This window comes from Actinia tenebrosa, unplaced genomic scaffold, assembly GCF_029948245.1.
Source record: "Actinia tenebrosa isolate PJP-AT-01 unplaced genomic scaffold, QUT_ActTen_1.0 PGA_scaffold12__29_contigs__length_12842862, whole genome shotgun sequence".
NCBI lineage: Eukaryota > Metazoa > Cnidaria > Anthozoa > Actiniaria > Actiniidae > Actinia > Actinia tenebrosa.
This window is the reverse complement of record NW_028292572.1, coordinates 42,615-186,793: the sequence shown is the minus strand read 5'-3', so window position 1 is coordinate 186,793 and position 144,179 is coordinate 42,615. Positions and strand designations below refer to the sequence as shown.

General features: G+C 36.6%; 7 protein-coding genes, 1 long non-coding RNA gene and 1 pseudogene across 12 annotated transcripts; 4 read left to right on the top strand and 5 right to left on the bottom strand.

The window, feature by feature from the left end:
- Window positions 1-7,484: 7,484 nt before the first annotated feature.
- LOC116296582 (uncharacterized) lies at window positions 7,485-10,377 on the top strand (annotated as a pseudogene).
- Window positions 10,378-23,650: 13,273 nt separating this feature from the next.
- LOC116296584 (uncharacterized) lies at window positions 23,651-50,478 on the bottom strand. The gene is made up of 24 exons (XM_031704624.2): window positions 50,254-50,478; window positions 50,089-50,175; window positions 46,349-46,526; window positions 45,372-45,803; window positions 43,194-44,409; window positions 42,599-42,648; window positions 42,080-42,216; window positions 40,430-40,504; window positions 38,972-39,102; window positions 37,976-38,082; window positions 36,772-36,870; window positions 35,442-35,492; window positions 35,053-35,128; window positions 34,222-34,473; window positions 33,144-33,254; window positions 31,580-31,789; window positions 30,965-31,048; window positions 30,519-30,688; window positions 29,428-29,564; window positions 27,435-27,961; window positions 26,675-27,032; window positions 24,760-25,577; window positions 24,302-24,586; window positions 23,651-24,160 (listed from the first exon to the last, which is right to left on the bottom strand). The coding sequence occupies exons 1-24, from the start codon at window positions 50,390-50,392 to the stop codon at window positions 23,984-23,986; spliced, it is 5,907 nt and encodes a 1,968-aa protein (XP_031560484.2). The 5' UTR covers window positions 50,393-50,478; the 3' UTR covers window positions 23,651-23,983.
- Window positions 50,479-50,783: 305 nt separating this feature from the next.
- Window positions 50,784-62,759, top strand: LOC116296589 (bridging integrator 3). The gene is made up of 12 exons (XM_031704627.2): window positions 50,784-50,886; window positions 50,964-51,012; window positions 56,147-56,187; window positions 57,406-57,467; window positions 58,850-58,929; window positions 59,492-59,545; window positions 60,079-60,119; window positions 60,741-60,801; window positions 60,973-61,053; window positions 61,336-61,398; window positions 61,917-61,988; window positions 62,589-62,759. Exons 1-12 carry the CDS (start codon window positions 50,879-50,881, stop codon window positions 62,739-62,741), a joined length of 765 nt encoding a protein of 254 aa, XP_031560487.1. The 5' UTR covers window positions 50,784-50,878; the 3' UTR covers window positions 62,742-62,759.
- A 2,019-nt stretch (window positions 62,760-64,778) lies between these two features.
- On the bottom strand, window positions 64,779-73,927 carry LOC116296587 (heparanase). Its single transcript, XM_031704626.2, has 8 exons — window positions 73,231-73,927; window positions 72,567-72,732; window positions 71,832-71,879; window positions 70,979-71,179; window positions 69,292-69,403; window positions 67,061-67,182; window positions 65,810-65,953; window positions 64,779-65,243 (listed from the first exon to the last, which is right to left on the bottom strand). Exons 1-8 carry the CDS (start codon window positions 73,805-73,807, stop codon window positions 65,081-65,083), a joined length of 1,533 nt encoding a protein of 510 aa, XP_031560486.1. The 5' UTR covers window positions 73,808-73,927; the 3' UTR covers window positions 64,779-65,080.
- On the top strand, window positions 67,223-85,662 carry LOC116296577 (uncharacterized). 2 transcript variants are annotated; one of them, XM_089027880.1, is made up of 8 exons: window positions 67,223-67,686; window positions 79,843-79,908; window positions 80,755-80,862; window positions 82,098-82,445; window positions 82,655-82,768; window positions 83,017-83,130; window positions 83,934-84,056; window positions 84,992-85,662. In XM_089027880.1, the coding sequence occupies exons 2-8, from the start codon at window positions 79,851-79,853 to the stop codon at window positions 85,546-85,548; spliced, it is 1,422 nt and encodes a 473-aa protein (XP_088884006.1). In that variant the 5' UTR covers window positions 67,223-67,686; window positions 79,843-79,850; the 3' UTR covers window positions 85,549-85,662. The 2 variants fall into 2 exon arrangements, with proteins under 2 accessions (XP_088884006.1, XP_031560476.1); XM_031704616.2 differs by lacking the exon at window positions 67,223-67,686 and adding an exon at window positions 78,870-79,105.
- Window positions 76,816-78,669, bottom strand: LOC116296585 (uncharacterized). The gene is made up of 3 exons (XR_004197142.2): window positions 78,589-78,669; window positions 78,127-78,272; window positions 76,816-77,734 (listed from the first exon to the last, which is right to left on the bottom strand). It is a non-coding gene; the product is annotated as an uncharacterized LOC116296585 (long non-coding RNA).
- Window positions 85,656-97,013, top strand: LOC116296586 (proton-coupled folate transporter). Its single transcript, XM_031704625.2, has 7 exons — window positions 85,656-87,446; window positions 90,108-90,371; window positions 91,053-91,365; window positions 92,098-92,640; window positions 93,100-93,183; window positions 94,542-94,701; window positions 95,185-97,013. Exons 2-7 carry the CDS (start codon window positions 90,144-90,146, stop codon window positions 95,318-95,320), a joined length of 1,464 nt encoding a protein of 487 aa, XP_031560485.1. The 5' UTR covers window positions 85,656-87,446; window positions 90,108-90,143; the 3' UTR covers window positions 95,321-97,013.
- A 1,628-nt stretch (window positions 97,014-98,641) lies between these two features.
- Window positions 98,642-116,826, bottom strand: LOC116296579 (coagulation factor XI). Of its 4 annotated transcripts, none has more exons than XM_031704617.2 (11): window positions 116,682-116,826; window positions 113,567-113,677; window positions 112,517-112,648; window positions 109,559-109,702; window positions 108,968-109,144; window positions 108,239-108,415; window positions 107,346-107,522; window positions 101,510-101,683; window positions 100,833-101,129; window positions 99,924-100,109; window positions 98,642-99,136 (listed from the first exon to the last, which is right to left on the bottom strand). In XM_031704617.2, exons 1-11 carry the CDS (start codon window positions 116,824-116,826, stop codon window positions 98,817-98,819), a joined length of 2,040 nt encoding a protein of 679 aa, XP_031560477.1. In that variant the 3' UTR covers window positions 98,642-98,816. The 4 variants fall into 4 exon arrangements, with proteins under 4 accessions (XP_031560477.1, XP_031560478.1, XP_031560479.1 ...); XM_031704618.2 differs by lacking the exon at window positions 116,682-116,826 and adding an exon at window positions 115,943-116,129; XM_031704619.2 differs by lacking the exon at window positions 112,517-112,648.
- A 5,423-nt stretch (window positions 116,827-122,249) lies between these two features.
- Window positions 122,250-136,891, bottom strand: LOC116296580 (stress-70 protein, mitochondrial). Its single transcript, XM_089028206.1, has 15 exons — window positions 136,708-136,891; window positions 136,553-136,611; window positions 134,743-135,012; window positions 133,479-133,677; window positions 132,906-133,012; window positions 131,080-131,242; window positions 130,441-130,533; window positions 129,772-129,981; window positions 126,949-127,176; window positions 126,297-126,401; window positions 125,259-125,376; window positions 124,404-124,498; window positions 123,963-124,055; window positions 123,108-123,248; window positions 122,250-122,668 (listed from the first exon to the last, which is right to left on the bottom strand). The coding sequence occupies exons 1-15, from the start codon at window positions 136,795-136,797 to the stop codon at window positions 122,570-122,572; spliced, it is 2,070 nt and encodes a 689-aa protein (XP_088884332.1). The 5' UTR covers window positions 136,798-136,891; the 3' UTR covers window positions 122,250-122,569.
- Between the last annotated feature and the right edge of the window lie 7,288 nt (window positions 136,892-144,179).

Sequence of the window (144,179 nt, the reverse complement as noted above, 5' to 3'; positions counted from 1 at the left end):
TAGGTTGGTTGGATAAGTTAAAGCAAATGTATGAGTGAGTGAGTGAGTGAGTGAGTGAGTGAGGGAGTGAGTGAGAGAAAGAGAGACAGACAGACAGAGAGAGAGAGACAGACAGAGACAGACAGACAGAGAGAGAGAGATGGTTGTCAGCTATTGAACGTTACCCATCATATTTCACCCATATACATGTGAGCGTTAACATGGCTTTTATCTTAGTCTTCCTTTGTTTCTTTTTATGTAAACAAAAGCAAGAAAATAAAAAAAGCAACAACGCTGATAAGGAATTGTTTACTTTTTTGTTGTATTGTACTATGAACTATTTTTTTGGCTAACAGGAAAATTTCTGTTCTATACAGTTTTTATGTAATGCAGCATGCGTTGAGGGAATATAATTGATCTTATAAATGAATAAACTTATTTTCTAGGCATTTTCAATACATCTTTTTCCAAGCTCATTTTTTCGAGGGTTACCTCCCTACCATGTTATTTGTCTCCTACGTTTTTCATTTTCAAACATTTTAAAATTACGTTTACTTATCGAGTTACAATAGGAAACAAATATTAAATTTTTTCCATAAGTATGTCGCAATCTTTTTTTTAGTTATTCAATACGAGAAAGCAAACGCAACTATTTAGCTAGAATAGCTAGAGGTAAGTTTTTATCTATTAGCACCTAGGAGTCCCCCGAGTCCCCCCCCCCCCCTCCCTTATCCCCTTTCCTTGTGTAACGTTGCATTCCATGGGTTTTGCATAAGAAATAAGAATTGTTTAGAATTTAGCGTTGGTTATTAATGAATGACATTTTTCTTTCAATTTCCTTTTATTTTATTAAGTTTACTTTATTAGTAACAATAAGATACAAATATTTATTCGCTTTTTTTTTTTTTTACGTCAATTCAATTTTCTACCAAGTCTTTTTTTTTTGAGTGACAACTTTTTTTTTTCCATTTTTCAATTTATTTACATTTTTACGGTGTGAATAACTTTCTTTCCTCGCGTGAGTAGAGCTTAGTTGCGATTCCATTTGGTAACTGGCGAAAACCTTTTTCTTATTATTTTGCAGTAGCTATGAGAAGAATGATAAGTCGCTGTGTATACAGTAGGATAACTACTAGTAAGGTTTTCATGGCTGATGATTAATTGCCCACTTCTACATGTTCTTTTATACATGCTCACATGACGCTTTCTTGTTCATTCATTTAGGGTTGCTTTTTATTAGATGGCATTTTTTCTTTCATTTTTACTCATTGAAGTTTACTTTAAGAGTAACAATACGATACGAATATTTATTCTTTTTTTTCTTACGTCAATGCAATCTCCAACCAATTCTTTTTGAGTGACAATTTTTTTCATTTTTCAACTTATTTACGTTTTTACGATGTGAATAACATTCTTATGTTGTGCAAGCAGAGCTTAGTTGCGCTTCCATTCGCTAACTTGAAACTACCCCACCCCCTCTTCCCAACCCCCCCACACACACACACACACCACACCCACACCCCACACCCACACATGTAAAGATCACGTGGTCTTACTCTCATGCACAAGACTACCCTGCTTTATCTCACTCAATCCATCGCTTTACACTCATTCTATTAACACACGAACTTCGAAAAAGCTGATCTTATTTCACTCATCACGATGGTTTCTTTGGAGAACTATAAATGGTTTTGCCTTGTGAGCTCGGGGCTGGAGCTTTTTAAGAGTAAGACATTTAGCCACCCTAGGCCACAATGACAGATTCAGTTGAACCACTGCCGCAAAAGCTGAAAATAATCAAGTATGCAACTAAAGATGGCGCAAAAAAGAAAATAATTCATGAAGAACTGACTGAATAAGTCTTGGACTATTTAGTATTTATGTTACTCTTTGAAAGTCGTATGATTTTGATGTTTTTTTTTAATAAACAAAATCTGTAAGTTCAATCATGTCTCGTGTTCTCGTTATGAGTGTAAAAGGGCTGAAGTAAGTAGCGTTAGGAGTGGCAGGAGTTGGGAGATGGTGGGGGTGAGGAGTGGAGGGATGGGGGGGGGGGGGAGGTATGGATAATTCAAATGTACATAGTGTTTCATATTCACACACGTAACTTGAGTGGTTTAAAACCGAGTATAAGACAATAGGTTACACTCAAGTTCCACACACACGCACACACGACTAAGATGGTAAAGGTTAGGCGTGTTCGCAAAGAGCATGCCATTGATCTTGTTACGATAAGAAAAACCCAGAGAAGACTGAAAAACTGATAAAAAGAACCAATCGTGAGTTAGGAAGGACTACTCCGGATCTTGGGAAAGTTATTCGTCTACAGAAAAGAACAGCAAAGCTGTTAAGCTATTTCGCAGATGGAATTGATTTCTCAAGATGCTTTCCACCCCCTCATTTGTCTGACGAACATGAAGAGAGACAAGCTTTGCCTAATCAAGACTCACTCAATGCTTCTTCCATCGAAGAGGAAGATCAAACTACGAACGAATTAGCGTACGAACTTGAGTTAGTTTCTGAAAAACACATTAAGAAATATGGGGCGCATGCATGTGCTTATACTTCTAAGGTTAGTAATGTTTCTAGGTCGGATAACCTCTTAAAGGAATGTATGAATGCGTTAGACAACCTGATTGAGAAAGCTATTTCTGAAGTTAAAGAAAAAGTTAGCTCGATGATCCATCTAGAGATAAAATGCGTGTCATGGTCACTTCATCAGAGTTTAAGAAACCTTTAAGTACCCGTCTTGTTAGTGTCAAAGAACAATCACCTTCTTTGATACTATCAGAAATTGCAAAGGTGCTACAGTCGGACGAGGGGTTGAGATTGGATGAGAGTTTTACGATCGATATTGTTGCTCTTAAATCACCTACGGGTCGGGGTAAGTCTTACGAGATACTTAACTATCGGAAACACACGAAACTGAAAAAAAGCATAATAACGATTCGTAACAAAGATCATCTTGGTGCAACTCGTGCTATAGTGACTGGTAAAGCGATGGCTCTCAATGATCACAGAGTGCGTCGGATAAAACAGGGGCATCCAATTAAGAGGAGGTTAGCTGTAGAACTACAGGAGAAAGCAGGAGTGCCACTTGCGCAATGTGGAATCGAAGAAATTCAAAAATTTCAACAAGTCATGCCCAACTTTCAAATAAATACAGATCTTATAGCCGGGAACAGCTCTGATCAAGGAAGGTTGTTTCGTACAACTAAGTTATTGTTGTGCGAGACTCCTGATGTAGCATTCCCAGCGCATGTAACTCCTGTTGAACTTGCAAATAATTTTGGGAATTTCTTCATGCACAACATTGAAAACATCAGTGATGGTCCTTGATGCTGTTGTTCCGGAGAAACTTGAAGCGGCTGATGAGTGTGATACTGCGTGTGCTGAGGAGTGTGTGAGTGCTCCTTTGTTATCCTGCTTCAAACCTTTGACGCACGAGCAGGTTGCTGAGCTCATTAAAAAGATGGCTAAGAAGTCGTGCCCACTCGATCCTGTGCCCACAACTCTGGTTTTTCAGGTATTGGATGAATTGCTACCAGTAATTTCTACTATGATTAACATGTCCCTGGAGTCTGGTCGGTTTGCTACAGCTTGGAAAAAGTCACTGGTGTGACCACTTCTGAAGAAATGTGGACTTGATATTGAATACGAGAACTTTCGTTCTGTGATCTTCGATCTCCCGTTTGTTTCGAAACTGTCTGAGGGAGCGGTAGCGGCGCAGCTAACGGATCACATGTCCGCTAATAACTTACACCTGCAGCTCCAGTCTGCTTATAAGCGACATCATAGTACGGAATCGGCTTTGTTGAAAGTCAAGAACGATTTATTAATGAATATGGATGCGCAACAAGTTACCTTACTGATCCTGCTTGACCTAAGTGCTGCTTTTGATACAGTTAATCAAGAGATTTTGCTTGAGCGGTTGAGATCAAGGTTTGGAGCGGATGAAACAACACTGGAATGGTTTAAGTCATATTTGTCTGGTCGCTTACAGCGTATATAGCATTTATACTTTTCTCAATGTAATGGTTTTTTCGATTGGTAGTTTTGAAAAGGTTAGATCAGGTCATAATGAGCTTTAAAGTTGCTGTGTTGATTGTGACATAACTAGATCTTTTCTAATATGACCTTTTGTTCCCGGACTCGAGGGTGTGTCCAATATCGAGGATGATGTGGCACAATGAGTTTTGAGATTTTCATCAGAAAAAATTATAGCTCATTGCCATGTGTTACTGAGTACGATTCGTTTTCTCTTTCTTTTTAACTTTTTATTGAGGAAAGGATACGTGTGCAAGAGCTGTGGCAAATCAGGGAGGTGGGCAAACACGCTTCGACGATTCGTATGGAATGTCAATAGACTTTATCAAAGTTTTTACCAACTCGAATTGATTAACTTTGTTTAGAGCTAATTTTTATCTTTAGGCAAACATATCTTTTTATATCAAAGGTACAAAAAAACTCCGCTTGCATAGGTGTATAGTTGCCACAGAGGTATGATGAAAAATTAAAAAGTACTGTATTGACGGATTCATACTATATTATATACCTGATGTATCCTTTACCATATTAAAAAAAAGGTTTTTGAGCGAAAAGTTTGGCTAGATGCCATCAGATAAATAAATGCAGAGAAATAGCGCCCTTGTCAAGTAAAGGATAGACAAAGATAATCCCACTGGTTGTTTTTTATGCTAATGTACATCATCTGAACTTATGCATTATGCAACGACAATTATAAGAGAAAACATTCCCGTTCGCCCTGTCGCATTTTCACGTTTTCAGACAAGTAATAATTCTTCTTGAACGGTTTCCTGATCAAAAAAGAAGACAAGATGGTTTCTTTAGATAATTATAAGTGCTTCTGCAGTGACGTCGAAGGCCTTGAACTTTTCACAAGTCAAAATGATATTCAGTACATTAATTGCAAAGAGTCGAAGTGTGGGTTTTTCACACAGGCAAGTAACTTTGCCCAATATCTACAAATCATCGAAGAGAAGTTGGATAGCAGATATTGAGAATGTATCCCTATGTGCAGCCACCGTAAAGCAGCAACCCTTTACGTTTCCAAGTCAGAGAAAAATCCAGGGCGCCCTTTTTTCAAGTGTTCAGAAAGGTTGGATGAGAGCTGCGAATATTTCCAGTGGGGGAACGCCCCACCATCAAAAAAACCATTGAAAACTGGAAGCCTGCCACTGCTGACAAGTCGACCATGACGGACTCACCACCCAAGACTAAAAGAAGAAACGTCATAGTTAAAGATGATGACTAAGAGGAACAGTCATTTGAACATTCTTTTTTATCTCTAGCTTTCCTGACTGAACTCTATGAACACTGTTGTTATAAAGAAAAGATGTGACACGAATATACTTTTTTTGAAGTTACTTAAGCTATTGTATTTTTTCAAATAAAACTATTTAACCAAGATTCTTGTTTCTCAACTTTTTGATTAAGGGGAGCGTGATTTGATTTTAAGATTTGGCTTTTTGTCGAGGTAAGAACTGCTCGAAATTGGAATAAAAGAGTATGGTGGAGAGAACCATAAAATTTACCTCCGCACATTAGGCAATTGGATTATGCTTGTATAGTCGAGAGTCAACATATATTATAGTTGTTGATCCGCCCATGCGTTTCTCATATGTAAATGATTAGCATGCACCAATGAGACTATTTCGATAGCATTGTCGAGATCGATCGAGAGCGAAACGTCCTGTACGATCGCACATCATGAACTCTTCACAGTTAACACAAGTCATGGAAAAAGATCCCAAAAGTCGCAATACATTTTGTTGAGTGTATGCCTCTGACACACTACCTATCACCATTGAACACTTTCACTGTGGACTTATCGTCAATACTGACCCTCAAGAAGAAAAAGGATCACACTGGTTGGCAATTCATGACACAATTCTATCCACCAACAGGCTGGCTAGAGTGTAAAGTTATACAAGAGTGTCAGATTTGTTTACAGAAAGTAAACCCTTTAATCGAAAGATTTCAAAGACCAACCCTTGAACCCGTAAGGAACTTTTCCATAATGACAAGTGAATTTGTTCAAATCTTACACACAGGAAGATTACACTGGGCGCGCGTAAGTTCCATGAACTGTCCACCAGGAATAGCCAATTTGTATGACAGTCTGTTTAATGACATTATTGAAAATGAAGTGGAGGAGCAAGTGAAAAGTCTGTTTCGTGGTAACTTTCTAGGTTTAAACAATGTCCCAGTTCAGCAGCAACTGAATGGAAATGACTGTGGGGTTTTTGTAGTTGCATTTGCAACATGTCTTGTTTACGGTGCTAATCCCCAGGACTTTATGTTTCATATACCACAGATGAGACCACATTTACTTGAGTGCCTAAATGCTGGTGAAATGAGACTTTTCCCACATTTTTGAAATTTACTTAACAAAAATGACTACTACTGTAACACAAATTACAGCTAAAAACTTTATTTAATACAGTTTGGATAGAATAATGAATATTTAGTATTACATTTCTAATGTTTAGTTCAGAGTTAAGGAAGGAAAACAAAGTTTTCTCTTTAGTTGATAACAATACAAAAATATAAAATTTTTAGAAAGTATGGACCATTATGACATGGTCTGACTAAAATTTATCACTGCATGGTTTACATTTTCTGCAAACCCTGCCATTCCAGGTTTTTTGCTGCTGCCAATCAAAACTAATTAGCTGAAGCCTAATATTTTTTTACTGGCGGCAGTGAAAAACCCATTTCACTACTACGTAGTTAAGCCATTTTTAGTAGTTATATATATAATGTGACTCCTCAGTAGAAAGCTACCGCCCCCATGCAAATTTTTTCAGTTTTAGGAATATTTTTCTTTTCCAATTATTTCTTTATTTAACAGCATGCAGTCCTGTTATAACATGTTAAAGAATGAAATTGGTGTGTTACGATTGTAAAAACATTATGATGGATGTCATAAGTTACTGGTCCTTAACATTTCACATATTAATAAGTGAAATAATAAATACAGTAAAAGGACCAGCAAAAATAATGATCAGTATGAAACCTCATGGGACTCAGCAAAGCATGTTGGTTTGTCATGGTCACTAAAGCGTATTTTAGTAATATAAACATGTGGGTTTACTACAAATTATTTTTTCTTGTAAATAAACATAATTGTTTATTTCTATGAAATTAATTGAAATCTTATTTAATTATAAACATAGGAATGGGATTTGGCTTTGAGCAAAACATAGATTATGGGACTATAAAGTTTGTTATAAGTCATTATGCGAGGAGACAGAACTGCAAAGAGAACTACAGCCTGTACAGAAATGGCAACCAAATTATGTGTATTTCAATGCCATTACTCAATAATCACTGCTTACAGTGTATATAAAAAGCCAATTTCTTCTGGATTTCTGGTTTGCCATTTTGCCTCCTTTATCAACAAACTACAATTTGATATGGGCTAATCAAATGGTATAATGGGAGTGCACAAGTTAACAAGTACTGAACACACCCTTATAATTATGTCGATCACCAGCACTTTGGATTCTGGGGGACCTCTCTCGTTGCGTATGAGTAAGTCAGTAGGAAGTGTACTCTGTAAGATAGTGTACTTACGACATAGCAGAAAAAATGACCCTCTCCACATGGATTCTTACACTGGCGATGCCCCTCGTCTTTTCAACATCAACTGGGTCCAGTTGGGTTTTGCCTTTAGTGAATGCTGGAATAACCAGCTTTGCTTGCTTGAGGCTAACACTTTCTGCTATCATGAACCCCCTGTCTGCCATTATCATGTCACCAGGTACTAGTTTGTCCAGTAATCCACAATTTTCAGTCAAATATTTGTCTGAGGTTCTACCTCCCCAAGCTTGTGATATATAGGAAATGGTTCATTGTGGGTTAATCCCAATCAATACTTTTATTGTATTATGGTGTTTATAAGATGAAAAAGGTTTGTGCCCGGCTAGAAGATTAGTTGGTTGATCAATAAAAACTTCAAAGCAGTCTATGACCACAGTCACTTTTTTGCCAAACCCTTGCTGGAAACACATTGGCATAGTTTCCCATAGCTGATTTCTGTCTGGCCAGTAAATGAGTGGCGACAAACGAGAATCCATCACAATCAACCACGAAGAAAAAATCCTGGATACTGTTGGTAGAGATACTTGGAAACGGTATGCCAGTTCTTGAAACGGTATATTAAGTGTAAGCTTTATCAGAACCATGACAAATTCCTGAAATTTGCTAAGAGTTTGACTACGCCGAGAATTTATCGTCAGTCGTGCTAACATTTGTTTCAGTTGTCGTGAGCACTTGGAAGTAAAGGCTTCTTCAAAGCAATTCTTGAAACGAAATTTGTGAATTTACTAAATGAAAATGATCAGTGTCCGCCCCTTACAGTTCCGAGTTTGATAAGAGGTTTACCATTTCATATTTAGAAAGTCAAACCTTTGACAAAGTACTCAGTCACTTAACCTAAATGGAACAGTAGATAACATTTCGACTTAGAACTATTATACGGTAATTAATGGTATAGCCGGAGCAAGATGAAACACGTCCAGAAGTCTCTCTTATAAACACAATTACTTTTAGAGTGTTACCTGAAATTGCGTAAATTTGTTATCCGACACATTGGAGTTAAAAATCGCAACCGGATGACGGGGTTGTCACAGAATAAAATCAAGTTCAAAATTAACCTAGTTTTAACAGGGTACAGAACACAGAACATGCCTTTTTGAATAAAAGTGATAAATGATAGCCTATAAGTAATTGTAACTGAGAATACTGTAACTTTTACTTATTCATCGGAATCAGTATATATGATACCACACCAGATACGTGACATAGGTCAAATTGTATGAAGGTTGTCATATTTGACAACTGAGAGAGCTCTTAAGTTTAACCCGATTGGATAGTGCACTGATATGGCAAGAGCCAACATGGCAGGGATTTCCAAAGTATACGGTGACTCTTCCCGCATCAAGTCTAGTGAGTTCCATTTCAAAGACCATCGTAACCAAAAGACGAGATTGTTAGATTCAGAAACTGCCTCTGAATTTAATATCCTGTGCGATAATCTTTTAGAAAGCACAACTACGGAAGGCTATGACGCTGTTAAGAAGAAAATGGACGTGTTCATAAATGCTAAGGAGGATAGAGCGTTTTAGAAGAACTAGGTTTCATGGTGGCATGACCGGCGTGGTTTTATATTTCGCGCATTTGCACCTAAAGATGCTCCTCAGATGAACCAGGCGGAAGTTATCCACGCTGGATGGACCCACAGAGACCGGCAAAATTTGTCTCTACTCGATGCTTGTCAAGCAGACGTCCGTGACTCCTTGCTTCTTGATGTGGAGCTAAAACAATATCAGTCTGGGTCTGCACAAGGTGGAACAGGCCCTTCTTTCGCAGTGAGAGAAAGATATAAGCACGTGCGTGAGCTGCAGAAGGCGAAGTGCCTTGGCAAAGAGATGTTTCAGAATGAAGAAAATGGGGCGTTGATTGACCCTCAATCATCACACCGCCCTAGAGATACGACAAATAAGCAACAAAAGACGAAACAAAAACGCAAGCAGCCAACTTCTTCAAATACCGGTGGTAGTCTATGACATCCATTGGTTTCAGCGCCAAGCCAAATGCCATCATCCTCAGCCACCTCCACAGCTACTTACTCCCTTCCAATTTTGCAGCAATTCCCGTGGAATGCATCATACGTTTCTACACCGAGCTCCTCATTGCCATTACCGCCTCATAATTACTGATCTTATCAAAATCCATTGTTTTCAGTCTGCATTATCCCAACGAATGCATAGAGGAAAATCAGACATATTTAGTTCATTCATTATTGGCTTTGTTTCTATGATAAACAAGCTAAATTGGATTTTGATAAGAACAATAATTATCTATTAACCCGATAGCAAGGCCATCCATGCAATACCAGGTCCCAGTACAGAATCCACCGCCCTTCCTCCCATTGCACAGTGCTAATAATTCATCTGGCAATGCCTTTCATGCACATGTTATACCATGGCATTCTGGGATGTCTCCAAACAGGTATGAGGTTATCCTACTCTCACAAGCCGTTAAAAATTGTTATGGCTGTGCCAGTCCTTTTACAGATAAATTTAGAAAGTCACCACATAACATCGTTTTAAAGCATGTGGATCGAAGAGTTGTAGGGAAAAACGACTTAACCGGACAAATGATATACAGTAACGACTATACAAATACTTACTACCATTTATCTGTTAGTCACGTTAAAAAGAAAAAATCCTTTATTCACTGCACTTGTTTACATTTCATCGGCGCTTCATCAATCACTAGATAGCGGACAGCTTGCTACCCTTAACTCATGCGGATTGAACATCATTGTGCAATAATGATTACGGAGGCAGTTCCGTTCAGTGCCGCAGTCATTATCTAATCAGTCGATCAAGGGCAATAGGACAAATAATGTGGGTTGCAGTTCTTTAGGTTGTTTAGACGTAGATATCATACTTTAAGTACTAAAATTAAAAATGTTTAGTCGAATATATCCAGGGGGAAAGACCGTTGATGGCGAACAGAAATAAAGGACGTTCACACCCTCGACCCTCGACATTTAGGTAGACTCCAATTTTACCAGTTATTATTTGTTTTCATGTGTGAGAAATAGATTCCATCGCCAGAAATCTGCGACATGGAATTTTACGCGCACGCGCAGTTTAACGCCGAGCCCTTTAAAAATGGACGACCATCTTATAATAAAATGTATGGGGATTATTTTTTAAGCGATAATTTAGTATATATAAAAGTCTTTGAGCTGTCCCGGTGACCTAGCTTTGAGATATTCGCGTATAAAAGTCGCTTATGGTTGGAAGTTTTTAAGCATTTAAGTATGGTAACCTGGTTCCATTGACAAAAGTTCTAAATAATATTGTGTGTATATAAAGCCTTTGTGAAAGTGCAGATTTCCCGAAAATGCCCCTTCTTCTTTACCTCAACAAAAGAATTTTTGCAATTAAACTTACTCCGGTCACCCGATTATAGAAAGTTCGAATAACTGTCTGTCGAATTATGTCGTTTTATATCTAAAAACCTACCATTAACTTAGTTCCTTTTGCCTCCACATTCTCTGATAAATCCAAGATCTTCAAGAACAGCGATACGCCATTTTTAAAGGGAATAAAACCACATTTTGCTGAAAAATAGACCGAAATCTTCGCGAAAACGCTACTTCTATCCGCCATGTTGTAAACAGTTCTCTATTCGGTTCCAGGCTTCCCCAGTCAATTCATACACAGGGACCTCATTAGATATTCAGTTACATAAATCCATGTAAGGTCACATTTTATGACTAAAAATCGATTAAAATGGCTCATGTTTTTACAGAATACGAGCAAAAAATCTTACGAAAAAAAAAAACTGAAAAGAAGCGAAAATATCATAGAGAACGGATCGAGACCTAAAAAAATCAATCTCCATCTTGACAAGGTCATTCGTCTTCAAAAGAAAACAGTGAAGTTGTTAAGCCACATTGCCCTGGGAATTGATTCAGCTATCTACCAACGGATCAAGAAGACGAAGACAGCAAACTTTAAACAAGTTATAGAGTATAAAGAAATTAGTTTAACTGTCCAATTAAAAGCTAACTGAAGAAAACAAGCTGAAACATTCATAAGAACCAAGTAAGTTCTGCACTGCAGGGTAAGCGACGGATGAAGCAAAGTGGAACAATTTTGCATCACCTGTTTGGTGTCCATATCTAGTGAAGGCCATCACCACACTTGAAAAAGTAAAAAGGGCCTCAAGGCTGGCAATTCAATAAGCGAGAGGGGATTTCCCATACGAAGAATGATGTTAGACATTGAAATGGCCTACACTCTTGGCCCGCAGAGACTGATCATTGAATGTCGTGAAATAGTTTTTGGTTTGTGCATTCTGAGCTTTGATAATTTTCTCGAATTTGCAAAAGTTCAGTCTACTAGAGCTAATCATTCCTATAAACTATACGTCAAAACAGTAGCAGGGAAATAGCGGTTCTCCAACAATCCGTTGCAGGTGCTATCCGGTGCACAGTCTCAGTCCCCTCTGGTCATCCCACGCGGACACTCATTGGCTATGGAGTCCAGCTATTGTTTGAATGCTCCTTCCCAGCTCCCACTCAGCAACACTAGTGCTTGACCCCAGTCCCCACTCGGAACCGCAGTGTCAGTGCCAGCTAGATTTTGACTCCGAAATGACTAGTGCTTAGCTCAGCAGCTCTTTTGTTTTTTGATGCCTGTTAAACGTGCTTAGATCTCTATTTTTCGAGTTTTTACGTAAGAGGTATATGGCTATAAATTGGAGTGGGTCAGCTGCTAGCTCCATTACAAGCTGAAATAACCAACTCGCAACATGGAAAACTCTACGATCATCTCGAGGTGACTGACTTGCTTTCACGATGGATCGAAGAGGCAATGGATGATAAGGTTAGTAAAAAAAACTTGATTTCAGTTCTGTTAAAGTAGTAGTTATCATGATTTAATAAAAAATAGAAAAGTGTGAATCAGTAATATCTTATTGCACTACATTTTAAACCATGGTATAATACATTGAGATCTAAAATGTTTCACATTTTTTATTTTTTTAATATTCCTTCTAAAGATTAACGAATTTAAGTGTCCCCATTGTGGAAGATCATTTTCTCACAGACGAAGCCTAGTACGGCACGAGTGAGAAAAGCAAATGACATCAAAACATTTACCTGTTCCAATTGTAACACATCATTCACAAGAAAACACGACCTGAATACGCATGAGGGTAACTGTAATGGTAACTGTTCGAAGAGAAAGTTGGAAGAGAAAGAGAACTTTCAACCAAGGAAAAAGCACAAAACGAGTGATGAAGAGATTATTAAACACGAGGTAGTTTTTTACGACTACTATCTAGCATTTATTAGCCAGAAAGTGAATATTTATTTTGCAAGAAACCAACCTTATTTTACTTTTATTCTAGCTGGCAAATATTCCACCTCAGACATGCCCACTACAATTTCTTTTGGTTTGAACAAAAACGAACTTTGACATATTGAGAAAGACCAGCATGAAACAGATATAATCAAGGAACTAAAGATATTTTCTAGTTTTTTATTTTATGAATTCTGTCAGTACATTGCCAGCAAAGAAAGGATAAATAAAAGAGCCAAGGAAAGAGAGATCACTCATAACCCTTACTCTGACAAACACGGATTATTCCGCGGTTTTTACGTCATTCTGATAAATATTCATTATTCTTAATGAAAAACTCGTTTTGATGCTACTGCCTCACTTTCATGTTTATTGATATTTTTTCGATCTAAAAGCTGTTTTTAGGGCAAAAAATCCTCTATTTTTACGCAAATTTAGCGAATTTTTTTAGAAGTTTATAATTTAAAGGGACAGCAGGGTATTTAAACTTCGTGTTCAAGCACAAAGTAGGTTTCTGGAAGGTTTTTCTTGTAATTATTGGATCAAATCTACTTCGTAAAGGATAAAAGATGGCGGACAGAAGGAGAAAGTCATACACAGCCGAAGAAGTTGCAAGAATTTTGATGGAAATTCCCGATGACAGTGAAGATTCTGACTTCGAAGGGGAAGAGGGTATTTCAAACAGTGATGCTGGGCAAGAAGAGTCGCACTCTGGCGATTCCGAGGACAATAATATGGATACTGAAGGAGGAAACTATGATATAGACATTCAAGATGATAATAACAGTGCAAATTATAATGACAGGCCTCGTGGTCGACAGTTAGGTGGGAGAAGGCAAGGACCTTTGTCTGATCGTTCAAGATCTCCTGTCAACAAGAATGGTAAAAAGACAGAAAACAATATGTCATGGGGAAAAATCGATGATGCTGTGAATTTCCCTGAATTTAAGGGTGAACATAGACCATCCAAATTGCTGCCTCTTGATTCTGAGCCCTTGCAGTTTTTTGAAATGGTATTTCACGATCAAATTTGGGAAATTCTTGTGCAGCAAACAAATTTGTATGTCATGCAGAAGCGAAGGAAAAAATGGCAAGGCAATACAACAGTAAAAGAAATGAAAGCATTCATTGGGGCACTATATTTTATGGCTCTCCATAGACTCCCAAACTTTGACCGCTATTTCAGCTCAGACTGGTATTTGCTGTACCTGCATTACAGAAAGTTTTTACGAGGAATAGATGCTGGGAACTTTGGCAAACTTTTCATTAAGCTGATAATACAATTCAACCTGCTCACACTGATCCTACATATGACAAGCTATATAAACTGAAACCATTGATAGATGGTATGAGAGACAAATTTAGACAATCATATCATATTGGGCAATATGTGAGCGTTGATGAGCACATGGTAAAGGGAAAAGGGAAAAATCCCTTCAAGCAATACCTCCCAATGAAACCAATAAAAAGAGGAACAAAAATCTGGGAAGTTGCTTGCTCTTGTTGTGGATATTTGTTTGACTTTCAAGTGTACACTGGTAAAGCCAATGGAGTTAGTGAAAATGGCCTAGCACATCGGGTTGTTATTGATCTTGTATCTGAACTTCGTGATCAAGGTATTATTGTTTGTATTGACAATTTTTTCACTGGTTTTCCACTCATGAAAGAACTGCGTCAATGGTCTACATATGTTGTTGGGACTCTCAGAACAAATAGAAAGGGATATCCTGAAGCACTAAAGAATGCCAACCTCCTCAAAGGAATGAAGCGAGGAGATTATCACACTGTCGCTTGTGGTGAAATAGTTTGTGCAGTATGGAAGGACACAAAGCATGTGACCTTTGTTTCCAATGTCCACTCTTCATCAGGAAACACTACAATACAGAGGAAGCTGAAAAAAGGAGGTAAACTAAGTCTGCCTTGTCCACCATCTGCTGTTTCATACAATGTCAACATGGGTGCAGTAGATAGGCATGATCAGATGGTACAGTCATATGCGATTGACAGGAAATCCCGACGCTGGTGGGTTCGGCTATTTGTGAATTTCCTTGATGCTATAATGGTGAATGCATACATTATATACAAGCAAAACTTCAAGATTATGAATATGCCTCAACCTCAGAAACCTCCAGAGCCAATGGGGCATGATAAGTTCATGGCATGTATCATTCATAATCTGATGGGTGACTTTTCTTGTCGTCGCCACCCTGGTCCAGCTCCATCTTTGCCCATCACACCAGCATATAGCAATAAACATGACTCTGTAAATATGGTGGAGCTTGGGCTTTTAAAATTTGGAAGATGCAATCACTGTTGTATTGGTGTAAAGAATTCAAAAAGGAAGGAGACAGGGTTTGGATGCAAGACCTGCATGAAGCGGCTATGTCGCTCCAGTTGCCATATGGACTACCACAGGAAACTAAATATATTTTAGGTATCGTAAGGGCTGAAATGTCATATTATGGTCAAATAAGCTGTTGCACTGCTTCAGTTATTTACTAAGCTGGTTTTATCTCCAAATTCTTTTTCAATTATATTATTATTTCTCAATATTTCTTATCTGATTCATTTATTTGCACGACATTTCCTAATATGGCATATTCTAATTTGCATAATTTGTTACGATTACTTGTAACATAGTCAAAAGAAATTGCAGATGAAAGCTTATCCTATAAGCTTTGCATTGATATATTACTTGACAGGTGTTTTCTAATCAGTGGTTTTATATGAATTTTCTTAGCATAAAGGTCCAAAATATTATGTTTTGCTACTGACAGTTCTGTCAGAGTAAGGATTAATGAATAAACTCATTTGGAAGCAGATGAGTCCTTTTGGCTAAAAACTGCATTGGCTTCCAGTAACTGACTGTAGCAAATTCAAGATTCTACTCATAACTTTCAAATCACTCTACGACTTGGCTCCCTCCTACATTTCTGACATGATTTCTTGTTATGCACCATCGAGACCCTTGCGTTCTTCATCTGGTCTGTTTCTTGAACATAACAAATATCGTGTCAATTCCTATGGTTATCGCTCTTTTTCCGTCTCTGCTCCTGAACTCTGGAATTCCTCCATCTTCAGTAAGAAACACTGCAAGCCTTTCATTGTTCAAGTCATCTCTTAAAACTCATTTGTTTAAAGTAGAATTTAATTTGTAATTAACGATTCTCGTTATTTTTTCCTGAGCGCCTACAGAAGTTCTGGATAGGTGCTATACAAATAGCTATTAATACTATTATTAAAGCCTTGTTTCATATGCAAAGAAAACTTCCCCTACAAAGCCTCTGTCCATATCATGAAATATGAACGTGGTACAGAAAATTCCAAGTTCCTTAGGATAAAACACTTCCTGAGAAACTACCTCACCGAATTTCACGACAATAAAGACAGTAGAAAAATGATCAAACTGATGAAGGAAATAAACCGCCTCAGCAGCCACAATTATCAGTCTTGAAAAGAAGATGTAACTCCTCCAAGAGCTAGCTAGTAACTTGGCGTTTCAAGCCATCAATCTTTTGTTTCACAACCCCCCTAATATAATATTTTGGTATATATCTTTCCAGTACATGTGCGATATTAATAGTGAATGAACCATCTTCAAACTGCCTTTCTCAAAATTAAATTTTTCCATGTTTTCAAGTCCCAGCCACCAATACAATATGAAACATTCACTCATACTGAAAAGGATAATCGCAAAGCGTTTCTGCTATACAAGAGATATACAACAAAATGTCATAGGTCTTAACAATTACTGACTATTAAGATTCGTGCAGTTATTATTAAGAACATTGTATTCCATCTTTTTGCTTTTTTTCCCAATAAAACTCTTAAAAAAACTAAAACCTTTACTTCTAGGCATCTCTACCAAATTTATGTACATCACTGTTGTGGTTTTTTTGGACAGTAAATAGTAACAGTAAATGATTGATGTTGACGAGGATGAATAAATAAGTGAAAATTTCAACCTCGCCCTCAGTAATGCGATCTCTAAGAAGGCCAATGCGAAAGTGTCAACTCACTGCTCTTGACCTTATGCCCCTGCAGAGGGCTTGAAATAAGAACCCTAGAGATTTTGCCCCCAACTCTTGTCATGGACAGCCCAATCTAGTTCACTTGGGCAAGGAGTGCAAGGCCATCTTTAGATTTCAAGATTACCTGAGTAAAACAATATATGGCACTTATATAAATAACCAAGTCATACATTAGATCTACAAACTGATGATAAGGTGGGGCACCTCGAAACATGTCTGGCCATAAACCGAACAACTTTTTTTAATGTCTTCATAACAATCAAGATTATCAGTTTCTGGATTGGAAAGACGATTTCGTTGTTATGGCAAGACTGTTTCGTTGCTATGCCAATTCCTAATGCAATGAAATGTACATCATTACAAACTCCAATTTTCGTATAGGTGGGTAAAATTTCAAAAATGTAGGTGTTTGCATAAAACAGTGACAGCCGTCAACATTTGACTGGCTGAGCACTAAAAAAAACTGTATGAAGCTTCCTTACAAGCTTGCATTACAGAACTGTGTATCATTTCTATTGTATCTTTTCTATTGTATTAAGGTTAAACCTGCTGTAAGGGCACGACTCCATCATTATTGCAATCATTACAGAACAGATTTAAACGTAAGCACGTCCCGTAGTCAGCCAGGTAAAAGCACATGACTAACCAATAATACCATTTCAAAATAGTATATATAGTTAGTTGATTCATATGCATTTTTATGTCTGGATGGGAAAGACAAAGACAAGGAAGTTCAAAACAGTTTAAAACAGCTCTCAGCTTTTAAATTGACATAATAGATGGGGGAAAGCAAACTGCCTTCTTACTGTTTTTAAGAAAATACAAGTTATGGTAAAAATATGATCATTATAAGTAAAAAGTGTTGGCCGTGATATATTTGTTATAGTTTTTGCCACCTCCCTTTCTTTTTTTTTTTTTTTTTTTTTTTTTTTTTTTTACTTGATCCATGTGCTCTTCGCTTCCATAGTAGAGAAATCAAGCATCAACTGTTGAAGTGCCAAGTGTCAATAAAACCTTCCCAATGTTTCCATATACCAAAATACTTTGATATACAGAGTGGTGGGCAGTGCCTTGCCCATTTTATGCAAGTTGTATAATTTGAAAGCAAAATCTTTTGGAATAACCGAAAAATTCCCTACTTACTAGATATCTTTTTTCTTTTGAAGATTACAGATTTGTTGGTCAGCAATAGTAACATTGAAAGTAAGAGAGTATGCTGATGTCATCGGACGAATTAAAAATAATGCCAATCATGCAGCAAGAATATGTATATTTTTAGAGAACTAACAAAGTAATGTTGCTGGGAGTTTGTCAACATTCAAGTGAAGATCTCTGGATGACTACCATCCTAATACTAGTTTCACTAGGTCAATCGATGGGAATTTTGCTCCTAGTTCAAGGAAAGAGTTTTATGAATTTCAATACTGTGAGGAAACTCAAATTTTAGAGGGATATTGGCCTGTAAATTTGCTTTATCCAATATATAATGTAATGTATATAACAATATATTTTTCTAATTTTCCTAAATCACATTTTTATTTTTTATTTTTTATGCCACGTCGTAGGTCGCAACCTTTCTTTTGTTTAGCATTTGCCAATATGAAAGGAAGACAACGATTTTAACAACAAAAAAGAGGTTGGCACTATGGTTGAAGTAGGGATCTCCTTTAACAATACTGGTACATGCAATAATTGGTACGATTGGTACAATTGGAATTTATCAGGAAAATTGATCATTCTACCTGAATTCCTTCAAGTATGGGTAGATACCATCGAGCTCATCATGCTTTGTCTTCTGGTATTAACAAATCAACGCAAAATGATATTGTTTGCGTATTATCAGTGTTGCTTTCTGTTGTTGTTTTGCACTAACTGATCGGGAAAGCAATCGAGGTCAAACGCTCTTCTCGTCATGTGGGTCGACCTAGGCAAACCATTCACCTCTACTGCCATTCAGAAGATGTGGGAGAGTCATATGGAGCTCCAGTGTAAAATAAAACAGGAGAGGTCGGACCTGGCATTACTGGTGATGCATTCTCTGGCAAAACGGAATGCTGGTACGACATGACCAAGAGCAAGAGAGCTGAGAGCGCATTTGCCACTTCTTCTAAACCTACTACAGTTTCTGACCATTTTGCTAACAATCTCATGCACACTGCTATAATGACATGCAACTTATCACTTTCTAGCCTTGCTTTTGTTGTCTTAACAGCAACTGCAAAATTTAATACTGCCAATTGTCCGAGTTAGAGTTTGAACCTTTTATTTATATATCTCTTGTTCATCCTTCACATTAAATTCGTAGCTACCAAATTACTGCTAGTTTGACATTTAATACAGGCTGTTTTATTATTATTATTATTATTATTTGAGTGATGCATCTTGAAATATCAAGGTTTATACTTTCAATGTGCTTATTATGTGACATGCTTGAAGACATTTGAGTTTATTTGTCACCATGGAAATGTAATGCAATCACTAATTTCTATAAGAAAACAAATTTGCAATAACCTTTCTATAAACCCTGAACAAGAAAATGATGTTTAACACTAGATATTTTACTAAACGTTTTGTATGTTTAATGCCTCCTATGACATCATGCTCATTAGCATATCGCAAGTATAAACCTTGATAAGTCCTACCCTGCGAGAGCAGAGGCTTTTTACTGACCCTCCGTGGGCTGGCTGCTCGGGGAGAAAAAATACCTCTGCCCTCAAATGGTCGTTTTGTTTGAAGAAACTGCCTCCAAAGTTTTGGAGGTAAAAACCGGTTCTCAGACTCGTTTTTCTGGATATTGTGTCACTAGAGCATGACATCTTGTTATCAACGCTGGCTCATGTTGAGCCTCCATTGTTCAAAATGGCGACTAATACAAAGTATCATTATATAGAAAAATACAAGTTTCAAAACAGCCTTTCTTATGCTGTAGCAAAGTTAGAAGATAGTAATATTTCAGAATTGACCAAGTATCAATTGAATGCTTTGTATTCTTTCTTAATTGAAAGAGACACTTTCGTTGGTATGCCTACGGGACATGGCAAATCTTTGATCTGCCAACTGGCGGTCGGAGTTGCCCGGGAATTGCGCCCGGGAATTGCGCCATGGAATTTCAGAAATTAGTTATGTATTCCAGCTTAAAATTGATAAAAATTGATAAAGAAAATGGCTTGGTACCAAGTAATATTGGCATTCCTGAACTATTTCCGTGTTTTAATCTCAATCTCAATCTTTTAGGCACTGCCTAAAAGCGGAGCTCTCGAATGAGTATGACACTGAAAGGTAAAAATAAGACCGGGAAAAAAATCTTCAATTATTTATTATTCGAGATGAAGATAATTTCTCCCATAATAAAAACCTTGCAGTGAAATTGAATTGAAATGCAGTACATTGTTTTCTTTGAGCAAGTATACTCTCCCATTAACGAGTTTTGTGCACAACTCACCACCACCCCCAGGGGCTTGTTTTGTTCTTGTTTTCCAAGGCCGACAGTTTTAGGCTTTGAATCTCTTTTACTTAAAAAAAACGAAAGATAACTACAGATAATCCAATACGATATCAAGTTTAGTGAAATTTACCTTAGATGTCTTTCATGGAAATCGAAAATCTGGAGATTTAGGGCAAATCAAGACAAAAAAAAACAAACTTCAAAAAACAAAGCTCACATTCATTTAAACTTGACAAGAACAACTGAGACAAAATAAAAAATAATGCAAAAGGCAATGCGAAATACAAAATGACGAATTTCTTTGTAAGTAAATTGGCGTTTGTAAATGTTTTTGAATATTTTTTAGCTTTTTAAAGTGAAAGTCTAGGTTTTTATACAATAACATCTCTCAACAACACAAATTTAAGCTCATTTTAAAATCATACTTGCTTGAACAGCTTAATAAACAGTTGTATAGCTGGTAAAAACTTATATTTCATTCAAAAATAAATACATTATCGGTAGAAAGATATACAATTATTGAATGAAAGTCTTCTTTGTTTTGCCGATGAGACCCCGCGATAGGAGGCCAGCAAAGCTGCATTTTTTTGAACGAAAAACATGTTAGAAAGAACCGAATTGTCAAAGATTTACAAAGCTAAATAAAAGACTTCTGAATTCTTAAAGAACGCTTTTTGATCAATCTTTGACTACATGAAAGTATTTTTTTAATTGTTTTTGGTCAATAACTTGTCTAGAGCGATTTTTTCTGTGTCTTTGAGAGCCACATTTGTGAGTAGTTTTACTTTGACATCAATCGGGATTCCTGTGTTGTGTACACGGACGGACGGACGGACGGACTAAAAATTCTTTTTCTTCTTCAAATTCTGGCGTATGATTTTTTTAAATAAACTTATCAGAAGGTGTCCACTATGGATGGGACATGTTGCACGGATGGACAAGGCCAAGAAGGTGCTCACTATATGGAATTCTATCATAAAGAAACGTAGCGAGTGGAGGCTTCTTATCTACAAAACATGTCAGCCAATCAACAACAAAAAGAGGAGAGAAAAAGCAAGGCATCATGCCAACCAGCAAAATAGACAATCCCAACTGGGAGAATTGTTTCTCGACATCCCTTCTTACATTTTGCATTATGTTAGTGTAAGTTTCACGCATATATCTCGATAACACTTCATATATCAAAATGTAAAATCAAGAATTGTTAAATAGTCTTCCACTGATGGACAATAAACGACTTTTTTCCTTATTCGATTGCTTCTTTAAGGACCTTCAACATGTCAAGAGCAAACAATATCGCTGTCCAATAGAAGCCAGTTAAGAACAGAATCAGAAGCAATGGTAAAGAAATCTGTATTTCTAGTCGGCCCCAAGTGGGATTATGTTGGTGATAGCCACATACTAAATCAAAGCACTGAAACATAATCGACCAGGATTCCAAAACAGTTCTTAATGTTCTTGTGAAGATCCACATTAGTCTCAGTGAATTCAATAAATCCATGCACAAAAATTAATCCTTAAATCCTGAAAGCATACATTCGCTTAATAGAGGTTATAAAGGTTTCTGAGTTTGAGCATACTTTCGAAGAATCTCTTAAACAACAAAAAGAACAAACAAACCAACAGATAAAATACAAGAACTTCCTTCCTGAAACATTATTAGGAAAGAATAAAGCGTGTTTAGGAAACAACAATAAAGGACACAAAAGGTCACTGACAACATCTGAGGATGACGACAAAACAGCAACACAACCTCTAGAAACTTTTACATATACATTAAATTAATTTTTCACAATTTTTAAGGTACTATACCTTCTAATATTTCTGTATTCTGAATGATTTATCGTTTGAGGGCATCCTTGTGCGACCTGTATTTTCCAATAAATACATAATAAAACTGGAAAAGATCGTTTTCGTCTCTTCATGAAATTGATAAATACTTCCCGAAATAAATAACTTGATCTTTGGACAAATAAACCATTAAACCAAAGATTATGCTACCCAATCGATTTAACATTTAACATACCAATGCTCTATACATACGTTGTTTTGTTTCAGAATAATAAATATGTTTTTATAAATGATTAACTAATACAGTACTTTAAACCTTACCTTGTGTCAAGCTACTGCAAAAAATAATCACAAGATTAGTGAGAAAATAATCAAAAAAGCTCACAAGTTATGATACAACTTTACAATTAAAAACGTTTCACATTACTTCAGAATAAAATCAAAATATTCCAAGTAATGTCTAAATTACCAGCGCTTTGGCGTTAATTATTTGACTTTCGTTCAGAACTTTATGTATTTTGAGAAAAACAACTTATCCAATGTTTAATACTTTCTTTGCCTTATCGATAAGAGCTCTAACTTGATATTTGAGAAAGTCCATTATCAGGAATCTAGTCGTCTATATCTAAGCATTTAAAAAGTCAAAAAGGCAAATTCAGTAAAATAAAACACATCAATCCTGATTCAAGATATTTTATAACTTAGCTTTAAATATTTCTTATCATTTGGAAATATAAATCATTTTGAATAATCTGATAATGTATATGCAATCTTAACGACACACATACACATTACCTAACAGCTCGAAAATATGTACTTTACATACATCCTGAAAAGTGATCTTTTTAAGGAAAAACAAATGAGAATGTTAAACACTTCGAAGAATACCATTGACTACTAAACAAAGTACTAAAGATTGCTTTTTACAATGCCTTCAAACCAAAACATCTGACAACAGTCTTGCACAACAAAACACATCAATGTTACAACACATACGACTAACATTCAATTTATACAAACTATATAAATTGGGGTGTCTACTCGAACATTTTTCACCCTCAGAGTCACTCATACAAGCAAAATAACGTATGAAAATAGCTGCCAGATTACTAATCACAGAAACATAGAAGGTTGGTTTGGGTTTAATTTACACTTAGGCATCAGTTAGAAAAAGCACAGAAATGTGCTTCTTTTGGGGAGATACACATCAACCATCCACAAAAGAGATGATCACAGAGTTATTACTTAACATAAAATACTGTCATTCAGTATTTGAAACATGTGGCCAAAAAATGCATTGGCTCTTATCAGTGATCGTTTTCTGTGTTCCTTTAAATAGGCTAAAGTTACTTGATCATTCCGGGTAATTAAAAGATTTTATCTACTACATTACGAAGTCATCGCCGAGCTCATAAACCAGAACATTTAATGCACGAATTGATCCATTTTAAAACCATTTAATCAATTCTAAATCAGAAGTTTTATATCTTCTCTCTTCCAAAAACGAATTTAACATCTCTTCTAAACAGAAGGCTCATTATTAAAAATCATCATTGATACTGAAAGTGACTGGTCTATTTCTTTACTACTACAACTCTTACAAACATAAAAATTTAAGTCGGTATTTAATGTATTTAGACATTCAAAAACCTTTTTAACATAGTGAAACACAGGAGCTTCTTCTGTATTGTTTTATCTCAGTTCATATTTTTTCTTGCTTTAAATATCCTATATACACTTTTTAAACGCTTAAGTTTAGCATCATCCAGGCATAATCACTGGCATCCAACAAAAAAGGTGATTTTCACTCTAATGTTCATTGAAACCTACACCTCCTGATTCCTTAATGCTGACCCATTTGTTCCTGTTCCCTTGTCAAAGAATTTATCTACAAAGGAGACAACTCTTCCACGGACTTGCTTGTAGTCTGTATCAAGGTCAGCCAAATTTGAGGATCGTAGAAAGTCTTGGGTCAGCTCACGTGCAAGCCTTTTAAACTCTTCCTAAAGAATTAGAATTGAGCTGAAGCAATTGTCTCAAAATCTAATTTACTTTTTCCTCGTTGCACGAGTACTCTATTGTTTCAAACTTTACGCAAAAATATATTAAGAGAAAATTAAAATTCCACTTGGCAAATGATTTACCTTATTCGCCAGTTTTCCTTGCCTTAGGTATCGTGTCAGATGTCCACAAACAGTATGCCTGATACGTGGTTCATATTCGTCATAAAGAGTTGTTTTTTGAAGATCAATGTGATATTGATTTTCTACTCTGATGGTGATTCCTGGTTTTCCCTTTGATGCTATAACATTTCTAGTAAGTTCTGTACTGCCATCTGATTCTGACAGGGGAGAGGTCTGCATCTGCCGTTCTGGAGGAGGATTGGCTAGGAACCACCTCCTCAAACTGCGAGGGTTGACTATAACTTCCTGTAAAACAAAGAGTACTCTTAAGAAACTAGATGGACTCTAGAATTTAATGATGAAGGTTAAAGGGTAAGGAAAGAAGAAACGGAGGAAAACAGAGAAACTAGAATATAAATAGACAAAAAATAATTTCTACACATAAATACAAAACTTCTTGAATCTGATATGAGTCTTACCCCAACTTTGTCTGACTTTCCGCAGCTGAGAGGGGGATTAAAGTCACTACAAAGTATATCAATTATTTTTTCTTGCATCTCTTTAGCTGCATCGATCGTCATGTCACATGCAGTCCCATCGCTTTCCTCCTTGGTGATGATTATTCTCAGTGATTTAAAATGTTTTTCATCGTACGGCAACTGACTTGCAATTCTGTTTTGCTCAACATACTTGTTCAAAAGCTGTAAATGATGTTCTAAGTAGAACTGAATTTCAAACTTTGAGAAGGTAATCCAAACTGTAGCTTTCCAAAGTTCATCTCCTGTTGGAAAGGCTGGATAAGCACCTTGCAAACAACTGCTCTTGAATATTTCGCTGGCTTGTACAAATCTTGCTATGTTACCCAAGCATGTCACTAGAGCTCTAAGAACATTTGGATCCCTCGAAATTAGTTCATTTTCCATTTCCCTGATGACACCAATAGCATCATCAACCTTTTTCTCGGCAATATACTTCTTGAGAAGTTCATTATAAATAGACTTCAGAGAGGTCATGCCGAATACGTCCTTATCACCAACATGCTGAAGCAACTCATATACTAAAGCATAATTACCAACATTTAGATAATGAGAAGAAAGCTTCTCAAAAGTAGAACGTCTTTTTTCTGCTTCTTCTGAGGAAAGAAAGCTTCCATCTAAAGGAATGGCGTAATTGCATCCTCTGAGAACTTCGACAGCACCATCAAACTGTGGGTCTTTGTTAAGGCATAGGCACATGTCCGTAGCAAGAAGAGCAATACTTTGGGAAGAAAGCACTTTTCCATGAGGCACAAAGGACGCTGTTATAGAATTCAAATTAGACGATATAAGGAAGGAAGTATGAAAAATCAATAAATAATAATTTCTGATTGAAAACACATAAGCAAAACCTGATATCTTTCAGTTATCTACGTGCTGCAGTAATGAATTTCGCGATTTTTGTTTTGTTTTGATTGTGTCTCCCTAAAGGATGTATTCATTTCCTTTAGAATGTCAATTATACTTAAAACTGCTCATCATAAGCATAACCACGAGCCTTGATTTAATATTTTTGTCTCACAACAAAATATCATCTGCTCTCTTTTGTGTTTGTGAAAATTATTCATGTGCTTAGAGGAAGAAGAAATTAAAATAAAAATCTCTAGCATGCAAACTCTCTAGCATGCAAACTCTCTAGCATGCAAGCTCTCTAGCATGCAAACTCTCTAGCATGCAAACTCTCTAGAAAAATGAAAACACTTGGAATCTGGAGAAATTACAAAAAAGCAAGTTTCTCAACTGACTCACACTATTGTGGACCAAAAAAATTTTCATTTGGGTTAATATCACCTACAGAGTACGATAAATAATTAATCGTACTCCTCTTGACCAATCAAAATCGAGTAATTTGGTTGAGTACTATAATCACATTCATAAGCTGCTTCCCACTACAATTCCGTCCTTAACAATAGCTTTAAATCTCTAAATAAACATTGTTTCAAGACGGAGCTTCAGTGCATTACATTACATAACATAAAAATGATTGCTCCGTAAATGTAATTTTACAACTTGATTGTTAAAATTTATTACCACCTAAGAAATCTAAAAAGTGATGTCAAAGCCAAATTAGATCACAACTAATTAGAAATAGATTAACCAGATTAGAACTCAGAAGAGATAACTAGCTAAAAACTAGTGTGACCTGTCGGTGCTTCTGATGAAACAGTAATGATAAAAAAGGTAAATTATACACCATGAAAAGATGACTTTTCGGACGCTAGTCCTTTATCGGAAGGACTAGCGTCCGAAACGTCAGTAAGTTTTTTCATCTTTTCATGCTGTATCATTTACCTTTTTATCATTACTGTTAGATTAGAATTCTTTTCTCCCATTCATAGTAACACCACAAAAAAATTACCTGGATATTGAAAGTAGTTCACTCCATACTGATGCAACACATGAAGAATTAGGTATCCTTCATCAAGTCGTTTTTGCAGCCTGCAGAACTGCATCAATGCAACTCCAAGTTCACCAATAAATCTGAGATCATCAATGTCCAGAGCCTCTTTCTGACTGGAATCTTCATCTATATCAAGATTGTCCAACTGGATATCTATGATAGCTACAAAGCTTGACAACGATTCCCCGATATCTTTACAAGTAATGAAACAGTTATAGAAGAGCAGAAGCATTTCATTGTTTGCAGGTACTTGCTCTTTCTTCATTTGTACATAAAGTCTTGCAAGCTCTTCCAAGTCTTTTTCTTCAGTAGCTTTCTACATAATACAGAAAAAGACTACATTTTACTAACATTACTTCATGATTAACTCTCTCAGTTCAATTAGTATCTTTTATTTCGATTTCATTTTGTAATGCACAAAACTAGTGCAACTCTTTTCATCCAGATGCAATATTCAAGTTCACAATACAATCCACACTCAATTCCACTATATTACTACATGGCGGGGAAGTGATAACTAATGTGTCTGGCGGAGAAGAAATATATCAATGAGTGCGAGTGTTTCTACAGAGGTTCCAAACGCTGACAAGCTAATAAAAGCTTAAGGCCATGAGCCGAGATGCTGATGAAAGTATGAAGCCATTACTTAAATGCCTTTTAGGCTTCTCAGTGATTAAACAACACACTTATTTTTGATCTATGCAAATTTCCCACTTACTAGTATTTTAGACTTATAAAACTGCACTTCTGTTTTGACTGGAAAAAGGAATCCTTCATTGCTAAGAGACTCTGACATGATAGGAGCAGAATGTGAGCCACGTGTATCTGTAGTACATACTGATGTAGCTGTTGAACCCAAATCAACACTGTGCCGTTCACCTCCAGCTTGTATGGAGCTTGGAATAGACATTTTTTGATCATATTGGATGCTTGTAGAAGCACTGACAGGAATTGATGGTGAAAATAATGAACCTTGGGAAAAACCCAATGGAAATGGCATTCGTGGAACAGCAGGCGGCTGGAATGCTGTTAGAAGATTGGGGTCTTTCAACACAAATGGACTACTTGAGGCAAAAACTACAGGGGACTGTACCAATGGATTAGGACCTGCAGTACTCATTGGAAATGGAAATGCTGGTGGCCGAGGTGGAGGTTGCATTGGCTGTCCACACAATGGAAACGATGCACTTCTCAAAACAAATGGATTATTTTTTTCTGGCGATGTACTATTAACGTCAGCAACATCTGTTAACAGAATAAATTCATTATTTTTACTTGATTACTGTAAAACAAACATCTACAGCAGGCACCATGCAAAGTGCTAAAGATGTCTGACAGGGTACCCCTAGTAACCAGTGTGCATTCAACTCTTAATAGCACATAATCTCTTAATCGAAACCTCAACAAAGTAAACATTTTCTGAGAGCTGGATAAATAAATAATCCTTAAAATTTACCCTTTTAAGTTAGAGCGAATTATTCAAATTTTCACCTTGGCATCTTCGCGGTGTTCAATGACAGCCAGTAATGATCAGAAACCAATGCTTATTACATTTCCGAGATCACAAGACATCAGTTGTCAAAAGTGTGTTTGATTTTTGTTTAGTTGCCCCGTTGCTTTTTTATACGCTCCTAAAGTTATGACACTGCTATATCAGCTGTATCCGCGCCAAAATCCATGATAACTTTGGAAATACGCAAAAAAATCAAAAATCGGAGACACTTTCGAAGAAAAACTATCTAAGATGACTTCCTCAAAATTTTAGTTAAATCGGTCAAATTCCATTTGACAATGAACTCAAAATATATGGGTAAGTGAACTCAAAATCACTTCCGAGAAAAACGCAAAATTGTTTTTCAAGCCAAGAGCTGCCTTTGTTGACATAAGAAGATTATGGACACCAAAATGTGTCCCTGGATGACAGTTAAAGTAACAAAAAAAATCAAGATCGAATTACTTTATTATTGTAATTCCGGTCTGGAAATCCAGATGAACTCCTAACTGAACAGGTACAGTTCGGTAGTGTTTTTTAGGCATTCATCGCTAATATTCAAGTTCAAACGTTTTGTTCGCTCAGGGTGTACTTATTATTTTGTACGCCTAACTAAAGAGAAAAGTGGGCAAGCAGCAGGAAATGCAACCCAAGGTCCAAGAGCTTCCAAGGTAAAACAACAGTGGCTGATAGAGACGTAACGACAGATCCTTGACAAGTGATGTCAACCACAAGTCGAAAAAACTATTAAAGCTAAAAAGCCATTTGTCGTTTATTTCTCCGTATTAAAAAAGCTATTGTAAAATTATTTTAAAATGATTGCTTATTGTGTATTCTCTCGCAAAATGTACCTAAGAATCAATCTTTCATTGCAATTTATCAATGTATCACAAGCCCATGACTTAGATGATCTTAGTAAATTTCTTGTTGAAGGTTTTTTCTCCAGTTTTTCCCCCCTACATTAAAATCAACTTCTAAATTCTAATACCCAACTTTTAATATGCTGGTTGAGTGATCCAAATTGAAGCTCCGGGTAAACTAATTATCATTATTTTGTTTCCCCAGAACCTCAACTCAAATTGTATGGCTATTGAGTGCTCAACCAGAAAATCGAAAGTTGGCTATTGGAATCCAGTTTAAAAACAGCCACTCTGTGGAATCCCTACTTAATCCCCATTTTTTTATATACATTTTTAAAAAGTTTTTAGAGATTACAAACCTGACTGTCCAATGAAAGGTGCATCTGATGGTGCATGCGAAAATCTACATGCACTCTCAAATATACATCCTTTGGTGGTCCAAAAGTATCTACATGCTTTTCTCTTTAAATGTGTTTCATAACCTGATGTCATATCACTAAAAAAATGAAAGCAAATGCAAACACTCTTAGAAATGTATACTTAGTAACAAAATAAAATCTACTGCCTTTCCCAGCCAGCACAAAGGATTATCATCAATTGCTATACCAGCTAAGCTAAAAAATTCAGAATGGTGGCTGGCCATGTTCAATTTCCCTATGATATCAACTAAAAACAATCTATCTATTTAAGGCTAATGATCATAGCAATGACAATGGAATTGGAGTTCTAGATTAAGTTATTCGATGACTTTGATGAGTATGGCATAAATGCTCAAAACGGCTTTCAACACTGATGTGCAAAATTTTTCAGCTTATTTTTACTCGCCTTTAGATTCTTAGAGACTCTGATACTAGTAAACCATACCAACCAGGTCTGGTTTATCATTACTTCAAGACATCATGACAAACATGTGAAATAGATGCCGACAAAGATCTTGCTAATAATGTAAATATATTCCTTAAGGTGGCCAAAACTTCATTTTTTAGCGAGCGTAACTTGTAAATATAAACTCCTTGAGATTTCTAACACAAACAGAGGTCCTTTCAACTGAGCAATTTTTTTACTCGTGTTCCCCGTTTGATTGAAATTGACAGCCGTGTGGAAGTTCTGTCTCGATTTTTCTTTCTGAGAAAGTGTTTACAAATAAATTCTGTATAGTTTTACTGTGCATTGCTGATCATCTCAATTTAAAATGCCCACTTATTTATTTCATCAAAAACATCAATAAATCACAACATAAAACGCCCCAAAAATGTAAATGTCCAACATTACTTCTCTAGATGCCCAACTTTTCCTTTAATCACATCACCTATTTCGATGTCATGCAATATCTACTATATCAGTAGTTTTGGTAGCTCAACCAACTAAATACTCCATGCATGTTGAAACCAGGTCCTCCACTCCCCCCTTCTAGGTATCCCAGTATACCCTGCTCACAGGGTCTTGTTACCTTGAAGAACCGCTGTTAATTTGCTGTGAGTTGTCTGGAATGATTGGATATGATCTTCTCATTGCTGCATACACTGCAAGTGAAGCTGCAGGGTTGTCAGCCCACTTCTCAAGTGTTGATACCAGTTTACGAAAGACAGATACTGGAATTCCTTCTTTTGTACTCTGCAACTACAGTAAAGCAACACCTCGTTTAATATTCAAGATCAAAAATAATTATGTAATAATGAAAGGAAATTATGTGACAATGAGTCTTTTTATCCTAGCACAAAATACAGCAAAACCTCTAGTAATTAAATAACATAGCTGCTTTAAAATAAAAAAATTGTTAAAATTATAAACAAAAAACTTGTTATTGCTTTTCACCATCGCCAAGTACAACAGTATAGCAGTATCAAGGCTCATGGGGGTCAAGCTGAAAGCAATAAAAAAGTATTGGTACTGTACCTTTTTGAATAACTGATGAATCTCTTCAAATTTTTTCTCCAGCTCCATTTTTGTAATAACTAAAAGGAGAGCCTTTTCCTCTACCTGTAAAGGACAAGTAAACTATTTGAATAATATTTCGAAAAAGCCCCCTCTTTGTGTTCAAATACAGTATCAGTTGGAAATATATTTTATAATTTATAACCATCACTCCCTAGTAAACTGACTGCTAACCAAAGCCCTTGAAATATACATCAATAAGTCTGATAATCCTGATCTGACAATTTCATACTAGTTTCTGCAGTTATACACAAAGAAATATTATAACATAACTGTCATAAATCCCACCTTAATTGGTTGGAAGCGTGTGCATCTTGAGCACACACTCTATATTGTCATTCATGTCCACAATAGCAACTACTCTAATTTGTATTTTATGACAGAAACCAAAAAACTTGCCTGCTGTGCTGTTTTAAGTTATAAAGCACTCCGCTATGCATCACATGCTTCTGCTAATACTTCTCTTATGTTCTGCCAATCATACTTTATAACTGCACACAGCACTTAAACAGGTTTTATAATTCTTCAATTTATTTTACATCAGTACTGCACAAGTATTTAAAATTCCTCTCTTACCATTAGTCCATTGTCAACTGCAAATGCAACCACCAACTCTAGATCTTCTAGCTGCTTTGATCTTATCAGAGCTCCAATCAGATAATCAATGCAAGGTTTGTAATCATTGACTTTCAAATGACCAGAAGCTTGGCTCAATGTATTGAAGACCTCCATGGCAGATATGGTTTGATTGGCCTCACTTAGTGCACAGAGCAGACTATTATAGCCCTACAAGAAATTGTTGAAGCTTAGTAACTAATAATCACACTTCAACTTGAATAAGCAATGTGAAGGATAGCTACCACTTTTATTCAGACTTAACAAGCAATCATTTTCCAGGGAGGTGAACATGTCAGAAAAACTATGTTTTACTCCCACAAACCTACTACACTAAATTCGCAATGAAAATTTTGAACTCGCCTAAGGACCCTATAAGGGTGACATGCAATGGGGGTTAAACCACCAAGAATGAGCAAGAAAAAACAAATAGCTAATATTTAAAGAATTCTAGTCAACTATAATGCATTGCGACCCTATATTAATGTTTACATTGTTCAACTACACCATTCTCAAAGCTCTTCCATGCACTGGTAGAGCAAAATTTGTTATGCCCAAGTCTTCAAATTCCCAAAGTTTCCTTCCTTTCATTCAACAACAAATAGGTGGAATCTTTCAGAGAGATCCTCTTTGAGACAATATGACTTATCAGCCGTACAACTGATAGACATCACAACTTTCAAAATCTACCTTAGATTGGTTGCCAAAATTTAAAAAATCTCACAGAAAGCATGAAATTGAAATGTCTAGCAGGAATACCAAGATCAATGGATCTGGATTTTTAAACCGCCATTTTGCTGGGCAGAAAAAAATACGATTGCTTTGATTATGGCACGCAAGGCATCATAGTTGACTAGGATTCTTTAATTGCTACAAACAACCGAATCAAAAAAACTAAGCAAACATGCATGTCCACGTTTGACTGTTATGAATGACCACTTGTCTTGTCTTTCACTATTAAGTTTTGATAATATAGAGTGCAAACAATTAATACATGAAACGCTAATTACTAAATAGTACAAAATAATGCTAATTAAACAATAGAAAACAATGGAATTTGCATGAAATTGTGCTATTTAGTATTACTAAAGTTTCGTGGTTATATTGTTTGCACTCTACTAATTGTTAACAGACATAAATTATTTACTTTAAGTTTTAAAAAAACTTAAGTTGTAAAACAGTGAAACAGTTTGAAGTACTCAATTGAGACAACACGAAAAAATGAATTTTGACTTTATGACAATATGAATACATAATAATTACCCCATACAAATCACTGTATTTTCGCCTTTGCTCAAGACGTTTTGAACTAAGTCAAAAATACAGTGATATGTATGGGGTAATTATACATTCAAATGACCATATAGGCTGATATTTGTCTGTTTCTTGTCAAATTTGGTGTGTAAACGTCTTTTTTAATTGTCTATCGAAATTGTACAAAAAATATGATCAAGCGAAAATTATTTTTTGTGACGTCATTACTTGAGTACTCTATTTGAATCATGTAAGAATTAGAATAGTGTACCTCAGCTGTTAAAGGAATGTTGTATCGTTTCATCATGCCATATGTTTGTTGAGCCTCAGCCACCAAATTAAATTTATCTGAGTAACAGTTTCTCAAGAGAACATTCCATGTCTGAAAATAAAAGGTCAGACATACTTAAAAGATGCTTTTCAATTTGCTAACACTTGCTTTATGTTGGTATTTTTGTTTGTTTGTTTGTTTGTCTGTTTGTTGTTGTAGTTTTCTGTTTCTTCCTTTTATTTATTTTCTTTGTTTTAAAAATATTTATACAGGGATGTCTCATTTAGAGAGCCCTGTTATTACACTGTCAGTAGACTTTTTCATATATCTTTAAAAAGCCTTATGCCGTATGCAAAATTTAGTGACTGTGATGTCTTCTGAAATGTTGCCTGATTAATTTCTTGCATAATGTGATTTGTCTGCCGTGACCTAGGCATGACCATGATCACGGAATGTTCATGCCATGTTTCAGGTACTTCATTGAATGGAGAGTTAATTATCATGCAACACAATTATTGTTCCGGTGCATGCCTCATTAGTGGCATTAACTTTTTACAGCCATACAAAAACTGTAAAACCACTGTTTTCATGGTCACACACTAATCAGGCCAAAAGTAGAGGCCGTAGACCACCATCAATCAAATAAATAGAGTATTATTAACATGTAACTTAATAATTTACTATAACGATTCACTTGACTCATGGCAGTCTACTGTCCATTTGTCAATCTCAACTTACTTTAGCACGAAAAGAGTGATAATTTTGAAAAAATGCGATGTCATCATGCAAATGTCTAATAGCAATACTTTACAGCAGCCATTTTGAATGACATTGTGAAATGCCGAGGGAAAAACTACTGGGAAATTTATTGGCTACACAGTTGTCATGATGTTTTTAATTTACTGGTAGTTAAAATATGACAAACACCAAAACTTCAAATTATTTGAAAACATAACCCTTCTACTCTATGCCTTATCAATTTTTCGTGTTTGCCATCTCAGCATTACCATAATTCAAGATGGTCACCATATCAGTAAAAAGGTCTGTTGGCAGAGCAACAGCAGATTTGTTTATTTACCTCGACATCTAGCAGTGGATCTTTATTCTTCGCAATCTCACAGACACTAGCCACATTTATAGCAACCATTTCAGCATTGTCTTTAGAGTGTTTGATGATTATTTTGTTGCATTTGGCAGATGGCACAACAGATGGATCATTATGCTCAACCAAAGCATCCAGAAGTTTTTGGCCTTCATTATTTTCAGCTAGTAAATCAAGAAGGGCCAAATAGGATTGTTTTGACGGTTTGACAGAGTTTTCCATCATGTCCTGCGAAAATTCAATTTTTAAAATAGCTATTACCTGGGTTCGATATTCTTAGAAGTTTTTAGTCCAAGCTTTTTCTATCAAATCAAACCAACCAATCAGAATTGATTTTCTGCACCAGGTATTTTATTGCGCTCACACCGGACCACATATACAAGTACAAACCAGTCACCTGACAAATATTGTATTTATCTGTTTATTGGTACTGTACAGGCACTATTTAGAAGCAAAGGCAGGACTTTATAGGAAGTATTTTGACTTTCCACAGGAAGGTAGCGGCTTTCTTTCCCATCTGAAGATCAGAATTTTTTTGGATTCCCTGTTTCCACACATATTCCTTTTTCCTCTTTTTTATTTTTTATTTATTTTATTTTTTTTTCATTTTTTTTATTTAGAGTATGCCAACTAAAATTTGAAAATAAATTTCTAAAATACTTTTAATTTAAACCTACAATTAGTTGAATTAAAAAAGTTTTTAAAAGATTTCTTATTCTATTGCTTGAAACATTTGATCAGCCTTGCATTCTAAAAGGGTTTGCAAGCAAAATAGGTACTCAAGATTATGCAAACAATTATTCATACCTTAAACAACATCCAGGTTCTTTCAAGAAGTGGTTTCCCAGACTTTGCACCCAGAAGGATAAGAGCACTGCAGATACTGCAAAAAGTGGTCATATACCTTTATATCTCAAACTCTCAAAATTTTTTAAGGCAATTCATGTTTGGAACAATCTGATTTCAAATTTTCTCAAGCATGAATCAGTATTAAAACACAAAAAGAAAATATGAATGCCTTCAGCTCAGGCTTAACCTCTTTGGGAATTAAAGGTGGTGTAGCAGTAGACGACCTCTCGCCTCTGGAGTCTTCAATTTGATTTTCAAACTCCGCATTGCATGTGAGTAGAGTAATACTATTCATGGAATATGAAGCAGGTCAAGGTTTGATAAGTTAAATACACTGATATGCTTACCTTCCTTTAAACAATCCTAATGATTTCACTTCTTCTATCAAATTAAATGCCCTGTAATAAAAAAAGATAACTGTCATAAGTCCATTAACAAAACAAGCCATACAAAAAATATAAGAAATATTCTAGGGTGGTTTTCCAACAAGGATGGCCAGCATATACAACTTTGTCTATTAATGACGTTCTAGGGCATTGTTTGCGTGCAGCCTTTCTACACTTATTGCTTATTGTGATGATTCTCAGACTTAAACTACCATGAATGGTTAAGTAATTCCCAAAATGTTCCCTTGGTCCCCAGGAGTCTCTGGCAGTTTATGACCTTTTCCTATTATTTTGAAACTTGATGAAAACTCTACTTAAAGGTTGAGGCCATGAACGTTTTAAGCTGCAAGAAGGTTTAACAGATCAAATTGAAATTGAGAATGTTGGATTTCAAGAGAGAGAACCTGGAGAAAATTTAATCACTTTTTATTGGTAGTCCAAAAATTTGGCCCTGGGCCAAAACACAGGTTTTAGCTTCTGTCAATCAAACACAAGAAAATAAGCGAATGAAATCGAACAATGAAATCCTAGTGAATACAAATATTTGTGATCTACATTGATTGAACTTCCTACGGCTCCCAGTTGGCAGAGTTTGAACAAAAAATCGCAGAGATTCAGTTTCAGTAGTGAGCATGGCTTTTGTGAAAAAGTGGCAAAACTACATAGAGAAATGATCTGAGAAATGAAATATTCTATTTTATTATATAATTACCAATAAAATATCTATTTTTCTCTATTTCGAAAAACTGATATCTTCACACGTGAAAATAACATGTTATTTTCACGTGTGAAAATAACACCATTGCGATGGCTATTCAAAAATACACGGAAAGAATTGCCTGAAAAAGCCAAAACATACTTCATTGATAATTATATAATAAACAGAATATTTCATGGCCACTTGGAGATATGAATTTTATCTTCTCGTGTTGAAAATCTCTCACTCGTTCGCTGCGCTCCCTCATGAGAGATCTTTTCAACACTTGAAGATAAAATTCGTATCTCCGCGTGCCCATGTAATAACCTCTATTTATTACATTATGAAAGGCTCTGAAACCTGACCCCAAAGATGAGTGGCAAGTCCACTGTTACAACTGCCTTGTTTCCCATGCAATTTTGTAAGTACATTCGTATCTTAAGGTGCAGAATAATCTTATTAGCACCTCCCAGTAAACAGGCAAAAATCGTAAAAGTAATGTATATAATGCTATCTATAAAATGGAAATAAAAAAAAAACTTGAAACCTTTCTTATAGATCCGCTTCTACTAATCAAAGTGGCTCAATACCTACCAGTTTGGTTCAGCCTCAGAGCATTGTATTAGGTCGAGATATACTTCATGAGTAGCAGTAATGTTAGATTTCCTCATTTCATCCAGTACTTCATACCCCCTGAATCAGAAAGAAACAACATATCATTCCTGGATATCATTTTATAAGCTACAAACTAAAAAGTATTACCCATTTTTTTACATTGAAATTTATTCCTATTATAGTGTGAAAGAAGATATACAGTACAGGCCAGAAGTTTTTCAGGGCCAACTGCGTGTGTCGCGCACGGACCCAGCACAAGGGATCTTAATATCTTAATTCTGGGGGGAAAATACAAGAAAATTATCTTGTCATACTGGAGGCCTGTGAAAAATTTCAATCATGTTTTGCAATCGACTTCACAAACATTTCCTTCAATGATTCTGATAAAAGTTTATCAATCACATACAAACTATTTCAATCCTTCGTAAGCCTGTGAAAAACTTATCACGAACTTCAATTCTATCAAACATGTTTTGAAAATCTACTACACAAACACATTATTAATATTGACTTCTGAAAAAACTTATTCTATTTGAATTCTTCATAAGCCTGTGCAAAACGTATTGCAAATTCAATCAAACATGTTTTGAAATCTACTACGCAAACACGAGCCAAGCAACTCGCTGACCATTCAGATTGACAACCTGTATGAACCAGCCTGAAACCAATCATTATAACCAATGGTAAACAAAACAGTGGAATCAGTTTGCAAACTATACGAATACTGAATAATAAATAATACGAATTTTGAAAATGCAAAAAAAAAATTCATGTGCAGTGTTAGATCAATTTATTACCACCAATTCTGCAAAATCAAGAACAATGGAAATCACGTTGGAAAGCACTCCGTCTGGCGGTGATAGATTTTGTACGTACTGTACTACGTGATGACATTTATATTTTTATGTACTACGGGATCAAGTTTGAGAACATGTAATGTAGAAGTGTTCTGTAGAGAAAATGACTTCAAAGTGGAGAATCAGAAATGTTAAAGATAAGTTTTGCCACGATTATGTAGATTACATGATGAGAGTGGCCTCACACAAGAAAACGACAGCCACTCATTCCACCTGGAAAGCGTTCTCTTAAAGGGTAATTTAAAGTAATTGTCATTTGATTGTCTTGAATGCAATGCTAGGTTAGATAGAATACTTTGAATCGAACTGAAAGAAATATTAGTTACCTTATGTATTGTCCAGTGTGGCAAAGACAGTGAATTAATGTTGTAAAGTCATGTCGATTATAGCTTCCACGAACTTTGGGAATCATGTCAAAAACCTGAGCAGACACCTAGTAAAAGAAAGATAAATGATTATCAATTTTTTTTTTCTTCTTTCTTTTTATATCTCATTTAAAATATATGTTACATAGTCACCTCAAGGGTTTTTGTCTGCGTTCAACGATTTTTATCTCTCCACAACAATCAACTATTAACTTTTAATTTCACATAGAAGCACACTGATGAAACATTACTGTGTACTTTAAGTATGTAATTTATGGGTGGCATAGTGGTTTAGTGCTCGCCTCTCACCACTGTGGTTCAAGCCCTGGCTCAGACTGAATCACATGTGGAGTTGAGTTTGTTTGTTGTGTTGTTCTCTCCCTTGCCACGAGGGTTTTCTCTGGGATCTCTGGTTTCCTAGTTTTTTAACTCTAACAAAAATTTTTTATTTTTTTATTTGATTGTTCGTTTGTTTGTCTTGTTAATGATTAACCCTTTCACTACTAGAGGCTAAATGGGTCCAACAACAGGCTCCTGTTGGAACACAATTTGGGTGTTTTTTATTTCTCAATATGAAAAACTTATGCTCAGTAGATATTGAGGCCTTATAACACACATCAAAGCAGTTGATAGAATCTGATTGGTTAATGATCCAAACAAAAAACAATAGCCCACTTGTTTCAACAGATAGAAATGTTCTAGGGGACTGGTAATTGAAAAGCAAAAATGTCTTTCCACTGGCAGCTTTTGGCCACTCTAGGAAAATGTAGCATTTCCGCTTTTGGCCACCCTAGTAGTGAAAAAGTTTATATTCAATTGAAATCACCTTATGATAAGAACTAGAATTATATTCTACCATCTCTACAAACTAATGCATTCGATATATCCAATCCAACAAATTAATCAAAAAATTAAAAGATTAAAAATAAACTTTACGTTTAGAAAAAAATACAAAACCTGAGCAGCAACATCATTATCAACACCATCTTCTCCACATAAAAACAAAGTTCTTTCAAGAAGTTTTATCAGGGGTTCCCTATTGACAGGTTCGTTCTGGTATAGATGAAAAATGACTTGCCATGCTTCACCTATAGACAAAAACATAAAAATTTGTAAACTATTACATTGTTAGTGGATGCATAGTTGTCAAGAGCTGTAGCCACCAGTATGGTTGGTCCAGTTTTACTGTCATTTTCATAAACATGTGAACTTGGTAGCTGTGAGCTGCATCCTGAAATTTGAATTTTCGCTACTGTCAATCACAACCAATCAGTCAGTACTTTTCATATTTTTGACTTGTGGTGCCTGCTGAACCATTTTCTTCCCTTGTTAAAAATATTTAATATACGAGCTAAGAAAATCAAACTATTCTTTGGCGAACTCGTGGCATACTAGTTGACATTCCAGAGATTGGTCTTTGTGTATCCTTATACTTGTTGACAATCGAAGGTTTCAAAGTATTTTGCTCAATTTCACATTTTAAATACTCAATTTTTTGGTAAGGTGATAACTCGTTTTTTTAAATTTTCCTTTTAATGCCTACTTTGTTTAGTACTTTGTTATACACCGAATCGAAATATGGCGACCAATTTGAATAACTATTGTTCCACACTGACTAGAGACTGACTAGCCTTGTGATCACATGCAAACATAAAAGCTTTTTCACATGTATGAGAGGCTAGTCAGTCGCTAATCAGTGTAGAACAATAGTTATTCAAATTGGTCGCCATATTTCGATTCGGTGTATTTTGTTGAGTTTGGAAGCGAATTGCCTGTGATGAATTGATTGTCTGAAGCCACTTCAATTACGAAAGACCACTTCGACTTCAACAGACTATTTGCTAAGTTTTCTGAAAAACAAATTCTGGATTTTGTTTTTAGTTTATTTTTTTAAGTCGGGCTTTATTCCAGGAATCATTCGCATAAGCCTTTTTGGCTAACAAAAAGTGTTGCATTATGCATTTGCTTTTTTCAATGTATCCAGCTTGACCCACGAGTCTTATGAAAAAATCTAAATTTGTTGACATTGTACATCTTGTGTGCATCTTGCAGCATGCCTGTGTTCAGCTCACAGGCTCTTCACAAGCCCTTCCTGACTAATAAGAACTGTTTAGGTTTGTGGTTTGGGGTGCCACTCACATTTAATGGTCACTACCAGAGGTGACATCATATCCTTTCAGTTCAATCTTGCTGGACAGTATAACATTCATGTTATACCCTCCTATTACTATTCATTTTTGGATTGATGAACTTGGCCTTAGCACTTCTTACACCAAAGGCAAATATGGCATCAAATTTGAAAAGTACTGCTATGGACTGAAAAGCCTCTCATACATCAGAACAATAGCTATTCAAATTGGATGCAATATTTGCATTGGGTGTATGGAATGGAATTTCACCCTTAGATCAACTTACCAAGCTTTAATGAGTCTAGTAACTGCTTAGCAGCTTTTGCAAGACCTTTACACATTTGCTCTTTTTCACCATCATCTAAACAAAAATAAACCAACAAAAATTAATAAACAAATAAACAGGGTTTGAGCTGGATGCCTGGTTTTATATTATTTCAATTTTCAAACATCACAGAGTTTTCTTTTCAAGAGGTATTCAAGGACTTCTTAATGATTCATATCGTTTCAAGAGCTTTTCAATCACTCTACAATTTGTATCATAAATTAAAGTGCCACTACGAAGAAATTTTAATGCCTCCAATCTCTATCATTTACACATGTTAAAGTACTTTGCAAAAGAAGAAAACTGGGATTTTCCACTTCTTGTTAGCATTTTTGATTTGAGTGATATTCAAGTTTTAAGTTTATGCTGATCAGGAAGTTGATGAGGTCATATTCGCAACTCAGTTTCCTTTAACATAGATTTAAATATATCTCTGAGCATATTTGAAATTGCAGTGTACTTGTATTCAAAATATTAAACGTGAAAATGCACGAACTGTGGTTGCTATGGCAACACCCTGGTGTTGAACTAGAAGAACTTTCAGAACTTGAACAGAAAATTACTCGACTAAATTTGTGTCTACGACCATAACAGATATTTTAACCTAGTCTATTCAATCTCTTGTAAAGGTAGAAATTCCAAACACCTGAATTTTAGGTAAGGGTAGCCTGGAGCCAAGGCTTTTGATATGGCAACTTCTGAAGAACAGCTAGAGTACTATAATACAAGCAAATTTGGTTGATTTTGTTTGAAATTCAGCTGAGATATTTCTAATTGTAATCTTAGGCTGCTAAAGTTTTGAGAATGTGACATTATCAAGAAAAATGGCCGCCATATTTTAAACTCCATTATCTTTTAGGAGCATGCACTGGGTTGCCAAATATGCTGGTGTGCTGGAGCTTATTCAACACCTGATCTTTGTTAAGTACCACTATATGGGAGGAGAGGGTACTTTGGAACATTTTAGGTGTACTACTGATGTGGTTTTGTAGACAGAGAAAACAACGTTGCGTTACTGACATCACTAAGTTTTAATATACTAATACGCAAGAATGCACATTTCGCAAGGAGACTACAAAAAAAAACCAAAGGCATTTTACAACTGGGCTGCCACAGTCAACCCAGGAAAAAGGAGAGTTACATTTTACTTCCCTATCAAAGGTCTTCAATTACAGGCAAAAGAGAGCTAGGCAGAAATTTGATCCTTTTGGCACATATAAATCTTTATCGGTTAACAACTGCATAAAAACACAATTATTATTTTTATGTTGTTAAACTAAAAATTTGTTTGCCAAAACCATCATCCAGTAATCTTAGATCCTCTTTCTCGCTGGGTAAGGATTTCCGGACTCCATGTCGTAAGCAAAAGAAGAGTTGTTAGGTTTTCTTCTGTGCTTTGAGCGTTTTGCTCTGGATTCTCCAGTTAACCTCCCTCTGCAAAAGTCAACTTCTAATTTCTAATTTGAAATCCAGTGGATGAAAAGGTACTCTGTAGGAATGCCATTGCTTAAAAAAAATTTTTAATTCCTCTTATTTTGTTTTGGGTTTTTAATGTATGCATTTGTTGTACATCATGAGATCATCAACATCAACTAATTTTATTCAATTTACCTTCAACCTGTTGCATTCTTGCTGGTTCCTCATCTGAGTAAGACTCTTGGCTCACTGGAATAGGTGGTTCTGGTGGTTCTGGTGGTTCTGGTGGTTCTGGTGGTTCTGGTGGTTCTGGTGGTTCTGGTGGTTGATCACTAAATGTAAAAGAACACAGCATAAAATAATGAATAGAAAGAGTATATTAAAGGTGGATGTAATGTGTATATGGATGGAGCTAATGGATTGAATGTGTATGTGGGTGGATTAACAACAATGGTATCAAAATGAATGGATAGAATAAAAAATAAAAAATAAAAATAATTGATTAAAAAAATATGGATAGAAAGAGTATCTTAAAGGTGGATGGGATGTGTATATGGATGGATCTAATGGATTGAATGTGTATGTGAGTGGACTAACAACACTGGGATCAAAATGAATGTGGATTAAAAAGACTGGTTACCAAAAAGACGACCAACTCATAAGCTCTGTTCATAAACAGGCAAGTTATGTTTTTGACATTGTGATGATATTTACCTTTTATCTTGGACGACCTCTTGGACTTTAATTTTCCCAGTTTCCTGATACTTAAAAAAAATAAGGCAATTTAAAGATTAGCACCCTTCCAATTTTAGAATCTGAAACAACCTCTAGGCTGATTTATGTCAAGACACCATTAACTTTGACAGAGTTAGGAAAAGCTTGAGAAAAACCCTCAAATCCAGAAAAAAAGCATCAAACTCCCCCACAATGTGATGGCGAGTGTGGGAATCAAATCAGAGATTCAAGAGGTGAGTCCATTCCCACTAAAAATTATTGCTTGATTTGTGATTCCCTGATTTGTGAGTTCCAGATAGTCAAATGCTCTATCAAGCCACAGGGAGACTTCTGGGTGATGTAGAAGTAGTGCACTTTTGCTCCTCAGTCCTTGAAAGTTTACAACATTGTTATCTTTGGAATAGCTGCCGAGCTCCCACTAGGTCTTTCAACAAGTGGTCTTTGGGTCTAACGTATGTGCTTCCCAGGGATGTGCACTACCCCAAATCATGTGTCCTCTTTAATTCATGTGCAGAAAATGATAACTCACTCATAACTCACTGGATACTTCTATTACAAAAGCCTGTGAACTTACCTCTGTCAACTCACTGGGTGTTAGATGATACAATCTGCAGTAAGAATGATGACATTCTCCAAGCCGAAGCTGAGTACCACAATAGACTTGTTTTTCTCTCTTGGCCTCTTTCGATGCTCGGTCACCATCATAATCATCCTTACTCCTGCGTTTCAAAGGTAGTCTATAGTTTGATGTCTCCTCTTTGGTTCTGCACCTTCTACTTCTTGAAAAACTGTCAAAATCTGTCAAGCTTGTTCCCTTGTTAGTCACATCATTTGATTTAGCAAATCTATCACCACTGGTGTCTCCGATAGCAACGACCCTTCCATTCCTATCACATCTGCTACCACCTGCAATATTGTGTTCTTCATACTTTTTATCACTAAAATCTTGTATCTCTTTGTTCCCTTCCTTAAAGTCTTGAAAAAAGCCACGCCCTCCTGCTACAGGTGGGGGGTTCCTCAAATGTGAATATGCTTTTTTGTCATCAAACATAGAATCTGGTCCATCTTGATTCCTTCTAACTGGTATTCCATCTCTGAATCTACCTGAGATGTTGTCTAATCGTTTACCATCTTGTCTGTATTTGAGGGGATTTTCATTTTTCAGAAAAGGTGAAATAAGACTGACAGGTTGATTGGCAGACAACACTACTTGTTGAAGTTGTTCTAGTCTTTGGAGTTCCTGTCTTAAAGCAGGATTAGAAGATATATTGTTTACAAAATTTGGTTCCAAAAACGGTGCACTTGGGACTGAATTCCCCACATTCTTGTTGTTTTTCAGCTTTCGGAATCTCAGCTTATTCTTTTTCCTGCCACCAGGGATATTTATACTGCCATCTCCATGAGGAACTTTGAAACCATTATCTTCAATCCCACAACTGATCCTGTCATCTTTCCGTCTTTCATTATTTTGCTTCTTATTCCCATTGTTATATCTCTCTCTTTTACTCGTTTCTCTTGCATCATTTTTCTTCTTGGGGTTAGTGTCTTTTACAATACGTCTGTCTGACTCCTCCAGCATATTGTCTTCTACAGTGTGCATGTCGCACTCCTTGAGGTTAGTTTCTTCTACGGTGCGCATGTCAGACTCCTTGACGTTAGTGTCTTCTATAGTACGCCTACAAGACTCTTCTTCCACCTTGTTTGCTTGATCTGATCTTTCCTTCCTTGAACGGTTTTGCAGTGTTTCTCTTAGATCTCTTTCTTTTGAAGCTCTTCTCTGTGCAGAATCACTAATATAAAGATGTTAAAACAAAAGATGTTAAAATTCAGGATATTAAATTTTATCTAGAAAACAATGGCTAATGCACCTACAGATTGCCTTTTGGTTTGTCAGGCTCTTTTCATTGCAGACATGTACCAAATATGCAAATTGTAAACAGTATTTAACAGATTTTCAATCGTCTAGCATGGCATTTGATTTCCTGTTATTTACCATATGGTATTTATTTATTTACATTCATATTTTAATAGGAAGCTTCTTCACTTATAAATGTGATTTTCAAGAAGGCCCTGATAAATAAGACATTTTGACAATAATATGTAAAAAGAGAATTTGGAGGTTGAATATCGAAACCAGCTTGTTACTGAAAAGTCAACATCATTATTACTAGTATGTAAAATGTAAAAGATGAAAAGTTCAAATTATCTAGGTTTAGAAATTTAAAAGAAATTCGATTTAAAATGGCTAATCTTGAAACACTGTTTAAGTGTGTCACTCAGATTGTTCCATTCTTTCATGGCTTGATACTGCATTGTTTGTTTTCCCCAGTAAGTTTTTGGTCAAGGAATCCAGATGGTCAAAATGTTATGAAATTGAAAACATACTGCAAAAAACATTGGAAATTTGTTTTTCACTGTAAAAAAATGGGGGAAATAGTTACAAAAGCTCTCGATCAATCAGAAAGCCAGAAAATTTAAATCTAGGTTAAAAAATTCTCACTTCAAAAATATCCGGATGTGTGGACAGTGAACTCATTGTAGCATCAGAAATTTGTTTCTTACTGGAAAAAAGGCACAAAATGTTTGGGGAAATAGACAGTTTCTAGCATGTGCTGGCTCTGTGACACAATTCATTGGTATGTACTCTTATTTACGGTGGCTCATGACCAATGAGAAAACCAGAAAATTCGTATTTCAGGTTAAAAGATCTCATTTCAAAAAAAACCGTATGGACGGGGAACTTTTACTGTACCTGATAAGTTTCCTTGGCTTCTCTGATTCAATTTCTTCCTCAAAAGTGTCATCAAAAGCAAAGAGAGACATGGTATCATCATCTTGGGTAGATCCTAGTGGAACATCACTAAAGTCCATACTCGTACTAAGCTGCTCAGAACTTCCCTCTGAAAGACTATCACAACCTCCTTGAGAAGGCATTTCTTTGTTTGTTGTGTGTTGGGTATGGTTTGGGACATCATTGTGATTCCAATCCTCATCCCTGTGTTCTGACTTGATTTTATTCTTAATCCTAATAAATAAGTTTTCGCCTGTGCCATTTAATTGTCTTGTCTCAGTGTGATTTACTTGGACGGGTGTAACAGATGGTGATTTTTGCACTGCAATGGAGCTTGTCATTCCACTTGGCAACTGTTCTTCAGGATCTACAGGCTCTCGTTTTATCTGAACTCTGTAACAAACAATTTTTAAAATGTTTAAATTTTTGTTGCTGTTGTTGAAATCAAAACTAAAACATTTTAATGCTTATTTTCTTTTCAAAAAAATACATCTCAAAGGGTTGGTGTAGCAATGATGCAAAGGCCTCTGCCATCTGAATGTGATCTTGGTTTGATTCCCAGGGTCCATGTTACAAAACAAGCATCATATGATAGTTTTTCAGTTTTTCCAGTTTTTTCTTCCTTCCTCCTCAAAAAACAAATTCTAAACTTTTGAAACTTTTGATCTATCGGCTGCCTAGTGGGTGCTCCCCATCCCTCCCATGGTAAGGTGAAATTGGGCTCACCACCAAACACCCCCACCCCCCCCCCCCCCCCACATTGCCCATGCTCCCTCATGGTAAAGATGAACTTAAACTTTGACTTGCCACCCCTGGAAAAGATATACTTCACTGTTCATCCTTAACCACATGGTGAAAATAAACTTGGCTCGCCTCCCCAAAAATTGCTATTATAAATGATTCTTGAATACACAAGTGTCTACATTTTTTATACCTACCCTGAGCAAGAGCTGCCAACAAAAGTCTTAACCATGTGTTTTCCCTTAGGTAAAGCCATCAAGGGTATTGAAAACTGTCTAAGCTTTACATTAGCAAGATTTGCACTGCACCTAATAGGTGTTTTCAGCATTGTGGTGGTAGTGCTGGAAGACGGTGTTGACTCAGCCAGTGAAAATACTGTAAAAATTTTAAAAAATGGAATGGTCTTACAGTCATTCTCAATCACACGCACCCTTCAGCGATTGCTTCTGTTGCAACGAAGAAGGTTTTGGGAACGTCAATCACAAGGCGTTTCCATAACATTGTCAGAAAACACAAAGATATTAGGGCACGTGCCTATAAAGTGTCATGTTGATTGACGTCCACCAAAAGCTTCTTGTTGCAATAGAAACAATCGCTAGAGCGGTGCGTGTCATTGAGAATTCCTGTAAGCTCTCATTTATACACTACCCAACTAAAATTTAACTTTGATGTACCATCAATTGTCTCCCTCCTTTTATATTCCATCAATGATTAAACACCTTGCATCTTCGCCTAACAGCTAACAGCTTAAAGTTATTTACTTTAAAAGTAAATGAAAGCAAACATAAAAATAAAATAAAAACATACAAATCACATGAGCAAACATGCCAGTACATGCCAGTCCAGAATGTGTTGATTTGATTGATCAAAGTCAAAGTTTAGGCAACAAAGATGAGAGCTTAAACATAAACAAACATGAAATTTTTTTTCATGTTTAATGCTTGAACAACAATGGTAGTAGTCTGATCTCTAGGGCTGTGTTACAATCTTTTATTTAAAGTCTTGGGTTGCAAGAATTGTCATGTGTGCTAATAAATATTTGGGAATTCCTTGTCGATGCAAGTGATGTCAGACTTGGGACACAAAAATGAAATTTTCTGTTCTATTATTCATAAAAATTATAATTCTTGCATCAACGCTATAATCACAATAAGCAATGATATCCAGTAAAATAGATCAAAGGCAAAAAATACACCCACTGCACTTTGAAACCCCACTCTGTGAGGTCTCAATGGATACAGCATATGTGAGTATTACTCTCTTTAACATGCTGCAAAATGCAAGCAACATGTAAGGCTACATTATTGTTGAATCAAGGCTAGCGTAGTGGCAGTGCAATCACCTCTCACCTTAGAGGTCTCAGGTTTGACGGTACGGTGGCCCACAAGTCTCACGGCAAAACAAAAACTCACGGCAAAACAAACTAAACTCACGGCAAAACAAAATAAACTCACGGCAAAAGGCAATAAATTTACAGCAAAATAAACTTAACTCACGGCAGAATAAAGAAAGCCACGGCAAAATAAACTAATCTCACGGCAGAACCAGAGGAAGGTGATCAAGTCGCGTGAAGCATTGTGGGTTAAAAGTTTCATTATGCTTCATTTGCATTTGACCGTCGTTGTGTGAACATCTCCTGGCGAGAAAGTATTATGAATGTCAAATCTGTCTCACCGGTTTGGTGTGGATTTTCTTGTAGTTGGGGATTTCCTATATCTACACTGTGTAGACTTTCAATTTCTACATACTTGTATGGTGAAGTCTCTGCCATTTATGTCGATAAAACTACTTGGGGGCCACGTTAGCTTCACTGACAACCCTTGCGAACGAAGGATTGTTTTGTTTCCTTGACTGCCAAAACATCCAAGAACTAAATGAGGAAAGGTGGCCTTTGACCATAAGGGCTGTTACTTGCCTCAAAATAGTGGATATTTCATTTGATAACTTTATTCAAACGCAATTGATTGAGCTAGAACATCGAGCATCCAAACAACCGATCGACTTGAAATCACATACCCGGTGACTAAGATGACAAACCTTGAACCGATTTTTCTCTTCAAAAATATCTCCTAAAACCATTCATCAGTTTTATTACATACATTCATTTTTAATTATTTCTTGTCAAGCTTAGGTTCTTATCATTGAACTTTTTGTTTTGGAATAATTATAAAGCATTCTTATTGTTTCAGGGTCAATATTAAAGTCTAAAGTCTTTTAAAGGTTATGATAAATTGATAAACTTTGCATTGTAAATTTAATAGTATTTAACCAGAAGCCATTTGTATTTACAACATCAAAACCGCTGACAAATTGCTCGTGGTAAAAAAATCAACAGGGAACCAAATACGTTGTTGCCTACCACAACCTTTATTGTATTCTGCCATGGTTTTCTTTGTTCTGCTGTGAGTTTAGTTTATTTTGCCGTGGCTTTCTTTATTCTGCCGCGAGTTAAGTTTATTTTGCAGTGAATTTATTGCCTTTTGCCGTGAGTTTTTAGTTTGTTTTGCCTGAGTTTTGTTTGTTTTGCCGTGAGTTTTGTTTGTTTTGCCGTGAGTTTTTGTTTTGCCGTGAGACTTGTGGGCCACCATATGACGGAATAACTATAGAATACCCCACCAAATGAAAGCCATTTCTAAGGAATGTGCGTGACCTACTTGGTGATTAATTCTTCATATGAATTCTCAGTGTATTTTTCATCGCATCTCTCTGTCTATGCAGCCAACTCAGCCTACATGCCTACGAACCCTTCGTTTATTCCTACAAAGCCTTCCCCAATCCCAACCCTAAACCTAACCCCATGGTACTCAATTGTTTATTTATACAACAAACGTGTAAGCGCATAGGCAGCCCACTATGATTCTTTTCCTTGCTGGGTATTCTGTAGTTGTACCGGTTAGACTTCCAGACTTAGCATTACATGTGAGTAGAGTTTGTTAGGCATGTTCCTTGATTTGGGGTTCTTTCCCTTAGATTGTCCAGTTTCCTTCCTCTGCAAAACCCAACATCTGATCTAATTCTAATTCTAACAGTGACTTAGCTATGTCCTAACTTTCACCAGCCCTAAGCCTGTTTCAAGGTATCAGAGCAACTCTAGAATAGCTGGCCATGCACTTTGTTTTTTTAGGAGTACTATCATTTGGCCGGGTATTCTAAAGTCGTATCGAAAATACTGAAATAATACAATAACAACACTTACTACTTGGTTATGACTGAGATCTGGAGAAAGTATTTTTTTAAGTATTAAATAAAGGCCGTTTTTGTTTACGGTATTCAATTTATTTTTCACTCCAAAAATCATCCCCTTATCTTACATTTCAGCTAAAATATTTAGTCTTGAGGAGGCTTATTGGCAATATCAGGTTTCGTGGGTTTTTCTTGCTGTTTAGGTTATGTTTACGTTAGAATTACAAACAATTAGAAAAAAATGTATTTACTATAATTTGCGTTGGAAATGTATGACCTTGAGTGCTGAATAGGATTTTTGGGTTACTAATTACTTCGACGATACGGGATAGTGATACGGGCTATAAGAAAGATCGCGCCGAAAACCCATCCATCGCAGGTTCCATTCGCAAAATCAGATTATTGCTTAGCTAAAGAGATATCCCAATCTTTTAAGTTAAAAAATCAATGAAAATTAATTGATGTAAGATGATCTGAAGTAAAAACCGGACCCTTTCTGGAAGTAAATATTGATACGAGTATCTGACACGCTCAGCAACCAACACACGTGGCCAACTGGAAAACGTCAAGCATCTTTCGCAGCTTCGCTTTTTTCAAATGATTTATGAAAGCTAAGAAATATTTGCAGACGGAGAATGAAGTAATAAGAAAGCTTTTAAAGTTTGTTGTTTTTCTTTTTAGAAAGAGGGCAAATGATTCTCCTGATCGAGCTCAAATACGAGTTGGTACAAAATGGCCGACTCTAACTTCTCACCTTTTTCGGTCTTTTCTTTCTTGATCTTCTTCTCTCGCATAATCTCATCGAAGGTTTTAACTTTAATTTTGTCAAGAGAGGTCTTATCTGAAACCAGAATTGATATTTATCATAAAATACATATTTCTGGTTTAAATTTTAAAATAAAATGATGTAGTAGCGCACCTCTTTTTTTGCCTTTGAGCTTGTTTGTTATGAGCTTCTTCTTCTTCCACAAGATTTTTCTGTCTGGTTTTGACACAGGCGCTGGGTTTTCTGCCTCCATTGGGTCCTCCTTCTCTTGCTTGATAGTTATGTTTGGCATGATGAATGATTTAGTCTTAATACAGGCGAGATATTTGCGTTTTAGCCAAACATCACAGGAATAATTTACCTCCGCTTCTCCATCGCCGATCCTGTAGCAGCTCCTTCCATGTGCGAGCCCGCGAAAACATTACGGATACCCCGAGCGAAAGTCGAAATCACTCGGTCATCGCTCGGAAAATACAAAGATTACTTTAAATTAATTCTTCAAAAATTATCTTTCAGAACAAAGATAATTCATTGATATGTGAAAACAGATTTTTGTTTAGTTTCTTTTTTTTTTTTAATATTAGGACATCTCCTCGAAATCTCCAGAAAAGCTCCCCTAGGAGGGGGGCACAGGGACTGAGATTGTAATCGATCGATAATACGTCGCAACTCGTCGGGAATACCTTCGCACGAGAGCCAAAACAAACATGGCTCCTTTTATTTTTATTACTGTTCCGTTTCAAATTTATAAGGTTTTCCTTCGCTAAGACGAACAAAAATGAGCTGGTAAGCTTGATAAGATTCATGTTCTGATTATTTTAATTTCTGAATTAGTGATTCTGAATTCTTTGGTCTACTTTTAGGATTAATCCGTTCAACAAATTAAAGGGAAGGCCAGCGGGAAAGCTGACGGTGAGTTGGACAAATTATTGTGTTAAAAACAATAGATAAGTTTTTATTAGCCATTAATACAGAACGTTTCAATACTAGAAGCGAGAATATTCAAAGAAAGGCGAATTTAACTTTTAACTTCGATGAATTTAGGCTTTAGTTACTTTAGTAGTATTATTTTTAAACAAAATTTCACAGTATTTTTTACCCGCTGTGAGATAGAAATAAGCTAATGTTTTTAAGTTGAAGCCATTTTTTCCTTCTTACTTCGAATTGAAAATAAATAAAGTGATTCATGATTTTTTTAGTTGTGAACTTCCACCATGTCTCTTTATTTACATCAGCCTGTCATGATGATTAATCACGGACCACAGATGGACTGAGTTTGAAACTGTAATGATGAAAAGGTAAATTATACACCGTGAAAAGATGAAAAAACTTACTGACGTTTCGGACGCTAGTCCTTCGTCGGAGTCTTTTTTACTCCGACGAAGGACTAGCGTCCGAAACGTCAGTAAGTTTTTTCATCTTTTCACTGTGTATAATTTACCTTTTCATCATTACTGTTTCATTAGAAACACCGACGCAGCTCACACTAGTTTTTAGCTAGTTATATCTTTTGAGTTTGAAACTAATAAGCAAGTTTTACTTCTCAAGCATGTTAAGGCCTGGGATTTTGTTCAAAAGGGCAAAAATTACTTTTCACTGTAGAATCCTCATTTTTAGATGTAATTGAATGAGATTGCCACAGATATCCTTATTTAGGGTGCTTAACTTTTTGGATGAATAAATTTGCATAAAAGGTGGTCCATGACCTTAAAAGAGGGAAAATGCTAAATTAAAAACTAGGTGATGGTTTTAGATTATTCGTGAGATTTGTTTAGCTTGTTTGAAACTAGCGCCAAAGATACAGATATTCACGTTTGGAATGGTCGACCAAAATGTTTACGAAAGGAGAAAAATGGACATAAAGGATATTTTGACAGGTCACGTGACCTGTTTTGTAAAATATCTCCTTAACACAAAACTTTAGCCAACCATTCTCGACGTCAATTGAACAACTTCAGGAAAAGAAATAAATTGAAGTTGAAAACGTTCAGCAAAGACTTCAATTGAGCACCTACTATTAAAATGAATTTTTATGTAAATTTTATGTAAATTTCGTGGTCACGTGACCTAAATTTTTCCCATTTATTGGAATCAATTTGTAAAGAACCACGATCTAAGAAAGTTTGATAAAGCTGGTTATACATTAAGCAGAAACACCAGAGAAATGATTTTTTAATGGTTTGATAGAGAATTGGTTCATAACCCAGGCCTTAACATGCTTGAGTTTATAGAGTGCTTTTAGTCTCACTGTTGAATAATAGACGTCAACTAAATTAGATAAGTTATTTACTATTTTAGCTGACGTCACCTAAATTTGAAACTACGAGTAAACAGATGGTACAAATGAATGTCTATTCACTCATTCTCTGGTAAAACAACCCCCCAGATTAGCATGACAGTTATATATTTGGCGGGCTTTTACTATTTTAGGTGACGTCAACTAAATAACTAACTAAATTTACTAAATTTATTTAGTTATTCAACAGTAAGACTAAAAGCACTCAATAAGCTTAACCTAAAGGTGTATCATAATGAAATATGGGTGTTATATTTATAAGGTCTTTATATTTATTAAATAAAACAGCTTTTTCCGTCCTCTGTTCAGAAATGGGTGTTATGTGTGATGAAATATGGGTGTTATATTTATAAGGTCTTTATATTTATTAAATAAAACAGCTTTTTTTCCGTCCTCTGTTCAGTAAAATAAAGCACGCAGAAGTGACATAAAGCATGAAAAAGTGTAACAGCGATTGCTTTTCACACTTCTTGTCTAGTGCTTATGAAACTTCCTTAAGTCATTAGTTGAAAAGAGTAGAATACAGACCCCTTGCATGTGACGTCAAGACACAGCTCATTCTGGGTAGCCAAACAAAAGTATTCCATGATCTCCTGAGAACTGGAACCTATTGTTTTGAGCTGCATTCCAAAGTGCTGCAAGGGATCTATAGGAGGCGGGGGTTGGCAGAACACAAGAGAAGTGGTAGGAGAAGCATGAAGAGTAGCAGAGTGCTTCTCAACACTTTTCGAGTGTTCTGCCAATCCCCAAGTACGCGTATGAGAACATGTATATAACATATATATTTGTACTGCAGTCATAATGCATCAAGCTGATCTTCACAGTATATGAAGCAACTTATGCAGCTGCAGATTGAAAGACTCAGAAAAAAATTAGTGCTTTATAACTCCATACAGCACAGCATTTTTATGAAATACTAATTACAGAAATGACAAAACTGAAATTGCACATGCGTACTGTGTGCTCTCATAAAGCACACACTCCCAACTAATCAGAATGCAAGATTTAGGACAGTTATTTTATAATAATGAATGGAGCATGGAAAAAGTTGTTTTATTTGTTTTATTATATAGCTGCTAATTTTATTCGGTATTGAATTTATTTACTCTTTATCCTTACCCCTCTCCTCCCTTCCTCCCCTCTCCTTTCACCTCCTTTCACCTCATAAAGCGCACACTCCCAACTAATCAGAATGCAAGATTTAGGACAGTTATTTTATAATAATGAATGGAGCATGAAAAAAGTTGTTTTATTCGTTTTATTATATAGCTGCTAATTTCATTCAGTATTGAATTTATTTACTCTTGATCTTTTCCCCTCCCCTCCCCTCTCCTTTCCCCTCTCCTTTCCCTTCCCCACCTCCCCTCACCTATCTCTCCTCTCCCCTGCCTTCCCCCAATGCACTCCTTACACACAAACACACACACACACACACTTCAAAATTCATTTTTTTACTCAATACTAACAATTAGTATGACCAATACTTTGCAAGAGAAATTCAAAAAATTTCATCTTAGAAAACTGTCATATCCCCTTATAACTATCTTTTTTTAGTTTCTTTATGTTGCTTAGCTACAACTTTGTTAAAAAATGATAATACCCAGGAAAACAAATCTCTTCTACTTAAGGCTCTGATCCCATAATAACCTTTACTGTCCACATGCGTTTCTAATCTAGTTTATCAGGATGATTTAAGACTTCAATAAAAAAAGTAAAGAAAGTCAACAAATATATTGAAGTATTTTTTTATAGTTTTAATTAAAAATGTAGATCAGCATATGTTGACCTAATAAGTGTTTGTGAATTTTTTTGAATAAACCCAGAAGAAAAAGAAAACAAAATTTGTTTTGCTGCATTTGATTTTCCTAAATTGATTTCAGAAGTAGTTACTAAAATATTTTCTCTATTTTCTGTCATGATTATTATTTGAATTCATGAAACTATTTCTTAGGTTTTTGCCATAAAATTTTTCCAATTTCTAAATACCTTCAATATTTATTTTATTTAAAAATTGACTACCTAACAGCTGAAGTGAATTCAAATGACAATAAATTATGGATAACTATTGTTATTCAAAGAAAGAAAGTCTTAGCATGCTTAATAATTAATCCAAAAATATGATCATTTATCATGACCAAAATATTATTGACATGAAGTTTTATTGGTTCAACTAAATAAGAAAAAATTCTCGTTGTTGTGGAGATAGTCTTAATATTCATCATGATGACAATAATATTTATTCTTAAAAATCTCTTTGCACTGGTTGAGCAAAAGATTGCTTAGGGTCTTCATTTTAAAAAAGTATCGCTTCAAGAAAAATTATAATGACATATTTTTTTGCAGGAATAGAGTTTTTAGAAAGGAAAAATGTAGACACTTAAAATTGCTTTATCTTTCCTCAAGAGAGGCAGCTGCAATTTTTATTTTCTCTTCGGCTTATGAATTAACATATCATAAGTACTTTTTCTATATAAAAAAATGTTTGGCTGTATGGGAAAAAGATCTAAATATTACAGAAGATACAGTGAAGGTCTGGTAAGTCAACAAAGTTTTTCCTAAACAAAAACCTTATATTTGTGTTTCTGTTGTTTTTGTTTATCTAACAATGTATATTAAAAGCTGACAAGTTAGGAGTTTTTAATGCAAAAAAATAATTCTCTTTCTGTATTTTCTATTTTTCTTTCTCTATTTTCATTTACTTCTAACAACTCATTTTTGTTTTTGTTTTTTTTTTTTATTTTCGTTACCAGTACTCACTAAAATAGTAAACTTGGATCTTCAAAACCACTTATCAATTATCGTAAACTTAACTAACAAAATAAATGTTCTATAAGGGAACATTCTAGATCTGTGTATTTTACAGAAAACTGCAGAAGATTGTGGTAGTTTTTTCATTGTACGCTCTTATGATTATAGATTTTTTTTTCTTCCTTTTTTCATACAATGTGTCTGTCAGCGGCTGGTCTGTATGCCTTGGACTCACCAATCATAAAGCCCTAACAGATCAGAATATATATTTCTTATTCAAAAAATTAATGTCTAGCTGTATAATCTCTCTCACATGTTCTAATAAAAATTTCTAGATCACATGGCTTGTCATGAGACAATGTCTAGTCAGAACTTGAACTTACCATTCAAATCTTTTCCTTGTCAGTCATTTTGACCCTTAATGCTGAGCCAGAAATGAGGTATATCCGAGTTAAAACTAATTTGGCCAGTCTTCATAACCAGCAACTGACTAGCTGTTATTTTAAGCCCTGACATTGAAATATTTCACCCAGAAATTTCCATTTAAAGTTGAATGCAAATAAGGATGATTCTGTGTTCTATTTACACTCTTCACTGGGTGACTTATTTTTGTAATTTTTTTTCATTAGTTATTTATAATTTAATAATATCTATTACTCTGAGGCTGCTTATTTTATTCATGATAAATCTCCAGTATTGAAAGGCCTATAATTGCCCTATAGCACTATGACGTCACATCAAAACAATCTATTGTTTTAACAGTAAGGATCATGGTCGCCAGAGGGGGCAAAATAGCAGCAAATCGAATTAAACCACAATAAAAAATGTTAATTAGACGGGGAAAGGTGATAACAGATAAATGTTGTACTAAATATCCCAAACGAAAGAAAATTTCGCCTAAATTCCTATTATTCTTGCCCATGTAAACAAGCTGTGATGTCATGATGTTATAGGTCAATTGATACCTAAATATTATTTATTAATTTATTTCTCATATTACAGACAGACAATGATTTTGAAAGACAAGTGGCAAGGTTCAATGAGTAAGTTAAAATCACATAGGCTTGTGCCAGTCAACAACATTGTTTATATAGAATACTGTGGCCATCTTGAATTATGAGATGCCGAGGGAACAAACACACACAGAAAATTCATACCGTTTCCAAATAATTTAAATTCTTGGGGTTTCATATGTTGTTCCAACAACAAGCAAATGAAATCATTTTTTAGATATGCTTCACATCGAAAAGCAAAGAGTTATAAAAAGACACCCTGACAGCTGTGTAGTCTATAAATTTTCCAATGGTTGCCCCCTTGGAATCCCATAATGTCTCAAGTGAATAAAACAATAGAATTCAAGATGGCCGCTGTATCTGTACCGCTGTATCAGTAAAAGGGTCTATTAGCTGTATACATGTATACATGACTCTTTTTAGCTTGGGCATAATTTTTCCCCCTTCTTAGACGTCCATGCTATTCCTTAATATCTAGCTTATAATTTCTTTATTTATTTTTTATATTTATTTGATTGCAAGTGCAAAGCCACTCATCATTAGCATAATCACAAGCCAGTCAAAAGGAAAGCTTTTCATTCTCCCAGTTACGATCCCGACTCACTTCTGACTCCAATTCCCACTCTTTTGATCATATTCACATGTTAAAGTTGCACTTTAAATTTTTTTTTTTTTTTTTTTTTCCTGGTCTTCACTTCATCATAAGCTTCTTCAAACTCAGTCTGACACTGATTTTGTGGAAGTGGAACCCGGCTTTAGTATATACCCCACAATAGACCAAATCCACTTGTCCCTAATGTTTTCCTTGATGATAACATTCATTGCTTGAGTTGTATCCATATTCATGTGTCTTCTCAGTTTCGTCTTCTTTGCATTACTGTTAAACAAAAAAATAATACTCTTGGGAATGACACATGATCTGAATTGGGAAAACATTTGGATTTGATCTATCCTAAAACTGCCCCTGATTAAATGCCAACCTTTAAATAAGTGCCGCACCTAAAACCAAAATTATTAATAAGTGCTGCCTCTGAATTTATGCTGCTTTTTTGATTGATTGAATGAAGACTTTATTTAATGAGGGTGACACGTGACAGTATTTTTGTTAACTTATGCTTAACTTAACTTAACTTGTTGCTTATGAAACCCCAAAAGTTTAGATGACTAAATACAGTATTCATAGTAACAAGTGCAGCGATATTTATACTTTTAGTGATAGCTAGTCTTAATGTACTGATTTCTCTTCAGAATGGAAAATGCCACGAAGAAAGTGTACAAGGGAATGAAAAAATATGACGAGGCTGTTACAGGTACTTATATTCATTTGATATTATGTAGATCAATAGACCTCCTCTGGGAGTATTATTTTCCCATTTCAGACGCATGTCATTCTCTTGAAAATAAGATTCTTTGTATTATTTGTATCCATAATTTTGTGCCTTCTCATGTGCATCTGCTAAATAAAGAAATTATACCCCAGGGAATGTCAAGTGATCTGAAATGGGAAAATATTATGCCCAAGCCAAGGAGGTCTTTTTCGCATAACATAACTGCTGAAACATGTCTTGTTCGGAAATTGTAACCTTGTTTATAGAAATATATTTTTATTGCTGTCCAGATCTTTTGTTAGAGCAATTCACTGTTTACGAAAGATCCATGCACAGAATAATTGGAATGATGAAAAACTGTTGCGTATGTCAAATCACATTGTTTTCTTTTGTTTTTCTCCGTAATGGTCTATCACTAATAGGTGGGTGTATGATGACAAATTTGTTTGGGTGATCATTCTGTGCCAACTGTCTCGACTAGCTATTAGCTATTACAACTGACATGTACCTCAAATCAGGTTTTAATTAATTTTGTATGTATATATTTTTGTAAATAAGGTACTAAAATAAATTTGACTATGATAAAATTCAGAGCTCAAATGATTCAAATTTATGAAACAATGTGAAATCCGTCTGCAGTTCAAAATTTATATAAATGAAAGCAGCACTTAAAATAAAGACTGGTCAGGGATTGATCATAAAGTAGAAGTGGGGTGGGGGGGGGGTAAAACTGGATTTGAAGAAAATCATTTTTCGCTGGCCCAGTACATGTATAAAACAAGGTCAAAAAATTATGACCCCTCTAAGTTTTCATGCAGGAAATGCAAATTACCTACCCCTAATGTACAGTTTTATAGACCACCCACCCCTTTTAAAAAGTCCAAAATTGTGTGACCCACCCCCTGCTTTTACCCCCAACCCCTTTACTTTATGACTAGTGCCTCAGTCGGCAGTCATGATCATTGTAAACTGTTAGATCTGTCATACCTCATTTCTGGCTCAACATTGCTGATTTGACTGAACAAGCTCTAATTATGCCCTATGAAAGATTTGACTGTTATGCAATCAAAATCCATGGGTGTTATTTTAGAAATTTAAATACTGTTGGTGGGGATACCATCCAAGGTAGGCAACAGACCCTAGGGAAAGGGAACAGGGGGAGGAAATGGGGGGAGGGGGGTAATGGTAAGCAGCCTGGAATGAGTAGTGGCTGTGTCCTAGTAGAATATGAAGTAATTTTCCTGTTATCAATATGATGTGGAAATAAACAAGGAATATTTGTTATATTTGCTATATTACTACTCATCTAAATTATGATTGTTTTTGTTTGTGTTTGTGTTCATATTCAATTTATATTTTAAAAGCTCTTGGAAAAGCAGAGCAAAAGATTTATCAAGATCTGGCAGCAAATCTAATAGCACAGACAGACCCATTAAAAGAACAGGTCAGTTGTGGGGGAGGGGGAGGGTCTGTTACACTGTATGTTATTCTGACAGTATAAAAAAGACAATAGTACAGACAGACAAACAGACAGACAAATAGACAGACAGACAGACAGACAGACAGAATGGTAAAAAAAATCAGATTAGTGGTTGGGGGCAGTATGTGTTATCTGGTATACACTATGTTATTCTGGCAGTATGAAAAAAACAATAGTACAGACAGACAGACAGACAGACAGACAGACAGACAGATAGGCAGACAGATAGATAGACAAACAGACCGGTAAAAAAAAGCAGATCAGTTGTGGGGGCAGTATGTGTTATCTGGCATACACTATGTTATTCTGACAGTATAAAAAAGAAAATGATACACAAAGACAGGCAGACCCATGAAAAGAACTGGGAAATAGCACAGACAGAAAAGACAGATAGAAGGCAGCTAAGCAGATGGACAGACACCCCAACTCACCATTAGACAGACAGACAGATCCTTAAAGACTGTTATTATGATCAAAGAATTCTAGCAGCAAAGTTTATTTTATCCTAACTATCTTAACTCTATAGGTTGATGATCATGTTACAGCTACTGCTAAACTTGATGAACTGAGGCAACTCTTGGTAGGAAAATGTTTTCTTTTTTGTCTTTTCCAGGGCACGCTTAATTTGGACAAAAACTATACTTTACTATACTATATTTTGTTGTGTGACAAAAACTATACATTTATCATTTTAGTTTGTAGTCTTTTATTTTGATATATTGTGGTTGTTATTAGAAATGAATTTGATTGATTGTTTGATTCATTGATTGATGATTGATCGATTGATTGATTCAGTTTGATTGTAAAATAATCTTTGATGCATTAAAACTACAGTCTAATTAACAGAAAAATTAAAGAGAAAAGCATAGAGGTTTTGCACCATCACGTGCCCACGCCCATAATACAGCTTGGGCTGCCTGTGGTTAGATGGCAGATTAATAAAATCCCTCTGCTCTTGGGAATTGAATTCTTCCTTATGCAAAAAGGACTGTATTGTTCCTGCCATCTAACATTGCTGCTGTCAAGTGATGGTGCAAAACCTCCATTATGATCTTGTCTTTGGTTAGATAAAGGTTTTGTTCTGGTTATGATTGGTACTTTCTTTACATAAAGGTATCAAGAAATAAAAATACTGTGGTCGAACCATTGAAAAGGTAAATGCTTTTTACGGTGTGGACCCCACTAGTATGCTCTATGTAGTAAGATGCTGCTCTACTTTATCAGGAAGGAGGGGTTTGGGATTCAGTTGGTAAGCCATTAAAAACTTTAAAACCACCCCCCTCCCCCCCTCAACAACCACCACAACCAGCTTCTGCTGTTAAATTTTTTTAATTCCATTTTTCACTTCCATTTTCAGTCATTTTTTATTGTAAAAATGCTGTGACAGTCAATTTTTTTTAAATGCCCCCTACCATCTTGAAATTTTGTTAATGACCCTCCCCTGTCCAGTAAGATGACCCCATTCCAAACTGTGATTGACAACATGTGGGCACATTTGTTATTTCTTATATACCTACCTCACTACATGTGCTCTGATTGTTCGAGAACTGTGCTGTATAAATGAACAAAGCACAGTGCCCTGCAGCCTGGTGTGCACTTTTGTTCACACAGTTTCATTCAGTAGTTTGTGCTGGATTATTACTAATTAAACAGAAATTTGATTGTATTTTAAAAGTTACCTACCTTTTTTTTTTTTTTTTTTTTCTTTTCTTTTCTTTTCTTATTCGTTTATTTATTTTATTTTATTTTTTTTTTCCATTATTTATTTCTCACAGATTTAATCATGCTTTCCCACGAGTGAATGAAGCAATCAAATCAAGGGAACAAAGTTTAATAGTAAGTACAAAAAAAAAATAGTGTTAGATTCATGCTTCTAAATAAGGAGAGCAATGTTTTTACTGAATGCATTTCAGCATTGCATGTGATCAATCAGAATCCTCTATAATTTCACTGTCACTATTGTAGTTTTGCAGTATCAAGACATTGTTTGTTTATCTGCTTATGTAGGAGTATGCCAAACAGCAGGCCAAGGCAGAAAAATTGACTGAAAAGGAAAAACAGCCACAGAATCCTACCAAGATAGAGCAGGTATGTTAACATTATGCCACAATGGACCTTTATCAAACAGTAGCCATGTTTATTAAAACCTTTGTTTCACCTGCATAAATTTATTCTCAAGCACTTGAATACAGACCGTGCATGGTGGAATCTATTGTTTAAAACCAAAATGCAAAAAGACCCATTATTACCGATATATTTGAAAGCAACATATTATTATAAGTTTATTTCATTTTTGTCATGCATGCTCCACAATCACCCTCAGCATTTAACCACAGGATTGCATAATCTTTGAAATATCTTTATGTTCAGGCCAAACAAGACCTAGCAAAAGCAAAAGCCGACTTTGAAAGACAGAATGCCACCATGTTAGAAGTAAGTAAATCACCACCCATTTAGCTCAGTTGGTAAGAGCGTTGTGCAGAAGGTCGTGATTCAAGCCTCGGCCAGACCATCATTCGGGGTCTTAGAATAACTGAGAAGGTGCTGCCCTTGTAATTACATATTCTGCAAATGGTTAGACCTTGATGTGGCTTGGATGAGCACAATAATGGCGGTCCCTTACTTTATTAACTATAAGAGATGCTTAAACAGGACTACAAGTTTATCAGTTGAATTACTGTCAAGTGCCATTGTCTATAAACAAAATTGATATTTTTTATTTCATTTATTTAAGTAACTATTTAAGGTATCAGGGCTTGAAATAGGTATTTTTTGTACAGAGATAGAGTAATGCAAAAGCCACAACTACCCTTGCCATTATATATTATCATTATTATTGTTGTTGTTGTTGATGTCATTGTCATCGTTCGTTATTCCTTAATTACAAATTCTTCTTTGTGTTTAATATTAAATACATTGTGAGAGGCTTGAATGTCTTTTTCCTTTTCCAGGAATTACCTCTTCTTATTGAAGGCAGAATAGCATACTTTGAACCCTCATTTGAGGCTCTTATTCGATCAGAGGTAGGACATGACTACATGCAGACTCAGATTCAATTTCTACTTATGATATAATAGGCCTAATAGCAAGTACATCCATAACCACATCCTCTTAAATAAAGACAACGAAAAACCTTGCAAAAGGGCCAACCACTCACCAACCACTAACCCACCACTCACCAACCACTAACCCACCACTCACCAACCACTAACCCACCACTCACCCACCAATCACCCACCACTCGCCAACCACTCACCAACTACTCACCAACCACACACCAACCACTCACCAACCACACACCAACCACTGACTGACCACTCATCGACCACTAACCAACCACTCACCAACCACACACCAACCACTAACTGACCACTCATCGATTACTTACCCACCACTCACCAACCACTAACCCACCACTCACTAACCCACCACTCGCTGACCACTCACCAATTCAACCACTCACCAACCACACACCAACCACTCACCAACCACTGACCACTAACCAACCACTCACCAACCACTTTGACCAGTCACCAACCACTAACTGACACCTTACCAACCACTTACAGACTACTTAGCATATTGTTGTCCACAATATCCTAACCATTCTCTTTTTTGAACAGGCAAGCTACTATAATGATGCTGTCCAAGTTCTCACAGAACTAACCAACAGATATAACAAGTCTAGAGAACCACTAAGTGTAGATCAACAAGAAAAACAATTAGAACAAAAATTAGCAGACTTAAAGGCACTATCAATAACTGAGGATGAGTAATGCATAGTATACTGTAAATGGCATTGATCTTTTTTTTTTTTTTTTTTTTTTGTGGTTTTTGTACCAATCAAAAAGCACTCCTCCCCCCCCCCCCCCCCCCCCCCCTTAGAGTTTTTTTCTTGTTGTGTGACAACAAGAAGTGACGTGCGTGGCGAATATACTTATCAGAGTTCTAATCTGAGATTTTTCAGTAAATAAACTACACTCATAAGATTTTTTTGGTGAGTGGTAGTTGGTATTTCGTGATAAGATTTACCTAGTTTTAAAATAATTTACGCAACACCGAGTCCGATTTGTTTGTTAAATACCACACAACGCATCACGCCAGAAGTCCATTCGCTACTTTACTACGAAGCTAAAAAACTCTAAAAAATCTCCACTAGATTGCTTGTTTTGTAGCTAAAATTCTTCCTTGACATAAACCCTTTTATCTTAAAGTCATACTTTTAGTCATCAAGCAAAAGCGGGGATGAAATAAGCCTTCGTTTCTCATGGCTTTCGATTTGTTTGTTGTAACACAACGCCGAGTCCTTTCGCTACTTACTACGAACCAAAAAAAAAACTCCATTAGATTGCTTGTTTCGTAACTAAAATTCTTCCTTGACATAAACCCTTTTATTTTGAAGTCAAACTTTTAGTCATCGAGTAAGACCGGGGATAAAAATAAGCCTTCGTTTCTCAAAGTTTTCGATTTGTTTGTTGTCACACAACGCCGAGAGTCCAATCGCTACTTTGCTACGAAGCAAGCCAAAATAACTCTGCAAAACTCGACTAGATTTCTTCTTTGTAACTAAAACTTTTTATTTGTCAGAAAAGTTCTTCAGTGAACTCAAGATTCTGTTAGTCGTCGTTAACTCGCGCGTAAATGAGATGTAAATATCCTCTCTTCGCTAGGTTTAGATTTCTCCATCGACATCTGACCAGAAAATTGATAAGTTTCGATGCCGTAAAACACAATTTAAATTTATCGATATAGACTCAAAATTAATAGCTATGTAATATATCCCTGATATTGTGATATTTAACATTTTGAGATAAGGTAGTGAATCGACTTCTATTAGTAGCGACTCGACTTCTATTAAGTAGCGAATCGACCTTTTAGGTAAGTAGCGAAAGTGCAAGGTAGCGAAAAGACCGGATACCACTAGGAACACCCTGAATTAATTTGATTTGATTGAAAATTCTAGAATAATGCGTAACCATTAAACTAAGAAATGATACTCTACAGAACGACACATGTAAGTCTGAAATGGGAAAACAGTGTATTAGGTCTATTACCACTCACTCATGTATTACTGGGGCAAAAACAGAAGTAATACTCAAGGAAATGAAAAGTTGTCTGAAATGACAAACGGTGTATTGCGTTACTTATTCACTAGATATTTGCACAAATTAACTCTAGCGTGACATTAGATATTTAATTTATTGGGAAAAGGAGTTTGCTATCAAATTCATTACATCAATGATAGTAAAAATGCAAAGTTTCAAAGATACGAATTTTTCAATTAAGAATCTTTGCGGATTTTTTGCAAAGAAACATGAAATGTATGTAATGAAATTAGTAAACTCTCCCGATAAATCAAATATCTTATTATGTCACACTAGTGTGAAAAGAGTCAATTAGATCAAAACTGCTGGTCAGCTTTGACATTGTCACAAATCATTGATAATGTAAAAGAAAAATAAAAAATTTTTTTATGATTTTTGATTGATCAAATGTCATTTATATTTTATTATTTATTTTCATCGTTTAAATTAGCAAGTATGGAGATTTTCTAAAAAACTATTCTTAAATTTGATTGTCCACACCCTATTAGGGGTCCCATAAAAGTTAATATACTGCTTCTTGCACCCTTTCAATTGCCCCCCCCCCCCCCCCCCCCCAACACACACACACAACCCAACTTTTTATAGTATAAAGTGCCAAATAAAAAATACTGTATTGTATTGAATATACAATAATTGAGCATTCAGCTTCCCCTTCCTCACCCCCCCCCCCCCCCCCTTCAATTAAAACAAAGAGAATATTCTCTTGATTAAAACCCAATTAATACCTACCCACACCCCCCAAGATCCTTAACTCAAAAATAAACCTTGATGGTCCAACAAACCGTTTTCTCAAGGTTGCGTACGCATCCAACTTTACGGGCCACAAAACTGAAAAACGCAAATTCAGTAAAATTGAGAAGGCACATTTATATTTGAAGAGGAGAATAATCGATTTTATGAATTCTTATCGAAAAACATTTCATGGCAATGCATGATAATACTCGTGTTCCAGTATTGTGGCCCGTCAAGTTCCTTGAATTTGGATGCGTGCGCAATCTTGAGAAAACCGTCTATTCTAGACAAGCTTCTGCATCAGCATTGGGAACTACAAATAACCCTAATGTTAAAGGAGGCAGAGCCAGAGGCTTTCCTGCTGGAACAGAGACAGGATTGAGTGATGGTAGAATGTGGTCATCTTTCATTAATAACACTTCTCCATTAAGCTCTACGTACCTGAAAGTACAGAATTTGTGTTTTCAAATGATTGATGTTTTGGAATCCTTCCCAAGAGAGTTAAATGACAAAGGCATAGCAATGAGAAATCTGATGAGGCTGCATTCATAATGCATGGCAGAGGGGGGGACAGGTGAAATTTAGGGGGATCGGGAAAATTTTGGTAGGAAAAAGTGGGGATGGGAAAATTTTGGTAGGAAAAAGTGGGGATGGGAAAATTTTGGTAGAAGCTACTTGAGCCTTGCTTAGGGGGGATAGTATTTTTTTGCATGACTTTAACGGGGGGTGTTAAGAATTATTCTGAACATTTCAAATTTTCACAATAAGACATAAGTCAATAAGACGATAAATTTTCACAATAAGACACAGTTAATAATTGGCTGATCATCAGACCAACAGTTGGCCGATTATCAATCCTCATATGTTGACTATTCATAAATTAAGTACATGATTGCAAGGCACAATACACCTTTTTCTGCTGGTCAACCACTCAGAGAATAAATTAGTGAAGTCATATTTAATATAAGTAATTCTATAAAAGTAAATATCGGATGTTTTCCACTTACTCTGATGTAATATTCTCTTGATGAGGGGATAACAAGTATTGATCCACAGGTAGTTGATAGAATTTGCCTTTTAAATTGAGCAAAGCTGTATCATTTGGATCTAAGTTTATGGCCAATATTGTTACTGCGCCTGTAGCATATTGCCTAAAATGATAGATTAGTCACTCTGTTATATGTAATAAATAAATAATCGTTAGTAGTTGCTTCTTGGGTGGAATGCTACTAAACAGATCACTGAAAGTGTTTTATGTAATATAAACAATATGAGTGGCCGTGTTGGATCAGATATACAACCACGAGCTGAAGGCGAGTGATTGTATATCTGATACAACACGGCCACTTATATATTACTTATGAAACGTCTAGGTGTATAACTTCATGTTCTACTATAATTTTAAGGATAAAATTGAATTTGGCTAAGAAAATTGGAGTTAAAGTTTATGCAAATCAGGACGATTTTATATCAGATATACAACCTCCTCCACGGGCAATGATTTCTATTGTGTTTTCCTCATGAATTATTCATGAGTTTTATAATGTATGGTAGAAAATGCATTGTAGTTTTCATTGCCGTTTATTCATACAGCTAATTTCAGGAAACGTTGGTTGTCGCATGTTGAATGTCTCATGTCGCATGTTGCATGTCGAATCTTGCATGTTGCATGTCGCATGTTCAACGTTGCTCGTCGCATGTCGCATGTTCCACGTTGGCTCGTTGCATGTTGCATGTCGCATGTTGCATGTTGTAAGTCACACTTCGTACTTAACGAAGCATGGAAAGGCTGTCATATTCGTAAGAGAAAGGTTTGATGACAGCCATGATGCGAGGCAAAACAGATGTTTTACTACGTATTGTGGGAAAAAATTCATTGCTACTGCCCTGCCATATAAAACCCATCTAGTTATATAATACATATATAGAGGATATTGCACGGTGGCGCGAAGATATGAAGTTTATCTTCGAGTGGTGAAATATTTTTCGACACGAGAAGATAAACTTCATGTCTTCAAGCCAAATTGTAATTTTCGTTTTATCATATAGACATATCCACAAAGAAAAACTACGCATTAAGCTAATCAAAACAGGTCCCGGGAAACATCGCAAGTGAGGTCATCGATATCCTCAGACGATATGGGAAATATGTTAATCAGGTTCCAGATGTAGTTTGTACGAAAAATACGAGTGGCGTATTTCCCACTCGTAAAACACTCATGTCTATATAATAAATAGTAATAACTCCAATCACACACCCTGGTTTAGTATTAGTGCAGTGGGCATATATTCTAACAACTCTATTCTCCTCCAAGCCATTTTCAACATCCAGCACTTTTTGTCCCACGAGTCTCTTGTGCAGAAGTGACAACCAGTAGTTCTAAAATTTTAAAGGTAAAGTTAAAGAAAGGTGAAGGTAATTTATTTTACTTCCATAACGCAGGGAGCGGTTACCCAATTTTCCCTAGTCAGGGGTTCATGTATATGTGACAGAGTCAAAAGACACTATTTTGGACAGTAATTATTTAGTCATAAATCTATATTTTTAATTAGGAATGCCTCGTGTACACATAGGAATGTAATTCTTTAGTTAACTGTTTGCGTGGAAAATGCGTAAGCAAGAAATAATTTCCGTACGTAATTACATTACAGTGAGTCATGCCTAGGTTTGGCGCTTGTTTACGTAAGTTCGTGTTTGGGACATCCTGTTTGCGCCTAGGGCGTGCAACATTGCGTAGGATGTGTAAGGTCTTAAGAATGCAGGTTTTCCCATAAAAGTAGGCCCAAACTAAGCTTAAATCAGTGTAGTAAAAGTTCTTGAAGACGTTGCGTTGTCTACAGATATTTTCACATATCAAGACAAGGAATTCTCTACGATGTAAAGGTATGAATCTTTGAAGCCTTTTACACTTTTACCTAGGATAGATTTAGGACAAATCTATGTTAATATCGTTAACTAGTCGTTATATTTTATAGCTTAGATTTTCTACATATTTGTTAAGCATTCGTTTCATGTTGTAGTAATTCTAGTCGCATTAGCGCGTAATTTAGTACAAAGTTATTCACGCAGTAGTAATTTAGTAATCACGCTGAGTGTATCTTGTCTTTTAAACTCTTTAAAACGTTTACTATAGGATCGCTACCGCCTTACTCGCTTGTTTAACCTTTTTACTACGATAAATAGCCTTAACTGCGGGATAAGACCTTTTCTTTCCAACCTTTAATTTGTTCGCTACTTAAACTCTACACTCAAGGTCATTGTCGCGACCGCGTGTTCAGTAAACCGTGTAATTCTTAGTTTGTCATAAACAAAGGTTAAAATACTTACCTAAAGCCATAGTTAACCTCTAGTCAATTTTTCCTATTGCTTTTTCCATTGGTTTAGTTCATTTTAAACGGTTTACCGACTTGTACATTAAACGTTGCAACCTAGTAATTTTCACTTGCGTATTGTAAACACTGCTAATCAGTATGCAATATTCAAATTACCTGTGACGTATTTACGTATTTCCGTTTCTAGTTATATCTAGCAAAACTGTATTTTATTCATAACTTTTTAGCTATTTAGATAAGCTACAAATTTATTTTATCTCATTGTAAATATTTTTCTTGTTTTCATTAGAGATATCCTGTAATCTCGTTCCCGTTTTTTTTCATGTATTGTAAAGTTGTGTGAATTTTTCAATAAATTCTTTTGTCAAAACCACTTGCAATCTGATTCATAGCTGAGCGCCTTGCCGCCGGTTACATATAGAGTGGTTTTCATAAACTCGTGAAATGCACTTCAGCATATTTAGTACTATTACGCTCTAATTCTTTCGTTTTCTATTATGTTTGTCTGACTATTACACTCTAATTTGTACACTTTGTTTCATGGGTTTATGAAAACCACTCTAAATCGCTTGAAGACGCGCCCTTTACCCCCTCAGACTATCAGTGCTGCTATCAGTGCACTATTAAAGCTAAAGCTACAAAGAACAGAGAGAAGCTGAAACAGACGTGCAGAACCGTGGAACTCTAGCTTCAAAGCCGCGCACTAGCCAACTCAGCTAAGCCTGCTCCTCAAGAGAGTGAAACTTAATTTTACGTGCGCAGGCAAATATTGTGCACGAAGCAGCCCACGAAAACATAGCAGTCAAAGAAGGGGCAAGCATCTTGACTATAGAAACCTGCTGTAAGTGGTCTACACTTAATTGAACATAGAACAAAGGAGTTCAGACCGAAAGAAATTCTGATTTCTCATTTGCGCTACGCAGTCGATATAAAATGCCAAAAGCGTATTCAGAGACTTGAGAGGCATTTGGTTTGAACATTGTTCATCACAGCATGCCGTTTCATTAACGTACTTCCCATGTACCATTTCGGTCTCAGCTTCTAAGTTTTATGTTTTGGACCCCGTAATGATTTTGGAATTGAGTGCCATATGTAGCTAGGGAATCTGAATATACTAGGGAATATATACTGGCTTTACTTGGCGATATCTACTTACTGGGACAGGGTTTGACTGGTCGTCAAGTAATGCATAATCTCCATGGAAAAATGTTTGTCTGATGACTACTTCAACCCCTAGACGAGCAGCTAATCCTAGCTTATCTAACCACCTGCAACCAATAAAACATTGAAACCTTGATCAGAATACACCCATACTTGATACTCATATCACAATCACAAAACTGACTTCGCAAACTAATTTAAGGTGCGTTCTATACTATAAGTAATGAGGTTAAGAAGAAAGACTAAGGTCGTGTTTATCTGCCGAACCCACTCATGGGAATACGAATTTAGCCCACTTGCAGAAAAACTTACAGATAATACATTTATCGTGTCATTAGTTTAGATGTAATCATGCAGGGATTGGTTGAATGTTCTTGGCCAATCTGTGGCGAGATAGAGAATAGCGACCTTATAAGATTTTCAAATCTGCAAAGGCGACATCAACCGGAAGTGTAAGTAAATTCATTTTAGGGTTTCGTGCCCTCAAAGTCTGCCTTCCCTGTGGATGAGTTGACTTTACTGACAATGTTTTGAATGAAATCTCCAATAAACAGAACCCTAAATAATAATTACTTACACTTCCAGTTGACGTCGCCGTCGTATATTTTATTATGTAAGTACTGAGATTTACATGTTCGCAAGCTATTTGATAAAAATCATATCACAAAAACGAGAAGCGATCCTATTGGCTATACGTTTTTCTTCACTAGTGAAGAACATCGTATCAGCACTGTGATTGGCTATACGATATTTTTCACTAGTGAAAAAAATTGTATCGAGTTTACCCGCGCTTCTTGCAGAAAGTGTCAGCTTGCGTTTGAGTGTTTGTTATCAAAAGTTCTTAAGCATGGAAGGTCGTTGCTCAAGATTTGCTCAAATCGACTCAATCACTGAGTTTATCGAGAGCCAGGAAAACGAAAACACTAGAAAAAAGACACAGAACGATGTGGCACTCCTAAGGGAATTTTTACAAACAAAAAGAGAGACGAGGGCTATAGAACAGATTCCTGCGAAAGAACTCAACGAATACCTCAGCGAATTCGTCCTCGGTGTCCGTAAGAAAAAACCAGCCAACGAAAACTACGAACCAAGCTCTCTACGGACTTTTATAGCTAGTTTTGAACGATATCTAAAGAAGAAAAATTATGGGGTGAGCATCATCAAAGACGCTGACTTTGAACAGGCACGAAAAGCTTTGCAATCAAAGCAACGAGAACTCAAACAGAAAGGAAAAGGAAGTATTATATTTTTCGTGTATTAGTCATTAGGTTATTTTTTGATTGGTTTTCACTTTAATATTGAACAAGTACACAAATCTGATCTAAGTATACTTATATTTACAAGTTTATCACACTATTAGAAAGAGACATTTCTATTTCAGTTAACCAATTGTTCGAGTTTCAATAAAAATTTTTCTCAACTCCAAGTTCAAAAAATCTTTACTTGTAATATCTCAGTACTTATAAAATAAATAAATAACATCATGGTTAGTTCGCTTGTACGGTTTTTATTCACTCGTTGTGAAGAATCAAACTCACTCGCTCGAAGACTCGCTCGTTCGTTTGATTCTTCACAACTCGTGAATAAAAACCGTACGCGCTCACTAACCAGGAAGTAATCTCTATTTACATAACGTAAGGTCGCTAATTAAATGTATAACAAAGAAAATATTTTTAACATACGATAATGTTGCAATGTATCGGCTAGATAATCCTGCCGCTCCTCCACCCCAAGCAGTAGCTGTTTCGCCAATCCAATGCCGTTTATTGGGTGCAGCCTCCGACACTACACTATTAACAAGTTTTAATTGCTTCAGGAGGTAATCAAAGATTTCTGGATCATAAAAATCTTCAACTTTGCATGTCTTTGAATCAAAATAGTATCTGTAACAAAAAGCGAGAACATAAATATTCTAACTGGGATATTAGTATTATTACTATAAGTAAAATTTAACAAAATTAATACACATCAGTTTTTTGTGTCTGTCTTCTTATTGACGATGAATTGCGTCATCACATGGTCAAAGTAGTGAGAGTCCACGAGGCGTAGCCGAGATCCGCATACTACTTTGACAATGTGATGACGAAATTTATCGTCAATAAGAGGACAGACACATAAAAAAATGTCTATTAATTTTTTTAAATAACAAAAATGATAAAAACTTATCGCGCGCGCTCGTTGACGTCAGCTTCATCTGTCTGTCCTCTTATTGATGATAAAAAATAACCAATCAGCGTACGAGAAATTTGTAAGTTATTGTAAAAAGCGTTTTTTAACATGCGTATAATGTTTTCCCCATATTATAGACCATGTGTCATTGTCTTGGAATACGATGCTTTGTTTAATGTTTATCCATATTCATGTGTCGATCTTCTCATGTGCAACCAAAAAACAAGCAAAGAAATGATGCTCTAGAGAATATAACACTTGATCTGAGATGCTAGCACAAGTCACAGCTCACAGCTCACAAGAGATGTGTACTATTTACTGTGATTATCCACTTTTCAGGCACAACATCACTATAATGATACTTACTGGTGCCATGTTATGGCATCTACAGCATCAACAGCAACAGATAAGAATCTGGCAGGAGAAGTCATATAAATTATAGGAGAAAAAATTAGCATAGTCAATTTTAATCATTTTAATTAATAGAGTGCAAACAATATATCTGTGAAATAGTTTGTTTTTTGTTTTTGTTTTTTTTTTTAAACATTTTTTTTTTTATTATTTGTCATTTTTATAAATTTAACAATACAAAACAAAAGAACACTTGTAAATCATAGCTAGGCAGAGATATAAAATGAACAATCTATTTAGATATTAATAATTATTAGAAATCGGCACATAAGAAATTAAGTTATTTTTGTCAGCATAAAAGAAAAAAAAAGAAAGAAATAGTTCTAGCTAATTAGTACAAAATAGCACCGATTAAACAATTGAAAACAAAACAAAAAAAAACAGTTGTCCAGACACAGGAGCACCACAAGTTAAAGAGAGAAATTGATGACGATGATGATGATACAACTTAACTGAGCAAAATTTACAATAATTATAATTAACTATATGTAGGATATATTATAAAATTATATTATTAATTGAAAAGAAACTCTAAAAATATTAGTCTTTTAAATTTGGGTTTAGTTTAAACTATGACCTCAGAATTGCAAAGGAGTAGGGCATGTCTTCCCCACAGCCTTATTTATAGATCAGCCCGCACTGACTTGTATCTGATATGTATATAGATTTTCATTTATTAAATTGTGGTACCTTTTTAGGAAATTCATTGATTTTTTCTTGGGCCTGGTGGTATCAGGACCAACAATAAAGTCCCCATAATGTGGGTTTTTGTCAAGAATACTCCTCAGGGTGTTGAAGGCATCTCCCAGACTTTCTGCATCAATAGACCTGTTGAACTTGCCAAGATGATTGGGTTCTGAAAAGGCGAAGGTAAAAATATTTGTATCATCATCCTCATCCTTGGCATCAATATAGCTATCCCAATCTATAGTAAGCTATTCCATTTGACATCAATATCTAATCTTAGGCCCCTCCACAGGCGTCTGTTTTGCTCTTTACTCTTTTCTCTCTTTTCCAATACTGGGCTTCCTGTGTTGGCTGAAAGTTGACAGAGATACCCATCCCTCTCAAACAGCAACAAAAAAAGCACAAAAACCAAATCAACAAAAACCCTAGAGAGTGGCCTTCGGAGGAGGCTAAGCTAATCTGTTCAAAGTGTATTTTGGTGGTGTCGGCAGCCCATACGATTGTTACCAATTTACCGATTAGCAAAATCAATATCGATTTTTATCGATTTACTGCGTCGGGATTAATATTACACTCTAATTCCTTTGTTTTCTATTGTGTTTACACTCTAATTAGTACACTTTGTTTCATGAATTTATGAAAACCTTTCTAACGTGTATCACCTTACCATTTCCCAGCTCCCAAACAAAGCTGTAATTTCTTCCACCAACATAATCCAATATTTTCAAAGGATTCGAGTAATCCCACTTTCCATCTTTAGTTCGCAGACAAACATTAAGTCCAAATAAAACATCCCAGCCAGCTTTACTACCGATAAAATGCATCTTATCCAAATCATCTCCATTGATATCGTAATCTGTAAAGTTCTTATGCTGAACTTTCTTTAAGCTTAAATTCCAGAGATTTGGAATGTCGTCGTTATCTAAGTTTTCAGTAAAGGAATCTTTTTCTTTATAATGCAACCAATCTTCAGCTGTGCCCCCAAATCGTAAATAGGCTGGTGAAAGCCCACGAGCAAGGGTGAAGACACGAGGTGAGGAGAAGTCAAAATGCTTCCAGTGTTCTTGCACGAAACCCATGTTCATTGCAACAGATAAATACTTCTCGCTGACGAGATTAACAGGTTTCATTGTGTTTACAAACACTGTCTCTTCATTTGCAGGAAAAGTTGTTTCATCCTGTAGGGCTTTGGTCGTGGTAAGGAACAGTAGAGCTATCAAAGCTTGATTAATTTTGCGGTGCATTATTTGTATTATTTAGTTCGACATCTAAGCTGCTCGACATGTACTAATAACATACGTCAAACCTCTTGAATCAAGGGTTGTCATGCTGACTCATATATGTCACGCTGTATACTTGACCCCTCAACTGCTCACTAGCGACATAAGTATAACATAAGCATATGAGCACATTAAAGGATCAAAACGTTCCGTTCTTTTTATGTTTGTGCTTATGCTCATGTAACTGAATTTCCCATATGCTTGCGCTTATGTTGCTAGTGAGGTGTAGGCTTTATTCGCACCCGCAAGGTTGAGGTGTTCCAGCAAGAATAACATGACATTTTCTTGGTTCCTGTGTATGGTTTATAAGGGAATGTATGGGAGTTATGATTAAGTCATGACAATAAAATGTTTCACTCAACAATTTCACTCAAAACTTGCTGCAGTTGTTGCTTTTACTTTGTTCAGTCTTCTGGAGAAGACTCAGCGCGATTTGAGGCCGTTTAGTGTTTTTTTTTTAATTTTGCCCAACCCCTCCCTCTCCCCCCTCAAAAATCTAATGGTCCGTCCCTTAGTCAAAGTTGTATTGTCTGTGTTTCTATTTATTGCTAAATAGGAAGCGAATTCAAAAAAAAAAAGTTATAAATAGCAGGCTTAAAAAACTATTAATCTGGATTTTTGCTCCCCGAAGATATGCAGAAACTAGTGAAATACTTAGGCTTTATTTTTCCATTTTTTTACTTAGATTTTTTTTAACATTTTAGGGTTTTCATTTTTCGGGAAGCTATTTCACCGGCATCTTAATAGGGTTTACAAAAAAGCTATTAATCTGGAGTTCTTCTCCCCAAACATATGCAGAAACTAGTGAAATAGTTGTGTAACGATAACCCGGTGTTGCATCCGGAACTGTTTCCAGAATTTTTTTCCTTTGTTTTTCTTTACGAAGGAAACTCCGGATGCAACGCAGGCTAAGTGACGACCACTTTCGCTTCATTGTTTTTCAAAGGCTTTCTACTTATACTACTATAAGTAAAGCTTTTTTGATACAAACTGCAGCTTGAGGATGCTCGGGAGAGGTGAGACTATAACTGGTAGAAGATCTCAAGTCCATCAACAGTTAACAAGCGGTTGAAACATGTAAAATGTATCTACCCATAATCCTTGTCGGCCTCAGCTTTCTAGCTTTTCAGGTGACTAACTTTATTGAAATAAGTGTATAGCGCTTACTAAAACCTCTAGAGTGCTTTTAGTAAAAGCGTGAAACGCTAATTGCTAAAGAATACAAATTTGTACTATTTTGTTAAAAATTAGTTGAAGCGTGAAGAGCAAATGCGCACGTGCGTCGAATAAAAAAATACATGTAACACAATACGCAAGTGAAATTTCAAAGTTTTGTATTTTTTCGCGTTTCTGTAAAATCAAGACACAAGACACATTATCATTATGTACACGGCATTCAAAATCACAAAAGTAATGCTACCTAGTCGTTTTATTGATTTTTGTACAAGGGCCGTAACCAGGTGGAGCACAGGGTGCACGTGCTCAACAGTTTGACTGAATCCACTCTAATCAAACAATGGGAAACAAAGGATTCTGTATGAATTACTACTCATTAGTACTAAATATTATTCACGGGTTTATTGCGTGCACTCTACTAAATGCACTCTACACACTCTCCACAAATAGGCAAGCCGTATAGTATTTCATAGGTTTTCTTCTTTTTTACTTAGATTTTTAACAAACTTTTATTAGGGTGGATATTTTGCTAGGTTTTTCCGCATTGCGCTGTCGACAGCATAAACCAGAGACTTTAACTTTCATAATGGCATATTTTAATATATATATTTAGGCACTGTCTAAAAGCGGTGATCCCGATGCGGAAGTCACAGGGAGAACAATTTGAACGAAACTGAAAGGTGAAAATAAGATCGGGGAAAAAGTCTTCAATTATTTTTCGTTCGAGATGAAGATAATTTCTTCCATAATAAAAACCATGCAGTGAAATCGAATCAAAATGCACTACATTGTTGTTGTTGTTTTGTTTTTTTGTTTTGTTTGTTTGTTTGTTTGTTTGTTTGTTTGTTTGTTTGTTTGTTTGTTTGTTTGTTTGTTTGTTTGTTTGTTTTGCGCGAGTATACTTTCCCACTTAGGAATTTTGTACACAACTCACCACCACCCCCAGGGGCTAGTTTTCTTCTTGGAAGATTCTTCGACAAAATTTTCCAAGGCCGACAGTTTTAGGCTTTGAATCTCTTTTACTTAAGAAAAAACGAAAGACAACTACAGATAATCTACTACAATATCAAGTTTAGTGAAATTTACCTCGGATGTCTTTCATTGAAATCGAAAAATCTGGAAATTTAGGACAAACCAAGACAAAAAAAGAACAGATTAAAATCTGGTTAAGGTGAAAAGAAAATAAGCTTACTTAATTACGTCTTTTACAGAACGAGACGAAGTTTACATTCAGTTAAACTTGACAAGAACAACTGAGACAAAATAGAAAATAATGCAAAAGGCAATGCAAAATACAAAATGATGAATTTCTTGTCAGTAAATTGGCGTTTGTAAGTGTTTTTTTCAGTAGCTTTTTAAAGTGAAAGTCTAGTAGGTCTTTATACAATAATATCTCTCAACAACAAAAATTTAAGCTCATTTTTATAATCATACTTGCTCGAACAGCTTAATAAACAGTTGAATATTTGATGTAAGTTTAAATTTCATTCAATAATTAAATAAATTATCTGTAGAAAGATATAAAATTATTGAATGAAAGTCTTCCTTGTTTTGCCGAAGGGACCACGCGATAGGAGACGAACAAAGCTGCATTTTTCTTGAACGAAAACAGGGGCGGCGGAAGTTGAAAATCTTTGGGGGAGCACTGGAAAAAATCACAACAATAACAGTACTAAAAATCGAATCTATGCATTTATATTTCATGTGAACCAATATTTTGTGGGGGGACCAGGCCCCCCAAAAAAAATTCGTGGGGGGGGGGGGGCACGTATACGACAGTTGGTTAAAAGCAACCGAATTGTTAAAGATTTACAAAGCTAAATAAAGGACGAATAATTGTTGTAATATGCTCTTCGTGTTATATTTCATCCAGCATTAAAATAAATTAAGCTTATCTATAGAAATATTAAAGTTTTTGAGAGAAGCTTTCCCTAACAAGAATCCTTTTGACTCAGTCACCATAGCTTACCAGGTAGCCTGCTGTGCAGACGTTTTTAGTGTCGACTCGTTCCTTTCCCTCCCCACAAACGTCTGCTCAAACTAGCCACACATTCCTTTCCCTTTGTTTAATCGAACCAATCAGCAACGCCAAAAAATAATGTAAACAACTGCCCACATTCAAATTTCTGTGAAAACGTATCGTCTAAAGTTCGTAAATCCTCGTATAAAATATTAATAATTTCCAAATCTATATGAATAGGACTCATAAGAAAGTTGTAGGAGCTCAATCTAACCGCTTTTTATGTTCGTGTGAGCGTGTGAGGGAGTCGTAAATGAAAAGATAAGAATATATGGCAAATCTACCGTCGACATCAAAGAACTTATCGAAAAAGTACTGGACATCGAGCTCAGTCTTTATGATTCAAACAGTAAATTATTGATTTTCCAGCTCCTGTTAGCAGATTTACGAAAACGTCTCGTTTTTCAGAGACGAAGCACCTTAAGGTTTCTTTCTGATACGAATTAGGATCGCTTATCTAAATTTCGCAGACATTTCTAAAGGCTTCATCTATATCGAAAGTAAGCCAAGGTGAAGGTCAGCTTCCAGCATTTCGGGAGGCGCGCTCTGATTGGTCAATCTATGGGAAAGGAATGCGTGGCTAGTTTGAGCAGACGTTTGTGGGGAGGGAAAAGAACGAGCCGACACTAAAAACGTCTGCACAGCAGGCTACTTTCCAGGAGGGGTTGGCTGTGTTGGTCTTGAAGTAGTGGGTGCTAGAAAAAATGAGGAAAAGCACAGTTGGTGAATAAGAATTTATTATTACTAAGGATACTAACGACTGCTGCAAGTGAGGCACCCGTGCACTCGCCTGACATCTGTTTGCAGATCTCGCAGGGTTTGATTCCCGAGCAGAATTTATTAACAATTTTTTTTAAGGGTTGTCCTTCTCTCCGGTTTTCCTCCCTCTGCAAAATCAAAAAGTCTTGAATCAAATTCTATCTTTTTAAGTTAGCTGTGATCCCCTTACATAAGAGTGAGCGTGGCTTGACGGCACTAATTGGGGCTGCATAGGAGACTAGAGAAATGTCAGTGACCTAAACCCAATCCAGTGCATCAAATGCCATACATTCAGTACAAAAATAAGGAAACCTGAAGTTTCATTTACCAGTTTCGGGGAAGGAGTAGACATTGGCTGCCATAAATCCTCCGACTCTCCTATGACAGTTTTTCGATGGCGTAATGCAGATTTTTTTAGCCGTGGTTCCAGTAGTGTAGCAGTTGCCTCCCCATTCAACAGCGAATCTTTAGCAGCTGTATTAAGTACGAGTAATTTCAAGATTGTATTGATGAACATAAAAATACATTTCAACAATTTTAATTCTTTAACCACTAATATTGCTATATTTATCGTTATTCTGAGAGAAATAATCCCGATATTGTAGTTAGATTGAATAATAATAATAATAATAATAATAATAACAATAATAATAATGATAATAATAATGTCAATAAAGTTACTAATGCCAGTGCTCATAAAGAGTGCAATCATTAAAGCTAAAGTCTCTGGTTTATATTTTCAACAATACTATAAGATTTTGACTTTGAACGAATATAATTTTCTATTTACCTTTTTTTCGTCCTTGTCCTTGTCCTTGTTCCTGTCCTTGTCCTTGTCCGTAATACGAAGTATTTCACAAGCCTAGAGTCCAATTATGGTCAAAGATCAAAGCATATTCTACTGGAACTCATAAATATATCATATAAATGATACTTGAAAGACTACTTTTTTTATGGAAAGTACAATTAATCATTAGTCAGTAAGCACACTTCGAAAGTCCAACATTTTAAGAGTAATTATAGCACCAAAATAATCAGTTTTGTTTGAGATAAGTGACTTCAAAATGAAGATGTATTCGCTGTCGAATTGGCCTTATTCGTCGTGTTGTGAGGTTTTCCCATTACAGACCACGTGTCATTCCCTAGAAAAAGTAAAAGATTCTTTGTTTGAGTTGTATCCATATTCATGTGTCTTCATGTGTCTTCTTGTGTGCAAATGACAAGTGGTCGGTAATGGGAAAACGTTGCACCAAGACTAATAAAGTGTATTGGTCGAAACCATTAACTGCGATTAAGCATTAGAGACGGTAAGTATTTTTTACTGTATACGACGACTTCCGTGAGCAAGATGAATGAGTCTTTTCCAATAACTTTTGTATTTTGAATATCTATTTTATTTGATAAATTTGACCAAGTATAAAGTTTAATGTGCTAGAAAAGCCATAATATTTTTTTAGCAGCGAAGAAGAAATATTCAGGTAATTTGTTGGTCGTTGAATAAGTTATTTAAGGGTGGAAAACGTTCGATTTTTGAGACTTGAAAGTATAGGATTTCTGTGTGGTAGAAAGGCCAATTTAGCTTTAGTAGTTACAGCTGTGAATGGTAGTCTTTTCACTGCCGGTAGATTGCAAATACTGTGAAACAATACTAAATCTATTTTGCACTAACTAGTAAAGAATAGTGCAATTGCAAAATGTTGGGTCCTTGGCTTCTGCATGTACCGCAAACCTATTGCATTCTTTGGTAGCAAACCTTTTTGGGTCTGTTGTTGTTTCTATTGAATTACGTAAACTGTGCCCGGTGAAGGAGCCCTGTTTCTTCATTGGTATTTAGTACGAAGTAGTGCTAACTAGATAGTGTGCATGCCATAAATCTGTGAAAATGTTTGTAAGAGATTGCACAAATTTACGCAAATTACTAAGTTTAGTAGACCTCAGTAGACCTTAGGCCTACTAAACTTTGCACTAATTCGTACACTTTGGTTAGTTAACTTTTCACGATTAGTTTACACTCTAGTACACTCAAAAGTGATTATTTTTTTAGATTAATGGATGATGTTAATGACTATGAAAGCTATCCTAATTTTTGCCGTTTTTGCAGCTGTGAATGGTGAGTTTCTTAGTAGTTTTATTGACTGGGTTAATCCTTTAGTCGTTCTTGCTAGAGGGGAAGTTCAGCGATTTCGTGTCGTTTACTTCTTGAACTGACGAGAAGTAACAAACCATTTTCAGGTTGTTCTGACAAAAATTTCAATTCTAAGACTTCCGGTCTCACTTCACCGTTCTTGACTTTTTAAGAAGTTGATAAAAATAACTTGACTTTAAAAGGGTCCTTATATTGGTCATTATAAATTAATTTGATTGGATTTTGATTTATATGATTTCTGCCATGTTACAATAAGGCACAGGAAAGGAATACGAAAAAATGAATAAGAAAAAAATACTATACAGAAAAACGAAAAAATTTATTGGATTTTTTAAATATTATAGATTTGTGAGATGGTGAATAGTTATTTTGTCATTTATTTAGCTTTTTAGGACACGAAAGAAAAACCACTGCGCATGCTCGATATCTGTGTGAAAATTAGTCGAAACGTCTTCATGTTATTGTAAAAATATGTAAATTCAAATATACCTGACAAATGGATTTTACACAATACCAAAACTTAAAATCAGTTCTCGAGACTTCTTTCATATTATCGTCATGAATACAGGTCTCACGAAAATATACTTGCGAAATGTTTTGTATACTCGGAGAAAATAAACATTTCTTTTCCCACTAAAATTCTCTAAATTCTTGGAAAACGTACAGAAAAATTAAAGTACGCATGCGCAAACTTTTTACTCTTGTGTCGCTTTTTAGTGCATTGAAGTGCATATTCATTTGTCTTATATTTGTGAGAGATCAATATCATTAATTATTATATCTTCATTTCTCCGATCCTAAATAATTTAGCTTGCTCAAATGACAACCCATGTCTCTATTATGGTACATGCGTGATGTCACGTAACACAAGTTCTTGTCAATGCCAACCAGGTTTTACTGGAGCTCTCTGCGAAAACAGTAAGTTAACTTAATACATAATAATTGAAACCAGAAAGACAAAACTGAAATAAGTAAAGTAGCGAAGTTTGACGTCATTACACGTTCATGTTTTAACGAGCGATAGCTCCTCTATGATACGTGTTTAAATAGACTATTGTCTATTTGTCAACTGTTATTGATTTAAAAAATTCATAAAAGGTTCATCTACTTTCCCTTGTCTCATTGCTTTGATTTACCGTTGGTCCCACTCATTTGACTCTTGTCAATGTTCTTGTCAATATGTCGATATTCTTGTCAATATATCGAAGGCTGTTTTTTTGATATTTCTAAGGCTTTTGATCGTATTGATCACACTATTGCAGTCCGTAAGCTTGTTGATCTTGCAGTTCGTCACTTGCTTCTATCTAAGATATGCAGTTTCTGGTCGCGGTGAAACTGAAACTGAAACGGTTGAAATGGCTGAAATGACCGGAATTCCGTAAATTCCTTAATGGAGAACTGTGTAATTAGCTATATTGGATTAATAGATATCTATTCAATTATTCTCAATAATCCCTTCTAATTTTATAGCTACCTATTAATCCCACATAGCTAACTGTCCTATTATTTTCTTAATTGGACAGTCCTTATGAATAAAAGAATACACGGGTCTTCACCTATATGGATTAATTAGTAGCTATATAATTAATAGGTGATAGGAGTCCATGCTTTCTTGTTAAGAAACGCCGATAAGACTTGAAAATTCCTCTGACTGCCAAATTGGGCTCTGCCTACGACGTCGTCCAATGTTGGCAGTCCTCGGAGTTTCCTTGTCTACTTATTTCTTAATTGGACAGCATGGTGACCTATTACATATAAAAATGCCTTTTTGTATAATTCCGAAAATAATGTTTCAAGTTAAGTCAAGTTTCAATCAGTTGTATAAATTTTTTATATAATTTATATCATAATATTGTACAGTTGTTTCAAAAAAGGTCCAGATTTTGTTGCATGTTGCATACCAAGCCCAAAATGCACTACGGGCTTTGTGAATCGAATCAGAGAACAAAAAAAAAAATTTCCCAAACTTTGTCTGCAGGTTCTTCTAGTATACATTTTCTTTTGTGCTGATATTATTTACATATCAATAATATTATACATTTAAAACATTGCTAAGAAACATGCAGCATGCAACAGTGATATGCAGCATGCAACATGCAACCAAAAAAATCACCAACCTTTTTATAAATAACTTCATATTGTGTCTCAAATAGAACTCGGAAATCTTGTTGTTTGCGGAACCTATACCAGACGTAGTTTTACCTCAAAAAATCGACCCCTGAGTTCATTGATGGAAACTTCTTTGAGACTAGCAACTTGTACAGGAGATACGAAGTGTTTTAATTGGAAATATAGAGGAAATGTGAAAAAACCTCAAGAATCGTACAGTGTTGACGTGTCGGAGCGGCGCTGTATCAAGGCATCATACTGCAGCCAGGCATGTACTCTTATCGCAGATAGGCAAGCAGTATCAAGAGGTATAAATATAACGTCATGCAATAGTTCCTGCTGTGATGGAGATTTCTGCAACGCCATAGAATTGTTCATCAACAGAACTTTAGGTAAACACCTTTATCTTTTATACAGTTTTCCCATTTCAGACACATACCATTATCCTGAGAGAGGATTCTTTGTTTGATTTGTATGGATATTTATGTGTCTTCTCATGCGCAACCCTTAAACAAATGTAACGTGTTCTGTTTTCATTTCCTTCTCCTTTATTTTCTTTTTCTTTTCTTTTCTTTTTTTCCTTTTCTCTCATATTTTGCAGTTGTGAGTCCATGTGAATCAAGCCCATGTCTCAACGGCGCCACATGCAAATACGCTAACCGGAACTACACTTGTGTTTGTCAAGCCAGTTTTACAGGAAGTCACTGCGAAAGTTGTAAGTCGAAAACCTACATCAGATACTAACGAATAAAGTCAAGACATTTGTCATCTTACGAAACCCGATTTTGAGGGGAGAAGTTAAGGTAGCCGGTACCCACCTTTCCACCATCTTTGGAGGTAAAATCCTGGATTTTGACCTCAAATATATACCTCGAAAACTCAAAATCAAATTGCAAGGAATAAAAGTATTAACTGTTTGCCAAAGAAGGTAGTTTTGTATAGAAATTTATTTGTTCAACACAGATGTTCCTGTTTGTCAATCTAGCCCTTGCGCGAACAATGCAACCTGCGTGGACATTAATGGAAATTACAGCTGTGTCTGTCCAGCCCTTCGCACAGGAAGAAACTGCGACATACGTAAGCTATTGTACTTTTTAGAACATTTTATCCAAGTGGATTAGTCTGATTTTCAAAAGTTTTTCGAATTTTTCGATGAAGAAAAACAGTACCACGGAGAAAATAAAATGCTCAAATTCATGAAACTGACTTTGCTCACGCGGCAGTCATGTTGACTTGAACATTTGGCCTTGATCACACAGCGTCCATATTCATTCTTATGAGAATAGAGTGTGTTGATGGCAACCATGTTGGTTGGTTAAACGAGAGAAATTTTTTCCCTTGGGAAATAAGTTTTCTTGTCATGCAAAGATATTGCATTGTTTCTGGCACCAACATGGCTGCCGTGAATATACTCTATGGAAACTTATTTTTAGCTCGTGGTGGATCTATTGTTCAAACCAACATGTCTGCTGCATAAAAAGGCGTATAGATTTCCCCATGCGTACGTGTAGCCTTGCATTTTGGTACTTGAGGGTAATTTCATGCGGGTTAAACAAAGATTTTTATTCTAATGAAAATAAACATTGCTGCCGCATGAGTACTACTAATGTTTTCATTTGTACGCGTTGATTGAGGCAAACCTCGTGACAGGGGACTGGAAAATGGCGCAACCTTAAATCAAAGAAGGAATAACTTAGAAAATCCCGACTATAAAGCTTTATTGTTGTAGCAATGAAAAAAAGTTTTAAAGTTTGTTATATGGACAATTGGTGCTGTTTATCTGAACAAAAGAAAGTGTGGAAGGGATTCTGGTAGTTCTTGATGACAAAATAATGTAAATGTCCTATTGGTGATCTTCAAACGCTTTCTGTTCTTTCCAGATATTGCTCATCCTTTATCTGTATGTCAGCCTAACCCATGTGAGATCAATGCAACCTGCATACACGACAATGGAAACTACTCATGTGTCTATTCAGTGCATGCTAAACAAAGTTGTGAAATTGGTAAGTCAGGTTGATATAAATGAACAATGTTCATAATGACATTGGATGTGGCAAAGATGGCTTGATGGTGAAACGTTCGCCTTTAATTGTGAGTCCCGCATGGGTTCGACTCTTGTCGACGCCACATACGAATACAGCAAAAACGTTGTCGGGTTGAAAAGGATACAAAATCGAAGCTAAGACCGAAGTGTATTCTGGTTAATCAATACTCATTGGAAAGTGTTTGCACATAGACACGTATGAAAGAGTGACAAACGGCTTTGTTCAGTAACTTTGTGAGGCCTCATTCACCAGTAGCGTCAGTACTATACTGGAGGCCGGCCTCAGCAATCGCTTCGGCCATGAGAGTGGTTTATGGCCAGGGTTTTTTTTACGTTCTCAGTGGTTTTATTTTACGTCCCATTTTATTGAGACGAGATCGCCATTTAACATAGTCATCCGAGCCACGAGGGATTAACAATCGCCAATGTAAAGAGCCAGTTTTGAAACCTCGATTTTAGCACGAGCCCGGGCCGGATTGAGCTCGGGACCTTCCACATCATTCAAAGCTGGGAGCGCCAACCACTGCGCCACCGAAGCGCTTTAGCTCTGTACTACCACTACATTCTATATTTACATATCTTGATTAATCCGGAGAAAAGCGGAGAAATACATACCCTCGTGGCACTTGAGATAACAACTCATCAAACGAACTCAACTCACATATGATCCAGCCAGAGCCGAGGCTCGAACCCGGACCACATCAGTGAGAAGTGAGAGGTAAAGCACCACTCCACCAATGCCATAATTTATGATTGTATACGACGAATGGGACCGAATAGGCCGCGTTTTTAAAACAAAAAATGTCAAACCAGAGACAGCGAAATTGATGTATTACGATATATACATCCTGGTTGCGACATCCACATTTCTAACATTAAAACTATTTTTTTCAGGTTTAATGCACAATGCACTTCGATATATCGTGGGGGCACTATTGGTAGTTATCATAGCATTACTACTATGCATCATGCTCTTATCCCTACGTCTGCGAAAGAAAAATCGACTGAATCCTAAGGAAGATATTGAGCACCATTATGACGACACTAATCCGTCAGACATCCCAAGGAACGCCACCAGTGAAATAGCCATGTCTACAGTCACTCAAAAGACTGAAAACACTAGTCACCACACTAGTCCGTCTGACCTCCCAAGTCAGTCCACTACCAAAAAATCCACGTCTATAGTCACTCAAAAGACGGCAGACAATGCTCAACCAGATAAGTCGTTTTACATGGATTTAAAGCCAAGACAGGACAAGAACACGGTCTATCAGGCGCTCGAAGTCTACGCAAATGAAAATTTACCTATAAGAGAAACGGGGGCTAATACCCAAGGGTTGAACACGGATGAGAAGTACATGGACCTAAAACCAAGGCAAAACGTCCATTATGAGAAACTAAGTCCCAAAGAAACTACTCCAGCTGAAGGCTACGAGGATATGTCATGCTGATCGTCCTATGTAAATGCATATGGTGCATACTTTCAAGGGCGGATACAATAGTTTTTGAGTTTGGATATGAGGGGGAGGGGAGGGTGTTCAAATCTGCTAATCAAAATCCCGGTGGGGGGGGGGGGGGGTACTACCACCCCAACTTGGGTAGGGGTGTGCCGCCAGGACCTCAAAACCCTGACCCTATCCCAGACCTAAAATTTTGATTTTACATATCCTACCCCAGACTAAAACTAAGAATTGTACACCCTATCCCAGACTGAAAGAGGGAAAATACGGTCTTACAAGCGATTGCAATCAATATTTACTAACGTTTTTATTGTTTTTGTGCCGGCAGAAAGCGTAGCCTATTCGCCAGACAAAAATGACCAAATCGTTATCCCTATCCCAGACTAAAATGATACCCTATCCCAGACAAAATGTCAAGAAATGATACCCTACCCCAGACCCAAAAGCCGAAAAACCATACCCTATAGGGCGGCACATACCCGTATAGCTAATATAGGGGAGTACCCCCCCCCCCCCGGGATCAAAATCTGTTGGACGTTTTCACGACCGCTCCCTACTGTCTATCCCTCTAGTTAGATATTTAAAATCAATTCATACCTATGATAAAACTGAAACAATATAACCTCAGGTATGGCTGTTTATATGTGTGCTCTGAATTAGATCAGGCCAGAGGTCGTTTCAGGGCTCGATTTGTACTTTCAGTGATTTGTTCTTTGAGTTCGTCATACCCTGACTTAGATCAGCCAAGAGGTTGTTTCAGTATTTGATCTGCAAGTTAGCAGTGCCCTTACTTAGATTAGCCCAGAGGTTGTTTCAGTATCTGAACTGTGAATTTGCTGTTCCTTGACTTGAATCAGCCCATATATCGCCTTTTTCAGGCCGGTTGGATCTGGAAGTTAGCCGTGCCCTGACTTACTTTAGCCGAGAGGTTGTTTCAGCCGATTCGATCTGCGAGTTATAGCTGTGCCCTGACTGTGATCAGCCCAAAGCGGTTGTTTTAGAGCTACATCTATAAGTAAGTCGTAAAATTTTTTAAAACCTTTCCATTCTTCAGATTCAATTTTATCGCTTTTAAGATAGGCTCCGAGTTCCAATTTGTGACGAATGGCATTAATTTTTTCAAAAAAAAAAAAAAAAATTTGTAGTGAACACACTTCTGCAAACTGAGGCTACTGTTAGCTGCAGAAATAAAGATATCAGCTCTAAAAACCCCATAACCTTCTCTTACTTTGCACTGGTTCAAAATATTAGCAGTAGAGTGTTCGCACTAAATTCGTTTAGCACTAAATGGTGATAGCTAAACAATAGAAAACAAAGGATTCTGTATGAGATAGTACTAATTAGTACTAATTATTGTGCACGGGTTTAGTGCGTGCACTCTAGCGTTCAGTGACTACGAATAATAGTTCCAAGCCCAGACTGCAGTTGCCGCGCATGATAAAAAGTATAATTTTGCTATGCGCTGCAACTCCAACCTCGACTTGGGACTATTATTCGTGGTCACTGAAATGAATTGTAAAAAGAAGTATTACCTAATTTCTGACATGCACTGGTTTTGAAAAATCGATATCAAACTGTAAAATTTGTGATGCCATCCCTTAAGTACTTTATTAGAGTTCTTAACAATCACAATAGTTGACTTACTTTAAGTTTGTAACTACTCGCTTCCTATTGGTCACTTATAGAGCCAACGAAGTATTACGTAATAGACTTAAGCCTAGTCAAATCGTCCCTCAAAATATTTACACTATAGTAAATAGATGACTTGTGACCTTACGAGTGTTCGTCAAAATCCTGATAGACATTGATTATTGTGGATCGTACGACTTGGAAGCAGGTATTCCAGTCAATGTAAAGAAGATTTACTGTACATTGTACAATTTCAAAAGGTAAAAGACAATTAATATACTTATAAGCGCCTGGATGGGTCACATTATCGTCTAGATTTTCCCTGTTGTCGTTGTATACATAAGCTTTTAAATTATCTTGTTGTTAACATTTTTCCTTAAAGCTTGGAACTAAATATCTTAATGTCAAAACTATGCAACGATGCACTTTGAAGTCTAAAGTTTAAGGCATTTTGCTATACCTTCACTCGAATGACTATCTATCTATGAGAAAAGGTCACATCAAAGTCATAGTATATTTTGTACGTGACAGTTTTCAGCATTTTTAAAAGTGCTTGACAAATTTATTCCAGTGACTGTAAAGTAAATGTTTCATCAATGTAATTTCTGTCTAAATCAATCAGAAATAGTTTTCTAGAGGTTTTTATAATTGATTCTTAGCTACTTGTTGCTGGGGTCTGGGGGCTCCTCAGGAAGTCCTCGGGATGTCTCGGGTTGATACTGCCTTTGTAGGTCACGCTCAGAAAGAACGTTGAAAGAATGACGTTCTTGTTCAAACAAAGATACAAGTAATCCATGGAATGAAGTTGTGGCTGTTGGCTGGCAATTTAAATTTTCATGCTGCGTCTCACAAAACTCTTAACATGGAATACATATTTCTCAAATTCCTTGGCTTTCGTTCAAACAATCAATCTTGGCGAAGGGTCATTATTTTTGACCGTAGACCGGAAACCCCGGATGGCTAGGAGCAGAATGCATTATGTCGCATCTGCTATAGATGGGCGTACGATGACTTAATTTGTTTCTATCAAGAACATGAAATTCTTGGAAATTCAAGCAATAAACAAACAAATGTCAAGATCCTATCGCAAGTGGCAAGATCCAATCGCTTTTGAAGATATCTGAGATTTTGAGGACAAATCTCTTGATGGTTTTCAAGTTAACATTGTAAAATTTGACAGTAAATGTATGTTGGTTGGCAAGATGTTTCCAACCAACATACATTTACTGCAAAATTTAGCAACTTCAATTTATTATATCTCCTGAACTAATGAAGCAACTGCTCTCAAATTGATATTTATTATCAACAGTTATGACTTCTTCATATTTCTTAAGTCCAATAGTTTATGTCTCAAAAGTCGATTTTTGGAAATGTAAACAGTACGCCCACCTATAAGAAGCGACAAGCTGAATACAAATTTCAGTCATCTTTTCCCCCCAAATTTTAAAAATAGTCTTGGATTCTATATTTTAAGATGGTTGCTTCAAATTCTATCAACATTTTCAAACATAACATCTATCAGTAATCTAAAGTTGTTTTATGTATCGAAATGTATTGACTTTAGAAAAAAAATTTTTCATGTGTAAATATTTAACATGTTCGTCATGAAAGAACAATTCTCGAGGGAATGTCATGTGATCTGGAATGGGTAGTTTGCATACGAAGCTAAAAAGTTCAATTCCTTACCGAAGATCTGAACGAAATGTATTCTGATGGTTTTTGTTTAAGTTTGCAGTTTTCATGTCCCACTTGATGATATGATTCGCTTTTTATTATTCTTTTATTCAGTAAATGGATTTGCTTGATAAGTGACTTTGTTTTAAGTTCTCCTTGACCTCGGCTCATCTCAAATTTTGACTTTTTTAAATTTAATTTTTTAGATAATTCCCTTGTTTTGCACTACGCATTTTTCTGCGCATGCAACTAAAAGCATGGAACTAACAAAGTTTAGGAATTTTTCTTTCAGAAACTGAATACGAAACATGTTCAAAACCAATTTTTACTTTTTTCTCTTATTTGAGTAGAGAAATTGCGATATTTATCTGACTCGCCCCAGTCTCCACTCGGAAAAGTGTCAGTTTTCGACTATTTTGAGATATTTTTTCAAGATAAATCAATAACAAGAATGGTGACCCCCATTTTTTATTTCAGATTTTTGATATTTGCGATGCATCTCATTATATATCAAAATATTAAGGAAAGTTTATTGGATAGATTTTGAAATATTTTGATGGGAATAGTTGACATATGAAATTTTTGGACGTTCGTAGAGGCGCACATACCTGCATTTTTCACTAATAGTTCAAGAATCATAGTCATCCAATGACTTTGATGAATTTAATAGTATAGATTGTCTAGTAAACTTCGAGTTATAAGTACGTTTTGTTAAATGAAAGTACTTGTAACTATAAATAAAGGTTCTTGATTACAGCTTCCGGTTGCTACCGCATTTCACTATAAAACCCATAAATTGACATATTTGGAGAGCATCTAGCGAAAAAACGAGAATGGTGACCCCATCTTTTTATTGCAGTTTTTAAATGTCCATAACATAATTAATGTCCATGCAAAGTTTCAGGACAAAGTTATTGGCAAAATTTGTTTAAAAGGAATTACCTTAAACATATTTATTCTCTGCGTTTTCTCCAATAGCTTAAAGCTTATCTAGGGAGATTACACAGACCATTTTTGACTTTATTAGAGCTAGAAAACTTGTGGCCCTCCAGACCTATCAGGCTCGTGTTGGGTTTCCTGTGTTTTCGTTGTGATCGTTATATATGTTTTTGACTGAAATATCGAGTTCCGGCTTAAGAAAAACATAGTTACTGGAGGTGTTTTTGAAATAAATGGATGTCAAAATAATCTCAGTTGCTTTTTCACTATATGAAAAATGAGTATTATTTATTTCTACAACGCCACAGATCCCAAACACGTGATTATCTGTCCAACCAGCAGCCATGGGAAGCTTGTGGTTCTGTCGATTTAAACAGTTCTCTTACGTTGAGCCAATCCTGTTCGTCTACTCGCACTGGCTGTTTTTGATCTTCCCACTCATGAACCAGTACCTTTATTATCGCATTAGCGAGGAGGTTGGCTTTCCTTATCTTAATTTGACATCTGATGGAGGTGGTTGTAGCCAAGAACACTTTGAAGGCAATTCGACTTTGAAAGAACTGGAAATAGAGGTACTATGAAAGTGTTGTTTCTTGTTTTCTTGTGTCTGTCTGTCCGCTCTTCAGTTTGACAAGCTTTGTGTGTGTTTCTTTTAGTTTTATTCTCTGTGTTTGCGCGCTTTTGCTTCCTATCTGCCCTGTCTGTCGGTCTGTTGAACAGGAACTAGAGGCACCATATTTACTCGAATAAGCGTCCCGGCGCTTATTAAATTTTTCACGTCTAGAACGGGGCGCTTATTCGAGGGAGGCGCTTATTCGAGGGAGGCGCTTATTCGAGGGAGGCACTTATTCAATAGAAGGAAACGCGTACACAACTGTCAAAGTGTGCTTTTCTTTAAATATCAATGTTATACTACTATACAACAGTACTGGTATTACTATAACGAGAAGAAGCACTTATATTAATTTTCTATGTATTAAACGTGGTGTACATGTGTTCTGTCAGCTTTTATCCATTAAAATGTGCGCGATTTAGTCAGATTGTAGCAATATTTACAATTCCTCGAATAAGTGCCCCCTTAAGGCGGTGCGAGGCGCCCATTCGGGGTAGGCGATTATTCGAGTAAATACGGTAAAATGTGAAAGTTTTCCCCCACTTTCTGCTGGCATGCTTGACGTCTTTCCTCTTGATTTTCTTGCAACTGCACATCGGATCGCCATTACTAATCAAAGTTATACCATTCTCGTTATCAGGTCCAAACGAGATCTGCCAATCTTTTTACCTACTACATCCTTTTCTGTACTCTTCCATGCATCATCGTATCTCCGTTCATGGGATCGTACTCTGACAAAAAAGGACGCAAGGTAGCCATGATCGCATCACTGACAGGCGCGTTCCTTGAGACGACACTTCTATTAGTCTTGATACACATGAAGCTGAATGTCTACGTGACAATTGCTGGCGGAATCATTAATGGATTTTCTGGTTACTTTGCTACATTGTGGTTGGGCCTCATGTCGTATCTGGGTGATACAGTAGAAAAAGATAAATTATCCATACGCATGGGTGAGTTCATCATATATTGCCGATGTTCTTTGTTTGTTGGTCGCTATGCTTGGCCGCTATGTTTTGTCTTGTGACTTTCTTGAAAAAGCTTGTAGCTCTTCAAAATATCTGTAAATAAAGTATTCCATTATCTAGGGCTTAGAATATTTATTAGATTATTTTGAGTAGAATATTAATGTATTTCTGTCCTTCCAAAAGGCCGATTGCATGATGGCCTTGCTGGTCATTTTATTACCAGTCACCTAACTTTGACCAGTTGAGCGGTGAATTTAGTTTTATCCAATCACAGCGTGTTTAGCTGTTTTGCCGTCGGCCTTTATCCCTAGGCTACTGTAACCCAACTCTTGCTCATTTTTCTATCTTCTTTTGACTAAATTATAGTATACTTGCCAACAAGAAGCAGAAATATGAAAAGGAAGAATCAAAACAAATTCTCTTTGCCGACATGTTTGCTTCGTTCTTTCAAGCTCCAAAATACTTAGGGCCGGTCATTTTGTCCACTCATGCTTTGCGTGCCGCGTCCGACGCTCAACTGGGATGGGTAAAGAGCGCAAGGCCAATGTACCAGAATTCTCCTAGTAATGAAATAATAAGGTCAATTTTTATCCAAAAATGTTGCCTTGTTTCTGCCCACCAACATTGCTGCCGCAAAACCCCTCGATCAATTCCGATGCATTCTTTAATAAAACAATCTCCCATCAATTATTTATCCTTTTTGCTATTTTCTGACAGCTATATTACAATTCTTTCTGTTCATTGCCGGGACTGTGAGCCAGTTGACTAGTGGCCTCTGGATCGAATACCTTGGCTTCAAACCTCCGATGTGGTTTCTTTGGGGAAGCTTACTGTTGATCATTCTCTACACAATTGTCTTTGTCAAGGAAACCATACAACCAAAGAAAGATGTGAAGGTAGCTTTCTTTAGCATGGAGAGCCTTAGGCGAACCTGTAGCGTGTTTACCAAACGAAGACCAGGTGGAAGAAAGAATGTCATTCTACTAATAGTTTTTATCGCCATAAATATCCTGGCAACGGTTGGCACAAGCGCAGTGCAGTTGCTGTACCTTCTTCGTAGTCCACTATGTTGGATACCAAGTATTCTTGGATACTTTTTGGCCTATCGGTTCTTGACCCTTGGTCTTGGAAGTATCGCAGGAATAGTCATTCTAAAGAAGTGCTTCAGTGAGATGAATATAACAAGGGTTGGTTTTGTAACTCAAATTGCTGGTTTGTTGCTGTTGGCTTTTTCGGATAAGACTTGGATGGTGTTTTTAGGTGAGATCAAAATGTCTTGTATTTACGATTCGCATACGGCTCTCCATTTGTTGTGAATCACAGTGATGGAAATTAATGCTCAGCCAATTGAGCCCTGTCGCGGTATCTGTTTAAGTCGTTTGTCTTTCACAGTTATATATTATACAAATTTTCCCTATAAGACCCCTATAAGATGATATCAACTCTAGACTACTGCAGTTTCGAGCTCTCTGTTCCTCAGGGTTAGCCTCAAACTTGTGTAGAGTATTCATGTTCTAGTGAAGGTCCATAGAATTTCAAAGTGTTTGTATAGTCGAAGTTGTGCATTCTTTATTGTACCTTTAGTATTTGTTAAAGTTAAGACGCTGAAATGCATGGGACTTGGCCTGAGTAAGCGCGTCTGTGATCAAGAAATGCAGCGGTAATTTAGGACACCAAAAAGGCCTGTTATTAACTTCTGATTAATTCTTTTTCTTCTAGTTCCTGTGGTTGGCATTTTGGGATCAGTAATAGAACCTGTCTTTTCAAGCATTTTATCCAGGCTTGTGACTTCAGAAGAACAAGGTAAGTCGTACGATGTGTACCCTTATAGTTACCCATTTCTACCAATACAATAGGACCAAAACAACAAACTAGCCTATTATCACAGGTTGGCTTTTTTTACGGCCTGAGTGGGTATTAATTTTCTGAAGTAAAATCCAGGCATCTGAAGTTGTTTTGCTTGTTGATCCCCATTTCATGCATTTTGATAAGATATCTTTTTACTTTGGGCGTAATGTTTTCCCATTTCTGACCACGTGTCATTTCCTAGAGTATCATTTTTTTGTTTAACGGTTGTGCTTGAGAAGACACTTATGGATACCGCAGCTCAAACGAAGAATCTTATTCTTAAGTTTATTATATGACACGTGGTCTGAAACAATTTTGCCCAAAGTAAAGAGGTATGTTATGAAAAAATGGTGAAGTTGGAATCAAGCGCAATCACATGATATTTATCGCGATTTCCAGCAGAGCTCCACTGAGAAAAAATGGGAGTATTATTGTAGCGCAAGAGAATATGAACTAAGAGAAGGAATCCCCCCTATATAGCCTTGTAACCATCATGTGCACAGTTTGATGCTATTTTTAGCTTTGAGATATTTTGAGCGAAGAACCTGATTGGTTGATTTCTTGATGGTAGGCGGCTTCTAGTCTTGCTGTAAACAAAAGCCTGTGTTTTTGTCGCTTTTCGTGTCCTAAAACGAGGCATTAAAGGAAGCATGATTATCGCGCGGGCATGGTAACGAGTTAAAAATAGCATCAATGATTCTAAAAATAGCATCAAAGTGTGCACATGATGGGGCACGGGGATTCCTTCTCTTAGTTCATTTTCTCTTGTGTAGTGCTAATCTAAATCTTTAAACAAGGGCTTATATATCTATTTTACGTCGTGGTACGGGCAGTGTAGAGTTTAATCCATTCTTTTCTCTTCTCCACACGTACCCAGATATTTTTGAAAACGAATTTTTTTTCGTTTGCTGATTGGTCTTCCATCTTCACGTATCCGGGAAATACGCCACTTGAAAATTCAACTTACCAGAAACGCTTCCAAGAATATATTTTTTATAAGGCCGTTTTCATCTTATCGTGTAAATGGATAAAAAAACCGAACTTTTCGAAAACGCAGACGTCACTGTTTTGGATTACACTTTGTCATCAATCTGTGTCACGCTCTCGTATATTATATCCCGATCATTTAACGTACTCATCGTGTTCGTGTGAACAGGCGAAAACGATTCGAAAACGTTACGTGTGTAGGAAAAAATAATTGTAAAATGATAGATAAGTCCGTTTTCAAGAATCTCCGGATACCTGTGGATGGGGCCTCACACAATTCTAAACTTGCTTTATTTTAACATTGTGTTTCTCTTGTAATTTTTAAGGCGTTATGTTTGCTATCGTTGGGATTATTTCAGCTATTGGTGAGGTTGTTGGTACCGCAGCCTTCAACTCAATCTATCCACTGTCTCTTCGATTCAACTTTCCTGGCTTTGTATTTGTCTTTGCTGCTGGCATATCCTTTTGCCAAATATTCGCAACACGGTAAGCTGGTCATTTGGGAATCAAGGGTAGTGTTAGTCTCCCCCACAGCCGATTTCAGTGTCGTCACGCAACGCTTTCACCCCTGAGAAAGAAAGCGTTGTGGGGAGAAAGCGGCAGTGCAATCCCCTTTCACTTTTGGGGTCATGGGTTCAATTTATGAGCACTTTCTTGGTGTTGCAGTGCACCTGAGCCATTAAGACAATAAAACATGCAGTAGCCAAGAACGACGAGTTTGAAGCTAATCAATACCTTGTATTAAACCCTAACCCAGAAAACAGGACTTGAACCAGCGACCCGACACGTTGGACTCAAAGCGGTGAAAGGCGATGCATTAGCAGCGTACGCCACCCATGCTACCTAATTCGATATTCTTGGAAAACGTTCTGAAATTGATGCACTCGACAACCCTTTTCTATTGACACTTTTATTATCATATTCCAAATATTACTATATTTATACAATATTTTATCTTTTCTTATTAAGATGTGTTGATGTTCCACCGGAAATTCTCAATCTTGAAGAAGAGATTATTGAAGAAAACTCATTAACAGAAAATAAACCAGCCAGCGAAAAACCTACAAAGTATCCATACGAAAAAGATTGTACTACCACTTTGTGATCTGATATCGCAATTCATCACTTTCCATACAGTAGAGACCTTTAGATGCGACGACGAGTACGAGTACGAGAACGGGTACGAGTGTTTAACTTTTAAAGAGAGGCACTATCTTTTTGTAGTCGTGGTCGTGTACGTAGATTGAAACTTTACATTGTAAAAAATCGGGAATCGACTACGATTCAGTGTTAACCACGAGCACAAGACCAATTTTAAAACTCGTACTCGTACTGGATCTCGTACTCGTCGTCGGATCTAAAGGTCGCTAATATTGGTTCACTGGTCAAGCACAAAGCGCTCAAGCGACGCACCAAGGTACTTCCAAAGGATTATTCAAATTTGAACCTTGCAACCTCTACTGAATGCTTTGTGTTTGACAAGTGAACCGATGTATGGAAAATGGTGAATAGCAAGAGCAGTTAATTACGGTCATTTTTCCGGTATATTTCGCCGGGGTTTTGCCGCTGTCCTTACTGTCGTTCTACTTTAACCGTGAACACTCGAGTTTGTCAACCCATCAGATTACTAATCGAAAACAACAAGAACTTGTGTTACATCAGTGTATTTGGAAGTCTTTAAAAGCGATTCAAGGAGATGAAATGATGAAAGAGAAAGAAAAAGTATACACTTATTTCAATAAAGTTTGTCACCTGAAAAGCTATAAAGCTGAGGCCAACAAGGATTATGGGTAGATTCATTTTACACGTTCAACCGCTTGATAACTGTTCATGGACTTGCGAATCTTTTACCGGTTACAGTCTCACCTCTTCTGAGCATCATCGAGCTGAAGTTTGTATTAAAAAAGCTTTGTATATATATGCTTTTTTGATATGAAAAGTTTCCCATGATGCTCAGTGATCTCAGCTTTCTAGGTTTTTGGTGACTAACTTTATTGAAAAGTGTATTCATACAAAAATGACAAATGAATTCAAATTGTAGTTAGAGTAAAACAACAGTAATATAACTGCCAGGTGTCTGTAATATCGGAGTAACCACAAGGAGAGTTGAGTGTATCTTCAATGACAGCCAATTGCACGTTTGCATAAGGTAAAGGTAAAGGTAATTTGTTTTACTTCGATATAACGCGGGGAGTGGTTGCCCAATTCTCCCGAACCAAGGGCTCATGTTAAATGCGCTCGAAGGTGCGCCCTCTACCCCCTCTTACTATCAGTGCTCCTTTTTACGGGTATTTAAAGCTAATTAAAGCTACACAGAACAGAGAGAAGTCGAAACAGACGTGGAGTTCCTGAGTATCGAACTATGGACCTCTAGCTCTGAAGGCCGCGCACAAAGCTGAGCTACGCCTGCTCCTATAAATGATGGCGTCATTGACCTCTACTACCAGACTCAAAGAATTATGGCAGTGGGAGTCAAATGACGCCATCTTGCAAACGTCCTATTATTTTACATAAAAGTGTGAAGAATATATTGGAACTTTTTATATCATATTCTTACTCAAGAAAGTAAATGTTTCATGGTCAGAAATTATGAAGTAAAAAAAATGTAAAAAATTGGAAACATTGTAAAAAAATGTCCAAACTTGTTTATGTAATATTCGTACTCAAGAAAGTAGTTTTAACGCCAGTAAGTGAAATAGTGTAGCGTTGTACGCCTTGACATTGTTTCATATTGCTTGTTATCAAATTATTAATAACTGTGTGTAATGAGGAAAACGCAATAAAAATAAATCAACCAGGAGAGTTCTGTAAATTTCTTCCAGAATCGTCCTCATTCGCACTCAACAAACGAACATTTGTTACGAGGGTTTTTATCGAGGAACTCTTCAGTTTTCCTTCCTCCGTAAAAATCAAATTTGAATAGACTCTTTGCCAAAATGCCGGCTGCAATTCAAATAAGTTAAAATTAAACCGAGTCAAGAACCTATGCCAGGCTAGAAAGAGCACCTTTACTTTAGCAACTGTACAAAGCATTATTTTTGTCAGGTGTCTTTTGAAATGTTAGGTGATGTATATTGATGCAGGAGTGTTGATGTGTTGGCAGAACTAATGGCTCAATGCTCAGGACCTATTGTTTAGATGACAAGGTCCTTCTCCACCTCAGTGGCTTAAGATTTTTAAAGTCAGTGAACGATACTAATTCCTAATCAAAGTAGATTAATAAAAACATTTTAGCAAGAAATAAACAACTATTATTGATTTTGAAAATATTTTTAAAAGAAAAATTAGAGGGAAAAGTATAGAGGTTTTGCACCATCACGTGCCCACGCCCATAATCCAGAGCTGCCTGTGGTTGGATGGCAGAACAATAAATTCCCTTTGCTCTTGGGAATTGAATTCTTTCTTATGTAAAACGACTGTATTGTTCCTGCCATCTAACATGGCTGCCAATGAGGTCGTCAAAGCGTCCAATAAATTTGTCGCTGATTTTTCTTTTAAAACTATAATTGAGCACGTGTAAGCATAGTACTTTTAGGACTCGTTCAGCGATCCAATCTCATACCCAGAGCCTGCGTTTCTTCTGGCCTGCTGCGAAAAACGAGGGTTCTGGCATAATCCACTTTTTGAGACCAGGATTTCTTGAAATTCCGGTATGAGAGCGCATGCGCTCAAAGACTTGCCAAAGAAAGAAAATATGTTTCCTATTTCTAATTTTTACTTTTTTTTCGTGATTTTTTCCTTTGATTTTGATTTTGATTTGATTTTTACATTGATTACTTGTATTGGTTATATTTCACTTCCCGAAAATTACGCATGCGCCAAAATGTGAATTATGCCTGAGCCCTCGTTCTTCGCCGCAAGCCAGAAGAAACGCAGGCTCTGGGTACGAGACTGTCGGCGATCAATCCGCTCTCTCCGACATGTAATAGTTCTGTGCATGCCATTTGTCGTACATATTCTATTCTACCTAGTAAGGAAAAGGTAAGGCTATTACGGTAGCTACTACAGCTAGCACCTGGAGTGAGCAGTTGAGGGCACGACGAAAGAATTTTGATCATTCAAAGAAAAAAATTTCGAACATTTGTAATTGAATTTATTCAATAAATCTAAATTAGATATACGTCAAAATATTCTCAATTCGATAATACGCGCTAAAGTCACGATCATGCGCCGATTAAGCTACGATCATGTATCGATCAACTCACGATCATGTTCGATCAAGTCTCATTCAAATCACGATCATGTGTAGATCAAGTAACTACTTGGTATCTATCGTTCGCCGAACAACTCACAATTGTGCTCATTAACTCACGATCAATTTCCGATTAAATCACGATCATGTGTCAATCAAGTCACGATCATGTACCGACCAATGCACGATCATAGATCAATCAACTTATATATGCACAGAACAATAAAAACGTGGTAAAACTAGAACATATATTTGTAAGTAAAAAAATTGGTTGCTACAAATGATTCGTTGTCATCTGATCTAAAATTTTACACTGTGTCGTCCTGCATTTCCAATGAAATCCTAGTTATTAACGAGGGATTCGAGGGGCAAACACTCTACCTTCCCCAGATATTCCCGACTAGCGTCTTTAATTATTTTTCAAAATTCGTTTTATCCAAGGCAGAAAGTACTTGATATTGGTGTACAAGCCAGGTTGCCCAGGCCTAGCGCATCCAACCCCCCAACTCACAGCCCCGGCTAAAACGAACCGTGACTTATTTTTGGGGTCTGGGCAGACAAATGGACCACCGCTGTCCCCTTTGCAGGAGTCAATTTGGCCTCCCTCGTACCCGGCACATATCATACGGTTGGTAACTAGCCGTGTTGGGTACTGGTTCTTGCAGTAGTTCAGAACCTTGACTGGTACTTTGGCTTGACGCAGCGTGTTAGAGAGACTTGCACCTTCACCTGGTGGGTAGAAAAACTACGTTAGAAGGACGGGGGAAATGGGGGAGGGGGGGGGTGGGGGTGGGGGAGATCGTGGCTAGGGGGCTTCGAAGGCCCCCCAAATTTTTAAAACAGTGCAGTTTTATTTTGTCCTAGTTTGACTTCCGTATGAAAAGAGAAGACGCCCCCACCCCCCGCGATTTTAAAATGTGCTCCATCGTCTCTACATTAAGATGACTGCCTAATATTGAGCGTTATATATTTTTTTAGTCAAATTTAGGTTTTCAACTTTCAGGTTTAGAACCAATTATGGCTCATTGTCCTCTAGTTTATTGCTTTCATTGTCCAACGCAGGGAGCCCGGCTGCTAATTTGCATAAACGTCGAAAATCAATGTTTTACGAGTGAAAACCCTTTTGGATCATTGAGTTTGTTGTTTTATATAATATGTTTCTAGTGAAAGTAATAAATGAGCACTTGAAATTTTGAAAATGTACCAAAACGATGCAAAACTCTCTATTTTTGATCTTTCATAGCTTCTTTGGTATTCAGTCAAATTTAACAAAAAAATTTGGAATAGTTTTAATGAAGTACTTTCTCAAATAGCATTTAATAGTTTCTGGCAAAAAGACCTAATTTTCTCTATCAAAAAAACCAAAAAAAAACCAAAGCAAAAACAAACAAACAAACAAACAAACAAAAAACAAACAAACAAACAAACAAAACAACAACAAATTATTCATTTTGTGTACGTTATAAATGGACACAAATCTCGAGCTTGGGTTCCCTGTGCCGCCATCAAATCTTACCCAATTTTCCAAATCCAGTGACGGAACAGTTCTGTCCGATGGGTATAACATAGCTAGTGGTTGGCATGCAGATAGGTCTGATGTACTGGTTGAAGTTCATGACTGGGCGCGCGAGACGGAGCAACGCGATGTCATAGTCAAGAGTCCTGTGGTCATAGTTGGGATGCATACACATCTGAGCTACGTCTGCAGGGACAAAACATTATTAGAGACCTTTAGCATCAGGTTTACCGCTAACCGCTAGAGAACGGGCTCAGAAACACGGCAGCAAACACGGAAAAGCACTCTGCAACAATGAAACTCAATATGGCGGCTCTTTTCGTATCAACAACTTCGTTATAATGCCTTGCTAAGTGCCAAACGTTTGACGGAAAACACCTGACGTCGAAAAGCAGTTTTAGTTTTGCGGTAAAGATTTGTCTATAAACTGTACTGAGTGTGACAATCAAGGGTGGTGTAGTGGTTGTGCGCTCGCCTTTCACCTCTAGGGTCTCTGGTTTGATTCCCAGACTCGGCATCACATGCGAGTAGAATTTTGTAGGTCTATTGCTTGATTAAAGGGTTTATTTCCTGGTTCTCCGATTTGATTTTCCTGCAACCGCAAATCCTAACAACCTTAATCTCAATTGGATACGTGAGTTAGTTAGCCAGCCCGCACTTTGATTAGTCCAGAGGTTGTTTCAGGGTTCGATCTGTGGGTTATTAAACTGTACCCTGGCTTTGATCAGCCCAGAGGTTGTTTCAGGGTTCAATCTGTGAGTTAGCCGTGCCCTGACTTTGATCAGCTCAGAGGTTATTTCAGGTATTAATGAAATTTATAAACTAAAAATAGCAATCAATCATCAGTAATGATCTTTCATCTTCCATTAAAAGACAGTGCTCTTCACGTCTAACATATTCTATGCTTACCAATATCGACCTCATGGCCATCGCGATTATTCACATCAAACTCTCCCAATACAACACGGAGTCGAGGATCAGGCTTCACACATCCGGTACGGCTAGGATCGAGCCCGTAAATACAATGGGCAGCGGTCAATACCCATTCTCTATCAATGAGTGAGCCTCCACAATAAATCCTCTTTTCACTTCCTCGCTTAAGACCTGTTTGCCAAGGCCAGTCACGTGTGTTAGCAACAGAACCGCCCACAATTCGTCCGACATTTCTACGAACACCACACGCAAAGGCCGGGAGAGATGTCTTTGCTGTGGACAAGAAATGACTTATTGATTTATTTCTTACGTAAAACGATGGTATTGTTCCAGCCAACTAACATGGCTGCAGTCAAGTGAAGGCTTAAAACCTCTATAAAGCCAAAAACGTTCTCAATTATTTAACCTCCTGAAATAAATAAAACTTTGGACAAAACATCCTTTCATGAAAAAAATGTAGAAAAAATATTTACTGAACTACTTCGTTTTGGATCCGGTAGTAGTTTTTCCACATACGAATAACGTCACAGTTAAAAGCTTTATATGGTATTTGATGTTAATGATCTAGTGAACTGTTAGAAATCTCGCGGTTTGATTGACTACGTTACCAATAGACTAACATTCGTAGAAAGGGAGTTCCCAAGTATTCTCACCTGTACATCTCTGTGTGTTACACGCGACGCGTTCAGAGTAGAACCCATCACACGGCTGACCTCCATAAGAAGGGAAAGGGTTATCACACTCGCGGTATCTTGACTTGAAGCCTCCGTTACATGATCTTGAACACTGGGTCCATGTCCCCCAGTTGCTCCATTTACCATCAATTGCTATTTTAAGGAATGACATAGTCAGCATTGGATTCAAAGGTTTCAAAGTTAGTACTGGTTATCTTTAGGTCCGGAATTATAGGAATCAAAAGCGTAGTTGGCGACACGAGTGAAAAACGTCTGCGCATGCTCTGAATCCGTATGCAAATTAGTAAAACATAAGTAAATTTGACTTTCAAACATGCCTGATAAATTGGACTTCACAAAATGCCAAAACTTAGTGTCCATGCTTGAAAATTAAGGCTAAGTCTTTCATATTGTGTTATTCAATATAGTATCGTGGTCTGACAAAAGTATACTCTCGAACTTTTTTGTATACTTGGAGAAAACAAACATTTATTTTCTCACTCAAACTCTTCCAAATTCTTAGAAAACGTGCTGAAATGCACACATGCACAAACGTTTTTCTCTAGTGTCGTAGTTGGCTCTAGTGTGTATTGAACAATGGAATCGGAATAAGAATTTGAATGACAACGGAATCTGAATTGAATCGCACGGATCAAAAGGTTTCCTTTTCCTTTCTATAGACCTAATTCGTTTTGGTGCAACGTTCACTCATGTCAGACCATGTGTCATTCTCTTGAGAATAAGATTATAGTGTTTGAGTTGTAGCCATATTCAAGTGTCTTCTCGTGCGCAACTACCAAACAAAGAAACGATACTGTAGAAAAAGACACGTGGTGTGTAATAGGGTACCAAGACGAATTAAGTTTATTCCATCGCTTCTGGTCTTGTGTGGAGAAGAGAATCGAGGCTAGAAGCGTAGAAAAAAAAATCCAATGGTAGAACTCATTCCCAGTCTCATTGGAGCAAAATAAAATATGCATCAAAGCGAGGTTTGCGTTTTTATTCCGTTCTGAACTGAACCAGCCTCTCATACATGTGAACAAGAGGATAGTTATTAACCGTTTTTGAAATTGGTCGCCATGTTTCGATTAGGTGAATAGGCATCGTGTCACTTGTTTACTTTTTAACAAAATTTACGATTTACGTTTTTTGCATGTTACATAATTTATTCATTTATAATTTTATTCGTCAATATGGTTATTTATTAAGAGCTGTTTTAAAAAACGTTGTTGTTGATTTAAGTCGAAAAAAAGGAAAAGAAAGAAAGAAAAAAACAAAAACAAAAACAAAAAACAAAAAAAAAGGAACAAAAACAATGAAACTTTTGAGCAAGGAAACAAAACCAAAACAAAACAATAAAGACACGCGAAACTGAAACATGAAAGGACGAATAAGACAGCATACAAATATAAATGAATACACACACACACACAAACGCCTACTGATCAAAACAAAAACAATATAATTTTGTAGCAATAAGACAAAAACAAAACAAAATGCAATGCATTGTGTTGTACAACAAATTAAATCAAACTAAGTCAAAACCATATATAAATATATATGTATGCTCACCATCGCTTCCACTACCACTATCTTCGAATTCCCATTCACGAGACTCATTATCACTCGAGTTCACGATCGTCCTGGAGTTCTAAAATGTAGCATCTGGATTTAGTAACTGAATCAAGAACTTAAGTTTAAACATGTGTCATTACTTCACGTCGTTGAGATAATAATATTTAACCCTACGACAATGGAGGCCGCAATGACTCTCCAAAATGACTTTAGGAGCATAAAAATTCCAAAAATTAGAGGTCAAATAGCATATGTATGATTTGAACATTGGAAATTGTTGGTTGTATTTCATGATATCAAAAATTTGAATTTTATTAATTTTTATGGGTATAAAAAGTCCAATCTCCACTTTTGAAAAAATATATATAATGAATAAATTAATTAATCTATAGCTTCCGCGACAAAAGTCTAATGACGTGAGAATCCATGCAATTTTAATCGTAAATATGAAAACTGACCCCACCCCACAGGGGATGAAATTTACTTGCTAATGAAGGCTTCTTAGGTTGTGACGACATAGAAAATGGACCGTTTTAAAAATATAACCAAGAAAACAAACAGTACAGTTTTGAATCTATAATACTCAGTATTTTAGGTAGTTTTTTTAAAAGCGCACATAAGCATGACATTCAGACTTTCTTACCGAGCTATTCAAAAAGAAATAGGACTATTAAGACGTGATTAAAACATTTTGAGAATCTGAAAATTGGAAAAAAAAGCCAGTAAAATGCGTTTCTAGGATCAGAAACATTTTTCAGTCAGAAAACGTCGTTGTCAAACAGATTAACAATGCAGTCAAGTACATCACCTTTGGAGTACAGTAAATGCAACGAACACATGCCAGAACTATTGCCAAATGTACAGCTTTCATCTTCCAAGATTCCTTTGAACTTAAGCTTTCTTTTCTTAACAGAACAACGATTTTTTTTAATCAATCTTCGCCGTACGCGGAGCGGTTATTGGGAAATGTAATACTTTTCAAGAAAGTGTTGGATTGTGTTTCTTGTGGCAGTACCAGTAGCTCTCACCAGGAAGACTGCAGGAAATCAATATGGAGATCAGAAGTTCAACGCTGTATAGATTTTCAGCCGAAGTAATGAATATACCGAGCTATGATTCTGTTTGCAATTACTAAAAAGAATCATCAAAAACTATCCCAGTCAAATTGGTGACATAAGTATTAGTTTAATGGCCATTAGAAGACCTCGTTTTTTATTTTGCTATTTTGTTTCATTTGACTTTTTGACTTTGTTATCCTTTTAGACTGAGGATTAATTGAAACCAAACGAATGTCTCAGTCCAGCCTAGATTATTATTTGAATCATGTGTGCAGAGCTAGTTTTATTAGTTTTTTTTTTGTTGTCAAGATTCCAAGATAAGTAAAAGGCATTTGAAGATAAGTAAAAGGCATTAAGGGGGTTTTCATTATTGACCTGTAATAGAGGAGCATGCTGCGAGTGGAGATGGTATCACACTGATCAATATAATGAAGCTATGACGTACGGACATGAATAAACTATAAAGATATGATATGGATAAGATATGAGAAAAAATGAGAAGAAGAAGAAGAAGAAGAAGAAGAAGAAGAACAACAACAACAACAACAACAGCAACAACAACAACACGAACAAGAAAAAAAAAGGAGAAGGAGAAGAACAAGAACAAGAACAAGAAGAACGTACAATAATTAAAACAACAAGGACAAGAAAAAGAAAAACGACGAGGACAAGAAGAAGAAGAACAACAACAACGACAAGGAGAAAACGAACAACAAGAAAAAGAAGAACAAAAAGAACGAGAAGAACAAGAAGAACGTACAAGAAGAGAAAAACAAGAAGAAGAAGAAGAAGAAGAAGAAGAAGAAGAACAACAACAACAACAACAACAACAACAAGAAATACATTAAAAAAAAAAAAATAAATAAAAAAAAAAAAAAAAACGATAACAACAACAGCAAAAGAAACAGAAGAAAAATGCCAATCAAATCTACAACATCAAATATTACGTGATATAATCGATATAACCAGTACGTGAGATATGCAAAACCCCAACCGAATGGCTCACTAATCTCTGTTTGTTCTTAAGTACTTCCACAGCCAAGCGTGAAAAACGTCTGTGCATGCTCCAAGTCCGTATGCAAATTAGTTGATTCACAAAAAGTCTATATAACGTCGTATTGTTGTAAAGGAATGCATGATTTGCCTTACAAACTTGCCTGGAAATCATTCTTTCGTGAGCAAGCTAACCAGTGATACATCCTCACTGCATACTCAGAGCCATAGCTGAGTTATGGGCGAAATCCGACGACTACTGAGGTGATGAGTTTGCAATGAGATCAGCGGTAGCGACCCCCACCAGGGGAGGAGAGAGTGGACGTAAAGACCCCCGGCTTTGGCGCTGTTGGACCAACTGTGAAAAATCCGACGCGGGTTTGGAGATATATAACCGGGGCCGCAAAGGACTTTCGTTAATTAATTATGCAGTGAGAATAGTATTTAGATCTTATTTTAAAAGACTGTTCATAGATTTTCGAGAATACTTTGGTTATCTGTTTACCATTGTTAATTTAGTGTCATTTAATTGATAAAATTTAATTTAATTTGATTTGATTTAAAAATGATTCATTTGTTTATTGATCAATATATCGTTATTCATTCGATTAATATTTTTATTGTCACTTAGTTTGTTGAAGGCATGCGTCGCTACGGCGCCATATCAGTCAGAATTGCGGATTCGATTCCCAGCTGCGCGCCACATACATGTGTTTTGAGTTTGTTTGATGTGTTGTCTCTCCCTTGCCACGAGGGTTTTTCGCCGGCTTTTGTCCAGTTTTACTTAATTAATCCGCAAAAATCAAAATGTCAGTCGGGTGTATCGAGTGTTGTAAACAATAATAAATCTAAATCCCAACGGAGGAGCCTCTTACTGAGAGTGATGGTTGTAAATATAAGTTTAAGTTTAACATCGTGTCCATGGTGTCCATACAATTGTCACAAATCCAGTTCGTTAGCAATAGCTCTTAAAGTCGAACCCCTAGCTTATAAATAAATTTATAAAACACTCAACAAAATTAGTCGATTCTGATTGGACAAGAGGAGTACAATTAAATCGTTAATTGTGCTCTGTAGAGTCCCAATTAAATTGCTCAATTGTTGTTTAGTGTCTTAAGAACAAAACATCGCACGATCTTCTCGTATAATTCGGAATTTATAGATACTCGTGATGAAAGTTCTCAAATTGGACTCGCAAAACATCCGAATTGTACTCGAGGTCGCACATGTAGTCTATTGTCTGTACTCAATTCGAACATGGAATGGCGTCAGCATACGAACCAAACTTAAGTGGAACCACGAGCGCAGCCAGCTTATTGGTCTGTCCTCTTATGGAAAATGAAAAATAGCCAATCAGCGCGCGAGAAATTGACAATTTTTGGTAAAATCCGGGTTGCATTGGTGAGAGGCGAGCGCTCTCACTGTTACGCCAAACATGCTTCAAACTGCACCAAGGGAGAAAATGAGGAATTTTTAATGCTAAAAATAACGTCGTACCAGATTTCTTCAGAAAATGATACGATAAAAGATAGAGTTTTATAGATGACTTGATGACACTCTTCTGCTCATCTGTTCGAAATATGTCGTTCACTTGCAGTAGTGCACTCGCCTCTCATCTCTGGGTATCCGATTCGATTACCGGACTACGCAACGCACGTGAGTAGAGTTTGCTAGGTTTGTCACTTGATTTGAGGGTTTTTCTCCGGGTTCTCCGGTTTCTCTCCCTCCGCAAAACGAATCTCGTCAAAATTCCGGTCCACTGATTTCGATCTGTGAGTCAGGCCTGCCCTGACTTAGATCAGCCCAGATGTTTTTTCAGAGATTGATCTGTGAGTTAGCCAAGTCTTGACTTAAATCAGAGATTGATTCAGGGTTCGATTTTTAAGTTAGCCCTGCACTAACTTTTATCAGCACGCAGGGCAGTTTTAGGGTTCGATCTGTGAGTTAACTATATGCCCTGACTCAGATAAGCCGAGAAGTTGTTTCTGGTTCGATCCTTGGGTTAGCCGTGCCTTGACTTAGATCAGCCCAGAGGTCGTTTCAGGGTTCGATCTGTCAGATCTGTTAGATCTGTGGCACAGAAGTTGTCTTATATCAGCCCGGGATTCAATAAATTTAATCTTCTCTCAGGGTGTGGACGAGAGGAGTGTAGGTATCCAAGACTAATAATAACATAAATAATAACTTACGTTCAGTTGGACATGCCTGGGTATTGCATCTGACGACCTCACGTGACTTGCCCTGACATGAACTCCCGCCATTTTGTGGCGGTGGATTGTCACATTTGCGCACACGTGACTGAATGCCTGATCCACATGTCAATGAACACAAAGAAGTACTCCAACTTCCCCAGTTACCATCGATCGCTGAAAATTAAAGAATAAAGAAATTTTGTCTTTCCCTAGTCTTTTCTGTTTCTTCTTAGTTTCGGTCCCAGATCCTCACAGGTCCTCTTCACTAGTGGAGAGGGCCCGCGAGGATCTGGGACCGAAACTAATGACGGTTGTGGCGGAGGAGACTATCCATTGAATCGAAATTTCTTTTACTGGTTCTCTTGTCTTCCTCCTTGGAAAACTAAATTTAAAATCTTAGAGTTAGCCGTGCTTTGACATCGATCAGCCCAGGACCAGAGCTTGTTTCAAAGTATCAATAACATTTCAAGGCTTATTTTCAAAAACCAACCAACCAAACAAAAAGCACTTTTAGGGTGCATGTGACGTCATAGCTGTCTTGAGATTTGGTCTTAGTTTCTTTTTAATTTCAAACAATATGATGGCCGCATTTTTTGTCTTTTGTCCTTTAGAAAAATGATGCATGACACAAAATATTTGAGATATAACGCGCACTCTGATTGGCTGGCTACCGTATTTATAGCAGAGGACAGAGACATGCACGTGCAAAATCGTTAAAAATATATCATAAAAGCAATTCAAAACGGCTGCTTTTGTCTTCTACGCTTCGTGTTTATAAGCTTGCTTCTCTCGTGTTCTGCCAACCCCTTCGTACTTTATGACTGCACACAGCACTCGTGCACGTTTTCTATTCCTTCAATAAAGAAACCAGTTAATTCATAGATACCGACCTTTCAAGCAGTCCTTTATTTTACAGCTTTCCGAATGTTTATAAATCCCCACGCACTGTTTGCCGCCATTTTGTGGTGCAGGGTTGTTACATTTTCGATTGCGTGTCTTGATTCCTGGACCACATGATGTACTACAGGGGCCGTATAATCCCCAGGAACTCCAGTTACCATCCACCACTGAAAGTCAAGAAAGCAGTTTTCGTATGAATGGGGAACATACGGGTACTGATTATGACCAGTTTTTGTATGACTGTGAAAAGCTTACGGCACGAGCACGATCGTAACACAGTGAGTGATACGCCGCGATTCACATTGCTCGAGAATTTATTCTGTTTTCGATTCAGCTGCAGATAGCATTAGTCCAATATTTTTAGATCTTCATCACTTTGTCCCCCATATAAACAAGCTGTGACGTCATAGTAAAATAGCGCAATAGACCACTTGCATGTGATGTCAAAGGAGCTCAATTTGGAGGACCAAAGAAATAATTTCAATCTCTTGAGAATAGTCCCCTTCACAGAGACCTTTTTTAACAATGTCTCTATCATTGCAAGCTCACCGTTCGTCTCGCTTCGATGCAAAGGCACGGCTACCTTTCAAGATGGCGCAGGGAACTGTGATGGGGACTATTGGAAACTTGCTATGTCCTCCAAATTGAGCTGCATTCCGACGTGCTGCAAGGGATCTATTTATTTTTCTTCGAAGTGTTCTGCGTAAGTGGGAACGTACCTATGATACAAGACTGGGTGTTGCACGACATAGTTTGTTTTGATATCCCCACACATGCCCTTCCTCCATTTTTTGGTGCTGGGTTGTTACATGTTCGATATCTTGCTTGGGTGCCTCCACCACAGCTCTGAGAGCAGGTAGAAGGTGCTCCCCAACTTCCCCACTTACCATTGACCACTGAAATGATAACGTTGATTAATTAACAGATATAACAGCTTTTTCCGTGTTACGTCCAGTAATTGTCGTGTTAAAATCAGCGGATAAAAGTCTTTTTTCCCTTGGAGGAGATTTTACAGTGCAACTACTATAACCGGGGCCACTTAGACAGCGACAACCAATCAGATTGTAGAATAGAAACAATACATTCCGACTTTGGTTAGTGGAGCCAATCAGAAATCAGCAGGAAACGATAGCCTTTCAACATATCCATGAGAAAATGACGATCGCTATGTAGTTTTTTACGCGAAACACCAGGGTCAAATTACACTTCTCGTGTAGTCTAGGTTTCCGATTTGATTGGCTCCACTACCCAAAGTTGGAGGGAGCAAAAGCCTCGAACCGCATGCCCTGTGACATCGCGGCTTTATTTACCTTGAACACGTTGACACTGTCCGCAAGATTTGGGACAATACGGTAGCATGTACCGGGGATTTTTATTGCATTGCCCACTACGAGCCCAACTGACACAGTTTCTATGACGGTCCATGCAAGTTGACTGGGGCACTGTTGGTCTACCTGTGGCAAAAAAAAAAAAAAAAAAAAAAAAAAGATTAGAGTCTTTTACTAAAGAGGAAGGGGGTGGGGGGTGGGGGGTGGGGGAAAGTTTGTTGCGCGTTACACGATAGACCTTTTTACCCCGGGCGTAATGTTTTACGATTCCAAAAAACGTGTCATTACCTAAAGAATAAAATACTTTGTTTTCAGTTGTATCCATATTCACGTGTCTTCTCATGTACAACCTTTAAACAAAGAAATGATACTCTAGGGAATGGCACGTGTTCTGAAATGGAAAAACACTACGCCCATGGTAAATAGTTGATTCTAGGACCAAGGAATTTCTGAAAGTGGCATAAGCTTGGCTTAGTAACATAACTAATGTCAAATACCCAGGCGATTAGAATTCGTCGAGATCGTCTCCAAAAAAAAGGGCTTGCTCTAAACCTTATACATAAAGTTTTTTCATAAGCACCACCTCTTTTTTTATCCTTGCGTGATCTTTTAGTGATTTTCAATACGCGAGCTCGGAATACTTGTCAGTTGTTCTTTGTAGTTAGAATAAAAAAGATACCAAATATAGCAGGTGCATGTTACATCATTGCCGCCATCTTGGTTGACCATAACAAAGCATTCCTCTTAATCTGCGCTTGTTAGATCAACCAACATGGCGGCTGTTTCAATGTTATTCATATCTCGAGGGATTTTGAGTCACATGGTTGCACGCACTCTATTGTTCATATATGAATTGATGGCAAGAATTTAACTTTACAGCTCGCTGCTATTGAATTCAATATTGAAAACTGCTAAATGATAAAAGGTTTGTGTACACATGCTTGACCCAGTTTCATTGTGACGTTGAGAATTTCTACATTTTCTGATTCTTTTGACACGAGTGAAAAACGTCTGCGCATGCTCTGAATCCGTATGCAAATTAGTCATAACATATGTAAATTTGACTTTCAAACATGCCCGATAAATTGCCCTACTTCACTATGACGTCACATCAAACAATATTCAACAATCTATTGTTTAAACGCAAAGGATCATGGTCGTCGGACGGGGTCAAATCAACGCAAACTAACCGAAAATTGTTCTAATTCCCGTATCATTCCACGAAGAGAAGTAGAATAGCCAGCAAACGTTCAGAATATTTTTTAGTACATATTAACACACATTATATCTGTAAACCAGGCCATTTTAGATTAAACTGTTTCGCTAGGAGCAAATTTTGTTGAATTTTTTATTGGATTTGGCGATTCTATCCCCGACATAAACAAACAGTGACGTCATAGTGAATTAGGTCAATTGGACTTCACAAAATGAGAAAACTAAGCGTCCATGCTTGAAACTTAAGGCTAATTCTTTCATATTGTGTTTGTTATTACAGTTTCTTGGTGGGACTAAAGTATATTTGCAAAATGTTTCGCATACTTGGAGAAAACAAACATTTATTTTCTCACTCAAACTCTTCAAATTTCTTAGAAAACGTGCTAAAGTGCACGCATAGACAAACGTTTTTCTCTAGTGTCAATTATTTTATATTATGCCAAGAGAATTGGACCCTTTTCAAAATTATCTTGAATAAGAGGCTAACGTAAATATAGAAAATAAAATCACACCTTTTCTCGATGGAATTTGTGTCACTTTTATTTTGTATTTCAATGTTAGCCTCATATTCAAAAATCTTTTGAGAAGGTTCCATATCCCTATAATCTGTATCACAGTACATCATCATGCAATAACATAAAATTAATGTACATGCAATTTGTATCCTGCACCAAGCTTTCCAATCACCTTCACCTTGGGTGTGTTAAGTTTATCACAAGAAAAGAATTTCTGTCAAGCTATTTAAGGATTATTCATTTCACATACCATGGTACATAACTAATAGGTAATACATTTACATACATAGTACATGCTAAATAAGAAGAATAATGCATATGCAGTATAGAGTCATGCGCGCTTCACACATCAACGGTGTCTGAATTCACCCTTCTCAAAAAGAACTTGGATGCTAGCCTATATTAACGTAGAAATACAAAAGAAATTTTCTCGATGGAATTTGTGGCATTTTTTAATATTTTCCCTTGTAAGCCTCACATTCAAGACAATTTATTGAGAAGGATTTAGTCTATTAAGGTTACTAGTGCAAAAATAGGTACATGCAAGGAAGTCTGCCCCAGTTAGCTGGTCACGAGCGTTTTGTTTGCCAGCTGTTACTAGGGGCGGAGGAACCGGGGGACCGTGCCCCCCCCCGAAATCTTTTGGAGGGGCCTGGCCCCCCACAAAAAATTGTTCTCAGTCATAGTTTTACGGCGCATGCGTCTGCAATCAAACAAAACAGCGGTCATTATCAAATAGCGTTAAATATAATATTTCAGTGCCCCCCAAAGAATTTCAGGTTATGCCGCCCCTGGTTACCAGACAAACAACAAAGTATTGCTGGATTTTACTTCATTGACGTCATTTCCTGTCTCGTGCGGAATGTTTATCAGCTGAATCTCAAGTTTTCAATAGTATTCTTTCTGGCTGACAACACAAGGTCATCAGTGTTTGCTAACCATTTAGAGAAGATAATGAGATTCAATGACTTTTATCAGCATATCGCCGTAGCCCAGCAATAGAAGGTACTGCCTTTGCTCTAAATTATTTATTTCTGGAAATGGTTAGAACTTCACCTTAACTCGAATGACGATGTAAAAAAGCAGTGTCAAGCTCAAACTCATGCATTTCATTTCAAGAGTTGCACGTGGTTATGTTCCCTTATTGCATGCAACGTAGGTCAAACTGGATGTGTACAAGGCATGCAGACAAGAGATATCTGTTTTCTACCTTTACACTTCCCACAAGATTTGGTGCAAAAAATATTCATCGTTATTTCGTTTTCTTTGCAATGACCAGCTCGAGCCCAGTCGTCACACTTATCGTAAGTGTCCATACAGGCCTCTGGGGCGACGGGTATACCTAGAAGCACAGGTAGCCCGGTTCACGTTTAGTACATCAAGCTCCTAATGTTTGGCTCCAATAGGTTAGTTTCGAGATACGCGATCGCTGTACAAAGGTATTGAGTGCTCAGAATCAAAACTGAACTAGGCATTTTAGGGCAATATCTTAAGGGAGCTATGGAAAAAACATACAAAACTTTAAAACTATTTTAACAAAGAAATACTTTTGGATTTTCTCCTACTTCGGAAGCAAGATTATAACTTTTTGAAAGAATATAGCGCACTTCAGATAAAATATATTCTTCAAGCCTATACGTCTATAGTTTCTTATGAACACTGCCCTAAAATGCCTCGTTTTCTCGTGTGATATTTATGGGAAGCGCCCGCGTATCTCGAAAATCGTTTCTTGAAGAGACGTCATGTTAGTTCACTTGAACAAAAGATTTGATTTTCGTTCTTTTTGTTATGTCAACCAACATGGCGGGCATGTCTTTTGTTCTTATGGAACCATAAAAATTATGAATGAATTAAACTGCTACTTGGACGAAAATCGCTCCAAAATTAAAACTCTTTCAATTGAACTGGAATTTGAATTTGAATTTGCTTTGAATAATGACAAGGTTTCATATTTGAATAACGATGAATGATAAATTAGAGACTTTACGCATGAGGACGGCAAGACCCAGATGGCGACGCTAGGATGATGACGCGAGCCCCTTCTCAAAATGGTTTTCGCGCGCGCGCGTCGTCCTTGCCGTTGCCGTTCTCTCTTGGACGTGAAAACATCACCATCTGACGCTGTAGTTAGAGCGGGGACACCAAGGATGATAGCGTACGTCCACTTAAATACTGTGTTGTTATTTCCCATAAGCTCGAGAATGTGACTGACTGACTGAAGAAGAATTTCTTAATTTATTTAGAATATAGAATTACTTACAGAATCCGCAAGTCTTTCGGCAGCTGGTTGACATGTAACTAACGTAATACTGACACCATCTGTAAGTTCGCAACCGATTGCAGTTCGCCACACGATCACGGCATGTAGATCCTGGTGTAGAAGCAAAGGAAAAATTATTTTATTAGAATTATTATTAAAAAAATCACTCATTTCCTAGCCACCCTCCCCTCCCCCCCGATGACCATGATTGTTAGGATTTAAATAAAATATTGCTTTCATATGACGTTATCAAGAATTAGGACAAAATTCAACACGTATGACGTTTCCTTATTATGACTGACTGTGCCTTGATATCAGACTCATTTACTAAGTGCCAGCCTTATTTCAGATTCAAAATATTAGTAAATACCAACATTGAAGTAAAGAATGCACAACTTAAACAATAAAACTATTTTGAAATTCTATAACTTAACTTGAATATATAACTCTTCGACACAAAATCAGAGCAATCTGGGCTAAGATATCCTGCGTAGCGTCGCTCTAGGGGATTGGGAAAGGGTTAGGGAAAGAGGGAAGGGGAGGGGGAAGGGAGGGGGAAGGGAGGGGGAAGGGAGGGGGAGGGGAAAAGAGAGAGAGCGCGTCTGCAATATGACAGTTTTTGTTTTAGCGTTTTTACTCATTATTCTGGGTGCGAGAAATTCCTATTGGTCCATAGGTGTCTGACGTCAATCAAAACATGTCATTTTAAATTAAATATAACAGCACCACACAGCAAAACACAGCACCGTCCATCTAAGTAATTGTGGGCGAATGAATTCTGTCACCCTTATAAACGAGTTGTGACGTCTAAGCCGGCTATTTTGTAACCATTGCCACCAAATAGCGTATTGCAATGCGCTTATGCTTAGCATCGATCAGCTGAGAAAATCTCAATAATTAAAAAAAAATTTAAATCTTATCTATTTTACTAGAGGGTTTTCTTTACCTAAAAGCAAACACTGAAGACCAGACGAAAACGGAAATGGCGCCTACATGATAACAAGCTGTTGCTTGAAATGATATTTACGTAGAGGATCAATCTGCTTAAATGATTTAACAGATGCCTATTTTAAGACAGCAAATCTGCTAAGCTGGAAAGTAAAAATTAAGTGGAATGGAAGAGGAGTTTCCGGAATAGCAGATGCTAATATACATAGCAAACAACAGTTTTTTCAAGGATCGAAAGTTTTGCCAAATTTCAGATGCTGCAAAAATAAAACGTTCTGCAGTATCAATTATATTCTTTATCTTTTAATTCATGATCAAATTTCTTGGCCTACCAGCGTCCGGTCCAGTCCAGTGCAGTCCTGATTTTTTCATGCCTTTTTTCAACATTCTAGTTCTTTAGCTTAGGGGTGGACCATTAGGCAATCGAGGGGGAGGCTGCAGGGATTTATGTTGCACGATATATATTTTTTTGTGTTTGCTGGTTATTTCTTTACGGAAAGTGGAGGTTGTGTGATAACATTTTCGTACGTGAAGTGCTTGATCAAAATTTTTTTTGGATTCACTCAATCCCCCCACCCCCTTCAATTATCTAATGATGCGTTCAATCACAGGCAGCCCAAACAAGGTTCCTGTGTATGGTTTATAAGGGAATGTATGGGAGTTATGATAAAGTTACGAAAATAAAATGTTTCACTCAACAATTTGCCTCAAAACTTGCTGCAGTTGTTGCTTTTACTTTGTTCTTAGAATATTTAATATACCGGATGTCGGAAGCAACCGGAAACAGGAAGTAGATTGCTTACGCATGGTACCTCGCTTATGAAAATTATGCAATTATGGATACTGATTTTAGATCAATTTTAGATCAGTTCAAGCCTTGAAAATGTAGGATTAAATAGTAAGGAATATTCGTATATATAAGAACTTGAAATTGGTTTGTTTTTGAGCAAAATTATCACTCTTAAAGAATTATCAAAGCGCAAGGTCAGTTAGACATAGTGAAATATATATATCTATTATAAAGTTTGATGATTAGCACTGGTGTATTCCAATAAATATAAAATTATAATAAAATAATATCTTATTGCGAACACGTCTTACTAGGAGGATTCTAATTTCTAAATAAAGACAATGTCATTAACGTTGTCCACCAAAAAAAGACATTTACACATTTAAACATTTAGACTAAAAGAAATATCACGTGTTTCCTCGAATGTCCTGGCATAAAACAAACGCTGAAATACCATTCTCCATCTTAAAACCTCTCTAAAAGGGTCGCGAAAGTACAACGACTTTAGACAACGAGAATTTCTACTGTCTTTTATAAGCCGGGGCATCATCGATCATCATCCATCATCGAAAGGAATGAAATCATGGTTATTGAAGCTATTTGTGAGTCTCGCATATGACAAGTATGGAATGTCTTACCTCTATAGCTACTGGGATAGCTGTAGCCAGATATGATAGCAAAGCAGGAAAGTAAATAAAATATCGATACACCGATTGCTGACCAACTTATTTTTGTCATTTTTAGGACAGCGACTCTAGTTTTGGTTCTGATCTTTAGGACGATAAAAGGATTAGACAGATTAAGATATCCTTGCTTCTGTACCTAAACCCCCGCAGAGTAACGGTTGTTTTTTACGCTTTATTGTTGATATTCATAACATACGGATTATCTTTTGTGTATCATATGGCGTGACAACCGTGACGTTATTAGTCACGCATCAGAAATGTCATTTTTCTGTGTTTCTAGTAATCAGGCCAATGAAGGAATCATAACAAATTTGGTGTTAAACTGTGACTTAAGATACAAAAACTGGAATGACGGAGGTTGGTAAGGTCGATCTTGCGTTATTATCTGAAATTATTATCTTCTTATCTGAGTTGTTTTCTGAAACAGTGTTTAGATAAAAAACACTACACTTTTGAATTTAGTTTTAAAAAACCTGTTGTGGCAGAACGACAGAACATGGCTTTAATGAAATTCAAATTTTGAGTGTAATTGCTAGACCAAATAGAGGCTTATATAGCTTCCAAGTTCTAACTTCCAGAGGACTGTTTGCTCGGTGAATCGAATGCCACCGCATTGGGTTACCACATGCATCATGCACGTTCAATTCGGCTACTTCCAGCACTAGGCTATCGCGTTTAAATAAATATTTACCTTGCGTCTTGAAGACCCATCGTTGAGGCGATCTCAATCTAACCGGGCCTCCTGTTATCTTTCGTGGCTCAGCTTTGTTATGAATTACGCAGAAACACAACGTCAGAACAACTAATGTAAAGGTCTTGGATTTCATTGTCGGCATTTGAATAGCGCTGCAGTGCAGTGCCAAAAATAACAATATTGCAGAAAAATTGCAAGACCTCTTGGAGCTAATGGAGTTTACTTCAATGTACGTGGATTTTGAGAGTTTCAATAGAGATGTTATGTATGATATGTATCACGTTCTTCTGGCTTATGGGTTATGGGGTTAAGATATCGTGTTTCAATCATCACTTGGTCAATGGGTTTATTCCGAAAAAGGGTCATCAATCAGTTTTTGGTCATCAATACATCGGAAGAAATATGCGTTATTTGATACTGGTTAAGTTAGAAGAAGAAGAAGAAGAAGAAGGAGAAGAAGAAGTAAAGTTTAGAAATAAGTAAAAGGCATTTGAAGATAAGTAAAAGGCATTAAGGGGGTTTTCATTATTGACCTGTAATAGAGGAGCATGCTGCGAGTGCAGATGGTATCACACTGATCAATATAATGAAGCAATGACGTATGGACATACTAGTAAATAAACTATAGTACAGCTGGATAAGATATGAGAAAAAAAGAAGAAGAACAGAAAAAAGAAGAAGACGAATTAGAAAAGAAGTAGAAGGATATGAACAGCAGGCGACAATTGCTTTTTTCGTACATATTTCTTAGAACTTCTAAGGCAACAGAGTATGAAAGAATAGCTTTTACAGATTCCTAAATGTTTTCATAGCAAACGTTTACGGTATTATACATGCTCATCCATACTTTATTTGAACGCAGGTTCATTTTCGGGCAGCCAGAGTCTGATGTGGACGTGGTTACTTAAACGATTTTACACTTCAGAAGAAAATCTACGCATATTTACAGAATAGGCCCTTTTACCGTAGGCGAAATGCTTTCTCACTTCAGACCGCGTGTCAATCCCTAGAGTATAATTTCTCTGTTTAACGCTTGCACAAGCCAATGAGGCTGGCAACGTTGTTATTGAAGGCAGTGCGTTTCTCGTAGTTGTTCTCCTGTTGAACATTATTAGTTGTCTGTGACTGTGGTAGAACGGTTCGTCGAATTCTGCTGCCTACGATGAAATAGATGGCTGGAAGAACGCTGAAACTCAAGTGGCAAGTAGATATTGCCCAGAATCTCGAGCAATTAAAGATGGGATTTGGCTGATTAGAAACTAGAATTGATATTACCCCGTAAGGAATCCAGACGATGATGTTACATAGCGTTAAAGCAATGACATCCTTGGTAACTGATCTGTACTGCTGCTCGTACTGGACCAAACATGTTATTTACTTCTTAATCGTCTTGCTGCTTGCGATGAAGATCTATAGGTTACTGAGCAACAGGACGTTATCCCTACCGATACGATTGCCGTTCTCACGGATTGATATATGTTAGTATTACTCTCTTCCAAACGAGAGGAATAAACAATTGAACATTTGTTTGGCCGAGTAAGTGTCAATACCAGTACGATTGAGATCAGCCACACCAAACCAATGGCAAAAAAAGACCTTCACATCTAGAGTTCGTTGGTGAGCAAACTTGGTTAAAGCTTTGTGCCTGTCGATTCCTACTACTGAATCATCGTCCCTAGAGTGATGGAGTTAAACAAGTGTAACGAGGAGGATGAACTTTATAATACCGAAACAGAGAGTCAACACTCTTTATAAAATCCTCATAGTTTGCTACAACAACAGCATGTAACGGCAAACTAATCAACAAAGCAGCCACGTTTGACAAGGATCAATTGAGATTCAACACTTTATCAGGTGTCTTACTCTTCTTCCATTCCTCATAGTCAACATAGAGTAATAGAATATTATGAAATTATGATTTATGATTTATATAGCGCCCTTTAATCAGGATGCTTTGCGGCCAACCTGATTATTGGAATCAGAAATCAGGAATTGTACAAGAGTTATTTTAGATTCCTGTTTCAGAAATCAGAAAACTGACTTTTCGGCACTGACTAGGTACATTGCATGGGCGAAAAAAAAAAGATTTGAACGAGAGAATGCAGGATTTTGGATTTCCGTTTTCCGAATCAGAAATAGCATTTCTGTTTTCTGAATCACGAATCAGAAATCACAATCTCGCTGATATACGACAAAACACCACGTGTAGGGGAGGGATGACCACTCGAAAATGCTCTTACTTCCGGTAACATTATCTGCGCTCTATTCCACCAATACCTCCCCCGCCCCCCCAACCCCAGGTCCAATAGCTGTCGCTGTTGTTGTGAACTTCCACAAAGACAAACTTTGAAACGTGATCCCCTGGGTAGTATATTACTGTCAAATTGTGCCAAACTGATAAATTCAAACTTAGCTAAAAAGATCTGTTATTTTGTAAATTATTACGAAAAAAATTAGCTTAATTGATGCCTCAATGTCCAAGACGAAATTAGAAAAATTCTCGATACTGGAGGATTCTTACGGGACGTGGAAAGATATTTAAAAGAGAGTTATCCTAACAAAAAGTATATCTTTTTCACGTGGTTGGTAATCACGTGACATATATTCCAATATATGTCTGGGGAGAATCACGGTTTAATGTTTGTCTTAGCGGAAGTTCAACGTTCAACGACAACAGCGACAACTATTGGACTTGGGGGTGGGGGTATTGGTGCCGTGATAGAGCGCAGATAATGTTACCGGAAGTAAGAGCATTTTCGAGTGGTCATCCCTCCCCTACACGTGGTGTTTTGTCGTATGTCAGTGAGATTGTGATTTCTGATTCGTGATTTTAGAAAACAGAAATGCGATTTCTGATTCGGAAAACGGAAATCCAAAATCCTGCATTCTCTACTTGGAACTTGTATTTTCGCCCATGCAATACACCTAGGCAGTGCCGAAAAGTCAGTTTTCTGATTTCTGAAACAGGAATCTAAAATAACTCTTGTACAATTCCTGATTTCTGATTCCAATAATCAGGTTGGCCGCAAAGCATCCTGATTCCTTTAATATGTGGATATAATCAAAAATATTACCAATCACTCCTACAACACAGATCACTGATATGTAAGCCACATGAACCGCTTTTCCTGGACAAGTTTGTGTAGGACTACACAAACCAGTCGATGAATTACAGCTGGAATCGTTTAAGAGGACGATTGAGGAAGAGTTAGTCGGGTTGTTTGTGAACATTTTGTACCTTTTAGCAAATTATTGGAGAGAGAATTCAGAAAACTGACTCGAGTAATGGTACCAATTGTCGTTGCCTCAGCTGTAGAGCGCAATGTTGTACTTAGGATGTTGCTTGTAAATACTCTGGTAATTTTGGTTCTGATTACTAGGCAACTGAAAACTTGGTCATGCAATATTTCGTGTTTGACAGAAAGACTGTCGAAAAAAGCGACCCTAATTATTGTTTATACGTTAATCCCGGCAACCGGATGTGGAAATATAAATTTTGTTTCTTGTATTCGTTTTTATAAATTTTCTGATTCGGGAAAATTGAAGATACAACGGCTTCCTGCATCTAAAAAAAATATCAGATAGTTGTTCTTGCTTGTGATTGGCTGGCCAACTAAATTTGCACGGTAATGAAGGACTTCTGCCCGGATCTTCTTATCGCTATTTTCTGAAAGGCTTACCAGCTCATTGTATATAGTTATAACAGATTATGCCCTTGTAGCGTACTCAGACATCCCAGCACGAACAATTTGTAAATAGTTTGAAATAATTTTGGAAACTAGGGCAGACATTTCCATGTTTTTACTGTGAAGCCTTCAGAAATTATGTACCGCTTCATATCGGTTTAATCAGATCTGCTTAATGCGGGACATTTTTTTGTAACTGCACACAATACTCTGGTAATTTTGGTTCCGATCAGGCAGCTGAAGATTTGGTCGTCAAGCAGTGTTTCGTGTTTCGCTGCGCTTGTGGTTCAACTTGAGTTTGGTTCATTTTTGACGTCATTTCATGTTCGATTACAGTACAGACCCATAGAAAACTGACTTCGATTTGTTAATGTGAAAATATTTTAGAAAAAATTCACTTAAAATATCCAGTAGATGCAAAGAGCGGCTCATAAGTATTAAAGGATTTCCTAGTTGATTCACATAATTCCCCCCCCCCCAGCACGTGACTGAACAAAAGGGGTTTGGAATAATTGTGGAATTTATCACAGCTACACTCTGTTGTCTTCAAACGATTGCTCCAAGTCGGGGCATTTGGGTCAATACAATGTGTAGAGAATAGACCCCTTGCAGCACGTCGGAATGCAGTTCAATTTGGAAGACATAACAATGGGTTTCTAATTCTCGGGAGATTAAAATTCTTGTTTTGTCCTCCAAATTTAACTGCTTTGACGTCACATGCAAGGAGTCTATTGGCCAATTGCAAATTAAATCACAAACATTGCTCTTTAAATGGTGTGCCTACTTTCAATGTTTTTTTAAAATTAAATTGGTGCGATTTCAAAAGTTTTAATCCTGACCAGAAAATCGAGTTAGAACTGAGTTTTGATTGATACAGCGTGACAACGAACATTCTGCAAATTTTGGTTCCGCCCAATCCCTGGTTTACACTTGCAATAACCCCTTTCGACAAATACCGTGTGTTTTATGACTTTAAGGCTAATTCGCACCGGCTTCGCTCAGGTTTCGTGCTAATAGGAGCTAACAAAAATCCAGGAATATAAATAACTAAAATAATAAAACAGGTTTCCCTTAGAACAAGCGCCTTCCTAAGTGTTGGCAGAGAAAACGCTTTTATTTTCAACTTCATTTGTCTAAGAGTTTACCCAATATAAATTTCGGCTCTTTCTTAGTGTTGCAGGGCACCTCAGCCATAAAGACAAGAAAACAATAGCCGAGAATAATGAGTCTGGAGCTAAACATTACCCTGCAATACAATAACCCTAACCCAGAATACGATATACTTATTTCAATAAAGTTAGTCACCAAAAACCTAGAAAGCTGTGATCGCTGAGAATCAGGGGAAATGCTTTATATCCAACAAGTGAAGCTTTTGACACAAACTGCAGCAGTTGAGGATACTCAGAGGAGGTTAACTTGTAACTGGTAGAAGTTCTCAAGTTTATCAACAGTGATCAAGCGGTTAAAACATGTAGAAATGTATCTACCCATAATCCTTGCTGGTCTCAGCTTTGTAGCTTTTCAGGTGACTAACTATATTGAAATAAGTTTATATCTTGCAACACCAAGAAAGACCCGAAATTTCAAGTCGTTTTCCAGGGCCACGGAAGAAAATTCAGAAGTTTTCCAAGAATTCCAGGAGCAGTTCGAAACTTGTTAGCCCAGCTTAAGCGCAAATCATTTGCGAGAGTCAACTGTAATATAAAGGATGTACAACTCGAGCAATACCAATGTTTTGAAATCCAACAGACTTTTAATTCTATCTGCGAATAGCTGACTTATAAACGAGGCTAAATCTGTGCAAATGAGTCTGTGGTCTTCAAAAACAGCGGTATGCAGTCGAATGCGAAACTGGTGTATATGCACCAAGCACAAAAAGCATGGATAATCATTTTATTTCTAGATTCTTCAGCTTGTGGTTGCACTGTAAATGTAAACCTGGACCCACAAATTCCTTCGTCGTGAAGTGGAAAAAGTAACCAGTGTAAAAATAACATTATGAAGGATAAATTAACCCTTACTGCATGAACCAATATAGTACTAATATCACCATAACATTATTACACTAATACAGGCTACATTGATTTTACATTGGCTCGTTAGAATCTTTAAAAAACGTTCTTATCCTGAACCAGAGCAAGCTCATTATAATAACATCGAAGTGGATTTTGAAAGTCTTTCTATGCTTGATGTTTTATTTTAACTTTCGTCCTTCTTTTTACCGTCGGTTGAATCGGTTGTTTCTGAGCTGGTGTCGGTGGAGTCGGTGGAGCCGGTGGATTCTCTCTCTGACGCCATCTGGGGAGGGAATATATTGAATAAGTAAAAGAACATAGTGGTTTAATGGAGGGAGGAGAACCGAATAATAATAATAATAATAATAATAATAATAATAATAATAATAAAATGGGTCAGAAATGGTTTATTTCACAGAACTGTGAGATTGTGAAACGTCTGTACAATTGTTAAATTTGTATACATCTTTGTAAAACCAGTCATGCAGATATTTGCTTAGACTATTCATGCCCGCAATATTCTGTATTCATAAACATAATAATAATAATAATGATGATGATGATGATGATAATAATAATATAAAAATAATAATAATCAAACTCAACTCTACTCGAATGTGATGCCGTGTCAAGGAAACTCCATCACCTTTGCTTTAGCTTGGATAAACAAGGGAAGGACACTAAGGTGTGATTTACAAATGGACATGAAAAGATACACTCACCTTTTTGTAAGCCATCTCGAATAGTTTAAGAGATTTCTGTTGTAGTTCACTGTAAGCCTGTCTGATGGTCTCTGCAGTCTCGTTGTCTTTGTTGGCCAAGACTTCACGTACCTTGGTGATTTCTTCCTTAAGTTTGTCAGTCTGAAGAGAAACCAAACAAATGAGTAACTCCTAGTGAATGCTCTGTTCTTATTTCGCTTTCAGGGATGCATGGGTGGCGTAGAGGTGAGAGCGCTCGCCTCTCATTAATGCAACCCGAATTCGAATTCCGCCGGAATAGGTATTATAAGTTGAGTAAAGTTGTTTGTTGGTTCTCTCCTGTGCTTCGAGGGTTTTCCGGGTTCTCCGGTTTTTCTCCCTCCAAAAAAATGAGCTCCAATATTCCAATTCGATCACGGAACGAGGGCCACAGGTTTGTTAGCCACTGGCTATTAAGTGCTACCCTCTTAGAAAAAGGATGTTTTAAAAAAACAACAAAAAAACAAATGTAAAGACCAAACAATTAAGGCGAATAAATGAACAAACCAACAAACGAACGAAGAAACGAACGAACAAAAGAAAAAATCAAAGAACAAACGAACCAACGAACGGAATAGCGATTGAACGAACGCATGAGCGAACAAACGAACCAACTAACGAACAAATAAACGAACGATCGAAAGAATAAACATAAGAACGAAAAAAACAACAAATGAACTAACAAACGAGGTCGCGAAATAAGACGAGTGCGCATTAAACGCGACATAAAGGAAAACAAACGGACAAAAAGTTAATTCACATAACAGAAAACAATCGAACAATGTCAGGTGACGCTGCTATCGAGAAATGACAAGTGATGTTTTTTCCCCCACATACCTCTTCTGATGGTAGTTGGTCTTTGAACTCTTCCATCTTGGTTTCTGTGTCGTGAATCATCGATTCTGCATGATTGACAGCCTCTGTGGTTTCCTAGACAACAAGCCATGAATATTAAGTGCAAATACAGTTTTGAAGACTGAAGACTTAATTAACTTTTGCTTGAGTTTCTATCGAACATGATGGCCATGTTTAAAGCAATAAATGAATGAATAAACTAAACAAAACAATAAAAAAACAAACAAACAACACTTTCTCGATGGAATTCTTGGTATATTTTTTCTATTTTCATGTTTGCTTCGCATCCAATATTGAAGCGGAAGCGTTATCAGAAGATTTAGCCAATCATAGGACCCATACCTAGTCTCTTCAGAGCAAAGATAGCGAGGATTGCGTTCCTGCTTTTTTCCAAATAAGGCAACAATAAATGTAGCGCAATACCTTCTTTTGTCTGTCACTCTCGGCATGTTTCTCGGCTTCTTTGATCATGTTTTCAATGGCATCCTTGCTCAGACCTCCAGATGACTGGATCACAACTGAAATTAATAAAAATAATAAACGTCATTTTCTGTTTTGTACGTGGAGAAATAAATGTTAGCAATGTTGGTTTTATGCATTCATTTATCAACCAACTAACTACCACCCCACCCACCCAACTTGAATAGCCCACTACCGAGATATGCTTCGCTTCAGTACGACGCTACGAGCAAAATTTAATTTCTTCTTTTACGAATCACTGAGAATTATGCATAAAGCCTCACATTGAAATCTTTGTGCGTGACAAGCGAAGCATATCTCAGTATAAGCTATTGACTAGTGCATTATGGACGCAAGTTGGTTGTTTTGAAAAAAAGATTTGGTCTTGGTTTCTTTTGTCACGTCAACCAACATGGCGACTACAGTCAACTCTCGTTACAGCGGACACCCTCGGGACCGTTACTTCATGTAACGGTGCATGTTACGTCATTGCCGCCATCTTGGTTGACGATAACAAAGCATTCCTCTTAATCTTCGCTTGTTAGATCAACCAACATGGCGGCTGTTTCAATGTTATTCATATCTCAAGGGATTTTGAGTCACATGGTTGCACACACTCTATAGCGAGCGTCCACAATAACAATAATTAATTACGGTCATCTCTTTGTAAGTATTTTTGTCTCTAATAGCGTGGTGTCCGTAATATCGGGGTGTCCGCAAGACGAGAGGTGACTGTTTATCTTTTGTCCTCATTATATCTAAGGTGATGGTATTCCAGTATCAGTCATTTATGAACTCAAAAAGGATTCCTTTACTCACTTTGTTGTTCTCTTCCAGTCCCCTTATCACGAGCAGACACATTCACTATACCATTGGCATCGATATCAAACGTTACTTCAATCTGGGGAACTCCTCTCGGTGCTGGGGGGATTCCAACCTAAACATTAAAGAGCATAAGAACTTCATTTTCACCTAAAGTATTCACAGTGTCCGAGATATGCTTCGCTTGTCACGCACAAAGGTTTTAGTGTGAGGCTACAGTACGTGCGAAATTAGATGTATTAATTTCTCCTTTCACGAATCACAGAGCATTGTGCATGAAGCCTTGCAATGAAACCTAGCTGTGCGTGACAAGCGAAGCACAATTCGGAGGTGGGCTATTGTACTTAGGTTCGGCGCACAAGTAGAGTGCCGTATGGAATAAACCTTTTCAGTTTACTGATACAGCGGCCATCTTGAATTCTATTGTTTTAAATTAATACATTATGGGATGTCGACTGGACAACGATTGGAAAATTTATAAACTGCACAGCTGTCAGGGGGTCCTTTTATATTACTTTATGTTTTTCAATAAGAAGCACATCTGAAAAGCAAACGATAGTCCTTTTTCTCTTTCCGTAAATACCGCTGTGTTTTAAGACTGAAGACTCATCTCCGCATTTGCAAATGTCAACTTTAATGTAAAGAATGTACAGCTTGAACAAAACCAATGTTTTGAAATCCCACGGACGTTTATTCGTATCTGTGAATAGCTGACTTATAAACGAGGCTAAGCCTGTGCAAATGAGTCTGTAGTCTTCAAAAACAGCGGTATGCATTGAATGTGAAACTCGTGTATTTGCTGATAGTTGGAACAATATGTCAAACATCAAGACTTCAAATTATTTGAAAACGTTAACCCGCCACTTTATGCTTTATAAATTTTCTACATCTTTCCCCCTCGGCATGCCATAATTCAAGATGGCAGCCACTGGAGTAAAGAGGTTTATTGGCCTAACTTCTGCATTTCACCCCTAAATTGCTTGACCTCCATAATTTTAACCCGGTCTGCTGAAAAGATTCTAAAAGCTTTTTTACCAGTTGAAACTGTCCAAGTAGCTTGTTGTCAGCAGCCATCTCTCTCTCGCCTTGGTGGACTTTGATCTCCACCTGAGTCTGGCCATCAGCGGCAGTGGAGAACACCTAAGAGATCATATGAACAAATAGTCAGTACTTGCTTTGCCTGTAGTTTAGTTTAGTCGATATGTGGACGTAACATTTTGTAATGTTAATTTGCCAACCAAAAAATAGCTTTTGTCATGTTTAACCAAGGTTCGGGGGGATATCTATTATTCAAGGCAACATGGCTGCTATGCAAGTAAGGCCCCCATCAGGAGAACCTACATAGCACTCAGTTGATGTAATGTGTTTAGAGAATTCATTGTATTCTATTGCTGTTCTAACTATTGTATTTGGTGTGATTCATTGTACTTTTACGAACACACATTACATCAACTGCTAGCAAATGTAGGCTCTTCCAAGGTGCCCACTGGATACAGAATCGTCCTTAACTACATTCAACTTTAACATGTTTCTTTGGGTCAAATTCCAGGTAGGCTAATTTAGAGTCTTGAACGCACTTCAATCTCAAAAATGTAAGAACAAAAGAAGTCTGGGCACGACCAACTCACAGTTTGAATTGGAACTTGCAGATGCTATCAATGTGAAAGAAGCGAATAAGGTATCCTACCTGGCTCTTCTTTGTTGGGATGGTAGTATTTCTTGCAATCAGTTTAGTGAACACGCCGCCAAGGGTTTCAATACCAAGTGACAGGGGGGTCACATCAAGCAACAGCACATCTTTCACATCACCAGCAAGAACGCCCCCCTGTATAGCAGCTCCTAGAGCTACAGCTTCATCTGGGTTGACAGCTTTGCTTGGCTGTCTTCCAAAAATCTCTTGAACTGTTGATTGAACCTTAAGTGAAAAATATTTCAATTGTTTACTATTTTTTGATACTTATTGAATACATTACTTTTGTTACTTTATATGAATTCACACTAATTCAATAAATATTTAAAAAAATGATGAAAGTATGTCATGTAAATGTGCAGCAACTTTTATCGCATTTGTTTTTCTAGTTAAATGTTTGTCCAAATCTCTAGCTCTTAATCCATAACTCTTTATACTTGTTTATTACTTACAGGGTTCGTGCTGAGGTAACCACTTAAAATTCAAGGACTATTCAAGGAGTATACAAGGACTCAAAAATGAATTTTCAAGGAGTATGTTCAGCAAGGTTTTACAAGGTGGTTGCACATGGCCGACTTTCAGATTTTCCCTTTTCTTTCTGACTAGATCTATTTCAGAACCATGCAAGTAATGATCAAAGCAAAAATCCAAGGAGTTTTCAAGGAGTTTCCCTAAAATCGTAAAATTCAAGTGCTTTTCAAGTGCCCTTGAAAAAGTGAATTATATTCAAGGAGTTTGAGGAGTTTAAGGAGTAGCACAAACCCTGTACTTAGCTGTGTCACTACGCACACTCTGACTGTTTGAAAACTGTGCTGTATCAGTGAATGAAGCATGTTGCTGGTGCCATCGACGCACATGCAGCCTTTTTTACTAAGAAGTGAAAGAAAAGAGCAGCAAGAACTGCAATTTTTTTTCTTACTAAACAATAAAGTATAACTTGTACTTGTCTTCACACTTCTTATGTGCTTTCAGAATTTCCCGAGCATTGTAAGTTTCTAAAGGGAGTACAAATAATGATGCTTTATTTCTTAAGTAAGGCTGACCTGCCTCCATGAATGTGAGATCTGCTTTGTTACAACTATTAAGTATATTTAGGCACTGCCTAAAAGCGGAGCTCCCGATACGCAAGTCACAGGGAGCCCAATTTGAATGAATGTGGAAGATAAGATTAAAATCGGAAAAAAATTTTCGATTTTTTTATTCAATATTAAGATAATGTCTCCCATAATAAAAAACATGCACTGAAAACGAATCAAAATGCACTACATCGTTTTCTTTGCGCGAGAATATTCTCCCGATCCCACTTATATGAATTTTGTACACAACTCACCACCAGCCCCCCCAGGGGCTAGTTTTTTCTTTGAAGATTCTTCGACAAAGTTTTCCATGGCCGACATTTTTTAAGCTTTGAAGTCCTGGTTAATTTTACTTATAAAACGAAAGATAACTACAAATAATCCAATACAATATCAGATTTAGTGAAATTTACCTCGGATGTCTTTCATTGAAATCGAAATTTTGGAGATTTCCGGAAAACTGGTAAAAAAAGGTGAGCAAAATACATAAGCTTACTTTTACTTCTTTTACACTAATAACGATGTTTGGTTAATTATTCACATCAAAAGTTTTATGTTTTTACAAGAACCGTATTTTTATCCACAAAAGTCAACTATTTTTCGAGAAGCTTGAAAACATAAGCTTACTAGATTTTGAAAATTCAATTTTACCAGTTTTCATCTTGTTAACAACAAAAGTTTTGGAAAAACTAATAAGTCTACATTCATTTATACTTGACAAGAACAACTGAGGCAAAATAGAAAATAACGCAAAATGCAATGCAAATACAAAATAAAATTTTCTTTGTCAGTAAATTGGCATTTGGAAATGTTTTTTAATATTTTCTTAGCTTTTGAAAGTGAAAGACAAGGTACCGCTCTTTATACAATAACATATCTCTCAACAACACAAATTTAAGCTCATTTTTATAATCATGTACTAGGTTGAAAAGCTCAATAAACAGTTGAATATTTGGTGTAATTTTAAAACTCATTCAATATTTAGATAAATTATCTGTAGAAAGATATAAAATTATTGAATGAAATTCAAAATGAAAGTACTCTTACCATTTAACAAAACAGTTACACTTTTTTCGCACGTTTGTCATTCTAGTTTGTTGCTCGTTTGCCGGTAATTTTAGGAATGTTATTTAGCTTTAAACTTTGTCAAAAATCTTTTGGATTTGTTTAATTGTGGAATTCAAAAAGTGCTTTTTCAAATGATTATTTTATATCATGTATGAACTACGAATACTCTTACCATAAGAACAAAACAAGTACTTTTTTCGCTTGTTCGCCATGCTAGTTTGTTGCTCGTTTTCCGGTAATGTTGTAGCTACGTTATCTACACTAAATAAACAAAATAGAAAATGTCCTAACCTCTCTCTTCACGCTGTGGCGAATTCTTTTTTCCCCCATGATTTCTTCAATAATTTTTTGTTTCGTTTTTACAACATTCACAAAAAAATGATAGTTAAAAAGCTCGTTAAAAAAAGTCGTCATTTTCCAAGTGACGTGTGATTTGAAAGCTCGACCAATCAGAAATGCGATGTACACCTGGCGGACGACACTTTTAGCGTTACGCACAGGGTTCCCATGCGATGACCACGAAAACTGAGTTGTATAGTTTACCATATTCTATACCTATGGTGCTCCGCTCGCGCGGGCCTTTGGCCCGCATGGGAGCTCCGCTATTAATGCACATTTCTTGACCAATTAGAGTACACATACTGTAAGTTAATAATACTGTATATAATATATATACCTTTGGCATTCTGGTCATTCCTCCAACCAACAACACATCTCCAATATCACTCTTACTGATCTCGGCATCTTGTAGACACTTCTTACATGGTCCTACTGTCCTATTGATCAAGTCACCAACAAGAGACTCAAACTTGGCTCTTGTGAGCTTCAGGTTCATATGTTTTGGTCCACTGGCATCAATGGTTATGTACGGTAGGTTAATATCTGTCTGTAGAACGAAAATATACAGAAATTTATGTGAAATTTAGGGCTACTTTTAGTGTCCCAAAGAATGTTTGTAGTCAATTGACAAGACATTGTGGCAATGCTGGTGGCAATGAAAGATTAAAGAGAGGAGAATAAGAAATATTTTGTTAATCAATACTGCCAAAATGACAACAATTAGGTAATAACAAAAGTCAAAAAAAAAAAAAAAAAAAAAAAAAAAAAAAAAAAAAAAAAAGAGAGAAAGAAAAAGAAAAAAAAATTCTGTTATCCAATTACATATTCTTCATTGCTTGTCCCACAAGATCTACAATCTAAATAACTTCTAAAGTTCAATGCAATCATGGAAGAAGAACCACACGTTTGTTAGCCACTGGTTTTTAAGTGCTACCTTCACAAGACAAAGACAATACATTTATATTTTAATTTACTTTAATCATCCCATTTTAGAGAACCAAATTACCTGTACTGAGGATGACAACTCTATTTTAGCTTTTTCAGCAGCCTCTCTAAGCCTCTGAAGAGCCATGCTGTCTTTAGAAAGGTCAACTCCACTCTGAAAGGAAATACAAAGAAATAATCATAGCAAAATTAAATATGCACCAGAGATAACTGAGTGTTCATATCAATCAATCAAATTTCTAAGGTACTGTAGTGGGTGAAATGCACTGTCACCATCTCTAAATGCTGATTAAGTACACACAAAAATCATTTCCCCCTCTTGTGATAGAGGTACAGTACACATATAACACCTAGTTTCAACTATCACTCCCCTAATGGGCTCTTTGACAGGGTTCGTGCTGAGGTAACCACTTAAAATTCAAGGACTATTCAAGGAGTATACAAGGACCCAAAATGAATTTTCAAGGAGTATGTTCAGCTAACTATGCCAAGGTTTTACACGGTGGTTGCACATGGCCGACTTTCAGATTTTCTGGTCTCTCTGACCAGATCTATTTCAGAACCATGCAAGTAATGATCAAAGCAAAAATTCAATTTTCAAGCACCCTTGAAAAAGTGAATTAAATTCAAGAAGTTTTCGACTGTATCCTGAAAGGGGTCTAGATATTAGAAGGCTTCTAACTTGGGTTTAAATCTTTACCTCTTTCTTGAACTCAGAGATCAGGAATGTTAGGAGGGTATTATCAAAGTCCTCTCCACCAAGGTACGTGTCGCCATTAGTTGCTTTGACTTCAAAGACACCTTTCTGGATTTCAAGGATTGAGATATCAAATGTTCCACCACCAAGATCGTACACAGCAATACTATCAAGGCAATGATAAAACAGGCATAAACATATTTTATAGAGTGAGTAATAAGAATGTTTTATTGTTCTGAATAATCTTGGTGGAAGAGTGGTTTTCATAAACCCCTGAAACACAGGTGTAAACCTTAGGCCCAAAAAAAATGTCTCTCCTGTTTCGTGACCGACTGTGATTTTCTTGCAAATTTTTCCCAACCCTAATATTTTTTCATTCCCAAATGCACCACGGGGTTCCCAGTAAGCTCATTTCCACTGTTGTATCAGTAAAAAGATTCGATCTACTGACCCCAATTATTTTTCTCATGCAAAAGGAAACACACTAATTTTTTTGTTTGGTCTTTCACTCTAATTCTTTCGTTTTCTATTGTGTTTATCTGACTATTACACTTTAATTAGCACACTTGTTTCATGGGTTAATGAAAACTACTCTATCAGTGTTCTTACCAGGCCGCGCCATTGCGGGATTCACGCATAAAAATCAGAAATGGCGCACAAATGTCAACTCTATGCGCCCCCAAGGGTGCACGAATTATCCAAAGAATACTTCCTGATAGTTTTAAAAGATTTATAGTACTTTTAAAATAATAAAAGTCGCATTATATTGTTGATAAACAAGGTAAAAGTCCACATGAAACGCCACAAATCGAACATAGCCGCCATCTTGTATTTCACTCGCCAAGAGGTCTGGGATTAGTCTGTGTTCACTGACCTTGTTTATTGAAGGCTCAAGTATGGCTGCCCAGCGAAATTTTATTGTGTTGTCATTACTAATAAAACTGTCTTACATTGTTGTAGATTTGCAACAGAGCTACTGGCTATAAACATAATTCGTTGTTTTAAGATTTTGGAAATGGCCCATCCAGTTTTCTAAATGGCCCCTAAATTTCGGATTGATGGGCCCTTTGACCCCCTGAAAGAAATTCCTGGTAAGAACACTGCTCTATATAACCAACAAAACACCCAGTCTACACAGTGCAAAAAATAATGATTGGTCAGTTGCTTGTCATGATGACAGTTTTAGTTTTAGTTCAGTCATCAGTCAAGTGTCATCACTGTAAGCCCTGTAGAGATTTTCTTACTGTGAACCAAAATAACTGCCAGTGCTTGACACTAACTTTTTCAGATACTAGGCAATGGACTATTAAGTCTATAAATCCAGTAAGTAGCAGAGTAATTTACTAGCCCAGATAATTAGTAAGGCCAAACAAAAAAATAATTTCCTTGCTGATTTTTGCCGATCCTAATATTTTTTTCATTCCCAAATGCACCACAGTGTTCCCAGTAAACTCATTTCCACTGTTGTATCAGTAAAAAAAACCCGACCTACTGACCCTAATTATTTTTCTCATGCAACAGGAAACACACTTATTTATTTTTTGTTTGGCCTAATTCAAAAACCCCACTAGTCTATGGGCTAGTGAGTCCTTATTTTCACTAGCTTGGAGCAAAGCTTTACTAGTCTTACAGTAGACTAGTCCACTAGTCAGGGCACAAAATTAAAGCTTGAAAACTTGCAAAATGCTAGTGAAAATTTTGTATTTGGTAAGTAAGAAAAATTTAACTAGCTACTGTAAGTTTTGAGTATGACCACAGTCCAATAATTGAAAGACTGAAAAGTTTAGAACTTGCATCAAGTAAAGTTTATTACTTAGAAATAGACTTACATTTTATCTTCTGTCTTGTCCATTCCATAAGCCAGAGCTGCTGCCGTTGGTTCATTAATTACTCTTAAAACATTTAGACCAGCGATTTGACCAGCATCTTTGGTGGCCTAAAAATGGATTCAAAAAAGTACTGTGTTACCCAAAGGAACATAGTCATTCTTATCCAAGAGTTAAAAATTTTATGAAACTGTCTAATTCTTGTTATACAGGCACCTTTTTGAAGGCAAGTTTTTATTGTTGAATTTCTAACCACAATGTATTTATTCAAATATTACTGTGGTTTTCGATATTCTGTGGACTCGGAGATACAAGCTGCACATTGAAATTTGTTTTTTCGCTGCCGTCAATCAAAAATAATCAGTTGGTACCTTTTATATTATTGACTGGCTGCAGCAAAAACAAAAATCTCAACAAGCTGTTGAAATATCTGAGTTTGCAGAATATCGAAAACCATAGTAAGAGTCAAAAAAGAGAATAATATGCAAGGGGAAGAGATGGATCTGAAATGGGAAAAACATAGATGAAATTTATTGTAACACCATGAATGAACTCCGATATTGTAATTTTTCTTACTTGTCTCTGGGAATCATTGAAGTAGGCTGGTACAGTAACTACAGCATTAGTTACTGTAGTCCCTAGGTAACTTTCAGCTGTCTCCTTCATCTTCATCAGTACGAATGCACCAATTTGGCTTGGTGAGTACATCTGACCATTCACTTCAAACCAGGCATCACCATTGGAAGCTCTGACTATCTTGTAAGCCATATTCTTACTGCAGAGAGTTTACAAATAAAGTGATACATTACTTTAGAATTTGTAATATATAGTTTGATTACGAAAATTATTTTTAAGTACTGTACACTCATTTTAGGTACTGTTCCACAGTATTGTTTAAATGACTAAATGTATAATCAACTTTAGCACAGAGTATTTGATGTGATGAGCAAAATGTTAAATAAATGTGACTCCAATCACATTAGGTGTACCAATAAATCTTGTACAGTCTTAAACTCAACTATTTATTCACTCAAGGGTTTATCCTGTTACAGCAGTAGAAGTAATCTTTTAGTTGTAGACGAAATAGTAGTCGGTTTTCAGACTGTACGAATCCATCCGTATGGATATAAAGAAATACTGATAATAAACAACAATATTGAGTCCTGCAAACTCGACTAGCACGAGTTTAAATATTCACTTATACTAAACCCGAACGTGATGTCACGTGACCTTTATATCACGTGTACCGGATCCGGATATGACTCGGTAGCCACAATAAATGTGTATTTCCATAGAATATTTTTTATTTGGTGACACTGATCAGCCCAGAGGTTGTTTCAGGGTTGGATCTGTGAGTTAGCCATGCCCTGACACTGATCAGCCCAGAGGTTGTTTCAGGGTTTGATCTGTGAGTTAGCTGTGCCATGACTTTGATCAGCCCAGAGGTTGTTTCAGGGTTTGATCTGTGGGTTAGCTGTGCCATGACTTTGATCAGCCCAGAGGTTGTTTCAGGGTTTGATCTGTGTGTTAGCTGTGCCATGACTTTGATCAGCCCAGAGGTTGTTTTAGGGTTCCATTTATGAGTTAGCTATACCCTGACTTTGATAAACCCAGAGGTTGTTTTAGGGTTCGATCCATGAGTTAGCTGTGCCAGGACTTTGATCAGCCCAGGGGTTGTTTCTGGGTTCGATCTGTGAGTTAGCTGTACCCTTACTTTGATCAGCCCAGATGTTGTTTCAAGGTATCTACAACTGTATATTGAAGTTAGCCACACCCTGGTTTTGATCAGCCCAGAGGTTGTGTCAGGGTATTAATATATTTTTAATGTTTCATAACTTACAGATCTTTCTTGATTTCAGGAGCATCAAATCTTCGTCCAATATATCGTTTAGTAGCATACAAGGTGTTCTGTGGGTTTGTAATGGCCTGTCTTTTAGCTGGAGCACCGACAAGACGTTCTCCTTCAGGAGTGAAAGCAACAACAGAGGGAGTCGTTCTCATTCCCTCCGAATTTTCTAATACTTTTGCTGTTTTGCCTTCCATGACGGCAACACAAGAGTTGGTTGTACCAAGATCAATACCACATACTGCACCACGAACACCTTCAGAACTAAAAAAACACACAAGTTTAAATTAATACTCCAGTTTCAAGTTTCTAGTTGCTTGGAATAAGCTTTGATTTTGTGTAGAATATGCACATGTTCCATTGAAGATCCATGGAATATCAAAGTGTTTGTATTATTGAAGTTGGCATTCTTTACTTCATGGTTGGAATTTGTGAATATTTTGAAGCTACTGTAAAATGAAGCTAACCCTGAGGGAATGAGTCAGGGCCGTAACATGTGCATATTGTAGCATTTTTAAGTCTCGTCACCCACCTACCCACCCACGCATCATTCCCCCTTTTTTTTTTTTGGTTCTGTTTTTTATTTATTTTTTGGTTCTGCAAATTATTGCCTGTGCACACCCCCTGCAAGATCCCTGGTTACGTCACTGAGTAATCAAGGAACACAGCTGTATTGTGATTTATATTGTGGTATATGAAAAACCTAAGCATCGGTGATAAATAAAATATTGTGTGAAGACTTTTGATCATATAAACAAAATATTCCCTTTTGAGTGATAAATAGTAGCTTTTTGATGACATAACGTAAAATTGATCAATAGCTTTTCTCTCATTTTGCTGACTGTCATTTTTGTTCTTTTTTGTTTTTTAAAAAATTTGTTATTCATAAAAATTAGCTTTTGATGTCTTTTCCAGTACGATTTTACAAAATTTGTACAGGAAATCGCATGATCTGGAATACAGTACAATTTTGAATTATAATTAGGAGTGATGTTTTCAAAGTTTTTCAAAATTTGACGGGCCTTTACTGGAAATTAATTAGAGGGCTTTATCACACGTATTTATAAATTCTTAATTGTAAGAGAAGATTGTATTACTTTTTGTTCATAATACACTCAACAAAATCGAGCAACTTAATAGACTCCTTCACAGTTCCCTGCGCCATCTTGAAAGGTAGCCGTGCCTTGAAGCGAGACGAAAGGTGAGCTTGCAATGATAGAGACCTTTTTTAACACCTTGGACAATTATTCACACATATCTCTATCATTGCAAGCTCATCGTTCGTCTCGATTCAAATGGGTCTATTGGGATTTAATTGTACTCCTCTTGTCCAATCACAATCGAGTAATTTTGTTGAGTGTAAAGACCAATATGATTTTTAAGTTTTTTGGCTGAATTGTTGAGCATATTTCATTGAAATCCTTTTTCATCAAGGAAATCAGAAGAATATTTGGTCACAATGCTATGATTCAGAACTTTTGTAAAATACTTGAAAAATATTGTCGAGTTACTATATAGAATTGGGGAAGGGGGTGTTAGTAAGATAAAGCTTATGCAACACTTTTTATAAATTACGATTTAAACTTTTGGTCCATATTACATAATAATTACAAAAAAAATTGAAATAAATAGTGCTAAATTTCGTAGTTAAATTGAATTGATTAGCACAGGTTGAAGTCTGATGCGTTTTTGAGTCATTTTAAAAGATCGAATACCCACGTGCAAAGGTGCATAAACACGTGCAAAGTCGATGTCAGTCAAGTCCACACAAAAATTTAAAATTTTTCTAGAGAAAAAATCTTACCTGTAAAAACGGCTTGAAAATTTCGAATCTTTTGCAATCAGGGAGTCAACGAGTCCATTCTATAAAAAATCAAACATTAGATCAGATAAAATCGGGTTGAATATCATGAAATTCTTATAACACAAGCCGAAGCATGGGAGTTAAAAGTGTCATACCAGATGAGAAAGGGGTCCAAACAACCGTATACCCTGGTGTAAACTTGTATTCTTGAGCAAGATTCTCCCTGCATTCAGTAAGGACGACATGTTTATCGGTGAAGGAAAGGTTGGTAAAATTAAGAGTCTTTTGCACAAATCTGCCAACGTTACTGCAACGAAATTCGGTAAAGAATTGCGTAATGCACGACCACGGGGGATAATGGGAACACAGCCATATATAGAATACCACAGGAAGACCAACATTTGAAATATGAGAATGTTGGTATGGGTTCCCTGTGCCTTTGTTTAGAAGCTGTGGTCTTTCTTGATTTCTCCACTATTTTATTCTTAAATGCAACATAATTGTGGTAACGGTCAATATCCATGTCGGTGGGGTGGGGATTGTATGAAGTTCTACATTCCCCTTTCTCCAGCCAAAAAAAGCGAAGGGGAGCGTCCTCTCCCTGAACACTCCAGTTCTGCCATGACACCCGCCTTCCTTTCTTCAAAATGCTTAGCTTAGAGTTCCCCCAGACTCATCTGGGGTGGCTGGTTGTGGGTTGTGTACATGTGACAAAATACCTAAGTGGGAGAGTAGTAAAGTCAAAAACAGAGCGCGAAAAAAAAAAAAAAAAATTGTAGCGCACTTTAATATCTTTTGATCTCGAATAAGACAAATAATAGACCTCCTCGGCTGTGACGTAATGTTTTCCCATTTCAGACCACGTGTCATTCCCTAGAGTATCATTTCTTTGATTAAGGTTTGCGCTCGGTTGCACATGAGAAGACACATGAATATGGATACAACTCAAACAAATAATATTATTCTCAAGGGAATGACACGTGGTCTGAAATGGGACAGCATTACGCTCGAGCCGAGGAGGTCTATTAAAGTCGATTTTCCCCCGATTTTATTTTCACCTTTTAGTTTTATATAAATTGGGCTCGCTGTGGCTAGAACAATGGGGGCACTTTTGGACAGTGCCGTGAGAAATATCTTGCTCCAGTCATTTATTAACTAGCTTTTGACTCCCAAGCCTGATATATTTCCATCAAACGCACTTCAACTCCCTTAACGTTCAAACCCATGGCCATTCAGATCGTCGTATTCCCTCGAAAATATATCTTTAAAATAATTAATAATAATTAATAATAATAATAATAATTTATTAACTTCCTATATCGCCTTTTAACATTAAAATGATCAAAAGCGCTTTACATGAATAAATTAATAAAATATGAATATACATATATATACAATACTTATGATAAATATAAGATATAAGTATGGGGAACTAACGAGGAAAAGATATATATGTATATATAAATGTAATATGTATAAGGAAAATAAACTATAATAGAAAACTATGTTGGTATTGATAAAAATTACCTATTGTAAGCTACATTAAAAATATATGTTTTAAGCTGTTTTTTAAAAACGCCAAGTGATCTTATTTCCCGAATATTCATAGGAAGGCTGTTCCACAATGTGGGGGCAGCAGCATAAAAAGAACGAGCCCCTAATGTAGAAAGCATACGCCCCTTGGGACGGTCTAAAAACAATGAATTATTCGATCTGAGAGAATAAACGGAACAGGACTTAATAGACACTAAGTTACTAATACAGCTAGGCGAAATATTATATATAGCCTTAAAAGTAATAATTAAAATTTTTAAATAGATGCGGTAAAAAACAGGTAGCTAGTGAAGGTTATATAGAGCGGGTGTAATATGATCATACTTTCTAGTGTTCGTAATTAATCTGGCAGCAGTGTTTTGTACGTGTTGTAGTTTAGTGATCTGATATTTAGGAAGGCCATACAGCAAGCTATTACAACCCTGGACGTAACGAAAGCATGGACTAATGTTTTAAGGCAATCCTGAGAAAGGTATTTTGAAATCCTGCGAATATTGTGAATATGATAGAAAGCAGCCTTACAAACTTGATTTATATTAGCATCCATACTAATTATTGAATTGTCAAAAATAGGATCAATCGTGTGATCACCTACATGAAGTACTGACGGATTTAATTTATTTAATTGTTGACGAGTTCCAATTACTAGAAATTCAGTTTTATCGTCATTTAGTAAGAGTCTGCCTTTAACCAGCCAGTTCCTTATATCTTTAATACAATCCTCCATTGCGCGAATGGCCTCATCCTGAGCGTTAGCATCATCAGGCTTAAAACTCACGTATAGCTGAGTATCATCGGCATAACAATGGGCCTTAGGGAGATGACGTTCAATAACCTTGAACAGCGTAGAAGTAGTGTACATAACAAATAGTAGAGGACCCAAACAGGAACCTGTGGTACCCCACAGTTGAGATGGCATTGCTTGGACAGAGATTTAAAAACATTATTAGGATACATTTATTATATTATCACGCACAGCTTCTATTAATTTACATATGAAAAAGTTTTTTCAGTTTTTTTACCTATTGTTTCAGTATATTTTAGGCATAGCTTTTATTCTATAGCTAGTTTTTTTTTTTGTACTTTAACCGCCGGTTACAGTACTAAATTAAATGCGAAATGAACTATCCTCCCTTGTGTTGCGTTGTTGAATTTGACTCAAGCAAAGATATTAACTCAATTTTTGTGAAACTGTAGAGTGCACACCTTATATCCGTGAAAAACGTTGTAAGAAATTGCACAAATTTGCACAATGTAGCAGTAAATTAATTCAGTAGACCTCAGTAAATGGCGGTAGACACCCGGGAAGGGGAGGGGTAGTGGTGCGATACTCCCCTATATTCGCTATACTCAGTGGTATGCCTCGCTAAACAGGGTAGATCTTATTCTGGAACAGTGGGTATCACACTTGTTTTCTGGAACAGGGTATCTTTTTTCGCAAGTACTGGAACAATTAAGGTTTTTTGTATGCGATAAATCATACCTTCATTGTACTTTTACTCTGTTGCGACATTTACTCTGGAACAAGGCATGATTTTCGGCGATTTTACTCTTGAACAGGGTCAGGGTTCAGAAAGTCACGTGATTGATAGTAAGCAATACATTTCATTGTATTGACCCAAATGCCTCGAATTGAAACAATTGTTTGAAGGCAGAGCGTAACTCTGATATCTGCTATTTATAAGCAATAAATTTTGTCGCTACAAGAGTTTTAAATACTGGTAATTCTGTGATATTCTAGCTAAGATTTGTTGAGCTTGTGGGACATAGCAAACCATGGCAAGTACGGGGAGCGGAACTATTATATAGGGATTGATAATTGTTAAGTTTGACTGTTAAAATGAAAGAATGAAGATAGATTCCAAATATACTCACCTTTTCTGATACGTATTGCTAACACAATGATCACAATGAACATGATGAACAAAAGTCCAACAGCAACCCCCAGTATGATGATGAGAATTAAGTTGTTCGCTGAAAAATATTGGACAAAAGTAATTGATACTCTGAGATTGGACCAAATAACGTCTGCACATTGCAATGGTCTTTCAAAAAATAAGCCACTGTCAATTAGTCTAAGTAAAATTACCATAAACCCTGGTTAAAACTTCCACATTTTTAGAAGTGGACTGCTTATTAATTAATTTCTTTCTTTCTTTCTTCAAATTTGGTATCACAAAACTAACTGTAAAAAAGCTAGTATGTTTTATATAGCTTTAGTTGCGTCTTACTTGGCTCTGTAGTACAAATGGCGGAAGAACTTGGTTCTTGTTTAAGAGGAACTATAGAATGAATCGTGGTACAAAAAGAGTTTAGTATTGCGAAAGAGAAGGAGAGAGGAAGGAAGGAAGGAAGGAAGGAAGGAAGGAAAGAGTCCATCTCAATCAGAATTGGTCATCCACAAGAACCACAAGAAAATTCATTGCGTCCTTTCCTGCGGAAAACCTCAAACAGTTCGAAAAAGGAACAGAGGAGGAGAATGGAGCCCCTGCAGTCTTCCTCTGCAATCTCTGGCTTCTTGTGTTGTATTATAATTACACTTTACCTTTCATAGTCACGACGGGATCCATGGAGAATCCTGGATCAACAACAAAGTTTCCCAGTTTGCCTTTTTTTAATTTCTCGATGGATATCATCAATGACTTGTTGAGTTTCTTGGAGCGATGAAGTGTTCATGTAGAGACCATAATCAACTATTACGCCAGTTCCTTTTCTATTCACAAATTGAAATAAAAATGGGTAAAGTTACTGGTCCCCTGTAACGTAAGAAAGATAGATTGATTGGTCAGGGATTTTTTTAATTGCTTGGCTAATTAACCAGACATCGAGTACTGAACCGTCGTATGCGGGACTTACGGCTATGGTGGAGATTCGGCCCCGGTACCGGATATCCCAGGAGGAATTACAGACTGATCAGGAAGCTCGGCCGAAGCCTAAGGGAGAGGTTAGTCGGCCCCTAGATCGTCATTAACCCCTTGCTGTTTTTGCATAGCCACTAGTGACCATAAAATTATGGTCAACATGGTGGTAGGCAGGGGGATCCGACTAACAAATATCAAAAACCCACGAAAACAATAGTATTATCCTGGTCTAACGAGATAATAGTCTAGAATATGAAGACTTAACTATACAATAGAAGGTATGAGAAACAAACAAAATGAAAAGACGCAAAGAATTGACACTAATGAAACGGATATCAGTTGAAAATTTGCCCAGAACATTCCAGCTACGATTAAAAATACGTCGACGACCCGGAGAACGAAAGCGTTAGAATAAGATAAAAGATGGGCATTTAAACGAGTTACAACGTGTGTAACTGTGGTTGAGCGTTCTCGAAGCGAAAGTTATTAGAGTGCAAACAATTAATCCGTGAAACGTACACTAAATACTAAATAGTACAAAATATTGCTAATTAAACAATAGAAAACAATGGAATTTGCTTGAAATTGTTCTATTTAGTATTACTAAAGTTTCACGGTTATATTGTTTGCACTCTACGAGCAATCCAGACAAAATAGTTAATTAGTGAAAGAAAATAGAAAAACACTGGAGGAATTATTTCCCGTTCACTAGCATTATACTTCAAAGTTCACTCCTTTCCATGTGGGATATACATTAAAACGCAGATAAAAATCAAAATCGAGATTTTCTTTTCTTTTCTTTTTCTTTACACAGTTCAGTATGATCTTCAACTGAAAAATATTTTACCAAATTTAATAGCCAATTTTGACGTTGATATATATATATATCTATTTGGTTACCCTTTCGTCTCCCTGATGACGTCATAATTATATAATTTGCATATTGTATATCTCGGCAAAATATTCAATACAACAAATATATTGACAAACAAAAAGCGTAATTCAAGATTGCAACCTCAAACCATTAGGTGCACTTTATGACAGTAGGTACACATTATGGGATAAAAAACAAAAAGAGAAAAATCCATCCTGGAACAAACTAGATGTAATAAGACATGAAAAAGTGTACTTTTTCATAGAGTTATGCTCAGGTCAAACGTCGAACTTCACATGAGCCGAACCTAATTACATCAAAAAAGACCGCCTTGTTATCCATTGTTTCAATAGCTCTTATCGTAGATGAGCACGCCACCCCAACAAACCAGCGGTATCGTGATGAACGTAGCATCAAAACGAGCCTAAGGTACCTTATTTCTTGTCACTACAGCTTTCCAGATATCATGGTTTTCTTCTTTCCAACTGAATTAAAAAGAAAAATTTATTTATTTATTGACGTTGGATTTAGCTGTTATTCCCACGCCCCATACTTGAAATACTCCCATTTGAACTTCACATCTGCTCGATCATTCTTAAGGCGGATCACTCAAGGATGCTGGTCTTCGAGGCACGGTTATCGTAGACGTAGCACGACATCGTAGTCGTAGCACGACGCCTACGACCCACGATGGGGACGTGGGAGTCGTGGATCGTGGCATCGTAAGGTCGTAGCGTAGGTAGGATTGTGGGAGTCGTGGAATCGTGGGATTCGTAGGGTTCGTGGAATCGAGGGAATCGTAGTCAATATTAGTTTTTCATTCTTTTTTTAATTTCTAAACCGGGAATCCTGTTTGTTCATTGTGTACTTTAAAATGCACAGTCTCTACACACATTGAACTTGATAAATTTGCAATGCATGTTTGTTTTTTCTTCATTTCTTTTCAGAAGTTTCAACCACAATTGAACCTATATCTTGACACAACATATAATACGATAAATATCAGTATATTTGTAAACACACTCCTCTCCATGCCTTTATCGTAAACCGACTTATGCATCGGACTTACTGCATTATAGTCCGACAAGAATAGATTCAAGGTATCAGTACTGCGCGCAGTTTGTAATGTCAATCGAGCTGTGCATACCCGAGTATTAGTTGTATGGTGGATGTGAATTGTCTGCAAGTTTTGATCAGTTTCTCAACTCCTTATATGATGGCTTGTTGGAATCGAACCAACGTTTCTGAATGGATCAGAAACAACCATTAACCATTTTTTGGAGTGTAGTGCATGCCAATCAGTTGTATGTCATTTGTTTGAAGAGGTGCGTGGGTCCTGTAGTTTTTCTGTGAATATATATATATATATAACTGAACTGTAACAAATTTCTATTTACAAACTGGAACAAATAAAACGTGAAATGGACGTGAATTTAAAATATATCTACAAATGGGAGGATAAATGGAGGTGGGTCCTTCTGAACTTTTCGTCCTTCCTCCATTGATCGCCATGGTGAATCAATGTTAAAATAGTAAGGCAGTTTGAAATTGATCAAAGACTTATCACGAAGGTCCTGATAATATTCTCTTCCCCTTTTACAAAAGTTTCAAGTTAGCAGCAAACTCGTTATTATGTGTCTAGGGGTTTTACCTTGGTGTAAGGGAAGGTTCATTCAATATATTAGGAGAAGGACATACTTGTATCTAGTTTGAATGGGAGTGTTTTGATTTTTTTTTAAACTACAAGCTGGTAACTACAAAAAAGTGAAACTCTTAAAATTTAGTATTCTAAAGTTAGGAATCTTCACACACACACACACCCATCCCCTTGTAATATCAAATGAACCTTACCTTGGTATTACTACACAGGTGATTATAGAAAACCGCGCCCTCTCGTTGGTAAGCCACTGAACTGGCTGTCTTGCTACCTCGTGTTTAGTGTTCTTAGAGATCGTACACTAATTCACATGAATTGTTGTAATAATCACATGCGTAGTAATATTTGAAAAAATTATGGGACGCAGGCTCGGTGATTATCGTTGAAATGTTTTCTCTAATATGTATCGAACTACCGGTAAACCGTTAATCACCTTGTCTTCATCCAATAATTGTTAAAGAGGCATTTGGATGATGAAAAACCGTTTTTGTATAGTTCAAATAATTCAAATATTTTGAATTATATTTCATATTTTTCAATCTTCAATTATCATCATGAAAGCCAGATTGGCAACTTTTTTTATGATTGCGAAAATTTGATTTAAATATTAAAATATCAAAACTGGGGTTGAGTAAATGACGCGTCATGTAACCTCAACTTAGGTACTACAATTTTCCAACC

What these genes read in the sequence shown, in the direction of transcription:
- LOC116296584 (XM_031704624.2), bottom strand. Translation starts at nt 50,392, where the DNA reads ATGCCAAACATAACTATCAAGCAAGAGAAGGAGGACCCAATGGAGGCA. An exon ending in AAGCCAAGGAAACTTATCAG is followed by an intron (nt 44,410 to 45,371) that starts GTACAGTAAAAG and finishes TCTTTATATTAG; the next exon opens with TGATTCTGCACAGAGAAGAG. An exon ending in ACATTCCTTTAACAGCTGAG is followed by an intron (nt 31,790 to 33,143) that starts GTACACTATTCT and finishes AATTTCTTGTAG; the next exon opens with GGCTATAATAGTCTGCTCTG.
- LOC116296589 (XM_031704627.2), top strand. An exon ending in CAGACCCATTAAAAGAACAG is followed by an intron (nt 58,930 to 59,491) that starts GTCAGTTGTGGG and finishes TTAACTCTATAG; the next exon opens with GTTGATGATCATGTTACAGC. An exon ending in CAAGGGAACAAAGTTTAATA is followed by an intron (nt 60,802 to 60,972) that starts GTAAGTACAAAA and finishes CTGCTTATGTAG; the next exon opens with GAGTATGCCAAACAGCAGGC.
- LOC116296587 (XM_031704626.2), bottom strand. Translation starts at nt 73,807, where the DNA reads ATGCACCGCAAAATTAATCAAGCTTTGATAGCTCTACTGTTCCTTACC. An exon ending in GATGCCATAACATGGCACCA is followed by an intron (nt 71,180 to 71,831) that starts GTAAGTATCATT and finishes TTTTTGTTACAG; the next exon opens with ATACTATTTTGATTCAAAGA. An exon ending in ACCAGTCAAACCCTGTCCCA is followed by an intron (nt 67,183 to 69,291) that starts GTAAGTAGATAT and finishes TTAAAATTTTAG; the next exon opens with AACTACTGGTTGTCACTTCT.
- LOC116296577 (XM_089027880.1), top strand. Translation starts at nt 79,851, where the DNA reads ATGATGTTAATGACTATGAAAGCTATCCTAATTTTTGCCGTTTTTGCA. An exon ending in AGGAAGTCACTGCGAAAGTT is followed by an intron (nt 82,769 to 83,016) that starts GTAAGTCGAAAA and finishes TGTTCAACACAG; the next exon opens with ATGTTCCTGTTTGTCAATCT. An exon ending in TAAACAAAGTTGTGAAATTG is followed by an intron (nt 84,057 to 84,991) that starts GTAAGTCAGGTT and finishes TATTTTTTTCAG; the next exon opens with GTTTAATGCACAATGCACTT.
- LOC116296586 (XM_031704625.2), top strand. Translation starts at nt 90,144, where the DNA reads ATGGGAAGCTTGTGGTTCTGTCGATTTAAACAGTTCTCTTACGTTGAG. An exon ending in TAAATTATCCATACGCATGG is followed by an intron (nt 91,366 to 92,097) that starts GTGAGTTCATCA and finishes ATTTTCTGACAG; the next exon opens with CTATATTACAATTCTTTCTG. An exon ending in GACTTGGATGGTGTTTTTAG is followed by an intron (nt 92,641 to 93,099) that starts GTGAGATCAAAA and finishes TTTTTCTTCTAG; the next exon opens with TTCCTGTGGTTGGCATTTTG.
- LOC116296579 (XM_031704617.2), bottom strand. Translation starts at nt 116,826, where the DNA reads ATGCCGACAATGAAATCCAAGACCTTTACATTAGTTGTTCTGACGTTG. An exon ending in CCGAAAGACTTGCGGATTCT is followed by an intron (nt 112,649 to 113,566) that starts GTAAGTAATTCT and finishes CTGTGCTTCTAG; the next exon opens with GTATACCCGTCGCCCCAGAG. An exon ending in ACAGTGTCAACGTGTTCAAG is followed by an intron (nt 109,145 to 109,558) that starts GTAAATAAAGCC and finishes TTATCATTTCAG; the next exon opens with TGGTCAATGGTAAGTGGGGA.
- LOC116296580 (XM_089028206.1), bottom strand. Translation starts at nt 136,797, where the DNA reads ATGTCGTCCTTACTGAATGCAGGGAGAATCTTGCTCAAGAATACAAGT. An exon ending in CCTGAAATCAAGAAAGATCT is followed by an intron (nt 133,678 to 134,742) that starts GTAAGTTATGAA and finishes AACTCTCTGCAG; the next exon opens with TAAGAATATGGCTTACAAGA. An exon ending in GAATGACCAGAATGCCAAAG is followed by an intron (nt 127,177 to 129,771) that starts GTATATATATTA and finishes TTTTCACTTAAG; the next exon opens with GTTCAATCAACAGTTCAAGA.